This window comes from Pelophylax lessonae (assembly GCF_965119305.1).
Source record: "Pelophylax lessonae genome assembly, chromosome: 12".
Classification (NCBI taxonomy): Eukaryota; Metazoa; Chordata; class Amphibia; order Anura; family Ranidae; genus Pelophylax; species Pelophylax lessonae.
Window position 1 is genome coordinate 530,049 of NC_138779.1, and position 134,237 is coordinate 664,285.

The following is a 134,237-nucleotide window of genomic DNA, read 5'->3' on the forward strand; positions in this document are numbered from 1 at the left end:
TTTGTCAAGAGGAAAGGAGAACTCTGGGTAAGGCCGAGTCCAGAGTCAGGCCTAATAGTCCAGCTTTGTGGAGGGAACCAGAGCAGACTTCTGAAAATTCAGAATCCAGCCAAACTCCCGCAGAGTTCATATGGTGGTTTCCAGGTTTTCCACCAGAGCAGAAGGAGACTCCGCTCGCAGAAGGAGGTCATCCAAGGAGCCCAGTACCGCGACCCCCCATTGGTGTAACAATGCTAGCACCGGGGCTAACACTTTTGTGAAGACCCAAAGAGCAGAGGCAAGACCAAAGGGTAATGCCACAAACTGATAATGCTGCTCTCCCGCGGCAAAGCGGAGGAAGTGCTGGCGACACATATTGGAACCACCCACACAGCCCCAGCATTAATGGAGGGGGGGGGAATTGATGAAGGGGTGGATGCCCGATGGGAAGGAGGGGAACCTGGGGGTCCGACCGTCCCAAGGAGGGGCCCACATCTACCCCAAAACCCTCCAGGGGTTGAGGGGGGACAGCTACTCACCATATCAGGAACCAGGCGGGCACCACTCCAGACAGTACCTGCTTGCTATCAAAATGGGGGGCTGTCGGTCAGTAGGAACGCTGTGACTCGGGCCGAGACCTGGTTGTATGCGACCTTGCGAGGCTTTGCAGCCCAGCCCCTGTCCGGGGGGACTATGTCGCGGCTGACCTAGCGCGGAACTAAGGTCTGCGCACGAGGAGAAAAATTTCCATCTAAAAGGAAAAAATTGCCAGGATCGGAGATCCCAGCAAGGAACTAGGTCCCTACTCCTGACTAGGCAGAATAAAACTGAGCGCCTATAGCAGAGAGAGGGAGTATACCTCCTAGGACCGCCCATAGACGTAGCGAGTTTCTTTTTCTGCCTTGTGTCCTACTCCTGTAGGGGGCACTATAACCCAATGGTTATGAAGATCAGGAGCTGTGTCCCCATCAATGAATGAAAAAACTATTTTGGAATGTTCATGTCAGCTCCTTGCATTGTCTAAGTATCCAGAACTACTAACAAACTGAGTTTGTGCACCACGACTCATTACCCGGGGGAAACCTTCTGTAACGTCTACAAATAGAATGGAAAATCCAGAGGTGTCAAATGAGGGTGTACTGAATTTATTTCACTCTTTTGACTATGACAACTTCAGAATAATACAGAACAAGCAACTCCCTGGACCCCATTGGAATGGGTAAAAAAAAAAAAGCAATAAAGTGTTCTAACACTTTCCATTTTACATATATATATATATATAGGGCGTCATACTATATTAGGAACTCAGTCATAAGAATATACATTATCATCACACCTAAAAATGGGAAACATTAGTGATTTCATGGTATGAATAGTTTAGAAGTGAGATGATAAATTATGTTGTGATACTTACTCTGCTGTCCTTTGAGGGTCAATAAATACCTCAAAGTTTGATATCCTGATATACAGTATCTGACAAAAGTAAGTACACCCCATCACATTCCTGTAAATATTTTATTCTATCTTTTCATGTGACAACACTGAAGAAATGACACTTTGTGGTGCCTGGGTGATATCACCCAGGCACCACACAGGGGCAGGAGGTCATCACCCTCACCCAGGCACCACACAGGGGCAGGAGGTCATCACCCTCACCCAGGCACCACACAGGGGCAGGAGGACATCACCCTCACCCGGGCACCACACAGGGACAGAGGACATCACCCTCACCCAGGCATCACACAGGGGCAGGACATCACCCTCACCAGGGCACCACACAGGGGCAGGAGGACATCACCCTCACCAGGGCACCACACAGGGACAGAGGATATCACCCTCACCCAGGCATCACACAGGGGCAGAAGGACATCCCCCTCACCCGGGCACCACACAGGGGCAGAGGACATCACCCTCACCCAGGCACCACACAGGGGCAGGACATCACCCTCACCAGGGCACCACACAGGGGCAGGAGGACATCACCCTCACCAGGGCACCACACAGGGACAGAGGATATCACCCTCACCCAGGCATCACACAGGGGCAGAAGGACATCCCCCTCACCCGGGCACCACACAGGGGCAGAGGACATCACCCTCACCCAGGCACCAAACAGGGGCAGGAGGACATCCCCCTCACCCGGGCACCACACAGGGGCAGAGGACATCACCCTCACCCAGGCACCACACAGGGGCAGAAGGACATCCCCCTCACCTGGGCACCACACAGGGGAAGAGGACATCACCCTCACCCAGGCACCACACAGGGACAGGAGGACATCACCCTCACCCAGGCACCACACAGGGGAAGAGGACATCACCCTCACCCTGGCACCACACAGGGACAGGAGGACATCACCCTCACCCAGGCACCACACAGGGCCAGAGGACATCACCCTCACCCAGGCGCCACACAGGGGCAGGAGGACATCACACTCACCCAGGCACCACACAGGGCCAGAGGACATCACCCTCACCCAGGCGCCACACAGGGGCAGGAGGACATCACACTCACCCGGGAACCACACAGGGGCAGGAGGACATCACACTCACCCAGGCGCCACACAGGGGCAGGAGGACATCATCCTCACCCGGGCACCACACAGGGGAAGAGGACATCACCCTCACCCAGGCACCACACAGGGCCAGAGGACATCACCCTCACCCAGGCGCCACACAGGGGCAGGAGGACATCACACTCACCCGGGAACCACACAGGGGCAGGAGGACATCACTCTCACCTGGGCACCACACAGGAGCAGAAGGACATCACACTTACTCGGGCAGCACAGAGGCAGAAGGACATCGCCCTCACCTGGGCACCACACAGGGGGCAGAAGGACATCACCCTCACCCGGGAACCACACAGGGGCAGAGGACATCACCCTCACCCGGGCACCACACAGGGGCAGAAGGACATCACCCTCACCCGGGCACCACACAGGGGCAGAGGACATCACCCTCACCCGGGCACCACACAGGGGCAGAAGGTCATCACCCTCACCCAGGCACCACACAGGGGCAGAAGGACATCACCCTCACCCGGGCACCACACATGGGCAGAAGGTCCCGTAATTTTGGAGTTTTAATCAGAGTTTTGGACTGGGGGAGGGGGGGGGGCAATTAAATCTCAGTCATTTTTAGCTGCAAGGTTAATTCTCATTCTGAATCTCATGACATTTGTAATTGTGACGGTACTCACCATCACTGGGAGTGAAAGATAGACACTGTGACAGATACCTTATGGACACAGAGAAAATGGTTTGGATAACTTCAAATGGGAGAGTAATATTTATCAACAATATCGCTGAGGAACTATGAAGATTTGATCCCACTTTACACTGTGAGACCTATAGCCTGTTGCCATGAAGTCTGTGACTCCTAAATAATCATAGCAATGCCTAGATGTGTATTCCATGTACTTCAATGTAGGAGATGGACAGACTTATACTGGGGTCTCTTCCTATTGTCTGTATAATAAGGCGCTTTGTGTTTATACTTATGATAATGTGTATTGTATTGCAGGAGCTCGAGGACAGCCATCTGCTAGATAATTGGCTCAGGTTGATTGAATAACTGTCATCTGTTAGTTGCTGAGTGGAAAGTAGAATACTGTTTGTGTTGGTTGTTCTTTTAGATATGTTAATTCTATTTCAGTATACAATTTCATCTACATAGGATAATGTAATCAGGCAACCCCTGATCTGTGTGTGGTAATCTGATCAGGAGGGGGATGTGCTTATGTGTGTATAAATTGAGTGTGAAACTGTTCAATAAAGGAGAAGGTTCCAGTACAAGCTAAGTTGTCGGCTAGCTTTGTATGAGGGCTGCTGGAAAAATCTGATATCTATGTTCATGACTGGTAGGAAGCCGTATACTGACGGACGTCCACAAGTACAGTGTGGGTTGCGGTTCCGTTAGAGTAATAAACACGCACACACGGTAAATCTGCGTTCTAATCGTACAGAAAGGAAAGTCATACATTGTAAACGTAGGATTTTAAAACTTAGTTTAATAAACTTTTTTTTATTGATTACAAGTATATAAAATGTATCACGATAGCCTCATCTATAAGGTCAAGTGCTTGAAACAGCATAAAAAGTTTTGTTTTTTTAAATTTTCTGATTGTAAAACACATCTGACAATCACAATATTTCATGCCAGAAGAAAAATAGCAGAAAGCAGGTAGAAGCCAAGTAAAATATATCTGTCGGTGCGGTAAGTGACCGTCTGACGGGGACCACAAACCGGTCCTCTTTTAATAAACTATGACCAACTTTGGGGGGGTAAATAAAGCATCAAATTTCTGGAACAATCTCCAAAAAATATCGGCATCACAAAAAAAAAAAAAAAAATCACATATTACAACCGACATGTCATAACAATTTAAATAATTTTAAATATTTTATTTCTTTTTGCCATTTTTTTAACTTAATCTTACTAGAAATGCTTTATACAATAAATGTCCCCTTCAGAGAAATGTAACAAAATGGGAATGATAGTCAAAGGGATAAAGTGGCACAAATTTACCCAACAAGTGCTGAACTACGGCCGACTAAGAGGTAGATTACTTGTTTAACCGATCGCTTCGGGGTGGGGGAGGGGTATCGATAAAAACTATCTGTGCTGAAAAAACAAGGATTACTGCTCCTGGTTCACACATATGTGATGCGGGAATCCTGCAAATCCACTGCGGGTTCTCGCATCGCATTCAACTCGCAGGCAGTCCACCGGGGGTGTCATTAATTTTGTATTGTATACGAAGTTAATGACACCCCCAGATCAGTTCGCATATCACAGTGGGAACTGTCAGTTTGGACAGGAATCGGATCACATAGGTGTGAACACCCATACGATCCGATTCTGGTGCGGGCCTAAAAAAGGGTCCTGTGTGAGCGGTGTCCGAATCCAATGCAAATTCAGCCGTATAATCTGTATGGCTGAATTTGCATCGCACACACATCGCATGTGACTTGCAGAGCAGTGCGCTCCGAATCACATGCGATTTCTGTCATCACATGTGATTTCTGTCATCCCATGTGATTTCTGTCATCCCATGCGATTTCTGTCATCCCATGCGATTTCTGTCATCCCATGCGATTTCTGTCATCACATGTGATTTCTGTCATCCCATGCGATTTCTGTCATCCCATGCGATTTCTGTCATCACATGTGATTTCTGTCATCCCATGCGATTTCTGTCATCACATATATGTGAACCGGGACTTCATTGTAATGAAAGAAAAAAAACAAAGAGGGTCATAAACAACTTTTTTTTCCTTTTTAATTTTTCACAGATCACTTACAGCGAGTGCACAGAACAAATGACGGGTGTGCAATAGAAGGCGCCTCTTCCATACAAGACTTACCGCATTTTTCTAAAGACCAATAAGAGTTTTTTTTTTTTTTTTTGTTTTTTTTTAGAAAAAGGATTTGAGGAAAAAATGCAGCTCTTTGTGAGTATAAAAATGTGACACGGGATTTGATAAAACAACTTATTAATAATAATAATATGACTTAAATAGTATTCTGTCTGCTAGTGCTGGGAATTCTTGGCATTGAAAAGCGGCCGTGACGACATATTTTGGGCGGAGGGAACGCGGCGGAGTTCTTCTGACAGATGCAGCAATATTTGCAAACCCTGAATTGCCAATTTTTTTTCTTTTTTCTTTTATAAAAACTTTGGAGCACAATGCTGAAGATTTGCCCACATTATAAAATATTCACAACTGCTTTGTTCTGAGTCGTCGTTCCGTCACACACAGAACTCCTGAAGACGAGTTTCTACGTTCGATGTGCGCAGTGATATTGGAATGAACGGTTATCGGCAATAAATAATGCGTGTTCTGCGAGGAAGCCGCGCGGCTCGTCCTTTTGTCAGTTTGCAGCCCGAGTTGCATTTTCAGGATTTGGTTGTGTAGTGCGAGATCATGCAACAGATATTCCAACGCGTTCCGTGTCCTGGAGGATGCAGATCTAATACAGACTCCTGCCGAAAGATAAAAGGAAAATCAATCGATATCGTATATAGGAATTATAAATCATATATTTAGTACAGACGATAACACTAAGGGCCCTTTCACACGAGCATTCGGTCCATCACAGATCCAGATTGAAGCCCAATGCACAGCACTGTGCAAAAGTTTTAGGCAGGTGTGAAGAAATGCTGTAAAGTAAGAATGTTTTCAGAAATCTATCATCTGAACAGTTTATTTTTAACAATTTACTAAATGAAAAGTGAGAAAACCGAAGAGAAATCCAAAAAAAAAAAAAAAAATCAATATTTGGTGTGACTTCGCTTTGGCATCGATTCTTACAGTCAGGGATTTTGTAGGATTAGTCATGTGTATGATTAACCAATTATATCAAGCAGGTGCTAATGATCATCAATTTCATATGTAGGTGGAAACACAGTCAGTAACTGAAACAGAACCAGATGTGTAGGAGGCTGAAAGCTGGGTGAAGAACAGCCAAACTCTGCTACTAAGATTGATGTCACCGGTCATACACCACAGCAAGACAGAGCACAGCAACAAGACACAACGGAGGTAATACTGCATCAACAAGGTCTCTCCCAGGCAGAGATCTCACAGCAGACTGGGGGGTCCAAGATGTGCTGTTCAAAGAAGCACAAAGAAAAGAGCAATGTTGAGGAGCATAGTTCAGGTAACATTTAGGAGATGGAATACCCGGGAGATGGAGTACAGGGAGGGGGAGTACCCAGGAGATGGAGTACTGGGGAGATGGAGTACAAAGAGGTGGAGTACCCAGGAGATGGAGTACCCAGGAGATGGAGTACAAGGAGGTGGAGTACCCAGGAGATGGAGTACCCAGGAGATGGAGTACCCAGGAGATGGAGTACAAGGAGGGGGAGTACCCAGGAGATGGAGTACTGGGAAGATGGAGTAAAGGGAGGTGGAGTACCCAGGAGATGGGAGTACAAAGAGGTGGAGTACCCAGGAGGTGGAGTAGCCAGGAGATGTCGAACTGGGGAGATTGAGTACAGGGAGATTGAGTACAGGGACGTGGAGTACCCAGGAGGTGGAGTACCCAAGAGATGGAGTACTGGGGAGATGGAGTACAGGGAGGTGGAGTACCCAGGAGGTGGAGTACCCGAGAGGTGGAGTACCCAGGAGATGGAGTACCCGGGAGATGGAGTACAGGGAGGTGGAGTACCAGGGAGGTGAAGGACCCGAGAGGTGGAGTACCCAGGAGATGGAGTACTGGGGAGGTGGAGTACCCAAGAGGTGGAGTACCCAGGAGGTGGAGTACCTGAGAGGTGGAGTACCCAGGAGGTGGAGTACCTGAGAGGTGGAGTACCCAGGGGACAGAGTACAGGGAGGTGGAGTACCTGTGAGATCAAGTACACAGGAGGTTGAGTACACGGGAGGTGGAATACCCAGGAGGTGACGTTTTCAGGAGATGGAGTACCCGGTAGGGGGAGTACCCAGGAGATGGAGTACCCGGTAGGGTGAGTACCCAGATGATGGAATACAGAAGATGGAGAGATGTCCCACCTGCCCTTATTGTAATATAGGGCTGCTTATAAATGGTATGTGAATGGATATACACTTGTCCCCGATCCAGGGAGATACAGTTATGTCCATATATATTTGGACACAGCACAATTTTAGTTTATTTCAGATATTTACCAAAATATACTACCAGTAATGACACTGACCCCCTCTATAGGGTCCAGGTATGGCCTCATGCTACCAGTAGTGACACTGACCCCCCTCTATAGGGTCCAGGTATGGCCTCATACTACCAGTAGTGACACTGACCCCCTCTATAGGGTCCAGGTATGGCCTCATGCTACCAGTAGTGACACTGACCCCCTCTATAGGGTCCAGGTATGGCGTCATACTACCAGTAGTGACACTGACCCCCCTCTATAGGGTTCAGGTATGGCCTCATGCTACCAATAGTGACACTGACCCCCCTCTATAGGGTCCAGGTATGACCTCATACTACCAGTAGTGACACTGACCCCCCCTCTATAGGGTCCAGGTATGGCCTCATACTACCAGTAGTGACACTGACCCCCCCTCTATAGGGTCCAGGTATGGCCTCATGCTACCAGTAGTGACACTGACCCCCCTCTATAGGGTCCAGGTATGGCCTCATACTACCAGTAGTGACACTGACCCCCTCTATAGGGTCCAGGTATGGCCTCATACTACCAGTAGTGACACTGACCCCCCTCTATAGGGTCCAGGTATGGCCTCCTGCTACCAGCAGTGACACTGACCCCCTCTATAGGGTCCAGGTATGGCCTCATACTACCAGTAGTGACACTGCCCCCCTCTATAGGGTCCAGGTATGGCCTCCTGCTACCAGTAGTGACACTGACCCCCTCTATAGGGTCCAGGTATGGCCTCATACTACCAGTAGTGACACTGACCTCCTCTATAGGGTCCAGGTATGGCCTCATGCTACCAGTAGTGACACTGCCCCCCTCTATAGGGTCCAGGTATGGCCTCCTGCTACCAGCAGTGACACTGACCCCCTCTATAGGGTCCAGGTATGGCCTCATACTACCAGTAGTGACACTGCCCCCCTCTATAGGGTCCGGGTATGGCCTCATACTACCAGTAGTGACACTGACCCCCTCTATAGGGTCCAGGTATGGCCTCATACTACCAGTAGTGTCACTGACCCCTATATAGGGTCCAGGTGTGGCCTCATACTATCAGTAGTGACACTGACCCCCTCTATAGGGTCCAGGTATGGCCTCATACTACCAGTAGTGACACTGACCCCCTCTATAGGGTCCAGGTATGGCCTCATACTACCAGTAGTGACACTGACCCCCTCTATAGGGTCCAGGTATGGTCTCATACTACCAGTAGTGACACTGACCCCCTCTATTGGGTCCAGGTATGGCCTCATACTACCAGCAGTGACACTGACCCCCTCTTTAGGGTCCAGGTATGGCCTCATGCTACCAGTAGTGACACTGACCTCCCTCTATAGGATCCAGGTATCTCCTCATACTACCAGTAGTCACACTGACCCCCTCTATAGGGTCCAGGTATGGCCTCATACTACCAGTAGTGACACTGACCTCCCTCTATAGGGTCCAGGTATGGCCTCATACTACCAGTAGTGACACTGACCCCCTCTATAGGGTCCAGGTATGGCCTCATACTACCAGTAGTGACACTGACCCCCTCTATAGGGTCCAGGTATCTCCTCATATTACCAGTAGTGACACTGACCGCCTCTATAGGGTCCAGGTATCTCCTCATACTACCAGTAGTGACACTGACCTCCCTCTATAGGGTCCAGGTATCTCCTCATACTACCAGTAGTGACACTGACCCCCTCTATAGGGTCCAGGTATGGCCTCATACTACCAGTAGTGACACTGACCCCCTCTATAGGGTCCAGGTATGGCCTCATACTACCAGTAGTGACACTGACCCCCTCTATAGGGTCCAGGTATGGCCTCATGCTACCAGTAGTGACACTGACCCCCCTCTATAGGGTCCAGGTAAGGCCTTATGCTACCAGTAGTGACACTGACCCCCCTCTATAGGGTCCAGGTATGGCCTCATGCTACCAGTAGTGACACTGACCCCCTCTATAGGGTCCAGGTATGGCCTCATACTACCAGTAGTGACACTGACCCCCTCTATAGGGTCCAGGTATCTCCTCATACTACCAGTAGTGACACTGACCCCCTCTATAGGGTCCAGGTATGGCCTCATGCTACCAGTAGTGACACTGACCCCCTCTATAGGGTCCAGGTATGGCCTCATACTACCAGTAGTGACACTGACCCCCTCTATAGGGTCCAGGTATGGCCTCCTACTACCAGTAGTGACACTGACCCCCTCTATAGGGTCCAGGTATGGCCTCATGCTACCAGTAGTGACACTGGCCCCCTCTATAGGGTCCAGGTATGGCCTCATACTACCAGTAGTGACACTGACCCCCTCTATAGGGTCCAGGTATCTCCTCATACTACCTGTATTGACACTGACCCCCTCTATACGGTCCAGGTATGGCCTCATACTACCAGTAGTGACACTGACCCCCTCTATAGGGTCCAGGTATGGCCTCATGCTACCAGTAGTGACACTGACCCCCTCTATAGGGTCCAGGTATGGCCTCATGCTACCAGTAGTGACACTGACCCCCTCTATAGGATCCAGGTATGGCCTCATAGTACCAGTAATGACACTGACCCCTCTATAGGGTCCAGGTATGGCCTCATACTACCAGTAATGACACTGACCCCCCTCTATAGGTTCCAGGTATGGCCTCATACTACCAGTAGTGACACTGACCCCCCTCTATAGGGTCCAGGTATGGCCTCATACTACCAGTAGTGACACTGACCCCCTCTATAGGGTCCAGGTATGGCCTCATACTACCAGTAGTGACACTGACCCCCTCTATAGGGTCCAGGTATGGCCTCCTACTACCAGTAGTGACACTGACCCCCTCTATAGGGTCCAGGTATGGCCTCATACTACCAGTAATGACACTGACCCCCGTCTATAGGGTCCAGGTATGGCCTCATACTACCAGTAGTGACACTGACCCCCCTCTATAGGGTCCAGGTATGGCCTCATACTACCAGTAGTGACACTGACCCCAGCCAAATGCAAAACTAGTGACAAACACTCAGAAAAAGATGAGTAGGGAAAAATGTCAGTGGCCTCCACCTGTAAAACCATTCCTGTTTTGAAAGGTTGTATCATTGTTGCCCATCTAGTGCACCTGTTGGTAATTTTAACACCAAAGCAGCTAAAAACTGATTAACAACCCCCTATGCTACTTACCTGACCAGATCAATATCCCAAGAGTTTGACTTGATGCTACACTATGATTAGAAAGTGTCCCTTTTATTATTTTGCACATGTATAATGGATATGGGCTGAAAGTGAACTCTCTCAGGTTTAATTTGAGGGTTTGTACATTGAAATTGGAGGAAGAGTTTAGGAATTACAGCACTTAGAAAAGCCACCCCCCTGTTTCAAAGGACCAAAAGTAATTGGACAATTGAATGAAAGGTGGTTTCATGGCCAGGTGTGGGCTACTCCTTCATTATTTCTTCATCAATTAAGCAGGAATCTATTGCTGTGAACGTCCATCATGCGTTGAGCCGTCCATGCAAGAGAAACAGGACATTGTAAGGGTTAAAGAATGGTCCATTCTGAGGAAAGAAGAACGCACTGGTGAGCTCAGTAACATAAAAAGGCCTGGACCATCGCAGGATCCTCTCTATGGTAAAGAAAAACCCATTCACAACATCCAGACAAATGAAGGACACTCTCCTGGAGGGGGACGTATCATTGTCACCATTCACACCATCCAGACAAGTGAAGGACACTCTCCTGGAGGGGGACGTATCATTGTCACCATTCACACCATCCAGACAAGTGAAGGACACTCTCCAGGAGGTGGACGTATCATTGTCACCATTCACACCATCCAGACAAGTGAAGGACTCTCTCCAGGAGGTGACGTATCATTGTCAGCATTCACACCATCCAGACAAGTGAAGGACACTCTCCAGGAGGGGGACGTATCATTGTCAGCATTCACACCATCCAGACAAGTGAAGAACACTCTCCAGGAGGGGGACGTATCATTGTCACCATTCACACCATCCAGACAAGTGAAGGACTCTCTCCAGGAGGTGACGTATCATTGTCAGCATTCACACCATCCAGACAAGTGAAGGACACTCTCCAGGAGGGGGACGTATCATTGTCAGCATTCACACCATCCAGACAAGTGAAGAACACTCTCCAGGAGGGGGACGTATCATTGTCACCATTCACACCATCCAGACAAGTGAAGGACACTCTCCAGGAGGGGGACGTATCATTGTCAGCATTCACACCATCCAGACAAGTGAAGGACACTCTCCAGGAGGGGGGACGTATCATTTTCACCATTCACAACATCCAGACAAGTGAAGGACACTCTCCAGGAGGGGGACGTATCATTTTCACCATTCACACCATCCAGACAAGTCAAGGACACTCTCCAGGAGGTGGACGTATCATTGTCACCATTCACACCATCCAGACAAGTGAAGAACACTCTCCAGGAGGTGGGGCGTATCATTGTCACCATTCACACCATCCAGACAAGTGAAAGACACTCTCCAGGAGGGGGGATGTATCATTGTCACCATTCACACCATCCAGACAAGTGAAGGACACTCTCCAGGAGGTGGACGTATCATTGTTACCATTCACAACATCCAGACAAGTGAAGGACACTCTCCAGGAGGGGGACGTATCATTGTCACCATTCACACCATCCAGACAAGTGAAGGACACTCTCCAGGAGGGGGGACGTATCATTTTCACCATTCACACCATCCAGACAAGTCAAGGACACTCTCCAGGAGGTGGGCGTATCATTGTCACCATTCACACCATCCAGACAAGTGAAGGACTCTCTCCAGGAGGGGGACGTATCATTGTCACCATTCACACCATCCAGACAAGTGAAGGACACTCTCCAGGAGGGGGGACGTATCATTTTCACCATTCACACCATCCAGACAAGTCAAGGACACTCTCCAGGAGGTGGACGTATCATTGTCACCATTCACACCATCCAGACAAGTGAAGAACACTCTCCAGGAGGTGGGGCGTATCATTGTCACCATTCACACCATCCAGACAAGTGAAGGACACTCTCCAGGAGGTGGACGTATCATTGTCACCATTCACACCATCCAGACAAGTGAAGAACACTCTCCAGGAGGTGGACGTATCATTGTCACCATTCACACCATCCAGACAAGTGAAGAACACTCTCCAGGAGGTGGGGCGTATCATTGTCACCATTCACACCATCCAGACAAGTGAAGGACTCTCTCCAGGAGGTGGGTGTATCATTGTCACCATTCACACCATCCAGACAAGTGAAGGACACTCTCCAGGAGGGGGACGTATCATTGTCACCATTCACACCATCCAGACAAGTGAAGGACTCTCTCCAGGAGGTGGGTGTATCATTGTCACCATTCACACCATCCAGACAAGTGAAGGACACTCTCCAGGAGGGGGACGTATCATTGTCACCATTCACACCATCCAGACAAGTGAAGGACACTCTCCAGGAGGTGGACGTATCATTGTCACCATTCACACCATCCAGACAAGTGAAGGACACTCTCCAGGAGGGGGACGTATCATTGTCACCATTCACACCATCCAGACAAGTGAAGGACTCTCTCCAGGAGGTGGGGCGTATCATTGTCACCATTCACACCATCCAGACAAGTGAAGGACTCTCTCCAGGAGGTGACGTATCATTGTCACCATTCACACCATCCAGACAAGTGAAGGGCGCTCTCCAGGAGGTGAGCGTATCATTGTCACCATTCATACCATCCAGACAAGTGAAGGACTCTCTCCAGGAGGTGACGTATCATTGTCACCATTCACACCATCCAGACAAGTGAAGGGCGCTCTCCAGGAGGTGAGCGTATCATTGTCACCATTCATACCATCCAGACAAGTGAAGGACACTCTCCAGGAGGGGGACGTATCATTGTCACCATTCACACCATCCAGACAAGTGAAGGGCGCTCTCCAGGAGGTGAGCGTATCATTGTCACCATTCACACCATCCAGACAAGTGAAGGACACTCTCCAGGAGGGGGACGTATCATTGTCACCATTCACACCATCCAGACAAGTGAAGGACACTCTCCAGGAGGTGGACGTATCATTGTCACCATTCACACCATCCAGACAAGTGAAGGACACTCTCCAGGAGGTGACGTATCATTGTTACCATTCACACCATCCAGACAAGTGAAGGACTCTCTCCAGGAGGAGGACGTATCATTGTCACCATTCACACCATCCAGACAAGTGAAGGACACTCTCCAGGAGGTGACGTATCATTGTCACCATTCACACCATCCAGAAAAGTTAAGGACTCTCTCCAGGAGGTGGACGTATCATTGTCACCATTCACACCATCCAGACAAGTGAAGGACACTCTCCAGGAGGTGACGTATCATTGTCACCATTCACACCATCCAGACAAGTGAAGGACTCTCTCCAGGAGGTGGACGTATCATTGTCACCATTCACAACATCCAGACAAGTGAAGGACTCTCTCCAGGAGGAGGATGTATCATTGTCACCATTCACAACATCCAGACAAGTGAAGGACTCTCTCCAGGAGGAGGACGTATCATTGTCACCATTCACACCATCCAGACAAGTGAAGGACGCTCTCCAGGAGGTGGGCGTATCATTGTCACCATTCACACCATCCAGACAAGTGAAGGACTCTCTCCAGGAGGGGGGACGTATCATTGTCACCATTCACACCATCTAGACAAGTGAAGGACGCTCTACAGGAGGGGGGACGTATCATTGTCACCATTCACAACATCCAGAAAAGTTAAGGACTCTCTCCAGGAGGTGGGCGTATCATTGTCACCATTCACACCATCCAGACAAGTGAAGGACTCTCTCCAGGAGGTGGACGTATCATTGTCTCCATTCACACCATCCAGACAAGTGAAGGACTCTCTCCAGGAGGGGGGCGTATCATTGTCAGCATTCACACCATCCAGACAAGTGAAGGACACTCTCCAGGAGGTGACGTATCATTGTCACCATTCACACCATCCAGACAAGTGAAGGACACTCTCCAGGAGGGGGACGTATCATTGTCACCATTCACACCATCCAGACAAGTGTAGGACGCTCTCCAGGAGGTGGACGTATCATTGTCACCATTCACAACATCCAGACAAGTGAAGGACACTCTCCAGGAGGTGACGTATCATTGTCACCATTCACACCATCCAGACAAGTGAAGGACGCTCTCCAGGAGGTGAGCGTATCATTGTCACCATTCACACCATCCAGACAAGTGAAGGACTCTCTCCAGGAGGTGAGCGTATCATTGTCACCATTCACACCATCCAGACAAGTGAAGGACACTCTCCAGGAGGTGAGCGTATCATTGTCACCATTCACAACATCCAGACAAGTGAAGGACACTCTCCAGGAGGTGACGTATCATTGTCACCATTCACACCATCCAGACAAGTGAAGGACACTCTCCAGGAGGTGGACGTATCATTGTCACCATTCACAACATCCAGACAAGTGAAGGACACTCTCCAGGAGGTGACGTATCATTGTCACCATTCACACCATCCAGACAAGTGAAGGACACTCTCCAGGAGGTGGATGTATCATTGTCACCATTCACACCATCCAGACAAGTGAAGGACACTCTCCAGGAGGTGACGTATCATTGTCACCATTCACAACATCCAGACAAGTGAAGGACGCTCTCCAGGAGGTGACGTATCATTGTCACCATTCACAACATCCAGACAAGTGAAGGACGCTCTCCAGGAGGTGACGTATCATTGTCAGCATTCACACCATCCAGACAAGTGAAGGACACTCTCCAGGAGGTGGACGTATCATTGTCACCATTCACACTATCCAGACAAGTGAAGGACGCTCTCCAGGAGGTGGACATATCATTGTCAAAGTCTACAATCAGGAGAAGACTTCAAGAGAGCAAATATTAGAGGGTTCACCACAAGGTGCAAACCATAAGCCTGAAGAATAGAAAAGCCAGATTAGACTTTGCCAAAAAACATCTAAAAAAGCCAGAGCAGATCTGGAAAATCATTCTTTGGATGGATGAAACTAAGATTAATCTGTAGCAGAATGACGAGAGGAAAGGATTTGGAGAAGGCTTGGAAAAGCTCATGATCCAAAGCACACAATGTCATCTGTAACACATGGTGGGGGCAGTGTGATGGCCATGTATGGCTTCCAGTGGCACTGGGTCATTGGTGGGTCATACTGTCAGCCCAGATTCAGACAAATGCAGAAAAGGTGATTGGACGGCGCTTCACAGTACAGATGGACAATGACCCAAAACACACTGCAAAAGCAACCCAGGAGCTTCTGAAGGAAAAGAAGTGGAATATTCTGCAATGGCCGAGTCCATCACCTGATCTCATCCCAACTGAGCATTTCACTTGCTGAAGGTAAAACTAAAACTAAAGGCAGAAAGAGCCACAGACAGAGAACAGCTGAAGACAGCTGCAGGTAGAGCCTGGCAAAGCATCAGAAAGGACCGCTGATCGCTCAGTTCTCCTCCTCTGGGACAGTCAGTCAGCAGCTCTCTGCTCTCCTCTCCACCTGCCGGGTATTCTATCTCCCTCGTAATTCCATCTCCCTGGCACTCCACCTCCCTGGCATCCCTTCTCCCAATTACTCCCATCTCCCTGGTAATCCACCTCCCTGGCACTCCCATCTCCCTAGAACATCATCTCCCTTGTAATTCCACTTCCTGGGTATTCCACCTCCCTGGCATCCCGTCTCCCAATTACTCCCATCTCCCTGGTAAACCATCTCCCTCGTAATTCCATCTCCCTGGCACCCCATCTCACAGGAACATCATCTCCCTTGTAATTCCACTTCCCGGGTACTCCACCTCCCTGGCTCTCCACCTCCCTGGCATCCCGTCTCCCAATTACTGCCATCTCCCTGGAACACCATCCCCCTCGTAATTCCACTTCCCGGGTACTCCACCTCCCTGGCATCCCGTCTCCCAATTACTGCCATCTCCCTGGTAATCCACCTCCCTGGTAAACCACCTCCCTTGTAATTCCACTTCCCGGGTACTCCACCTTCATGGCACCCCGCCTTCCAATTACTCCCATCTCCCTGGTAAACCACCTCCCTGGCACTCCCATCTCCCTGGAACACCATCTCCCTCGTAATTCCATCTCCCTGGCACCCCGTCTCCCAATTACTCCCATCTCCCTGGTAAACCACCTCCCTGGCACTCCCATCTCCCTGGAACACCATCTCCCTCGTAATTCCATCTCCCTGGCACCCCGCCTCCCAATTACTCCCATCTCCCTGGTAAACCACCTCCCTGGCACTCCCATCTACCTGGAACACCATCTCCCTCGTAATTCCATCTCCCTGGCACCCCATCTCCCAATTACTGCCATCTCCCTGGAACATCATCTCCCTCGTAATTCCACTTCCCGGGTACTCCACCTCCCTGGCCCTCCACCTCCCTGGCATCCCGTCTCCCAATTACTGCCATCTCCCTGGAACACCATCCCCCTCATAATTCCACTTCCCAGGTACTCCACATCCCTGGCACTCCACCTCCATTGCACCCTGTCTCCCAATTACTCCCATCCCCTTGGCAAACCACCTTCCTGGCTCTCCCATCTCCCTCGTAATTCCACTTCCCATGTACTCCACCTCCCTGGCACTCCACTTCCATTGCACCCTGTCTCCCAATTACTCCCATCTCCCTTGTAAACAACCTCCCTGGCATCAATTCTCCCAATTACTCCCATCTCCCTGGTAATCCACCTCCCTTGTAATTCCACTTCCTGGGTACTCTACCTTCATGGCACCCCGTCTCCCAATTACTCCCATCTCCCTGGTAAACCACCTCCCTGGCTTTCCCATCCCCCTGGTACACCATCTCCCTTGTAATTCCATCTCCCTGGCAATCCACCTCCCTGGCATCCCGTCTCCCAATTACTGCCAACTCCCTGGAACACCATCCCCCTCGTAATTCCACTTCCTGGGTACTCCACCTCCCTGGCACTCCACTTCCATTGCACCCTGTCTCCCAATTACTCCCATCTCCCTGGTAAACCACCTCCATGGCACTCCGATCTCCCTGGTAAACCATCTCCCTGGCATTCCCATCTCCCTGGTACTCCTCCTCTCTGGCACTCCATATCCCTTGTAATCCCATCTCCCTGGTACTCAATCTTCCTGGCACTCATATCTCCTAATTACCCTGTCTCCCTGGCACTCCACCTCCAAATTACTCCCATCTCCCCAATACTCTCATCTCCCTAGTACTCCCATCTCCCTGGCACTCCACCTCCCGGGTACTCCAATCTCTCTAGGATTCCATCTCCCTGGTACTCCACCTCCTTGGCACTCCCTGGCACTCCATGTCCCAATTACTCCCATCTCCCCGGTACGCCCATCTACCTGGAACGCCCATCCTCCCAGAACTCCCAATTCCCCGTAACTCCCATATACTACCATTTCCCCAGTATTCCCATCTCGCAATTACTCCCACCTCCCAGGTACTTTACCTCCTCAGTAGGGATCGACCGATTATCGGCAAGGCCGATATATATCGAGGGCCGATTTGCACTTTCCCGGACATATCGGAATCGGCCCCGTTAGTTACTGATATTGCCGATATTTTCGTGACGTCATTCTACCTTCTCAGGCCACCTCCCTTGCCTTGGACAGCCTCGTCTGGAGTCGGGACTAGTCTCGCGGGAGTGTATCACAGCCATACACCCACCAACAGCAGCTCGGTGCCAGCCAGCCACCCACATCCACAGGCCCTGTACCAGCCAGCCAACCCACAGGCACTGTACCAGCGAGCCAGCCAGCCACCCATAGGCCCTGTTCCAGCCAGCCAGCAACAGGCACTGTACCAGCCAGCCACCCACAGGCCCTGTACCAGCCAGCCAACCACCCACAGGCCCTGAACCAGCCACAGTCACTGTACCAGCCAGCCACCCACAGGCCCTGTACCAGCCAGCCACAGGCACTGTACCAGCCAACCGCCTACAGGCCCAGTACCAGCCAGTCACCCACAGCCCCTGTGCAAGCCACCAAAGGGTGCCAGCCACCCACCCACCACAGGGTGCCAGCCAGCCCCTCACCCACCACCACAGGGTGCCAGCCAGCCACCCACCACCACAGGGTGCCAGACAGCCAGCCACCCACCCACCAAAGGGTGCCAGACAGCCAGACACCCACCACAGGGTGCCAGCCAGCCATCCACCACAGGGTGCCAGACAGCCACCCACCACAGCATGCCAGACAGCTCCCATCTCCCGATACTCCCATCTCCCTGTACTCCCATCTCCCCTGTACTCCCATCTCCCGGGTACTCCCATCTCCCGGGTACTCCCATGTCCCCGGTGCTCCCATCTCCCCGGTGCTCCCATCTCCCGATACTCCCATCTCCCAGTACTCCCATCTCCCCGTACTCCCATCTCTCGGGTACTCCCTTCTCCCGGGTGCTCCCATCTCCCCGGTGCTCCCATCTCCCAGTACTCCCATCTCCCCGGTACTCCCATCTCCCCGGTACTCCCATCTCCCGGGTACTCCCATCTCCCGGGTACTCCCATCTCCCGGGTACTCCCATCTCCCCGGTACTCCCATCTCCCCGGTACTCCCATCTCCGGGTACTCCCATCTCCCGGGTACTCCCATCTCCCAGGTACTCCCATCTCCGGGTACTCCCCTCTCCCGGGTACTCCCAATTTCCAGGTACTCCCATCTCCCGGGTACTCCCATCTCCCGGATACTCCCATCTCCCAAGTGCTCCCATCTCCCAAGTGCTCCCATCTCCCAAGTGCTCCCATCTCCCGGGTACTCCCATCTCCCAGGTACTCCCATCTCCCAGGTACTCCCATCTCCCAAGTGCTCCCATCTCCCAAGTGCTCCCATCTCCCGGGTACTCCCATCTCCTGGGTAATCCCATCTCCCGGGTACTGGGTCCATGTGGTTTGAGGCATATTTAGCCAAGCGGACATCGCTCACAATTCTAACAAACAGGAGAGTTTGCTGCTCAGACCAAGAATTACACTTCTAGAATGTTCCTTCCATGAAGCAATGGCCTTCTCCAGAAGGAAGGACCGAGTGACATTCAATCAGCACCATGACTTATCAAATAGAATACAGCAGGTAGAAAAGCAATCAATGTACGGTGTCGGGGGTGGGGTATAGTGGGCACATATAAAGCAATCAGTGTATGGTGTTGGGGGAGGGGTATAGTGGGCACATATAAAGCAATCAGTGTATGGTGTTGGGGGAGGGGTATAGTGGGCACATATAAAGCAATCAATGTACGGTGTTGGGGGAGGGGTATAGTGGGCACATATAAAGCAATCAATGTACGGTGTTGGGGGAGGGGTATAGTGGGCACATAGAAAGCAATCAATGTACGGTGTTGGGGGAGGGGTATAGTGGGCACATATAAAGCAATCAATGTACGGTATCGGGGGTGGGGTATAGTAGGCACATATAAAGCAATCAGTGTATGGTGTTGGGGGAGGGGTATAGTGGGCACATATAAAGCAATCAATGTACGGTGTTGGGGGAGGGGTATAGTGGGCACATATAAAGCAATCAATGTACGGTGTTGGGGGAGGGGTATAGTGGGCACATAGAAAGGGTGGCAGGAAGGACCCAGCACTCAATCTGCTGTACAGTTGGGGTTCCTGCCCTTCGTTATATAAAATGACAGATTTGGAGTATCAGAAAGGTTTCCTTGGAATTACCTGGAGTCTTGCTTTCCATCGTCTGTAGAGCTGCGGGTCCGGGGCCCGCCAGTCCTTTCTCTGGATTTCCCGCTGAACTTGTCCATCTTTTTTTTCTTTGCCATTTGCTTGGCCAGCATTTTGTTCTTTTGCATTTTAAGGTGTAACTTTCGTGCCGCTTTGCTGAAGGCCGGTGGAAGGACCTGAAGGGGCGTTTTCTTGGTTTTCTTCCCTTCCTGAGCCGCTTGGCTCTTGGATATTCTGACTGGGCTGGAGTTTCTTACAATGGGAAAGTTCTGCTTCTTGGACTTGGCCTGAGGGGCAGCTTTTATACTTTGCTTAGTCTTTATAGGAATTGTGGGTAACTGGATAGGAGGCGCGGGTGCTACACTCCTCGCTCGAGTTTTTCCCAAATGTGTTTCTGTTGCTTGCATTTGTATCTCGGCGTCGGCTGTGCGTCGTGTAATGCTGGCTTTGTGTTTCTTGGCAGAGGAGGACTTTTTGTGGGGTTTAGGAGATTGTTTTTTGGTAGACGGAGAGGGTGGCTTTTTTGGACAACTGAAGGAGGCGTGTTTATCTAGACTTTTAATGTAGGTGAACTCGCGGTTGCAGTACGGGCAAACATGAGAAGAACCGGACATGCCAAATCGCAGACTTGACTTTTGCTTGGCCTTCTTATTTTTTTGTAATATTGCTTTGTGAATGAGCTGGTTTTTCCTTTTAAGTGCGCCTAGTTTGAGTTTGCCTGAAGACATTTTACTGATTTCCAGAGTAAAATTAAGCTTTTTCGGTTGGCCCATTCTTCGGAACGAACTTTTCTCAGCAGGTTCAAGAACCACAACTCCTACACCATTTTTCGGCATCACAGTCTGTTTGAGGGGGATGGGGTTCTTTTTGGGAGTGTATCTTTTTTTATCGCTTGCTGACGCGCATACTAATATATGTTTGTGTAATTCAGGCAAATTGTCCACGCCCTTCCCACATTTCGTACAACGTATAGCTGTAGAGAAAGTCTGTGGAATATTATGGGTTGTAAAGTTTGTTGCCGTTGTACCGATAGCCAGGGGATTCTTGCTGTGATACTGAAACGGCGGTGGTTTGAAACTGGGGTAGTGCTGATTAAGACCCATCCGTACATCGGGGTCTTTAGACTTTTCCCCTGAAGCCATAACCTTAATTGTTGTGTACAGCTCTTCAGAAGAGTCATTTAATTCGCCATCGTCCTCCGGAGTCATGGGTTCCTCATCTATTCTCTGATTTTGGAGTGAAGTTGCCTTCGTTGGGTCAGTAAAGTTCTGTGGCCTGAGGGACCCGCTTTCCAATTCATGATGACTATACTCTTTATCAGCATGCAAGTCCTGTTGATGTTGTTGCAAATTACAAAGAAAAGCAAACTCCTTTTTGCATAAGGAACAAACAAAAATCTTCCCCACTCCATGAAGAACGGAGCGATGTTCTGTAAGATGGGAAGCATCTCTGAAAAGCTGCACACAAAATTCACATTTGTAGGGCCATTCTTCGGCATGCACCACCAGGTGTTTGGCAAGGTCTTTCATAGACCCAAAGGGGGATTCACAAACATTGCACACAAAAGCCTTATTAAATCCTTCTGAGTCATGCTGACCTGACTGTAAGGAGTCCTTAGAGGCTGCTTCATCCTCAGGTTTTTCTTGTTTAACAAACACCGTTGTTGAGGATTCCGAGTTTAAAGAGGGAGATACAATAGATGAAACCACAGACAGGGGAGGAGGAGATGAACAGGTGGATGAAGAGGAGGACGAGGCAGCACAGGAAGAAGAAGAAGAGGATGAAGAGGATGAGGAGGAGGACAGAGTAGGAGGACCAGGTGAAGCACAACCAGAAGGATCATCGGTGGTTGGGGAAAGAGACTGGGAGGGTGATGCTGTACGGGAAAGAACTGGAAGAGGAGATTGTGTGCTAGCAGATAGAGGGGATGGACAGGATGGGGTGGGTGGAACACTACATGAAGAATCCGGGAGGGAAGGAGCATTCGTAGTAAGAAGAAGAGGCGGTGGATATGTAGTGTCTGTCACAAACTGTGGAGACTGAGAATGTGAAGGTGCTTCTGAAGGAGTCAGGACAGGTGGGGACTGGCAAACTGGGGTACAGGTGCTCTCAGCTGGAGTGAGGGAAGCATCTTCTAGAGAAAGAGCCACATCACCACCTGAGCCAGCAACAAGTTCAGGTAGAAGTGTCCCTCCATCCGTTCTACAGGTAAGCAAATCTGCATCTGGTGGTGAAGCTGCTTCGCCCGGCACCTCTAAATCATCATACTCATTCAATAGAACCTTCTTTAACATGCAAGTGGTAGGCTTCTTCTTTTTGACTCCAATGCACAAGTTGCTCCCTTTGTACTCCTTCCCTTCAGCATCAAAGACCGGCTTCCTACCTATGCTGAGGTCAAGCACAGATTCCCAAGGAACCTGGGAGCGGCCCTTCCCTTCACATTTCTGTTTTACTCCACTGGACAAGTCTAAGGGTTGCTGGTTGCAGACATTACCAAAGGATATATTTGAAGTCCATTCTTTAGTGACCTTTAGATCCTCACAACAAGGACTTAGGCTCTCCCTTTCGTCTTTACCAGACAAACTCCATGCAGGTGAACTGTTGTGACTTTCCAGCTTTGGTAATTTTGGACCTTCACTGAAAGAGGTTTTTCCTTCTTGTTTGACAAATTCCTTTAGAGCTGGGCTGTGCTGTGGGGAGCTTGGAGGGGAAGCTGTACGTCTTTTAAAGCGGTTGGGTCCCGTTGGCATGGTAGATACAGCTGGGCTCAGCTTCGGGATCTCTGATAACAATGATGGACTCACAGGAGATTTGCTGCTTTCCTGCGTCTGCAGCAGCTGCTTAAGTTTTGAAGACAAATAGAAATTTTTTTCTTTTTGGAAGGGCAAATTATCGCCCACAGAAACACTTAATGGGATTGACAAGGAGCAGGAAGGAGTGACGGCTTCGAGGTCGACTTCGGTTTTTATTTTTGACAGTAAAGGAGGGCTGACGGTTCTCCTCTTTTTTGGTTCTAAAATGGCACTGCAGGAAGAGTCACTCGCTGGATTTGGGTTATCGCTTGCAGTCTGGAGCGGTCTTATGTTTTGTGAAACTTCAACCTTGATGGGAGTAAGCAAGCAATTGATTCCTAAGACCTCGGTGGTGCTTGCCTCCACTTCTATGACATCACAACTGGTACCTGTGCTGCTTGATGGGATCTTCCCATCTATGTAATAGGTAAGGTTCTCAGAGATATTATTTGTGATGTCCATGATATAAACGTCATCTGCTTCTCCTTCATCCTCCACTTCCGTACTTACTACATAAATGTTTTCCACTTGTGGAGACTGCTCTGCCTTGAGGAGCGGATCTTCCAGAAGATGACCTTTTCGCCTCACTCCCTTGGGGATAAGATGGCGTTCATGGACTCTGCGCTGGTGTCTCCTTACGTTTGTGTGAGTCCCAAACACTTTCTTACAGTACTTGCATGGATGAAGCTCTCGGCTGGACTCTCCATTCTCCTCAGACAGAACAGAATGGGAGGTCTCTCGGTCAGAATCGGTCATTTTACATTGCAGTCTGGAGCTGCTGTACTCATCACTGGCCTTCAGAGAGTCTATAATATGTTTGTGAGACTGTCCGAGATCTCCGGAAGAGGACACCATTAATGTTTTCCTCTTAGGGCCAGCCTCGTGGCGTCTCTCGTGCCGCCTGCGGTTAATCTGGGTTCCAAACGCCTTTCCGCAGTATCGGCATTTAAAGGCATGGTTGACGGTGGAGATGTGTATGTGCATGTGTCTCTCCAGCCCTTGTTTTGTAGTGAATTTCCTTTCACAATGCTGGCATGGAAACATAAATCCCTCAGACGGCTCCCCATTGACATCTCCTTTGGGTTTAGAGGCTTTAAATGGCTTCTTTTTTGGAGAACCTTCCGGAGTCTCATCAGATGTACTTCGGAGGTCATCCAGCATCTCTGCACTCTCTTCTTCCTGATTAATAGAATCCCGCTCTGATCCATCCCTTTGTAGGTCATCAGCGAGGTCCAAATCAGCCGTGGTGTCTTCCACACCCTGGGTGTCTGGCAATGCCAGGCATTCCAGAGCCGGGATGGAGATCTTCTCTGGAAGGACATTTTGATTCACCATTTCTTGAATCACAGCCGTTTGTTCTAGAGACAGGACTGGGGAAGCCAGAGTCTTGGAATCATCTTCATTGGGAGCTGCAAAGAAAGAAGAAAGATATGAATGGAAATGTGAATCTCGGGAGCAGAGAAGACCAAACACCTCTGAAAAGAGACTTCATTTTATCTCAGCAATGATGTCATCAACATTTACTGGAGACCCCAACTGCTTCGTCCAATATAGGACCATGTCAGTGCTCAGATGCTGGGACCCCGATAGATGACATCACATTAGTCATGACATCATAAGGTTAACCCTTTAAAGCAGCATCAGTGTGCCTAGGTTAGCTGGACAATAACTCTATAATTATATTATCTATATATACACTATATACTGTACACACATTTATAATTCTATGCTAGCAGATGGACGAAAATGTATTTCTCTGTGTACAGTACTGATTACATGATCAGGAACTGCTCTGATTGGTTCCCCATGGTCAGGGATCTGGGCTGTCCGTAACAGGTAAGACAATGTAAGATAACCGTCTCTGTGCCGAGAATACCGCCCTACCTAGAGAGACTGCCGCTCTACCTAGAGAGAATACCGCCCTATCTAGAGAGACTACCGCTCTACCTAGAGAGACTACCGCTCTACTTAGAGAGACTACCGCCCTATCTAGAGAGACTACCGCTCTACCTAGAGAGACTACCGCCCTACCTAGAGAGACTGCCGCCCTATCTAGAGAGACTACCGCTCTACCTAGAGAGACTACCGCTCTACCTAGAGAGACTACCGCCCTACCTAGAGAGACTGCCGCCCTACCTAGAGAGACTACCGCTCTACCTAGAGAGACTACCGCCCTACCTAGAGAGACTACCGCCCTACCTAGAGAGACTGCCGCCCTACCTAGAGAGACTACCGCCCTATCTAGAGAGACTGCCGCTCTACCTAGAGAGACTGCCGCCCTACCTAGAGAGACTGCCGCCCTACCTAGGGAGACTGCCGCCCTACCTAGAGAGACTATCGCCCTACCTAGAGAGAATATCGCCCTACCTAGAGAGAATACCGCCCTACCTAGAGAGACTGCCGCTCTACCTAGAGAGACTACCGCCCTATCTAGAGAGACTGCCGCCCTACCTAGAGAGACTGCCGCCCTACCTAGAGAGACTGCCGCTCTACCTAGAGAGACTGCCGCCCTACCTAGAGAGAATGCCGCCATACCTAGAGAGACTGCCGCCCTACCTAGAGAGAATACCGCCCTACCTAGAGAGAATACTGCCCTATCTAGAGAGAACACCGCTCTACCTAGAGAGAATGCCGCCCTACCTAGAGAGAATGCCGCCCTACCTAGAGAGACTGCCGCCCTACCTAGAGAGAATACCGCCCTACCTAGAGAGAATACCGCCCTACCTAGAGAGAATGCCGCCCTACCTAGAGAGAATACCGCCCTACCTAGAGAGACTGCCGCCCTACCTAGAGAGACTGCCGCCCTACCTAGCGAGAATGCCGCCCTACCTAGAGAGAATACCGCCCTACCTAGAGAGACTGCCGCCCTACCTAGAGAGACTACCGCCCTACCTAGAGAGAATATCGCCCTACCTAGAGAGAATACCGCCCTACCTAGAGAGAATACCGCCCTACCTAGCGAGACTGCCGCCCTACCTAGAGAGACTGCCGCCCTACCTAGAGAGAATGCCGCCCTACCTAGAGAGACTGTCGCCCTACCTAGAGAGACTATCGCCCTACCTAGAGAGTCTACCGCCCTACCTAGAGAGACTGCCGCCCTACCTAGAGAGAATACCGCCCTACCTAGAGAGAATACCGCCCTACCTAGAGAGACTGCCGCCCTACCTAGAGAGACTGCCGCCCTACCTAGAGAGACTGCCGCCCTACCTAGAGAGACTGCCGCCCTACCTAGAGAGAATACCGCCCTACCTAGAGAGAATACCGCCCTACCTAGAGAGAATACCGCCCTACCTAGAGAGACTGCCGCCCTACCTAGCGAGAATACCGCCCTACCTAGAGAGAATACCGCCCTACCTAGAGAGACTACCGCCCTACCTAGAGAGAATGCCGCCCTACCTAGAGAGAATACCGCCCTACCTAGCGAGAATACCGCCCTACCTAGAGAGAATACCGCCCTACCTAGCGAGAATACCGCCCTACCTAGCGAGAATACCGCCCTACCTAGAGAGACTGCCGCCCTACCTAGAGAGACTGCCACCCTACCTAGAGAGACTGCCACCCTACCTAGAGAGACTGCCGCCCTACCTAGAGAGAATACCGCCCTACCTAGAGAGAATACCGCCCTACCTAGAGAGACTGCCGCCTTACCTAGAGAGAATACCGCCCTACCTAGAGAGACTGCCGCTCTACCTAGAGAGACTGTCGCCCTACCTAGAGAGAATACCGCCCTACCTAGAGAGAATACCGCCCTACCTAGAGAGATTACCGCCCTACCTAGAGAGAATATCGCCCTATCTAGAGAGACTGCCGCTCTACGTAGAGAGAATACCGCCCTACCTAAAGAGACTGCCGCTCTACCTAGAGAGAATACCGCCCTATCTAGAGAGACTACCGCCCTACCTAGAGAGACTGCCGCTCTACCTAGAGAGAATACCGCCCTACCTAGAGAGAATACCACCCTACCTAGAGAGAACACCGCTCTACCTAGAGAGACTACCGCCCTACCTAGAGAGAATACCGCCCTACCTAGCGAGAATGCCGCCCTACCTAGAGAGACTGCCGCCCTACCTAGAGAGACTGCCGCCCTACCTAGAGAGAATACCGCCCTACCTAGAGAGAACACCGCCCTACCTAGAGAGAATGCCGCCCTACCTAGTGAGACTGCCGCCCTACCTAGCGAGAATACCGCCCTACCTAGAGAGACTGCCGCCCTACCTAGCGAGAATGCCGCCCTACCTAGAGAGAATACCGCCCTACCTAGAGAGACTACCGCTCTACCTAGAGAGACTACCGCCCTACCTAGAGAGAATATCGCCCTACCTAGAGAGAATACCGCCCTACCTAGAGAGACTGTCGCCCTACCTAGAGAGACTGTCGCCCTACCTAGAGAGAATACCGCCCTACCTAGAGAGACTACCGCCCTACCTAGAGAGAATACCGCCCTACCTAGCGAGAATGCCGCCCTACCTAGAGAGACTGTCGCCCTACCTAGAGAGACTGCCGCCCTACCTAGAGAGAATGCCGCCCTACCTAGAGAGTCTACCGCCCTACCTAGAGAGACTGCCGCCCTACCTAGAGAGACTGCCGCCCTACCTAGAGAGACTGCCGCCCTACCTAGAGAGAATGCCGCCCTACCTAGAGAGACTGCCGCCCTACCTAGAGAGACTGCCGCCCTACCTAGAGAGACTGCCGCCCTACCTAGAGAGACTGCCGCCCTACCTAGAGAGACTGCCGCCCTACCTAGAGAGACTGCCGCCCTACCTAGAGAGACTGCCGCTCTACCTAGAGAGACTGCCGCCCTACCTAGAGAGAATGCCGCCATACCTAGAGAGACTGCCGCCCTACCTAGAGAGAATACCGCCCTACCTAGAGAGAATACTGCCCTATCTAGAGAGAACACCGCTCTACCTAGAGAGAATGCCGCCCTACCTAGAGAGAATGCCGCCCTACCTAGAGAGACTGCCGCCCTACCTAGAGAGAATACCGCCCTACCTAGAGAGAATACCGCCCTACCTAGAGAGAATGCCGCCCTACCTAGAGAGAATACCGCCCTACCTAGAGAGACTGCCGCCCTACCTAGCGAGAATACCGCCCTACCTAGAGAGAATGCCGCCCTACCTAGCGAGAATGCCGCCCTACCTAGAGAGAATACCGCCCTACCTAGAGAGACTGCCGCCCTACCTAGAGAGACTACCGCCCTACCTAGAGAGAATATCGCCCTACCTAGAGAGAATACCGCCCTACCTAGAGAGAATACCGCCCTACCTAGCGAGACTGCCGCCCTACCTAGAGAGACTGCCGCCCTACCTAGAGAGAATGCCGCCCTACCTAGAGAGACTGTCGCCCTACCTAGAGAGACTATCGCCCTACCTAGAGAGTCTACCGCCCTACCTAGAGAGACTGCCGCCCTACCTAGAGAGAATACCGCCCTACCTAGAGAGAATACCGCCCTACCTAGAGAGACTGCCGCCCTACCTAGAGAGACTGCCGCCCTACCTAGAGAGACTGCCGCCCTACCTAGAGAGAATACCGCCCTACCTAGAGAGAATACCGCCCTACCTAGAGAGACTGCCGCCCTACCTAGCGAGAATACCGCCCTACCTAGAGAGAATACCGCCCTACCTAGAGAGACTACCGCCCTACCTAGAGAGAATGCCGCCCTACCTAGAGAGAATACCGCCCTACCTAGCGAGAATACCGCCCTACCTAGCGAGAATACCGCCCTACCTAGAGAGACTGCCGCCCTACCTAGAGAGACTGCCACCCTACCTAGAGAGACTGCCACCCTACCTAGAGAGACTGCCGCCCTACCTAGAGAGAATACCGCCCTACCTAGAGAGAATACCGCCCTATCTACTGAACTCCAGGCAAGCAGCTGAGATAAATAATCCTCAGACATGAAATCTGAACAAAGCCCTTCCCTCTATAGTGTCTACTTCTCCCAGACCAGAGCACTGAGTGTCATTTCTGTCTGCTGCTTCCTTCCTCTGCTATCTGCATGAGTCTCCTCCTCCTCCCCCCTCCTTCCTCTATCTGCATGAGTCTCCTCCTCCTCCCCCCTCCTTCCTCTATCTGCATGAGTCTCCTCCTCCTCCCCCCTCCTTCCTCTATCTGCTAGAGTCTCCTCCTCCTCCCCCCTCCTTCCTCTATCTGCATGAGTCTCCCCCTCCTCCTCCCCCCTCCTTCCTCTGCTATCTGCATGAGTCTCCCCCTCCCCCTCTGCATTAATCTCCTCCCCCTCTGCTATCTGCATGAGCCTCCCCCTCCCCCCTCTGCATGAGTCTCCTCCCCCTCCTCTGCTATCTGCATGAGTCTCCTCCTTCCCCCTCCCCCTCTGCTATCTCAATGAGTCACTTCTGACATCAGACTATCCTGGGAGACGCCCCTCTACCTGACCTGCAGCCATTGCAGTATATGGGATATGTGCCTCCCCCCCCTCCCTGCCCCAAACTTACAGTATATACTATATACCGTACTGTGCAATAGTCTTAGGCAGGTGTAATGCAAAGGAAGAAAGCTTCCGGAAATTGAAGGGTTAACAGTTTCTTTTTATAGAAAGATTTGGTTTATTTCCTTTCTTTATGGAATTTCTTTCGTTTTGTTTCCAATAAACAAATTCAACTTTTCGGAAAGATTCAAATTCAGATTGGTGGAAAATCGATCGACGGATTGGAATTCTGTGTGAAGAAATAGCTGGTTGTTAAGCAGTGGGCCGGGAAGACGGCCGCCTGCGTCCTTAGCAACCACGAGTCCTCATCGGTCACCAGGTGAAAAGAGAGGAATGCCGCCATTGCCCGGCAATAGAGAAATAATAAAAGTAGTGTAGGGTCTGGTATGGAGTTTAAGAGAAACCCCCCCCAAAAAAAAAAAAAAAAAGAGTGTCCCCCCAGTCCATACCAGATCCTTATCTGAGCATGCTGCCCTGCAGGTCAAGAAAAGGGGGGAGGGGGAGACAAGCAAGGGCCCCCCCTCTCCTGAACCATATTAAGCCACTTCCTGACAACCGTGGGCGGTGGTTGTGGGGGTCTGCGGATGAGGGGCTTATCAGAATCTGAAAGCCCCTTTAACAAGGGGGCCCCCAGATCCCGCTCCCCCCCCCCCCATATGAATGGGTATTGGGTACATTGTAGCCCTACCCATTCACCAGAAAATTGTCAAAAAAATAATAAAAACACAGAGACAGCTTTTGACAAATCCTTTACTAAAAAATGAAATCAGTGTCCCCTCCCCCCCCCCCTTCCCATGTAGATCCGTCATCAATCACTCCGCCCACCGCACCCGGAAAAAATAATCGCTTACACCGACAGGGATGCGCCTCTGTATGACCGTTCTTTTATAGGGAAGGGCGGGGCCACCTTTCTACATCACCTGGTGGCACCACCCCTTCTGACATCACAGAACGGTGTATGCCCCGATAAGGGTCTGGTATGGACTGGGGAGGGGGACCCCACGCCGTTTTTTTTTTACATTTCTCCATTGCCGGGCAATGCCGACATTCTTTTCTTTCCATTCATCTGTCGGTGGGGAAGCCCGGTGACAGCTGAGGACTCGTGGTTGCTAAGGACGCAGGCAGGCGGCTTCTCGGCCCGCTGCTTAGCAACCAGCTATTTCTTCACACACAATTCCTTCTTCAACCGATCCGAATTCTAATTCTTCTGAAAAGTTGGAATTCGTTAGAAAACGAATAAATGAAGCGAATTTTAACGCATTTCATAGAAATTCATAAATATTTCATCCAGATCTCCGAATCACCAAAAATTTGTCCTAATTTGTATCTGGACTGATAAACAAATTTCACATTTCTATATTTTTATCAATTAACAAAATAGAAAGTTAGGCCGGCCACACATTATACAATTTCCATTGAGAGAAAAATCCAAATACAATCAATATTTGGGGTGCCCCCCCCATTTGCCTTCTTCTAGGTAGATTTGCACCCAGTGTTTGAAGGATCTCGGCAGGTAGGCGGCTCTATGGCAGGTAGGTGGTTCTATGGCAGGTAGGTGGTTCTATGGCAGGTAGGTGGTTCTATGGCAGGTAGGCGGCTCTATGGCAGGTAGGCGGTTCTATGGCAGGTAGGTGGCTCTATGGCAGGTAGGCGGTTCTATGGCAGGTAGGTGGCTCTATGGCAGGTAGGCGGTTCTATGGCAGGTAGGTGGTTCTATGGCAGGTAGGTGGCTCTATGGCAGGTAGGTGGTTCTATAGCAGGTAGGTGGTTCTATGGCAGGTAGGTGGCTCTATGGCAGGTAGGCGGTTCTATGGCAGGTAGGCGGTTCTATGGCAGGTAGGTGGCTCTATGGCAGGTAGGTGGCTCTATGGCAGGTAGGTGGTTCTATGGCAGGTAGGTGGCTCTATGGCAGGTTGGTGGTTCTATGGCAGGTAGGTGGCTCTATGGCAGGTAGGTGGCTCTATAGCAGGTAGGCGGCTCTATGGCAGGTAGGTGGTTCTATGGCAGGTAGGCGGTTCTATGGCAGGTAGGCGGCTCTATAGCAGGTTGGTGGCTCTATAGCAGGTAGGTGGTTCTATGGCAGGTAGGTGGTTCTATGGCAGGTAGGTGGTTCTATGGCAGGTAGGTGGCTCTATGGCAGGTAGGCGGCTCTATGGCAGGTAGGCGGCTCTATGGCAGGTAGGTGGTACTATGGCAGGTAGGCAGTCTATGGCAGGTAGGCGGTTCTATGGCAGGTAGGTGGTTCTATGGCAGGTAGGTGGTTCTATGGCAGGTAGGTGGTTCTATGGCAGGTAGGTGACTCTATGGCAGGTAGGCAGTCTATGGCAGGTAGGCGGTTCTATGGCAGGTAGGTGGTTCTATGGCAGGTAGGCGGTTCTATGGCAGGTAGGTGGTTCTATGGCAGGTAGGTGACTCTATGGCAGGTAGGCAGTCTATGGCAGGTAGGCGGTTCTATGGCAGGTAGGTGGTTCTATGGCAGGTAGGCGGTTCTATGGCAGGTAGGTGGTTCTATGGCAGGTAGGTGACTCTATGGCAGGTAGGTGGCTCTAGGTATATATGGGAGAACTAAGCACAGATCTTCTGTGGATGTCGGCTGCCTCCAATTCTTCATCCCAGACAGACTCCATGATGGGGAGATCCGGGCTCTGTGGGGGCCAAACCATCACTTCCAGAACTTCTTCTTCTTTGCACTGAACATACACTATATTGTCAAAAGTATTGGGACGCCTTTACACACACATGAACTTTAATGACCCCCCAGTCTTAGGCTGGCCATACACTATACAATTTTCTTGTTCAACTTTCCTTTAGATTTACCAAAACCATGTAATATAGGGTCAAACCCAAACACTTTCAATTTGTATGCAGTCAGGCAGGCCCTTGCACTACATAGATTAAGGTAAATCTAAAGGAAATTGAATAAGAAAATTGTATAATGTATGGCCAGCCTTAGTCTGTTGGGATCAATATTGAGTTGGCTCCGCCCTTTACAGCTATAACAGCTTCAACTCTTCTGGGAAGGCCGTCCACAAGGTTTAGGAGTGTCTATGGGAATGTTTCACCATTCTTCCAGAAGCCCATTTGTGAGGTCAGGCACTGATGTTGGACGAGAAGGCCTGGCTCACAGTCTGCGCTCTAATTCATCCCAAAGGTGTTCTATGGAGTTGAGGTCAGGACTCTGTGCAGGCCAGTCGTGTTCCTCCACCCCAAACTCACTCATCCATGTCTTTATGGACCTTGCTTTGTGCACTGGTCCAATCATTTGGTGGAGGGGTGGTTATGGTGTGGGGGAGGGGGGGATTATGATGTGGAGGAGGGATTATGGTGTGGGGGAGGGGGGATTATGGTGTGGAGGGGGGATTATGGTGTGGGGGAGGGGGGATTATGGTGTGGAGGGGGGGGGGTTATGGTGTGGGGGAGGGGGGATTATAGTGTGGAGGGGGATTATGGTGTGGGGGAGGGGGAATTATAGTGTGGAGGGGGATTATGGTGGGGGGAGAGGATGATGATGTGGGGGAGGGGGGATTATGGTGTGGAGGGGGGGAGGGGGAATTATAGTGTGGAGGGGGATTATGGTGGGGGGAGAGGATGATGATGTGGGGGAGGGGGGATTATGGTGTGGAGGGGGGATTATGGTGTGGAGGGGGGGAGGGGGGATTATGGTGTGGAGGGGGGAGGGGGGATTATGGTGTGGGGGTGTTTTTCAGGGGTTGGGGTTGGCCCCTTAGCTCCAGTGAAGGGAACTCTCATAGAGGATGTAAAGCTTCCTCTGTAACTTGTACCTGTAGGTGATCCTATGATAAGGCGTAGATATAGGTGGTGTATATAGATATAGGTGGTGTATATAGATATAGGTGGTGTATATAGATATAGGTGGGGTGTATAGATATAGGTGGTGTATATATAGATATAGGTGGTGTATATAGATATAGGTGGGGTGTATAGATATAGGTGGTGTATATAGATATAGGTGGTGTATATATAGATATAGGTGGTGTATATAGATATAGGTGGGGTGTATATAGATATAGGTGGTGTATATAGATATAGGTGGTGTATATATATATATATAGGTGGTATATATAGATATAGGTGGTGTATATATATATATATATATATATAGGTGGGGTGTATATAGATATAGGTGGTGTATATATATATATATATAGGTGGTGTATATATATATATAGGTGGTGTATATATAGATATAGGTGGGGTGTATATAGATATAGGTGGTGTATATAGATATAGGTGGTGTATATAGATATAGGTGGTGTATATAGATATATATAGATATAGGTGGGGTGTATATAGATATAGGTGGTGTATATAGATATAGGTGGGGTGTATATAGATATAGGTGGTGTATATAGATATAGGTGGGGTGTATAGATATAGGTGGTGTATATAGATATAGGTGGTGTATATATAGATATAGGTGGTGTATATAGATATAGGTGGTGTATATATAGATATAGGTGGTGTATATAGATATAGGTGGGGTGTATATAGATATAGGTGGTGTATATAGATATAGGTGGTGTATATATAGATATAGGTGGTGTATATATATATATAGGTGGTATATATAGATATAGGTGGTGTATATATATATATATATATAGGTGGGGTGTATATAGATATAGGTGGTGTATATATATATATATATAGGTGGTGTATATATATATATAGGTGGTGTATATATAGATATAGGTGGGGTGTATATAGATATAGGTGGTGTATATAGATATAGGTGGTGTATATAGATATAGGTGGTGTATATAGATATATATAGATATAGGTGGGGTGTATATAGATATAGGTGGTGTATATAGATATAGGTGGGGTGTATATAGATATAGGTGGTGTATATAGATATAGGTGGGGTGTATATAGATATAGGTGGTGTATATAGATATATGTGGTGTATATATATATATAGGTGGTGTATATAGATATAGGTGGGGTGTATATATAGATATAGGTGGTGTATATAGATATAGGTGGGGTGTATATAGATATAGGTGGTGTATATAGATATAGGTGGGGTGTATATAGATATAGGTGGTGTATATAGATATAGGTGGGGTGTATATATAGATATAGGTGGTGTATATAGATATAGGTGGGGTGTATATATAGATATAGGTGGTGTATATAGATATAGGTGGGGTGTATATATAGATATAGGTGGTGTATATAGATATAGGTGGGGTGTATATAGATATAGGTGGTGTATATAGATATAGGTGGGGTGTATATAGATATAGGTGGGGTGTATATAGATACACCAAAATCCATTCACACCTGCCTAAAACTTTTGCACAGTAGCAGAGACCCCAGAGAATACAATGGGGGTGCCGGTGATTTTGGCGTCTCGGTGAAATACTCCGATTCTTTTTTGTGCCCAAGCAACATAATTTTCAATTTTGTAGTGACATAAGAGGGGGGGAGGGGGGGATATCCGTCATGCGGTGACTACAATCCCGGAACCGTCCATACAGGTTGTCGGTTTAGAATGGACCATGATTTGCGGTCTGAGGACAATCGCCATTAATTTACTACACGGGGGGGGGGGTTCCCTTTACAGTGCGGTCAGGAGTCTCTCCATCTAACTGAGCACAGGGTGGGGGTGGGGAAACATATGGCAGTGATTGGGCACATTTCTCAGCCAATCAAAGTTCTGAGAAGATGTAAGCAGAGGCCTGGCTGCTACGGTGCCGGGATTGTGTGCACAGGTCGGAGCGCCCTCTGGTGGGAGCTTTATGTCAGTGAAAGGGTTACCAACCATGAATGGCCGGAATGATGGACAGCGGGTCCCAGAGGTGGGAGGAGCCGCGGCTTCTATTGGAGACGTTGGGGCCCCTCCGTATATATCTGAACCTATGGACTGATAAAGCCAACGTCGGCCATCTTGGTCTGCACTCCTCGGGGGTGGGACAAGTCTACAAGTATAAATCCCGTCAGCAGCTCTCATCACTCGATGTGAAATCTCACCGTCTGAGGAATCCTTCATCTCGGCTGAACCAAATCCAGAGCCGCTCCTCTTCTCTGCTGGACTCAATTTCTTCTTACCATGAAGGGATCTCCTCCTCCCTGCAAGTCAAACAAACAGGAGTGTGAGAACCGCCGACACATCACAGAGCGCCGCCTATTACAGAGCACCGCCCATCACAGAGCGCCGCCCATCACAGAGCACCACCTATCGCAGAGCGCCGCCCATCGCAGAACACCACCCATCACAGAGCGCCGCCTATCACAAAGCGCCGCCCATCACAGAGCGCCGCCTATTACAGAGCACCGCCCATCACAGAGCGCCGCCCATCACAGAGCACCGCCCATCACAGAGCGCCGCCCATCGCAGAGCACCGCCCATCGCAGAGCACCGCCCATCGCAGAGCACCGCCCATCACAGAGCGCCGCCCATCGCAGAACACCACCCATCGCAGAACACCACCCATCACAGAGCGCCGCCCATCACAAAGCACCGCCCATCACAGAGCGCCGCCTATCACAAAGCGCCGCCCATCACAGAGCGCCGCCTATTACAGAGCACCGCCCATCACAGAGCGCCGCCCATCACAGAGCACCACCTATCGCAGAGCGCCGCCCATCGCAGAACACCACCCATCGCAGAGCACCGCCCATCACAGAACACCACCCATCACAGAGCGCCGCCTATCACAAAGCGCCGCCCATCACAGAGCGCCGCCCATCACAGAGCGCCGCCTATCACAAAGCGCCGCCTATCGCAGAGCGCCACACATCGCACATCCATCCATCCATGTCTCCACCCATGCATAGCTCCATCTATCCATGTCTCCATCTATCCATCCATCCATCCATCCAACCACATCTCCATCTATACATCCACGTCTCCATCCACCACCATCCATCCACACATCCACATCTCCCTGCAACCACATCTCCATATATCCACCCACATCTCCATCTACGTCTCCGTCCATCCATGTCTCCATCTATTTAAGTCTCCGTCCATCCATGTCCCCATCCATCCATCCATGTCTCCATCCATCCATCCATGTCCCCATCCATCCATCCATGTCTCCATCCATCCATGTCTCCATCCATCCATGGATCCTTCCACGTCTCCATCTATCAAGCCATCCATCCCTCCCTCCATCCATTCCCCCATGCATCCATCCTTACTTCCATGTCTCCATCTATTAACGCATCAATCCCTCCCTCCCTCCATCCATCCACTCCCCCACCCATTCAAGTCTCCATCCATCCATGTATGCATGCTTTATTTCAAGAAATCACATTGAAAAAAAACCCCAAACACTTCTAGCTGTGGCCATCTTGAGTAAGGGCAAATGATTCATGCAGTATTTACTTCCTGGGGTCCATCTGCCCTTAGCTCAGGCATGCAGGCAGGAGGGTGCGCTTAGCTAAAAAAATGCCAATCCCACCATGAAGAGTCACAACGGAGAGGTTACCGGACTGTCGCCCTTCAGGAGATCCCGGAGAGGTGACTGGACTGTCGCCCTTCAGAAGATCCCGGAGGTGACCGGACCGTCGCCCTTCAGGAGATCCCGGAAGTGACTGGAACGTCGCCCTTCAGGAGATCCCGGAGGTGACCGGACCGTCGCCCTTCAGAAGATCCCGGAGGTGACCGGACCATCGCCCTTCAGGAGATCCCGGAAGTGACCAGACCATCGCCCTTCAGGAGATCCCGGAAGTGACTGGAACATCGCCCTTCAGGAGATCCCGGAGAGGTGACCGGACCGTCGCCCTTCATGAGATCCCGGAGGTGACCGGACCGTCGCCCTTCAGAAGATCCCGGAGGTGACCGGACCATCGCCCTTCAGGAGATCCCGGAGAGGTGACCGGACCGTCGCCCTTCAGAAGATCCCGGAAGTGACCAGACCATCGCCCTTCAGGAGATCCCGGAGAGGTGACCGGACCGTCGCCCTTCAGAAGATCCCGGAGGTGACCGGACCATCGCCCTTCAGGAGATCCCGGAAGTGACCAGACCATCGCCCTTCAGGAGATCCCGGAAGTGACCGGAACGTCGCCCTTCAGGAGATCCCGGAGAGGTGACTGGACTGTCGCCCTTCAGAAGATCCCGGAGGTGACCAGACCGTCGCTCCTTCAGAAGATCCCGGAGGTGACCGGACCGTCGCCCTTCAGAAGATCCCGAAGAGGTGACTGGACTGTCGCCCTTCAGAAGATCCCGGAGGTGACCAGACCGTCGCCCTTCAGAAGATCCCGGAGGTGACCGGACCGTCGCCCTTCAGAAGATCCCGGAGGTGACTGGACCGTCGCCCTTCAGGAGATCCCAGCGGTGACTGGACCATCGCCCTTCATGAGATCCTGGAGGTGACCGGACCGTCGCCCTTCAGGAGATCCCGGAAGTGACCAGACCATCGCCCTTCATGAGATCCCGGAAGTGACCAGACCATCGCCCTTCAGGAGATCCCGGAAGTGACTGGAACGTCGCCCTTCAGGAGATCCCGGAGAGGTGACCGGACCGTCGCCCTTCAGGAGATCCCGGAGAGGTAACTGGACTGTCGCCCTTCAGAAGATCCCGGAGGTGACCGGACCGTCGCCCCTCAGAAGATCCCGGAGGTGACCAGACCATCGCTCTTCAGAAGATCCTGGAAAGGGGACTGGACCATCGCCCATTCAGGAGATCCTGGGAGTGAGTTAACCATCACCCTTCAGAAGATCCCGGAGGTGACCGGACTGTCGCTCTTCAGAAGATCCCGAAATTATCCGGACTGTCGCTCTTCAGGAGATCCCAGAGGTGACCGGACCGTTACCCTTCAGGAGATCCCGGAAGTGACTGGACCGTCGCACTTCATGGGATCCCGGAGGTGACCGGACCGTCGCCCTTCAGGAGATCCAGGAGGTGACCGGAACGTCGCACTACAGGTGATCCCAGTGGTGACTGGACTGTCGCACTACAGGAGATCCCAGAGGTGACCGGACCGTCACCCTTCGGAAGATCCCGGAGGTGACCGGACAATCGCCCTTCAGAAGATCCCGGAGAGGTGACCGGACCATTGCCCATTCAGGAGATCCTGGAGGTCCCATCGGATGGATTATTAATAGTGATGGAGATGGAATAGATCTGTGATCTATGTTCCATGGAAGGAATCAGCCATGTGACCCCCCTCTACCCCTCATCTCTGCTATATGGACTATATCAGAGTTCCCAGGACCGGGGGGGGGGGGTTAAGCACGGACAGTCCTCGGGGACCGGAGTTCATAGGATCCGGGGGAGAGCCTGTCGCTCTTCAGAAGATCCCGGAGGTTAGCAGACTGTCGCCCTTCACGAGATCTGAAGGTGACTGGACCGTCGCCCTTCTGAAGATCGCGGAGGTGACCGGAACGTCGCCCTTCAGGAGATCCTGGAGGTGACCGGAACGTCGCCCTTCAGGAGATCCTGGAGGTGACCGGACCATTGCCCTTCAGGAGATCCCGGAAGTGACTGGAACGTCGCCCTTCAGGAGATCCCGGAGAGGTGACCGGACCGTCGCCCTTCATGAGATCCCGGAGGTGACCGGACCGTCGCCCTTCATGAGATCCCGGAGAGGTGACTGGACCGTCGCCCTTCAGGAGATCCCGGAGAGGTGACTGGACCGTCGCCCTTCAGGAGATCCCGGAGAGGTGACTGGACTGTCGCCCTTCAGAAGATCCCGGAGGTGACCAGACCGTCGCCCTTCAGAAGATCCCGGAGGTGACCGGACCGTCGCCCTTCAGAAGATCCCGAAGAGGTGACTGGACTGTCGCCCTTCAGAAGATCCCGGAGGTGACCAGACCGTCGCCCTTCAGAAGATCCCGGAGGTGACCGGACCGTCGCCCTTCAGAAGATCCCGGAGGTGACTGGACCGTCGCCCTTCAGGAGATCCCGGAAGTGACCAGACCATCGCCCTTCAGAAGATCCCAGAAGTGACTGGAACGTCGCCCTTCAGGAGATCCCGGAAGTGACCGGACCGTCGCCCTTCAGAAGATCCCGGAGGTGACTGGACCGTCGCCCTTCAGGAGATCCCAGCGGTGACCGGACCATCGCCCTTCATGAGATCCTGGAGGTGACCGGACCGTCGCCCTTCAGGAGATCCCGGAAGTGACCAGACCATCGCCCTTCAGGAGATCCCGGAGAGGTGACCGGACCGTCGCCCTTCAGAAGATCCCGGAGGTGACCGGACCATCGCTCTTCAGAAGATCCTGGAAAGGGGACTGGACCATCGCCCATTCAGGAGATCCTGGGAGTGAGTTAACCGTCACCCTTCAGGAGATCCCGGAAGTGACTGGACCGACGCACTTCATGGGATCCCGGAGGTGACCGGACCGTCGCCCTTCAGGAGACCCAGGAGGTGACCGGAACGTCGCACTACAGGTGATCCCAGAGGTGACTGGACTGTCGCACTACAGGAGATCCCAGAGGTGACCGGACCGTCACCCTTCGGAAGATCCCGGAGGTGACCGGACAATCGCCCTTCAGAAGATCCCGGAGAGGTGACCGGACCGTCACCCTTCGGAAGATCCCGGAGAGGTGACCGGACCATTGCCCATTCAGGAGATCCTGGAGGTCCCATCGGATGGATTATTAATAGTGATGGAGATGGAATAGATCTGTGATCTATGTTCCATGGAAGGAATCAGCCATGTGACCCCCCCTCTACCCCTCATCTCTGCTATATGGACTATATCAGAGTTCCCAGGACCAGGGGGGGGGGGGGGGGGGTTCAGCACGGACAGTCCTCGGGGACCGGAGTTCATAGGATCCGGGGGGGGGGGCCTGTCGCTCTTCAGAAGATCCCGGAGGTTAGCAGACTGTCGCCCTTCACGAGATCTGAAGGTGACTGGACCATCGCCCTTCGGGAGATCCCGGAGGTGACCAGACCGTCGCCCTTCTGAAGATCGCGGAGGTGTCCCTTCAGGAGATCCTGGAGGTGACTAACCATCACCCTTCAGGAGATCCAAGAAGTGACCGGACCTTCGCCCTTCAGAAGATCCCGGAAAGGTGACGGAACCGTCGCCCTTCAGAAGATCCTGGAGAGGTGACTGGACCATCGCCTATTCAGGAGATCCTGGGGGTGAGTTAACCGTCACTCTTCAGAAGAACCCGGAGGTAATCTTCTGAAGGGGGCGGGGACTACGTTCCCCTGAGGATAGTAATGGAATTGGGGGCGGGGACTACGTTACCCAGAGGACAGGAATGGTATTGGGGGCGGGGACCCCGAGGATAGTAATGGTATTGGGGGTGGGGACTACGTTACCCAAAAGACAGTAATGGTATTGGGGCAGGGACTGCATTACCCTGAGGACGGTATTGATATCGGGGGCAGGGATTACGTTACCCAGAGGACAGTATTGGTATCAGGGAGGGGGACTGCGTTACCCTGAGGATAGTAATGGTATCGGGGGTGGGGACTAAGTTACCCTAAGGACGGTAATGGTATTGGGGGCGGGGACTAAGTAACCCTGAGGATGGTAATGGTATCGGGGGTGGGGACTACGTTACCCTAAGGACGGTAAGGGTATTGGGGCGGGGACTAAGTTACCTCAAGGACAGTAATGGTATCGGGGGTGGGGACTGCGTTACCCTGAGGATAGTAATGGTATCGGGGGTGGGGACTAAGTTACCCTAAGGACGGTAATGGTATTGGGGGCGGGGACTAAGTAACCCTGAGGATGGTAATGGTATCGGGGGTGGGGACTACGTTACATAGTTACATAGTTACATAGTAGGTGAGGTTGAATAAAGACAATAGTCCATCCAGTTCCCCTGTGTAGGTGTGTGTGGCTGTAATCATCTAACATAGCCCTCAATCTCCTGATCCTTGAGATGTAAGTCTAAGAGTCTTTTGAAAGTCACCATACTACCCGCAGAAACCACCTCTTGTGGTAGAGAATTCCACAATCTTGTTGCCCTAACAGTAAAGAACCCCCCACGTTGCCTGAGGTTAAATCTCTTCTCCTCTAATCGCATTGTATGTCCTCGAGTCCTCATGCAATTCCTTCGAATGAACAGCTTTTCTTCTAAGCTGAGATCCCCATTAAGATATTTATAAATTGCTATCATGTCCCCTCTCAGACGTCTTTTCTCCAGGGAAAATAAATCGAGCGATTGCAGCCGCTCTTCATAGGTAAGGTCCTCCAACCCCCTAATCAGTTTAGTTGCCCTTCTCTGGACTCTCTCCAGCTCCAACACATCCCACCTGAGGACTGGCGACCAGAACTGGACAGAATACTCCAGATGCGGTCGGACCAGAGTTTTATAAAGTGGAAGGATTATAGTCTTATCTCTGGAATACATCCCTTTCTTTATACATGCTAATATTCTGCTGGCTTTGGCAGCTGCCGCTTGACATTGCATGCTGTTGCCTAATCTATCATCAACCAAGACTCCCAGATCCTTCTCCATTTTTGATTCCCCCAAGGGTTCCCCTCCTAACGTGTATTGTGCTTTTATGTTTTTGGTCCCCAAGTGCAAAACCTTACACTTCTCCACATTAAACCTCATTTGCCATGTCGTTGCCCACTCTGTAATTTTGTCCAGGTCATTCTGTAGGATATCTGCTTCATGCTGTGCAGTTATTGCCCTGCCCAATTTTGTGTCATCTGCAAAAACTGATAACGAACTACTGATCCCGTCCTCAATGCTGTTTATGAATAAATTGAACAAGGTTGGTCCCAAGACTGAGCCTTGGGGGACCCCACTTACCACCCCAGACCAGTCTGAGTATGCGGTGTTTATTACCACCCTTTGGACACGCCCTTTTAGCCAATTCCGTATCCAAGAGCAAACCCTGCTGTCGATACCTGCAGACCTTATATTATTACGTTACCCTAAGGACGGTAAGGGTATTGGGGGCGGGGACTAAGTTACCTCAAGGACAGTAATGGTATTGGGACAGTGATGGTATCAGCGCACCAGCCTAGCGCATTATCCTCAGGGGGCTGACATGTGACATGTTCCAGCATATAAATTCCATAGAGCAACGTCCATGTAAAGTCCAATGTCTCGTGAAGACCAAAGGCTGACGAGAACATATTTTATATTTTATATGTGAGATATGGGCGAATCGTCATCAAAGTGGGAGCACAGCACCCATGTATATAGAGAGGTTTAGTTTTGTATGTATATATGTCTATGTTATGGTCTGGTCAATTGGTTGTGTAGCCACACCCATAAGGGTGATATCTCCTCCCCCAATCTTAAAGGTCTCAGTCATGGCCCTTAGGCTCTGAGGAAGAGGCACAGCCTCGAAACGCGTCAGCCTTTGGTCTTCACGAGACATTGGACTTTACATGGACGTTGTTCTATGGAATTAATATGCTGGAACATGTCGCATGTTTGTGAGGAATTTATTTTTAACACTTTTTCAATAAAAGCCCCCTGAGGATAATGCACTCGGCTGGTGCGCCCTTCTCTTTGTTTATATTTGCAGTGTTTTGTCGACCACCCCGGTCGTAGAGGGCAGCAAAGCTCAGCCATAGTGGATGCCAAGTGAGAGTTCCGGGATAGAGGCAGCCTGAGAACCTGGTTCTGAGCGCAGGAACAAGGTGCTCAGCATCGCAATTTTCTTTTTGGAGTGATGGTATCAGGGCTGGGGACTATATTAACCCAAGGACAGTAATGGTATTGGGGCGGGGACCACGTTACCCTGAGGGCAGTAATAGTATTGGGGGCGGGGACTACGTTACCCTGAGGCCGGTAATGGTATTGGAGGCAGGGACAACATTAGCCTGAGGATAGCAATGGTATTGGGGCGGGGACTAAGTTACCCTGGGGACGGTAATGGTATTGAGGGCGGGACTACGTTACCCCAAGGCCGGTAATGGCATTGGGGGCGGGACTAAGTTACCCTGGGGAGGGTAATGGTATTGAGGGCGGTACTATGTTACCCCGAGGCCGGTAATGGCATTGGGGGCGGGACTAAGTTACCCTGGGGACGGTAATGGTATTGAGGGCGGTACTATGTTACCCCGAGGCCGGTAATGGCATTGGGGGCGGGACTAAGTTACCCTGGGGACGGTAATGGTATTGAGGGCGGTACTATGTTACCCCGAGGCCGGTAATGGCATTGGGGGCAGGACTAAGTTACCCCGGGGATGGTAATGGTATTGAGGGCGGTACTACGTTACCCCGAGGCCGGTAATGGCATTGGGGGCAGGACTAAGTTACCCTGGGGACGGTAATGGAATTGAGGGCGGTACTACGTTACCCCGAGGCCGGTAATGGCATTGGGGGCTGGGCTTAGTTATCCTGGGGACGTTAATGATATTGAGGGAGGTACTATGTTACCCCGAGGCCGGTAATGGCATTGGGGGCAGGACTAAGTTACCCCGGGGATGGTAATGGTATTGAGGGCGGTACTACGTTACCCCGAGGCCGGTAATGGCATTGGGGGCGGGACTAAGTTACCCCGGGGATGGTAATGGTATTGAGGGCGGTACTACGTTACCCCGAGGCCAGTAATGGCATTGGGGGCGGGACTAAGTTACCCTGGGGACGGTAATGGTATTGAGGGCGGTACTATGTTACCCCGAGGCCGGTAATGGCATTGGGGGCGGGACTAAGTTACCCTGGGGACGGTAATGGTATTGAGGGCGGTACTATGTTACCCCGAGGCCGGTAATGGCATTGGGGGCGGGACTAAGTTACCCTGGGGACAGTAATGGTATTGAGGGCGGTACTATGTTACCCCGAGGCCGGTAATGGCATTGGGGGCAGGACTAAGTTACCCCGGGGATGGTAATGGTATTGAGGGCGGTACTACGTTACCCCGAGGCCGGTAATGGCATTGGGGGCAGGACTAAGTTACCCCGGGGATGGTAATGGTATTGAGGGCGGTACTACGTTACCCCGAGGCCGGTAATGGCATTGGGGGCAGGACTAAGTTACCCCGGGGATGGTAATGGTATTGAGGGCGGTACTACGTTACCCCGAGGCCGGTAATGGCATTGGGGGCGGGACTAAGTTACCCCGGGGATGGTAATGGTATTGAGGGCGGTACTACGTTACTCTGAGGCCGGTAATGGCATTGGGGGTGGGACTAAGTTACCCCGGGGATGGTAATGGTATTCAGGCGGGTAGGGATCCGCCGACTCGATATTCGGATCGGATATCGGCCCCGATACGGACAAAATAGCTGGATCGGGGATCGGTAAAATGAAGAGATTCACGGGCCGATCCGGTTTTGCGCTTTATATAGCTGTGAGGGAGCAGAGAACAGCTGTCAAAGAAAAAAAAAAAAAGAGCCTCCTGCAAATGCCTTTCAACTCTGCCAGTTAAGTAAACACAATGATTACAATGTATCTTTTCGTTCAGTCTGCCGGAGGAGGGAAGTTTAACCTCTTAAAGACTAAACCCATGACATTTTAGATTTTGAATGCACAATGTTATAAAGTATCTGCCGATACCGATCCGGAAGTATTATTCTGTTATAAGCTCACAAAACAGTACTTCCGGATCGGACTCGGGATCGACGATTTCACAAAGCAAAAGATCGGGATCAGGACCAAAAAAGACGGATCGGTGAATCCCTACAGGCGGGACTATGTTACCCACGAGGCTGGTAATGGTATTGGGGGTGGGACTAAGTTACCCGGGAACGATAATGGTATTGAGGGCGGGACTATGTTACCCTAGGCTGGTAATAGTATTGGGAGCGGGACTAAGTTACCCCAAGGCTGGTAATGGTATTGGGGGCGGGACTAAGTTCCCCCGAGGCCGGTAATGGTATTGGGGCGGGACTTAGCTACCCTGAGGCGGGTAATGGTATTGGGGGCGGGACTAAGATACCCTGGGAACGGTAATGGTATTGAGGGCTGGACTACGTTACCCCGAGGATGGTAATGGTATTGGGGGCGGGACCATGTTAGCTCAAGGACGGTAATGGTATTGGGGGCGGGACCATGTTACTCCGGTGACGGTAGATCATCATTCTGAACCTTCTCTGGACTTGTATTTCATTCATATTCTCAGAGATGAATGTTCGATCATTTGATATAAATAAAGTATTAAATGGACGGAAGGACGGAAGGACAGACGGAGAGACACACAGACAGACCTCAATAGCTGAGCTTCATATTTTACACCGAGCGGACTGAGTTGGAGGAATGCCCCCTCCCCCACTCTGCAGTCTGATAGGAAGGAGGCGGAGCTCTTTTATACTTCTAAGTGGAACCCCGATTCCAGAAAAGTACGGCGCTCCATAAAACAGAACGCAATGATCGGCAAATCGCATATTTTATTCACAGCAGAAAACAAATCGATCGTTCACACATTGTGAGAGAAGAATAAAGTGATGGCAGAGTCTGTGACACCGACAAGGAGGAGCCTGAAGCAAGCAGTACCATGATTGGGTATAGAAGGAGCATCTTAGAGAGTCAGAAGATGAGTTCATCAATCTTCCCTCCTTCCTTACAAGGTGCTGAACACCAAAGATCGAGGAATTTCCTAGGGGAGGTCACATGACAGGGGCGGGGTCAGGACATCACCAATTACAGAAAACTTGGATCCCCTTCAATGTCTTCCCTCCCTACAGACATTTCACTGGTAGTGATCCCTGGTAATCCCGCCATGGAGGTCACTTCCTGTTATCGGGTGACAACGCTCTGCCCCGCCTCCTAATTCTTCTCCTGCGTTGTCATCCCATCATCCGGCTTCCAATGGAGACTACAAGAAACCATTATAACACATGACACAGACGGGGGCCTCTGTCACCACTATCAGTATCAGGGAACAGGGAACCCCCCCCCCCTCAAGGAATGCCAGCAGTGGGGGGTCATAGAGACAGGAAGTAGCTGCAAAGAGGCCGCAGGAGATCTACATCACAGATAGAAGAAAGGATGAAGACAAAGGGAAAAAGGATTTTATTTAGAAAGAATGACAATCATCAAATTCTTCACTGAGCGGCTGGACTGACCTCCGGCTTCGTGTCTCCTTAGAGGGGATTTCCACTTAGAATTCTCTGTGTGGGAGTGGGGAGGAATAACCTGAAGACATCTCAGACATACCCTGACCTCCTCTGAACCCTGACCTCCTCTGAACCCTGACCTCCTCTGAACCCTGACCTCCTCTGAACCCTGACCTCCTCCGAACCCTTCACTGACCTCTGAACCCTGACCTCCTCTGAACCCTGACCTCCTCTGAACCCTGACCTCCTCTGAACCCTTCACTGACCTCCTCTGAACCCTTCACTGACCTCCTCTGAACCCTGACCTCCTCCGAACCCTTCACTGACCTCCTCTGAACCCTGACCTCCTCCGAACCCTTCACTGACCTCTGAACCCTGACCTCCTCTGAACCCTGACCTCCTCCGAACCCTTCACTGACCTCCTCTGAACCCTGACCTCCTCTGAACCCTTCACTGACCTCCTCTGAACCCTGACCTCCTCCGAACCCTTCACTAACCTCCTCTGAACCCTTCACTGACCTCCTCTGAACCCTGACCTCCTCTGAACCCTTCACTGACCTCCTCTGAACCCTGACCTCCTCTGAACCCTGACTTCCTCCGAACCCTTCACTGACCTCCTCCGAACCCTTCACTGACCTCCTCCGAACCCTGACCTCCTCTGAACCCTTCACTGACCTCCTCTGAACCCTGACCTCCTCTGAACCCTGACTTCCTCCGAACCCTTCACTGACCTCCTCCGAACCCTTCACTGACCTCCTCTGAACCCTGACCTCCTCCGAACCCTTCACTGACCTCCTCTGAACCCTGACCTCCTCCGAACCCTTCACTGACCTCCTCTGAACCCTGACCTCCTCTGAACCCTGACCTCCTCCGAACCCTTCACTGACCTCCTCCGAACCCTTCACTGACCTCCTCTGAACCCGGACCTCCTCCGAACCCTTCACTGACCTCCTCCGAACCCTTCACTGACCTCCTCTGAACCCTGACCTCCTCTGAACCCTGACCTCCTCCGAACCCTTCACTGACCTCCTCCGAACCCTTCACTGACCTCCTCTGAACCCTGACCTCCTCTGAACCCTGACCTCCTCCGAACCCTTCACTGACCTCCTCTGAACCCTGACCTCCTCTCAACCCTGACCTCCTCTGAACCCTTCACTGGCCTCCTCCCCTGGCTCTCTATCTGACCTCCTCTGAACCCTGACCTCCTCCGAACCCTTCACTGACCTCCTCTGAACCCTTCACTGACCTCCTCCCCTGGTTCTCTCCCTGACCTCCTCTCAACCCTTCAATGATCTCCTTGGGATCCTCTCCCGTCCTCTTCCTGATCCTTCATTAACCTCCTCCGGGTCACTCCCCTGACCTCCTCCAGAACCCTCTCTAATCCCCTCCGGACCCCCGATCTCCTCCGGATTCCTCTCTAACCTTCTCCAGATCCCCGCAGACCTCCCCCGGACCCTTCACTGACCTCCTCTGGATCCCCGACCTCCTCCAGATTCCTCTCTAACCTTCTCCAGATCCCCGCAGACCTCCTCCGGACCCTTCACTGACCTCCTCTGGATCCCCGACCTCCTCCAGATTCCTCTCTGACCTCCTCTGGACCCCCAATTTTCTCCAGATCCCCGCAGACCTCCCCTGGACCCTTCACTGGCCTCCTCCCCTGGCTCTCTACCTGACCTCCTCTGAACCCTGACCTCCTCCGAACCCTTCACTGACCTCCTCTGAACCCTGACCTCCTCTGAACCCTTCACTGACCTCCTCCCCTGGCTCTCTCCCTGACCTCCTCTCAACCCTTCAATGATCTCCTTGGGATCCTCTCCCGACCTCTTCCTGATCCTTCATTAACCTCCTCTGGGTCACTCCCCTGACCTCCTCCAGAACCCTCTCTAATCCCCTCCGGACCCCCGATCTCCTCCGGATTCCTCTCTAACCTTCTCCAGATCCCCGCAGACCTCCCCCGGACCCTTCACTGGCCTCCTCCCCTGGCTCTCTACCTGACCTACTCTGGATGGTCAAACCCTTCACTGATTTTCTCCAGATCCCCCCCCCCCTTCGACCTCCCCTGGACCCTTCACTGACCTCCCCTGCCCTGGACCCTTCACTGACCTCCCCTGGATCTCCCTCTGACCCTTCACTAACTTCCTCTGGATCCCTCAAACCTCCTCCAGACAGGGCCGGCGCTACCCATAGGCAAGGAAGGCGCAGGCTTAGAGCGCACATCAGTGGGAGGTGGCGCCTGCCTACCCCCCCCCCCCCCAGCATCCATTACTTGTGGAGAAGCAAACCTCAAGCCACAACAGTGAGGGGGGGGAGAGAGAATCAATGACGGAGGTGGGAGGGGGAGAGAAATAATCAATGATAGAGGTAGGGAGGGGGGAGAGAGAATCATTGCAGGAGGTGGGGAGGGGGAAGGCTCACTGACGGAGGTGGGGAGCAGAGACTCACTGACTGAGTAGGGGGGTGGGGAGGCTCATTGATGGGAGGTGGGGAGCAGAGACTCACTGACGGAGGTGGGGAGCAGAGACTCACTGACGGAGGTGGGAAGCAGAGACTCACTGACTGAGTAGGGGGGTGGGGAGGCTCACAGACCGAGTAGGGGGGCGGGGGGCTCATTGACAGAGGGGGGGGGAGGCAAGTCTCTTTGATGAAGGTTGGGAGGGGAATCATTGATGGAGATGGTGGGGGCAGGGGGGTGGCTTATTGAGGGAGGTGGGAAGGAAAGGCTCACTGACGGAGGTGGGGAGGGGAGGCAAGTCTCTTTGATGGAGGTGGGGGGGGGGGAATCCTTGATGGAGGTGGTGGGGGGAGGGGTTGGGGAGGCTCATTGATGGGGAGGATGAAGGCTCACTGACGGAGATGGTGAGGGGGAGGGGGGCATCTCATTGATGGAGGTGGGGGGGGAGGCTCACCGATGGAGGTAGGGGGGGAGGCTCACCGATGGAGGTAGGGGGGGGAGGCTCACCGATGGAGGTAGGGGGGGAGGCTCACCGATGGAGGTAGGGGGGGAGGCTCACCGATGGAGGTAGGGGGGACTCGTTGATGGAGGGGGGGGGGAGGCTGTGTCATGTAGTCTGAACCAACAGAAGAGCTACTGGAGCTCTGATTTGCTGGTGATGTGAATGCTGGTTGTGACAGAAAGGTGTCACTCACAGCTTTGTAGGTGGTTGTGTATGGGGGTGGTGTAGGTGCAGAGCAGTCAGGGTGTCCATGCTGACCCGTGTCCACACCTAAAAGCCCCTACAATGAACAGGTGAGCAGAAGAACCCTAACCACACACACACACCATAGGTTGAACCGGATGGACTGGTGTTTTTTTAGCCTTACCAACTATCTCCCTGGACCACAGAGCAATGGAAGAAGGTGGCCTGGTCTGATGGATTGGTTTTAGGAACACAGCCATGAATTTGAGGTGTTGACTTGGCCTCCAAATTCTCCAGATCTCAATCCAATTAAGTATCTGTGGGATGTGCTGGAAAAAAAAGTCCAATCCATGGAGGCCCCGCCCCCCAACTTTCAGGACTTGCTAGTGATGGCTTGGTGCCCGATACCACAGCGTACCTTCAGAGGTCTCATTGGGTCCATGCCTGAAGAGGTCAGAAAAGGGGAACCTACCGAATATTGTATACAGTTGTGCTGAAATGGTTTGCCTCCTCGGCAGAAATGGTGAAATTTTGGCACCGATAATGAAAATCTGACTGACGCGGCAAAAATCGTATTGTCTTATTTTCGGATAGTGATGATATGAAGCCATTTATTATCAGAGTTGTTTGGCTCCAATCCTAACTATACCGGAAATCCTCCAAATGTCCCTGATGAAGGAGGTGCCCCCCCCCAATGAAGGAGGTGCCCCCCCCCCCCCGGAATGTTTGGCCTTGGTACAGACACACAAGGTGACACACACAGGAGGTCATTTCCCACATCTGTGGTGTCCATGTACAAATAGTCAATGAGATTTTTCGCTCCCACATGGATGCACAGAGCAGGCTGAATACTGAGCCATGGGAAGCAGAAAAGAACTGTCAAAAGACCTGCGTAACATGGTAATAGAACTTTATAAAGATGAAAAAGGATATAAAAAGATATCCAAAAAAAGCCTTGAATATGCCAGTGAGTACTCTGCAATCACTCCAAGTGGAAAATTTGGAGATATCTTGATGCAAAGCCAAGGTCAGGTGGACGAAGAAAGATTGCAGCCACAGCTGCCAGAAGATATGTTTGAGATACAAAGAAAACCCACAGGTGACCAGGAGAAATACTGACCGCTCTGGAAAAAGATGGTGGGGTTGTTTCAAGGAGCACAATACGACAATATTTGAACAAAAATGAGCCGAATGGTGGAGTTGCCAGAAAGAAGCCTTTACTGCGCCACAGCCACAAAAAAAATGCCCGGTTACTACATGGCTGACATCACCTTGACACGCCTCTCAGCTTCTCTGGCACACTGTAATCTGGAGTAACCAGACTAAAATACAGTTTTATGGTCACAACCAGAAAAAGAGCTGGGCCTATAGTGACAAGAACACATCCCTACTGTGAAGCATGGTGGTTGCTCACTGATGTTTTTTTTTTGGGGGGGGGGGGGGTTGAGCTCTAAAGGCACATGGGGGGTAAATCTTGTGAAAATTGATGGAAGATGAATGCTGCAGCAGGTTATCATATAATACTGGCAGACTAGTGCATTCTTCTGCAGGAAAGCTGCCCATGGGACGCTCTTGGACTTTACACCACGACAATGACCCACAGCATAAGGCCAAGCTGACCCTCCAGCACGACAATGACCCACAGCATAAAGCCAAGCTGACCCTCCAGCACGACAATGACCCACAGCATAAAGCCAAGCTGACCCTCCAGCAGGACAATGATCCGAAGCACAAGGCCAAGCTGACCCTCCAGCAGGACAATGATCCGAAGCACAAGGCCAAACTGACCCTCCAGCAGGACAATGATCCGAAGAACAAGGCCAAGCTGACCCTCCAGCAGGACAATGACCCACAGCATAAGGCCAAGCTGACCCTCCAGCAGGACAATGATCCGAAGCACAAGGCCAAGCTGACCCTCCAGCACGACAATGACCCACAGCATAAAGCCAAGCTGACCCTCCAGCAGGACAATGATCCGAAGCACAAGGCCAAGCTGACCCTCCAGCAGGACAATGATCCGAAGCACAAGGCCAAGCTGACCCTCCAGCAGGACAATGATTCGAAGCACAAGGCCAAACTGACCCTCCAGCAGGACAATGACCCACAGCATAAGGCCAAGCTGACCCTCCAGCAGGACAATGATCCGAAGCACAAGGCCAAGCTGACCCTCCAGCACGACAATGACCCACAGCATAAAGCCAAGCTGACCCTCCAGCAGGACAATGATAATGGCAACTCCACCATTCATCTCATTTTTGTCCAACCCTAGCCATAACTCCAACCCAACCCTAACCCAACCCTAGCCACAACCCCAGCCATAACCCCAACCCAACCCTAGCCATAACCCCAACCCAACCCTAGACATAACCCCAACCCAACGCTAGCCATAACCCCAACCCAACCCTAACCCAACCCCAGCCATAACCCCAACCCTAGCCATAACCCCAACCTAACCCTAGCCATAACCCCAACCCCACCCTAACCTAACCCTAGCCATAACCCCAACCCAACCCTAGCCATAACCCCAACCCAACCCAACCCATAACCTCAAATTAACCCTAACCCAACCCTAGCCACAACCCTAACCTAACCCTAACCCAACCCCAGCCATACCCCAACCCAACCCTAGCCATAACACCAACCCAACCCCAGCCATAACCCTAACCCAACCCCAGCCATAACCCTAACCCTAACCCAACCCCAGCCATAACCCTAACCCTAACCCAACCCTCGCCATAACCCTATCCCAACCCTTGCAATAACCCTAACCCATCCCTAACCTAACCCTAGCCAAACCTTAATTCAACCCTAGCCATACCCTTAGCCTAACTCTAACCCTAAGCCAAGCCAAGCCTAACCCTAGCCAAAACCTAACCTAACCCCAAACCTAGTCATAACCAAACCCTACCCAACCCTAGCCAAACCCTAACACTAACTCTAGCTTAAAGTGTTACTAAACCCAGGACCCTGCATTCACTATATCTGGTCTCCCCCTGTACACAGAACATGGAAATGCAATTATTTTAGTCAATTTAAACTGCTAAATACCTTTTCTAATCAGCAGTATATTGCAGTCTTGTGACTTCTATGAGTGTCTGGTTAAAGCTTGTAGGAGTAGTTTTCATTCTCCCACGATTGCCCTATCAGGATGCAGGACCCCTGACCCTCTGTCTGGGCAGCGCTGATTGGCCCTGTGCACACACTCTCCCAAGAAAAAAAAAACTCTAACAATACACAGCAAACTGAGCATGTGCAGTCCCTTGGCTCTGTAAATATCAAGATTTATATTCGGGGTAATGGAAGAATGGGAGGATCAGAGAAGACAGGATCAAACAGCTTTTATACACAATGCAGGGGATTAACCCTTTAGGTTCCCCAGTGAGTATAACAAGCATGCTTTACTGCATATACCGACTGACTTTACTGTTGTGGGCTTAGTAACACTTTAACCCTAGCCCAACCCTAACCCTAGCCCAACCCAATGCCAACCCTAGGCATAACGCTAACCCAAGCCTTACCCTAAGCATAACCCAAACCCTAACTATAACCCTAGCCTAGACATGACCCTAGCTATAACCCTAACCCAACCCTAGACATAACCCTAGCCATACCCCCCTAACCGTAGGTTAACCCTAACCCAACGCTAACCCTAGCCTTAACCTTAGTCCTAGCCATAACCCTAGCCCAACCCTAACCCTAGCCCAACCCAATGCCAACCCTAGATATAACGCTAACCCAAGCCTTACCCTAAGCATAACCCAAACCCTAGCTATAACCCTAGCCTAGACATGACCCTAGCCATAACCCTAACCCAACCCTAGACATAACCCTAACCTTAGCCATATCCCCTAACCATAATCCTAACACTAGCCCAACCCTAACCCAAACTTTACCATAACCCAAACCCTAGCCATAACCCTGGCCATAATCCTAACCCTACCCTAACACCAGCAAAACTCTAACCCAACCCTAGCCATAATCTTAATCCTGGCCTGACCCCAACCCTAGCCATAACCATACCACTAGCCCAACCCTAACACTAGCCCAACCCTATCCATAACCCTAACCCAACCCTAGCCATAACCTTAATCTAAGCCTGACCCCAACCCTAGCCATAACCATACTACTAGCCTAACACTAGCCTAACCCTAAACCAACCCGAGCCATAACCTTAATCCTAGCCTGACCCCAACCCTGGCCATAACCTTAATCCTAGCCTGACCCCAACCCTAGCCATAACCCTAACGCTAGCCTGACTCTAGCCATAACTTTAGCCCAACCCTAGCCATAACCCTAACACTAGCCCAACCCTAGACATAACCTTAACCTTAACCCTAGCCCTAACACAAACCCTAGAAATAACCCTAACCATTCTTCTAACCCTAGCTCAACCCTAACCATTCTTCTAACCCTAGCAATAACCCTAAACCAAAACTCTAACCCTAGCCATAACCTTAACCCAACACTTACCCTAAGCATAACCCAAACCCTAAACATAATCCTAACCCTACCCTAACGCTAGCCCAACCCTAGGCCAATCCTTACCATAACCAAAACCCTAGCCCAATCCTAACCATAACCCTAGCAATAACCCTAATCATAACCCTAACCCTACCCTATCACTAGCCAAAGCCCAACCCTAGCCATAACCTTAATCCTAGCCTGACCCCAACCCTAGACATAATCCTAGCCATAACCTTAACCCTAACCCTAGCCATAACCCTAGACATACCCCCTAACCCTAGCTCAACCCCAACCATACCTCTAACCCTAGCAATAACCCTAACCCAACTCTAACCCTAGTCATAACCTTAGCCATAGCTATAACCCTAACCCAACCCTTACCCTAAGCATAACCCAAACCCTAACCATAATCCTAACCCTACCTGAACACTAGCCATAACCCTAACCCAACCCGTAAGAGCTGTGAAAATGTGGAATAGACTCCCTCCAGAGGTGGTTCTGGTTAGCTCACAAGATTGCTTTAAAAAAGGCCTGGATTCTTTCCTGGGTGTTTATAATATAAATGGGTACTAAAATTTTGATGGGTAAAGTTGATCCAGGGAATATCAGATTGCCTCTCGGGGGATCAGGAAGGAATTTTTTCCCCTGCTGTAGTAAATTGGATCATACTTTGCTGGGGTTTATTTTCGCCTTCCTCTGGATCAACTGCAGGTATAGGATTGTGTATATGGGATTGTATGGTTGGGTTTTCAATACTGGTTTTTTTGGTTGAACCAGATGGACTTGTGTCTTTTTTCAACCTGACTAACTATGTAACCATTACCATAACCCAAACCCTAGCCCAACCCCAACCATAACCCTAGCAATAACCCTAACCCTAGCCATAACCCTAACCATAATCCTAACCCTACCCTACCCTAACCCTAGTCATAACCTTAATCCTAGCCTGACCCCAACCATAGCTCAACCTTAACCCCAACTTTAGCCCAATCCTAGACATACCCCCTAACCCTAGCTCAACCCTAACCATACCTCTAACCCTAGCAATAACCCTAATCCAACACTAACCCTAGCCACAACCATAACCCAACCCCAACCCTAGACATAACCCTAGCCATGACCTTAGCCCTACCCCAAACCCAAACCCTAGCCATAACCCTTAACCCTAACCCTAGCCAAAACCCTAACCCAACCCTAGACATAATCCTAACCCTAGACATAATCCTAACCCTAGACATAACCGTAGCCTAGACATAACCGTAGCCTAGACATAACCGTAGCCTAGCCATAACCCTAACCCAACCCTTACCCCAAGCATAACTCAAACTCTAACCATAATCCTAACCCTGCCCTAACACTAGCCCAACCCTTACCATAACCCAAACCCTAGCCCAACCTTAACCATAATCCTAACCCTACCCCAACAGTAGCCCAATCCTAGCCATAACCCTAATACTAGCCCAATCCTAGCCATAACCCTAACAATAGCCCAAACCTAGCCATAACCCTAACACTAGCCCAACCCTAACCCTAGCCATAACCCTAACCCAACCCTAACCATAACTTTAATTCTAGCCTGACCCCAACCCTAGCCAGAACCCTAACACTAGCCCAACCCTAACTCTATCCCAACCCTAACCCTAGCCCAACCCTAACCATAACTCTAGCCATAACCCTAACCCTAGCACAACCCTAACCCTAGCCTTAACTTAATCACTGCAGCAGGAAAAGGAATTGTGTCACACCATGTATGTTCTCATTGGTCAAAGCCGCATCAAAGCTGCAATGAAAATCGCACAATTTTTAAGTGTGAACAGAGTTTTTCTGAATCAGGCCGGATAGGAAGGAAGAGGACGGCAATGAGTGATAATCCCCCCAGAGCGTAATGACAGTTCCCATGACCCCTTGGATTTGGTCACATGCTGTGGAGTACCGAGACTCCGATATTTGGACAAAGAGCCCCTGCAGGTCACATGACCTAAAATCAGCAGGCGAAGGTCACATGACAACACCAAACCTGCTACATACAACTGATGGAGACCCCCTCATCACCCTCCACACAATGAGCACCTAAACCGGAAGATCTATGGGGTGCCCCCTGCTGACCGCTCTCTGGAAACGCTCATCTTCACTTTCCAAATCACCAACTTCCTGTAGAGGACTCAGCTAAATGTCACCAATTCCTGCTTAACCCGACCAAATTCAAACTGCCGGCCTTCCCATCCACCTCACCAGAGACAACGAAGGAGGAGCCGGAAATATTGTCAGATAAATTACTGCATCCAATCAATGTATCAGCCAATCACAGGCTTTCTGCATTCTGACAGTAATGGAGGAGGGGGGATCTCTGGGTGATGATTGTGATGGGGGTGGACAGATCTCAGGATGACAGTGATTGGGGGGGGCGATCTTGGGGTGACAGATCTCGGAGGGACAGTGGTGGTGGGGGGGTCAGATCTCGGCATGAAGTCAGTGATGGGGGGAGGGCAGATCTCAGGGTGATGATAGTGATGGGGGGTCAGATCTCGGGGTGATGACAGTGATGGGGGGGGGACAGATCTCGGGGTGAGAGTAATGAGGGGGAGGAACAGATCTCAGGGTGACAGATATTGGGGTGATAGTGATAGGGGAACAGATATTGGAGTTACAATGATGGGGGGGGGGCAGATCTCAGGGTGATGACAGTGATGGGGGGGGGACAGATCTCGGGGTGAGAGTAATGAGGGAGAGGGACAGATCTTAGGGCGACAGTGATGGGAGGGCAGATCTCGAGATGATCATGGTGATGGAGGGGGCAGATCTAGGGGGGGGGGATAATGGCAATGGGGGGGCAGATCTCGGGGTGATAATGGCAATGGGGGGGCAGATCTTGTGGGTGATGATGGTGATGAAGGGGGGGCAGATCTCGGGATGATGATGGTGATGGAGGGACAAATCTCGGGGTAACGGTGATGGGGGGCAGATATCGGGGTAACAGTGATGAGTAGCAGATCTTGGGGTGATGATGGTGATGGGGGGGCAGATCTCGGGATGACAGTGATGGGGGGGGGGGGCAGGTCTCGGGTGATAGTGATGGGGGACAGCTCTCGGGGGGACAGGAATGGGGAACGGGAGAGATCCCTGGGTGAGGATAGTGAAGGGGGTGGACAGATCTCAGGTATGACAGTGAAGGGGGGCAAGATCTCTGGGTAATAGTAACGGAGGGGGACAGATCTTGGGGGGATAGGGGGGGAGAGATCCCAGGATGACAGTAATGGGAGGGGAGGACAGATCTAGGGGTGATGATAGTGATGGGGGGGGGGGACAGATCTCAGGGGGGGGGGACAGGAAAGGGGGGAGATCCCTGGGTTAGGATAGTGAAGGGGTGGACAGATCTCAGGTATGACAGTGATGGGGGGCCAGAACTCAGGGTAATAGTAACAGAGGGGGACAGATCTCGGAGTGACAGTGATGGTGAGACAGATCTAGGGGTGATGACAGTGATGGGGGGACAGATCCTGGGATGACACTAATAGGAGGGGGGGGAGATCCCTGGGTTAGGATAGTGAAGGGGGTGGACAGAACTCAGGGTAATAGTAATGGAGGGGGACAGATTTCGGAGTGACAGTGATGGGGGGACAGATCTAGGGGTGATGACAGTGATGAGGGGGGGACAGCTTTCAAGGTGGCAGTGATTGGGGGACATCTCTCGGGGTGACAGATCTCAGGATGATAGTGATGGGGGGGGACAGATCTTGGGGTAATAGTAATGGAGGGGGGGGGACAGATCTCGGAGTGACAGTAATGGCGGGGGTCAGATGTCGGGGCGATAGTGATGGGGGACAGATGTGGGGGTGATAGTGATGGGGGGGCAGATGTCAGGGTGATAGTGATGGGGGGGCAGATGTCAGGGTGATAGTGATGGGGGGCAGATCTCGGGGTGACAGTGATGGGGGGAAGATGTTGGGGTGATAGTGATGGGGGGTAGATGTCAGGGTGACAGTGATGGGGGCAGATGTCAGGGTGATAGTGATGGGGGGCAGATCTCAGGGTGACAGTGATGGGGGGCAGATGTTGGGGTGATAGTGATGGGGGGTAGATGTCAGGGTGACAGTGATGGGGGCAGATGTCGTGATAGTGATGGGGGGGCAGATCTCGGGGTGACAGTGATGGGGGGCAGATCTCGGGGTGACAGTGATGGAGGCAGATCTTGTGATAGTGATAGGGGGCAGATGTCGCGATAGTGATAGGGGGCAGATCTCGGGGTGACAGTGATGGGGGGAAGATGTCGTGGTGACAGTGATGGGGGGGCAGATCTGGGGGTGACAGTGATGTGGGGGCAGATCTGGGGGTGACAGTGATGGGGGGCGGATGACAGTGATGGGGGGGGGGGATGACAGTGATGGGGGGCAGATCTCGGGGGGGGGTGACAGTTAGGGGGGGGGGGGGTGACAGTGATTGGGGGCAGATCTTGGGGTGACAGTGATGGGGGGGTGACAGTGATGGGGGGGGTGACAGTGATGGGGGGGATGGCAGCTGATGGGGGGGGTGACAGTGATGGGGGGGGTGGCAGCTGATGGTCTTCTCTCCTTTTACCAGCCTGGATCTGAAGGTTCCGGATGGAGAAGATTTGCAGCTCCCGGTACGGAGGAATCCCCTGAGATTGGAGGTGACCCCGTGGCCCCCACCTGTCAGCTTAGGGCCCGATCCGGAGATCCCCCCCCTGGCAGGCTGTGTAATCCCTATGTTGATCCCTCCAGTCCCGCCTGAACTGTCATCCTGACACCTGACTGCCAGCTCAGCGCCTGGTGGGGGAGCCGATGCGAGGCGGGGGATTGGTTGTCGGGGGACGTTTTCTGTGCGGCGGGGGATTGGTTGTCGGGGGATGTTTTCTGTGCGGAGGGGCCTCATCCCATGGAGGAAGAACGATCCTACACACACAGCTGAGTCTAGGAAAGGTCACAGCGACATGAAGACAACCCCCCCTTCCCCACAGTGACAGATCCCCCCCCTCCCCTTCCCCCACAGTGACAGATCCCCCTCTCCCCCTCCCCGCAGTGACAGATCCCCCCCTCCCCCTTACCTCTGCGGGATTTGGGGGAGCTCCTCTTGCTGCGTTGGCTGGCAGCCCTCTCTTCCTCCAGGGCAGCCGCTATCTCTGGGTTGTCTTCTCCATTGTACCAGACCAGCAGCTCCTCGCCCGGCTCGATTGGCTGAGGAAGGAGAGAGACACACAGAAGACCAATCAGAGGGCGGCTTGTTAGTGGAGAGTCGCAGGCCGGAGGGTGTGGAGCCTCCAAGCAGCTGCTGCACTCTGCTACATATTTCCCAACCGACTGACTCACCAAACAGGAAGAGCTGAGTGGAGGAGGGGAGGGGGGAGAGCGGAGGAGGGGAGGGGGGGGGGGAGATCAGCCTGCAATCCCTCTGCTGGAAGGAGGACTGCATGATGGCACAACACTCCCCTGTCCTGATTGGCTGCTGCACTCAGCGACTAAATCTGCCCATACACGGATAGGAAAGACATCGATTCTTCGTTCGCAGATTGCGATTCTCTCACATTTTTATGCCTCACGTCGGATTTTTTGCAGCGAAACAAACAATTCTGGAAACATTCGTTGTGGAATCGATGGAAAATCGACAGCGCATGCTAAAGTCTGACCCCGGATCGCATCATCGATCGACGCCAAACCTATTGTTTATGTTATCGATCGATAATTGGGCAACATCTACAGATACAATCATGGCGTTCTCGCACACGCGGTCCACACAGTTTTATTCTGACCATTTTTGTCGAATGATTTTCCACGCGCCGACCGCCATTATTATACGGGATTTATATGGCGCCGACAGTGTGCACAGCGCTGTACAATGCAAGAGGGGGGCCTGATCCCGGGAGCTCACAATAGAATAGGGAGGGGCTGGTGGAAAAAAAGATGTTCGATATACCGGGGGAAGTTCAAATCATCAGTCAGTTTGCTTTTAATGAAATGTTTCTCATCCTTTGTTGCATCGCAGTTCTGCTGATCTCCTGCAGCCTCTTTGCAGCCACTTCCTGTCTCAGTATACAGACTGGGGAAATATCATGTGACAATGCTGGAATGTATCGAGAGGGTGACAACTCTGAAGCAAATCTGGAGACAGGGACAAAGTGTTGTCACCCAATAACAGGAACTGCCTGAACGAGGAGCTCCATGGCGGGATCACCGGGGGGAATTTCAATGAAAAGCGAACGACTTACCAAAAATGTGATATTATGGGATGTCCTTCACACAGCTCAGGAAGGATCAGAAGGATCCCACCAGACGAGGACGTGGGAAGGATCCCGCCAGACGAGGAAAGGATCCCACCAGACGAGGGCGAGGGAAGGATCCCGCCAGACGAGGACGTGGGAAGGATCCCGCCAGACGAGGGCGAGGGAAGGATCCCGCCAGACGAGGACGTGGGAAGGATCCCGCCAGACGAGGACGTGGGAAGGATCCCGCCAGACGAGGGCGAGGGAAGGATCCCGCCAGACGAGGACGTGGGAAGGATCCCGCCAGACGAGGACGTGGAAAGGATCCCGCCAGACGAGGACGTGGGAAGGATCCCGCCAGACGAGGGCGAGGGAAGGATTCCGCCAGACGAGGGCGAGGGAAGGATCCCGCCAGACGAGGGCGAGGGAAGGATCCCGCCAGACGAGGACGTGGAAAGGATCCCGCCAGACGAGGACGTGGGAAGGATCCCGCCAGACGAGGGCGAGGGAAGGATCCCGCCAGACGAGGACGTGGGAAGGATCTCGCCAGACGAGGACGTGGGAAGGATCCCGCCAGACGAGGACGTGGGAAGGATCCCTCCAGACGAGGACGTGGGAAGGATCTCGCCAGACGAGGACGTGGGAAGGATCCCGCCAAGCGAGGACGTGGGAAGGATCTCGCCAGACGAGGACGTGGGAAGGATCTCGCCAGACGAGGACAGGGGAAGGATCTCGCCAGATGAGGACGTGGGAAGTATCCCACCAGACGAGGGCAGGATTCCGCCAGACGAGGGAAGAACCCCAAGAGACGAGGGCAAGGGAAGGATCCCGCCAGACGAGGGAAGGATCCTGCCAGATGAGGGAAAGATCCGACAAGACGAGGACGTGGGAAGGATCCCACCAGACAAGTGAAGGTTCCCGCAAGAAGAGGGGAGGACCCCACCAGAGAAGCGAGGGAAGGACCTCGCCAGACGAGGGCGAGGGAAGGATCCCGCAAGACGAGGGCGAGGGAAGGATCCCGCCAGACGAGGGCGAGGGAAGGATCCCGCCAGACGAGGACGTGGGAAGGATCCCGCCAAGCGAGGACGTGGGAAGGATCCCGCCAGACGAAGACGTGGGAAGGATCCCGCCAGACGAGGACGTGGGAAGGATCCCGCCAGATGAGGACGTGGGAAGGATCCCGCCAGACAAGGACGTGGGAAGGATCCCTCCAGACGAGGACGTGGGAAGGATCCCGCCAGACGAGGACGTGGGAAGGATCCCGCCAAGCGAGGACGTGGGAAGGATCTCGCCAGACGAGGACGTGGGAAGGATCTCGCCAGACGAGGACAGGGGAAGGATCTCGCCAGACGAGGACAGGGGAAGGATATCGCCAGATGAGGACGTGGGAAGTATCCCACCAGACGAGGGCAGGATTCCGCCAGACGAGGACGTGGGAAGTATCCCACCAGACGAGGGCAGGATTCCGCCAGACGAGGGAAGAACCCCAAGAGACGAGGGCAAGGGAAGGATCCCGCCAGACGAGGGAAGGATCCTGCCAGATGAGGGAAAGATCCCACAAGACGAGGACGTGGGAAGGATCCCACCAGACAAGTGAAGGTTCCCGCAAGAAGAGGGGAGGACCCCACCAGAGAAGCGAGGGAAGGACCTCGCCAGACGAAGGAAGAATCCTGCCAGACGTGGGAAGGAACCCACCAGACGAGGAAGGATCCCGCCAGATGAGGACGTGGGAAGGATCCCGCCAGACGAGGACGTGGGAAGGATCCCACCAGACGAGGACGTGGGAAGGATCCCGCCAGACGAGGACGTGGGAAGGAACCCGCCAGACGAGGACGTGGGAAGGAACCCGCCAGACGAGGACGAGGGAAGGAACCCGCCAGACGAGGACGAGGGAAGGAACCCGCCAGACGAGGACGTGGGAAGGAACCCGCCAGACGAGGACGTGGGAAGGAACCCGCCAGACGAGGACGTGGGAAGGAACCCGCCAGACGAGGACGTGGGAAGGAACCCGCCAGACGAGGACGTGGGAAGGAACCCGGCAGACGAGGACGTGGGAAGGAACCCGCCAGACGAGGACGTGGGAAGGAACCCGCCAGACGAGGACGTGGGAAGGAACCCGCCAGACGAGGACGTGGGAAGGAACCCGCCAGACGAGGACGTGGGAAGAATCCTCCCAGACGAGGACGTGGGAAGGATCCCGCCAGACGAGGGAAGAGTCCCGCCAGTTGAGGGAAGGATACCGCAAGACGAGGACATGGGAAGGATCCCGCCAGACGAGGGAAGGATCCTGCCAGACAAGGGAAGGTTCCCGCAGGACGAGGGAAGGACCCCGCCAGACGGGGGAAGGATCCCGCCAGACGAGGGAAGAGTCCCGCCAGACGAGGGAAGGATACCGCAAGACGAGGACATGGGAAGGATCCCGCCAGACGAGGGAAGGATCCTGCCAGACAAGGGAAGGTTCCCGCAGGACGAGGGAAGGACCCCGCCAGACGGAGGAAGGATCCCGCCAGACAAGGTCTAGGAAAGGATCCCGTCAGACGAGGAAAGGATCCCGCAAGACGAGGAAAGGATCCCGCCAGACAAGGGAAGGATCCCGCCAGACAAGGGAAGGATCCTGCCAGAAGAGAGAAGGATTCCGCCAGAAGAGGATGTGGGAAGGATCCGCCAGATGAGGACATGGGAAGGATCCCGCCAGACGAAGGGTAGGATTCCACCAGACGAGGGAAGGACCCCAAGAGACGAGGGCGAGTGAAGGATCCCGCCAGACGAGGGCGAGGGAAGGATTCCGCCAGACGAGGGCGAGGGAAGGATTCCGCCAGACGAGGGCGAGGGTATAAAATGCCACCAGGCGTAGGAAGGACCCCACCGGACGAGGGAAGCATCCTGCCAGACGAGGGAAGGATCCCGCCAGACGATGGAAGGATCCCGCCAGACGGGGGAAAGATCCCGCCAGACGGGGGAAAGATCCCGCCAGACGGGGAAAGGATCAATCCTTGTATAGGTGTGACATCACCACTCTCCACCCCCCAAACCTTGTACAGGTGTGACATCACCAGACACTTGGGATGATTTGACATTCCTGACATTTGTAGTGTATTTATATTGTAGGGTTGGTCTATAGCGGGATGACGTCATATTCACAACTCAAGGGTGACATGACCCGATCCTAGCCACCTTCTAGAGCTGAATGAAATAATGACAGAAGAGGTGACCCGGGATGACCCGTCAGGAGTCACCAGCTGCAGGGTTGTGATTGGCATCCTAAGTACAGATGCTGCAGAGGGAGTAACCCTCCATGTGGAATGGCCAATCGAACCCACCGCACACCCATCCCCCCCTGGCTCAGCTCAGCATCCACTACAAATGTTTTACTACCAGCCGGTTAATTTATAGAATTTGAATGACCAAAACTGAACTTTGACTTCACATGGAGATCCTTAATGTAAAAGATTAACCGACATTTCTTCCTTCCATCAAACAACAGTCAAGGTTCGCAGGAAGTAACGTCACTCTGATACCCATACGGCACCTCATCTCCATGAGGAACCCCAAAATATGGCCATCCCTTCTACACACTATCCCCACCCCCATACTGCACCTCAACGCCATAGGTAACCCAAAATATAAATCTATCAATTCTACACACCATCCCCACCTCCATACTGCACCTCAACTCCATGGGGAACCCTAAAATGTAAGTCCCTCCCTTCTACACACCATCCCCACCTCCATACTGCACCTCAACTCCATGGGGAACCCTAAAATGTAAGTCCCTCCCTTCTATACACCATCCCCACCTCCATACTGCACCTCAACTCCATGGGGAACCCTAAAATGTAAGTCCCTCCCTTCTATACACCATCCCCACCTCCATACTGCACCTCAACTCCATGGAGAACCCTAAAATGTAAGTCCCTCCCTTCTATACACCATCCCCACCTCCATACTGCACCTCAACTCCATGGGGAACCCTAAATATAAGTCCCTCCCTTCTACACACCATCCCCACCTCCATACTGCACCTCAACTCCATGGGGAACCCTAAAATGTAAGTCCCTCCCTTCTATACACCATCCCCACCTCCATACTGCACCTCAACTCCATGGGGAACCCTAAAATGTAAGTCCCTCCCTTCTATACACCATCCCCACCTCCATACTGCACCTCAACTCCATGGGGAACCCTAAATATAAGTCCCTCCCTTCTACACACCATCCCCACCTCCATACTGCACCTCAACTCCATGGGGAACCCTAAAATGTAAGTCCCTCCCTTCTATACACCATCCCCACCTCCATACTGCACCTCAACTCCATGGGGAACCCTAAAATGTAAGTCCCTCCCTTCTACACACCATCCCCACCTCCATACTGCACCTCAACTCCATGGGGAACCCTAAAATGTAAGTCTATCCCTTCTACGTACCATCTTCTAATCCATACTGCATTGGCTGTCCCTCAATTCCATGGGGAACCCCAAAATATACATCTATCCCTTCTGCACACCCCCCCCCCCATACTGCATTGGATGCACCTCAACTCCAGGGGAACCCCATAATACACCATCCACCCCCACCTCCATACTGCACTGTGCAAAAGTCTTAGGCAGGTGTGATTCTGTAAATATAGAATGCTTTCAGAAGTCCAAGAGTTAAAAGTTTTGATGTCTCTTCATTTACTTTTCACTTTCTCCATTGATAAAAATCATCAATATTTGGGGTGCTCCCCACCCCCTTTGCCTTCTTCTAGGTAGATTTGCACCCAGTGTGTGAAATAACTCAGCAGGTAGGTGGTTCTATGGCAGGTAGGTGGCTCTATGGCAGGTAGGTGGCTCTATAGCAGGTAGGCGGTTCTATGGCAGGTAGGTGGTTCTATGGCAGGTAGGTGGCTCTATGGCAGGTAGGTGGCTCTATGGCAGGTAGGTGGTTCTATGGCAGGTAGGTGGTTCTATGGCAGGTAGGTTGTTCTATGGCAGGTAGGTGGTTCTATGGCAGGTAGGTGGTTCTATAGCAGGTAGGTGGTTCTATAGCAGGTAGGTGGTTCTATGGCAGGTAGGTGGCTCTATGGCAGGTAGGTGGTTCTATGGCAGGTAGGTGGCTCTATAGCAGGTAGGTGGTTCTATGGCAGGTAGGTGGTTCTATAGCAGGTAGGTGGTTCTATAGCAGGTAGGTGGTTCTATGGCAGGTAGGTGGTTCTATGGCAGGTAGGTGGCTCTATAGCAGGTAGGTGGTTCTATGGCAGGTAGATGGTTCTATAGCAGGTAGGTGGTTCTATGGCAGGTAGATGGTTCTATAGCAGGTAGGTGGTTCTATAGCAGGTAGGTGGTACTATGGCAGGTAGGTGGTTCTATAGCAGGTAGGTGGTTCTATGGCAGGTAGGTGGTTCTATGGCAGGTAGGTGGCTCTATAGCAGGTAGGTGGCTCTATAGCAGGTAGGTGGTTCTATAGCAGGTAGGTGGCTCTATGGCAGGTAGGTGGCTCTAGGTATATATGGGAGAACTAAGCACAGATCTTCTGTGGATGTCGGCTGCCTCCAATTCTTCATCCCAGACAGACTCCATGATGGTGAGATCAGGACTCTGTGGGGGCCAAACCATCACTTCCAGGACTCCTTCACACTGAAGATAGATCTTAATGACATTAGCTGGATGTTTGGGGTGGTTGTTCTGCTGCAGAATAAATGGGGGGTGGGGGGGGGGCAATCACACACCTCCCTGATGGTATGGCATGATGTAGAAATATCTGCCTGGATTTCTCAGCATTGAGGACACCAATGATCCTGACCAAATCTCCAACTCTTTTGCAGAAATGCAGCCCCAAACTTGCCAGGAACTTCCATCATGCTTCACAGTTGGCTGCAGACACTCATTGTACCGCTCTCCTGCCCTTCCCCCAACAAACTGCGTCCTGCAGATATTTCACATTGTGACTCATCAGTAAAGAGCTCGTGCCGCCATTTTTCTTTGTCTTCAGATCTTTATTTTCAGCACAAACACAATACAAGCTCCAAATTTTGGTCAAATAAAATATTATCGGGTAAATGGACACCAACTATCTCGCGGCTCAGATTGCGTCGCCCAGAAAATCGTGGAAAACGTCAGAACCCAAAACTGTCCATAGAAGAGAAGACTTTACATCGCATTCATTGAGTTACCCCAAATTAAATGATTTATCAATCTAAAAAGTTTTAGAGCCTTAGTGGGCGGGGTCTGAGAACTGAACCCAGAAGTGCTCAGAGCTGAACACTTCCAGGATCACAGGGGTGATCGGTGATTGGATGTTTGCTGATCTCTCTCCACCATGGGGGGTCATGAACCCAGGAGGGGCAGGTGAGCTGGGGGCACATGGAGGGAGGTGGGGGGTTGGGGGGGGTGCGGTGCCTTCCCAGCAGTGAAGAAGTATTCATGGCAGCTCTAAAGTGCGTCATTTTCACAAGATAGCTGGAAGGAAAATTGTATTTCTCCACTGCTACAGCCGCCGGGGGTCCCTTTACATGGCGGCAGTGAAAGGGTTAAAATGGCATTCGACCCAAAAGCAAACTCGGCAATTCCTGGCTGTGACGGCATTCGTTCTCTTTATGTTTTCTTTCTTCTATTTTCACCTGGTGATCCAGCCAGTAAGTCTGTTTTTCAAAAGCTCTCCATTAGAATGCATCAGTTAGAGGCCTGAGACAAACCAATTCCGACTGACCGGAGTGCTTAAAATGATCAGCTTTTTTTTTTTTATTATGGATGTAAAATCTTTATATCAAAAGAAAAAAAAATCTGTTCCTGTAACTGATTAGAATGTGTGAGATGGATTTTGGCTTCAATTTGTTATATCTAAATCTGCTAGTCCGTCTAACGCTCCCCTCCCCCCAGACTGACAATGCTGATGTGCCCCCTGTGCTCCTTCCTCCAGAGTGGGGGGGGAAGTGCTCCAATACGGGGGGTGTTACTGGCCAGATCACCAGGTGAAAACAGAGGGGAAAACTAATGCAGCCGCCACATCAAATGATTGGTGCAAAATATGACATTTCGGGTTTAGGATTTATTATCACTTTGAAGCTCAACTCCGCCCAGAATCCAAATTTCCCGATATGAATGGAGCTGCATTGACTACTTTCCTCCAATGGGACTTCATAGGCAGCGCAGTCAGTATAACGATGGAACAAGTACAAAGTGTGTTCCAGGTCTGAAGAGAAGACCGACTCGTAATGGGGGATTTAGGTGTGCCCAAGAACGATCGATTCCTACAAAAGCTAAAAACTGTCATTTTTTAATTGGTAATACAAGAAAATACACAAAAATGAAGTGCATTAAAGTTCCTGCATTTATACATGTATGAATACAATTCTCATGTAAAGAGGTTGGATGAGCTCTGAAAGAGGTTCGGAGCAACGCGTTTCGCCAACACTACAAGCTTCTTCAGGATCCGACTTCCATTTCATATCAACCTCCACAAGGCATCCACAAACCATACATAAAAAGAACATCCCATCATTATGGATCTTCAGAGGGCAGAGGGACCACGGCTCTAAATTTGAATGTGATGTTGAATCTGGACGTTGAAAATATCAACCCAAACAGATATCCCAAAATAATCCAATCTCCATCAGAGTGAAGACCTCAGCGACAAACACCAAACCAACCCAGTCAGGGTCAGATAGAACGCCATGAAATATCCAAATCCCAGGAGCCACGCCCACACCCAGGAGCCACGCCCACACCCAGGATCTACACCCACACCCAAGAGCCACGCCCACACCCAGTAGTCGTCCCTCACTTCCCCTCCAAGAGAACAAATTCCAACAAAAGCATGTGAAGCGAGGGACTACTCCTGGGGGTGGGCGTGGCTCCTGGGATATTTCATGGCGTTCTATCTGACCCTGATCCATACCGCCCTCACAGCTCACCCAACATCTTCACATGAGGACTGTATTCATACATTTATATATGCAGGAACTTTAATGTACATTTTTCTGTATTTTTTGTATTACCAGTTACAAATTTACTGTTTTTAGCTTTTGTAGGAATCGATCGTTCTTGGGCACACCTAAATCCCCCATTTCCAGTCTTTCTTCTCTTCAGACCTGGAACACACTTTGTACCTTTCACTCTTCTTGGGGACGGTGCCAGGATTTCTATACAGGAATTTCCCTCCAGCCAACATTTCCTTTACAACAATGGAAGAGTTTATAGTAAATGGAGTGTAAAACGTTGTGTGAGAGAATAGCATTGGCGGAAAAAATGTACAAATGTACAAATGTCCGCCCCCAATGTGCCCCCGGACCAGGCTCCAATTATACACTGGACTCTGTCTTATGGCTTCACTGAAGTCCCTTTGGCTGGGTAACCCAACGCGTTTCAAATGCTTTGTTTTTTTCTTCCTCAGGGGAAGGGGCAGGCCTCCAGATCCATTGTACACATCCCACTTCATCTACCATGGGTTAGAAGAACCCAATATCCCAGCTATAGTCTGTCAGGGAGAGGCCGCCGCCTCACATCCTGCTGCCTCACCATCCTGCCGGCTAGAGACCCTACTGCCTCACCATCCCGCTACCTCGAGATCCCACCCCATTACCATCCTGCTGCCTCACATCCCACCACCTTCCCATCCCACAACCTCGAGACTCCCTGCCTCACATCCCACCACCTTGAGATCCCACCGCCTCACTATCCTGTCGCCTCACCATCATACCGCCTCAAGATCACAGCTTCTCACATCCCACCACCTAGAGATCCCGCGATCTCAGCAGCCCACTGCCTCAGGATCAAGTCACCTCACATCCTTCTACCTCACCATCCCGCCGCCTCAAGATCCCACCGCTTCACCATCCCGCCACCTCGAGATCACACTGCCTCACCATCCTGCTGCCTCACATCCCGCCGTTTTGAGATCCCCCCAGCTTGAGATCCCATGGTCTCACCATCCCGCCACTTTGAGATCCCACCATACCCAGTCGCCTCACCATTATGCCGCCTCGAAATCCCGCCGGGTTACATCCCACTGCCTCGGGATCCAGTCACCTCACATCCTGCTGCCTCATCATCCCGCCGCCTCGAGATCTCACTACTTCGAGATCCCACCACCTCACCATCATGCCGCCTCGAGATCCCACCACCTCACTAACCTGCCGCCTCATCATCTCGCTGACTCAAGATCTCACCAGCCTGCCACCTCGAGATCCAGTCACCTCCCATCCCGCCGAACCAACATCCCGCCACCTCGAAACCCCACCGCCCCACATCCCGTAGCCTCACCATCCCGCTGCCTCGAGATCCAGTCACCTCACATCCCGCCGCCTCACCATCTTGCTGCCTTGAGATCCTACTACCTCACCATCCTGCCACCTCGAGATCCCGCCACCTCGAGATCCTACCCTCTCACCATCCCAACGCCTGGAGATCCCACCGCCTCACACTATCCCACTATCCTGCCGCCTCACCATCCCGCTGCCTCGAGTTCCAGTCACCTCACATCCCCCTGCCTCACCAGCCCACCTCCTCGGGATCCCACTGCCTCAGGATCCAGTCATCTCACATCCTGCTGCCTCACCAGCCTATGGACTTAAGATCCAGTCATCTCATATCCCGCCCCCTCGAGATCCCGCCGCTTCACATTCCATCACCTCAAGATCCTACTATAAACAAAGATCACATAGGACAACCATCCACTGACACCAACAATAGGGCACTATTCCTCCCACAGACACCAATGATGGGGCAGAAATCCTTCCACCGACACCAAGGATGGGGCACTATTCCTCCCACTGACACCAATGATGGGGCAGAAATCCTTCAACCGACACCAAGGATGGGACACTATTCCTCCCACTGACACCAATGATGGGGCAGAAATCCTTCCACCGACACCAATGATAGGACACTATTTCTCCCACTGACTCCAATGATGGGGCACTATTCCTCCCATTGGATGCTAGGACATTTTCTACTCCTACTAGCCCTGGTGTGACCCCCTATAGTCTAAATGACAGTGTAATGGCCCTTTGCTTAGAAAGTTTGGAGACCCCTGGTGTAGACCATCGTCTGGTTGGAGGGCCATCGTGCCCCTGTAGGGGGTGGGATGATAGGTTAAAGGCCACTGTGACGGCTTAAAGTATTTGGGATATATTATCTCTGGTTCAGGATTTGGGGAGCTCCAGCTGGACTGGTCAGGTGGCCACCATTTGGACCCCCCAGAAATTCCCCAAAGATCAGAGCGAGGAGAAGTCCCCTGCATTTTGGGGAATGATTTTGGATATCGCTGAGCAAAGTATGGTGGAGCACCAAGAAATATCTGTTCTGCAGAGGTTGGTTGATGTGAAGTTGATGTTCACCCCATACTCTGACCTCATATGCTGACCCTACATATGGACCCCCACATGCCGAGTCTGGATCTGATGCTGGAAACAAAGCAGCGGTCTCCAAACTGCGGCCCGGGGGCCAGATACAGCCCTATGCCTGTCGCCTGGGATGGCATTTTCACAGAAATACTGTTCCAGTCTCTCAATCCAGGAACTCCAGGTTGTCTGTTCTCCATCAAATTCACTTAATGTCCCGATCAATGACATTTTCCTGCTGGGCTCTGTGGGTGTTTGTATCCAGCTGACAATCCAGAGTTTTTTTCTTCTTCTTCTTCTTTTCCTTTCTCACACGGATAGTAACCTTGTAAATCCCACCCTCGTCGCCACTGTTATATTCTCCGTGTTGTGAGAGACACAGGACTCTGGTCTGGAACAACGGATGTTTATTCAGGACTCACTGTACACTACAACATGCATTACAGGACAGCTCTGTATATCAATGCATCCCTTACATGTCTCTAAGATGGCCACTCTGCCCCTTGACCCTTGTCATCACTCCTGGGTGGAGCCAGCCTTAAAGAAACAGTACATGTGAAACCCTTCAGGTATAACAGCTTGCCTTTATCTGGCTCTTGGGGTACTATTTAACCCACAGATATGAAACACTATTCTGCCCAGTGACATCAACAATGGGGCACTATTGCTCCCCCTAATACCAAAGATGGGGGACAGTTTACTCACACTGATACCAACAAAATATTTATATTCCTGCTGGCCACAGTCTGGCCCCCCTAAAGTCTAAAGGTCAGTAAACTGGCCCTTTGTTTAGAAAGCTTAGAGACCCCTGATGTAAAAATGATTATAAAGCTGACCTTCTACGAGAACTTCTCTGCCCTACGTGAGGCCGGCTACCCAAAGAAGCATTAAAAAGCAAGGCTGCCATCCAGGAAAAGGTTTGGGCGGAGTTGGTCTTTAACACAGACATACATAAGCAAGGAACGGGAAATGGTGAATTCTGAAACGTTCAGTAAAAGGAGGTCTCCTACCTTCAAGGTCTTGTAGTAGATGGAGCGATTGATCTCCAGAGGGCAGAGGTTCTGCTCCTTCGCTGAGCGCGCCCAGTTAATGTAGCGCAGCCAGTTTCCTTTGTGGGGGTCGGTGGCATCCACACACATCCAGCCCAGGTTGGGGTAATACACCTAGAAATACAGAAAGGTTCAGCTCTGGCTGGAGCACACACTCCACACACAGCTGGGCTTCAATGGCAGGTAAGGACATTTAGGATGAAACAAGCGCACAGGTGGCGGCGGGTTCAGAGCTGCACAAGCAATCCACAATACTGGACACACACATAAGCAATTTCAAACACTTCCCTCCCGCTTTAGAACAGATTAGGAAGAGCTCCTGAGATCCCAGCCTGGGAAATAGAAATCCATAAAACGGGATTGGCCTTCATCTGACAGTTGGCCATACATGGGGCAATTTTCAGTAGAGCATGGCAGGGGTCACCTCCTGGATGTATAGCATGGCAGGGGGGAGGGAATTTCACGTGTTTTGGCAGGAAGTGTATTGACCCATTTTTGGCTCCATCTGGTTGGCAGAACTCCTAAAGGATGCCACCCACCTGACGATCTCCAGCAGATGAGCATGCTGGGTAAAAAAAAAAAAAAAGGGAAGATCTTCCAATGAATTGACTTTTACCATGAAACAAACACTGGGGGGGAGGGGGTCTTTATAAGAAAATTTGCGCAGCCGCTCATCCAGTGAATCTGCAATTACCATTGGTTACATTTATTTGCCAATTCCCTCTAGCATTCTCTAGAACTATTACATTGTAGGTTACAAATACACACAATACTAAAAGTATTGGGACGCCTCTCTATATACATTATACACCCCCTCCCTATATACACTATATTACCAAAAGTATTGGGACGCCGGCCTTTACACACACATGACCTTTAATGACCCCCAGTCTTAGTCCGTAGGGTTCAATATTGGGTTGGCCCACCCTTTGTAGCTATAACAGCTTCAACTCTTCTGGGAAGGCCGTCCACAAGGTTTAGGAGTGTCTATGGGAATGTTTCACCATTCTTCCAGAAGGACATTTGTGAGGTCAGGCACTGATGTTGGATGAGAAGGCCTGACTCGCAGTCTCTGCTCTAATTCACCCCAAAGGTGTTATCAGGTTGAGGTCAGGACTCTGTGCAGGCCAGTCAAGTTCTTCCACCCCAAACTCACTCATCCATGTCTTTATGGACCTTGCTTTGTGCACTGGTCCAAATCATTTGATGGAGGGGAGATTATGGTGTGGAGGGGGGATTATGGTGTGGGGGAGGGGGGATTATGGTGTGGGGGAGGGGGATTATGGTGTGGGGTTGTTTTTCAGGGGTTGGGCTTGGCCCCTTAGTTCCAGTGAAGGGAACTCTTAAGGCGTCAGCATACCAAGACATTTTGGACAATTTCATGCTCCCAACTTTGAGAGAACAGTTGCCGACGCCTTAAGAGTTCCCTTCACTGGAACTAAGGGGCCAAGCCCAACCCCTGAAAAAACACCCCCACACCATAACCCCCCCCCCCTCCACACCATAATCCTCCCTCCCCCACACCATAATAGCCCCTCCACCAAATGATTTGGACCAGTGTACAAAACAAGGTCCATAAAGACATGGATGAGTGCGTTTGCAGGCCTTCTTGTCCAGCATCATTGCCTGACCTCACAAATGCGCTTCTGGAAGAATGGTGAAACATTCCCATAGACACTCCTAAACCTTGTGGACGGCCTTCCCAGAAGCTGTTATAGCTGCAAAGGGTGAGCCAACCCAATATTGAACCCTACGGACTAAGACTGGGATACCATTAAAGGTCATGTGTGTGTAAAGGCCGGCGTCCCAATACTTATGGTATTATAGGGTATGTGTTACCTATGCACCTCAGCTCCATCTAGTGGCCATAAATAGGAATTTTACCACTGTCCATAAAAGGATATTTGTGAAGATGAGAAAACAACCTAAAGAGGGAAGAGGGAGAAAAGAGGGAAGGAGGGAAGGAAGGAAGGCAGGGAGGAGGTGGAAGAAAGGAAGAGGGAACAAGGGACAGAAGGCAGGGAGGAGGAAGGAAGGAAGGAAGGAAGGAAGGAAGGAAGAAGAAAGGAAGAAAGGAAGAAGAAAGGAAGGAAGGAAGAAAGGAAGGAAAGGAAGGAAGAAGAAAGGAGGAAAGGAAGGAAGAAGAAAGGAGGAAAGGAAGGAAGAAGAAAGGAGGAAAGGAAGGAAGAAGAAAGGAGGAAAGGAAGGAAGGAGAAAGGAGGAAAGGAAGGAAGGAGAAAGGAGGAAAGGAAGGAAGGAGAAAGGAGGAAAGGAGGGAAGGAAGGAGAAAGGAGGGAAGGAGGGAAGGAAGGAGAAAGGAGGGAAGGAGGGAAGGAAGGAGAAAGGAGGGAAGGAGGGAAGGAAGGAGAAAGGAAGGAGGGAAGGAGGGAGAAAGGAAGGAGGGAAGGAGGGAAGGAGGGAAGGAAGGAGAAAGGAAGGAGGGAAGGAGGGAAGGAAGGAGAAAGGAAGGAGGGAAGGAAGGAGAAAGGAAGGAGAAAGGAGGGAAGGAGAAAGGAGGGAGAAAGGAGGGAAGAAGAAAGGAGGGAAGAAGAAAGGAAGGAGGGAAGAAGAAAGGAAGGAGGGAAGAAGAAAGGAAGGAGGGAAGAAGAAAGGAAGGAGGGAAGAAGAAAGGAAGGAAGGAAGGAAGAAGAAAGGAAGGAAGGAAGAAGAAAGGAAGGAAGGAAGAAGAAAGGAAGGAAGGAAGAAGAAAGGAAGGAAGGAAGAAAGGAAGGAAGGAGAAAGGAAGGAAGGAAGAAGAAAGGAGGGAAGGAAGGAAGGAAGAAGAAAGGAAGGAAGGAAGGAAGGAAGGAAGGAAGGAAGGAAGGAAGGAAGGAAGGAAGGAAGGAAGGAAGAAAGGAAGGAGGGAAGAAGAAAGGAAGGAAGGAAGAAAGGAAGGAAGGAAGAAAGGAAGGAAGGAAGGAAGGAGAAAGGAAGGAAGGAAGGAAGGAAGGAAGGAAGGAAGGAAGGAAGGAAGGAAGAAGAAAGGAGGGAAGGAAGGAAGGAAAGAAGGAAGGCAGGAAGGCAGGAAGGAAGGAAGGAAGGAAGGAAGGAAGGAAGGAAGGAAGGAAGGAAGGAAGGAAGGAAGGAAGGAGGGAAGAAAGGCAGGAAGGAAGGAAGGAAGGAAGGAAGGAAGGAAGGAAGGAAGGAGGGAAGAAAGGCAGGAAGGAGGAGGGAAAAAAGAAGGAAAGTTCATGTGTGTGTAAAGGCGGGCGTCCCAATACTTTTGGCATATAGTGTATGTATTACCTATGCATCTCAGCTCCATCTAGTGGCCGTAAGTAGGAATTTTACCACTGTCCATAAAAGGATATTTGTACAGATGAGAAAATAAAGAACATTTGGTTTTTGCCCAAGTTGAGCAGAACGAGTGTACTTGCATATGCTGGGTGAATGGCTTTGCACAATTTTCAATAAATAGTCCCCTAAATGCCTCATATATGTCGGTTCCACACAAAAGATGAAAAGTTTCTGCTCCTCACATTTCCTTCCGTAGCCCATTCCATGCACCACCATGGAAAGGTCCTCCAGAAATCACAAGAATTATCCATTATTTGGACAAATCTAAAGATCACAGGGAGGAGGAACCTTCACATAACCCCGGTATCCTGGACCCCCAATCTTCAGCAATGAAGTCCTGGTTCTGGCCGATCTCCCATGTCCCGGTTTTGGGAGAATTTTACAGATTTTTGGAGTCTAAAGAGTAATTGATATTAAATCTCAGAAAGGGGACTCTGAAGCTGAAGATTCTCTAGCAGCTGAGGATTCACACATCACATCTCCTTCATGATCTGCTGAGCTTTGAGACTGAGCAAGCAATGCAGCCAATGGGTGAAGGCAGCAGGATGGGGGGAGGGGGGGTGGGAGGGACATTACCAACAGAAAGAGAACCTTATAGATCTCCAGTGAGACCACATCTGGAGCTCGGCCAGCAGTTCTGGAGACCTCATCTCCAGAGGAGCTTTAAACTAAAAGAAAAAGAAGAGCAGCTAGACGGGACATACGGCTTTACCAGTCACACTCAGCAGTTGTAGACTCTCCTGGGGGGACAAGAGCTCCTCCACTTCCTGGACCGTGTCCAAAGACACAGGACCTCCACATCCATCCAAAGACACAGGACCTCCACATCCATCCAAAGACACAGGACCTCCACATCCATCCAAAGACACAGGACCTCCACATCCATCCAAAGACACAGGACCTCCACATCCATCCAAAGACACAGGACCTCCACATCTATCCAAAGACACAGGACCTCCACATCTATCCAAAGACACAGGACCTCCACATCCTTCCAAAGACACAGGACCTCCACATCCTTCCAAAGACACAGGACCTCCACATCCTTCCAAAGACACAGGACCTCCACATCCATCCAAAGACACAGGACCTCCGCATTCATCCAAAGACACAGGACCTCCGCATCCATCCAAAGACACAGGACCTCCACATCCATCCAAAGACACAGGACCTCCACATCCATCCAAAGACACAGGACCTCCACATCCATCCAAAGACACAGGACCTCCACATCCATCTAAAGACACAGGACCTCCACATCCCACCAATGCTCCAATGTGCCGCCTTCTTTGCACAACCTTCTTCTAGAAACCTTTTAACCATTGCAAATGATCAGTCTTACGGACCCTGTCTAGAAGGAAGGAAGGAAGAAAGGAAGGAAGGAAGGAAGGAAGGAAGGAAGGAAGGAAGGAAGGAAGGAAGGAAGGAAGGAAGGAAGGAAGGAAGGAAGGAAGGAAGGAAGGAAGGAAGGACGGACGGACGGACGAGGGAAGGAGGGAGAGAAAAGCAAGGGAAGGAGGAGGAAGGGAAGAAGAGATTACACTTACCTTTTCAGCTCTGGCTCTCCGTTGCAACTCAACAAAGTTCCCATCACAATCTCCTCTCCTCCCAAGTTCCAAAATTGGGGGCCAAGCTTACCAATTTTAGACAGGAATCCATCACCCAGGAAAGTGGGATCAGAAGGGGAAGTGATTATTTTAATAGGACGTGTGTTGTGGTACTGTAGGCCTGCAATTTTATACTTCCAATGGTTGCCTTAACATCGTCCACAGGGGCCAATCAGGTGCAGACAAGGACTAGTTAATTTCCTGTTCTATACAGTGCAGTTCTTTACAGAGAACATACGACTCTTCACCAGCTACCAATCTAACCTCCTTATGGTGCTTACACATATGGAGATCAGTTTGGGTGGGAGAAAGCCAACCTCAAGGTAAATATGAGTATGAGTATGGAAGAGAAAGGGACACAAAGTCTCGGGAGAAAGGGAAACCCGGTCTCGGGAGAAAGGGGCACCCGGTCTCGGGAGAAAGGGGCACCCACGAGACTCACATCACCACCCGAATCATAGCATACCACGAGACTCACATCCCCGCCACATCCACACACCACCCGAATCATAGAACACCATGGGACTCCCATCCCCAGTCACACCCCACCTGAATCAGATAGAACAAATAGAACTGACTAATGAGCGGAGAGAACGGGGAGAACACTTCCAAAAATATCAAAACTAAATGTTTTCCACCTACAGCAAAGAGGACCCCCCCCCCCCCCCCATGCTCACTGCCTGCTTAGCCTCAGACCTGGACGAATCATGTCACATGGAAGATCAGAACTTCGGGACATTCCGGTCACCTTCTTCCAGGTGGAGGAATTTAGAGTCAGCAAAAAAAATCAGGATGACGGTACAGGAACTCAGAGCTGTGACAACTACAACTCCCCTCATCCACTACAAGCTGAAGGGAGCAACGCATTTATAGCCTACATCCAGACCCTCTGGAGGGATCGAGGGCGTCCTCCAGTGGTCAGAAATGGCACATTCATTGTAGATCTCAGTCACATGGAGAGAGCGGATCAGTCTGTTATGGACAACAACGTGAGGAAAGATGAGAGAGAGGCTTGGATTCATTTTCTGAATAAGGACAATAAAGCTTCCCTCCTGGAGTGGATGGAAAGGTGTAATAATATTCCTGTACAGGGTAATGGTCAGAGGAAATATGGTGACCCTCCTGCAGACTGGGCTGGAGAGGGGATATGGTGGCCCTCCTGCAGACTGGGTTGAAGAGGGAATATGGTGGCCCTCCTGTAGACTGGGTTGGAGAGGGAATATGGTGGCCCTCCTGCAGACTGGGTGGGAGAGGGAATATGGTGGCCCTCCTGCAGACTGGGTGGGAGAGGGAATATGGTGGCCCTCCTGCAGACTGGGTGGGAGAGGGAATATGGTGGCCCTCCTGAAGACTGGGTTGGAGAGGGAATATGGTGGCCCTCCTGTAGATTGGATTGGAGAGGGAATATGGTGGCCCTCCTGCAGACTGGGTTGGAGAGGGAGTATGGTGGCCCTCTTGCAGACTGGGTTGGAGAGGGAGTATGGCGGCCCTCCTGCAGACTGGGTTGGAGAGGGAGTATGTCGGCCCTCCTGCAGACTGGGTTGGAGAGGGAGTATGTCGGCCCTCCTGCAGACTGGGTTGGAGAGGGAGTATGGCGGCCCTCCTGCAGACTGGGTTGGAGAGGGAGTATGGCGGCCCTCCTGCAGACTGGGTTGGAGAGGGAGTATGGCGGCCCTCCTGCAGACTGGGTTGGAGAGGGAATATGGCGGCCCTCCTGAAGACTGGGTTGGAGAGGGGATATGGTGGCCCTCCTGCAGACTGGGTTGGAGAGGGGATATGGCGGCCCTCCTGCAGACTGGGTTGGAGAGGGAATATGGTGGCCCTCCTGCAGACTGGGTTGGAGAGGCTCCTTCACTTGGGACAGAAATATTTCATCAACAATATCCCTCAAAAAATCTATAAAGATAAAGATTTCCACCTTTTCAGACTGCTGGAACATTGTATGAATTTCATCTTAAGATGACTTTTAGTGGACTTATCGAGGGTGAGCTAGCGGTCTCCATGTTTCATGGATATGAGATTCTACCTAGCTGCAAGACTGGAGTCTGCAAAAGCATTTAAAACTGTCATCTGGAGCTGGGTGGCCTGCCCTGTGTCCTGGACAAAAAAGTCTTCCTTACCAGTGTCTGAATGAAATGACTGGACCTGGAGAACGTCTCTTCACTGGCCCTAACATGGAGAAGAAAAAATCTTGCATTTCCCACCGAGCGGCCACCCCGGCAAAGAGTCCGGTGTGAAGGTTCCCTTTTACTCTGGTTGCTGTATCCAGGTAAACTGGATGAAGAACTCAATAATGAAAAAAATATTTCAAGATCCTTTTAAAGCCTCATTCTAGTGTTCCTCAAATGAGCATAAAGTGGATGTAAACCCCCCATTTATGACATTTGGCCTGGGCACTTATCTGTAGTGTTTACTTATCTCTCTCCAAAGCCCTAAGTCCCATCTCCTTCTGCTGCTCCATTCCTCTGTTATCAGCATGATACTTTCTGAGTTCTCCCACACAGGAGATAAAAGCAGCTGGAGATTTCTGTTGGAGTGGGTGCATAAAGATAGATTAGCAGAGAGCTGGTCTATTTACAGAGTGGGTAGATAGGTGGGTGGGTGGTTAGGTAGGTGGGTGGTTACATAGGTGGGTGGGTCGGTAGGTAGGTGGGTAGATTTGTAGGAGGTGCTAGTAGTCGCAGAGAATACTTTTTGAAAGCCTTTTTTTTGTCCATTGCACTTATCACTTTTGTTACCACAATGTTTTTATATCACTTTTCTTTTTTTTTGCCCCGGACGCGTTTTATTTTTCAGCTTAAAGTTTATCAGTTTGTTTTTATTTTCACTTTTTTGCATCTTAATGATTGGAGACATTTGCGATTTACATTTTAGGAAATCTGTAATACGAGCTAAAACATGGAAAAGAAGAAGAACTTTACATTACACTCCCCCCCCCCCCCACCAAAGTCAGGGGACCCATCCCCCTCCCAATATCTGGGGGGCCCATCCTCCTCCACCCACCAATCTCAGGGGGGCCATCCCCCTCCCCCCACCAATCTCAGGGGGCCCATTCCCCTCCCCATCACCAATGTCAGGTATGTAAACAGGGTGGGGGATGTTAGGACTTGCCATGGGGGCGGTTCTCTATTTCCTGTGGGGCCTGTGATTGGAGGAACACTTACCTCCCACATGTACACATTGTTCTTCACCTGGGACCTCTTCTTCTTCTCCCCAACAAAAGGTCCAAATTTCTTCCCTCGGGGGAGGGGCTTCCTGGCCCAGATACCTGGAAGAAGAATTCGGGAGTCACGTTATTCATGGTGGAGACACTCAGGGGGTGACCGCTATAGTGGGGGAGGGGCAGGGTTGCTCTGACTACCGTCTCTGGAGTCATGTGACCACCCACCTCCTGTTGGGAGGGAAATCTCCCCAAATAATTTTTTAGCAATGGAAGCCAGCGGGGGGAGATCACTGCTCTTCACAGAGGAGGCGGGGCTTTGTGGTCACATTACATTGTTATGGTTATGAATTGTATGCAAAACCACGGGGGCAAAAAAAAAGGGGCAAGAACAATTTTGGGTGTGTTATTCAATAGGAATGGGAGTGACTTCACCCGGGTTCATTCCTTTGCCCATTGGCTGCGCTAAGTACCAATCAGAAGGAATGAAGTCACACCGGGGAGAGCTCAGTCCACCAATCACCATCGGAGGAGGTGCGTTTTGGGGGTGAGTGAGGGGAGGGAGGGGGGAGGGACTCTTATGAGCCAATAGTCATAGCTAAGTGTCCTGGATTTGCCAGGACATTCTAATATTTTGGCCCCCTTTCCTGCCAATGCGGTGTCGGGAGGGGCCCTCCTATTCCTGCCTTCTAGGAATACTGATCTTCCCGTACACACAGCTGCCCTGGGGGGGGGGGGGTGGAATACTGATCTTCCCGTACACACAGCTGCCCTGGGGGGGGGGGGTGGAATACTGACCTTCCCGTACACACAGCTGCCCTGGGGGGGGGTGTAATGCTGATCCTCCCGTACACAAAGCTGCGCGGGGGGGGTGGAATACTGATCTTCCTATACACACAGCTGCCCGGGGGGGGGGGGGGTGGAATACTGATCTTCCTATACACACAGCTGCCCGGGGGGGGGGGGGTGGAATACTGATCTTCCCGTACACACAGCTGCCGGGGGGGGGGGGGGGGGGGGTCGCCTGGTCACGAGGGGTTAATGACTTAAACTGATGTTGGCCGACTCACCCAATCTCAGCTCATTCACTGCGGACGCACCCAGCGCCACTTCCTCAGGAAGCCCCCTCAGCACATGTTCCGGCACGTCAGCCAATGACTCGGCTGCTTCTTGGGACCTAATTGCATCCTACGAGCCAAAAATACCAACAGATAAATTAGAGAAACCCTTTTCTATCTTCCAATTCCAATCCATTATTATTATAGATTTCAGAACGATCAATCAGAATAGTCATTGGATCAGGAAGGAGAATCAGAACACGAATTCGGGAGGATTGTCTCTTCACCCAAATATTTCTAGGCTGATCCGTGGAGGACGTAGGGATCAGCAAATGGGGGGGTTGGAATTTGGTTGCACTACTTTGGTCTGACTTTCCGGCAACTTGAGAACCATAGGGGTTGGGGTTAGGTTAGGGTTAGGTTGGGGTTAGATTGGGGATAGGTTGGGGTTAGTGTTAGGTTGGGGATAGGTTGGGGTTAGTGTTAGGGTTAATGTTAGGCTAGTGCTAAGGTTAGGGTAAAGTAAGGGTTAGGTTGGGGTTAGGATTAGGTTGGAGTTGGGTTGGGGTTAGGTTGGGGATAGGTTAGGGTTAGGTTGGGGTTATGTTGAGGTTGGGTTGGTGTTAGGTTTAGAGTTAGGTTGGGGTTGTGGTTGGTGTTAGGCTGGGGTTAGGTAGGGGTCGGGGTTAGGTAGGGGTTAAGGTTAGGCTGAGGTTGGGGTTAGGTAGGGGGGGGGTCGGGGTTAGGTAGGGGTTAGGTTGGTGTTAGGGTTAGGTTGAGGTTAGGGTTTGGGGTAAGAGTTAGGTTGGGGTTAGGGTTAAGGTTAGGTTGGTGTTAGGGTTGGGATTAGGTAGGGGTTGGGGTTAGGGTTAATTTGGGGTTAGGGTTAGCTTGGAATTGGGGTAAGGGATAGGTTGGGGTTAGGGTTAGGTTGGGGTAAGGTTTATGTTGGGGATAGGGTTAAGGTTTGAGTTAGGTTGAGGTTAGGTTGGGGTTAGGGTTTGAGTTAGGTTAGGGTTAGGTTGGGGTTTGGGTAAAATTAGGGTTAGGTTGGGGTTAGCCAACTTTACCCTAGCCCTAGCCTAACCCCAACCTAACTCTAACCCAAACCCCAACCTAACCCTAATGCCAACCTAAGCCTAACACCAACCCCAACCTAACCCCCAACCTAATCCTAACACCAACTCCAACCTAACACCAACCTAACCCTAACCCCAACACCAAACTTAACCCCAACCTAACCCTAACAGCAACCAAACCCTTACCCCAACCTATCCTTAACCCCAACCTAACCCTAACTTTACCCTAATCCTAGAACTAGCCTAACCCGAACATAACCCTAACCCCAACATAAACCTTACCCCAACCTAACCCTTACCCCAACCTAACACCAACCTAACCCTTACACCAACCTAACCCTAACCTTAACCCTAACCCCAAACTAACTCCAAGCTCAACCCAACTCCAATACAACTTTAACCCAACCTAATTCTAACCTAACCTTAACCCCAACCTTACATAAATTTCTTTACTGAAATTTTGATACAATCAACACAACACTAACTTACAAAGTTCACATAAAAAAAAGAAGAAAAAAAATGCATTTAACCCAGAAATACTTTTGGTGTAGTCTACACATGGGACTTTCTTTGCCCCTACTCGATTCCAACCTAATTCCAAGGATATAGCATATGTGTCCATAAACCTATGAGGCCGTGACCGGATCTGCCAACCACCCAGACCATATCCGATCATATTTTTTCAGGCAACCCCTGTGTGCATACGTTTCTTAGTACATTGGTAGGTTACTAATTGACAAGGCCCTTCCAAAAGAAGACAGTGGGGGGAGCCATTTTATTCCAGTGTAGAGTAATAGCCTACCGAGCAAAAAACAAGAGGAGACTAACTAATATTTTTTCAGCCCTTGTGTGTAACAAAGTGCTCACCAGACCCAATAAGCAAATTTCAATACCCTTGGAATCTGTACTGTTGTGTAGACATTGAATGACTTCTTCCCAGTAACGAATTATCCGGGGACATGATCAAAAGATATGTATGAAATTCTTCTCAAGATCCCCACATCTCCAACACTCCGAAGAGTGTGATGGATACATCAGATGTAGTCTGGCAGAGTAAAATAAGCCCTATGCACTATTTTATACTGAATTTGTCAGTACCGAAGAGAAACTAGGCAGTTAAATGGAAGATCCCAAATTTCATCCCAAACCTCCAAGTCCAAACCTGGCACATCCCTCAACTACTTGGCCCACAGTTTGTCCAACGGAGGCAATGCATCTGTCCCCAGATAAAAATAAATCTGTGACATAAGCTTCATACTACAGTCCGAGCGGAGCAAGTGTTCCAGCCTAGACTCCACCAACTGCAAAAACGCATTCGGAAATTGACTCAGGAGAACATGGGAAGGTTGCCTATAATAAAGATGGTAAGAGGACATTAAACTCCTCAGAGAGATGAACCAAGGGCTTCAGCAGACCACCCTCCAAGAGATTTCATCTTATATTTGGTCCAGACAATGGGGTCCGGTAACATGAAAAAAAAATGGGATAGAGTGGGATTTTTCCAGATTGGCGTATTGGGAGAAACCACCGGAGACGGACCACACTCCCTAAATAACCCAGACCGCCATGCCCAAACCGTGGTGGACATAGATGGTGTTAAAGGGTAAGGGGCCCCCAATCCCCAAAACACCAGAACTGGCAGAGCCTCCAGTGATCCAACAATGGCTGCCTCAAGCATCGTAGACAAATTAGCATGATCTGGGGAAACCCATCGTGATCAACTAACTGGGAGGCCTCATAAGCATATATAACCGGTATCTCGGGGGATTGGAGGACCAAAGAAAAGAAGAAAAAACCCTATTTAAATTAACAAAAAAAAAAAAAAAACTTTGGGATCCAGGACAGAGACTGACGAAAAAGATAAACGAGCTTGGGCATTATTTTCATTTCAATTAAATTCACTCGACCGAATACCGAAAGTGGCAAATGTTCCAGAACTTCTGTTGACGTTTAATATCTTGTACCACTGGGTTCAGATTCAGAGGGACATACTCCGAGGACTGTCTAGAAAAAAAAATTCCCAAATATTTAAATTTGTCCACCCATTGAACTGGAAAATACAGGAAAGCAGATGCCCCAGCCTCCGGATCAACAGGGAATAGTAGGGATTTGGACCAATTAACCTGAAGACCAGTAAATGAAGAGTAGGGGTTAAGAATCTGCAATGCTCCCTGCAATGAGGGCCCCGCATCACTCAAAAACAACATGTCATCAGCATACAATGCCACGCTCTCCTCCAACCAACCCACCTAGGCCTCGATTATAAGGACACATGCGGAGCGCCTCCCCCAACGGCTCAATCGCTAATGCAAAGAGAGTTGGGGAAGAGGACACCCCTGACGCGTACCCCAGTACAAGAAAAAGAGGAAGGAAAGGCCGCCACTCAAGCTGATGGAAGCAGTCGGATTCCTATACAATAATGTCAACCATTCAATAAACCGTAGAGGGAACCCCATCATCCTAATCGTCTCCCAGAGAAAGGGCCACTCCACCATATCAAAGGCCTTCTCTATATCTAGCGAGGCCACCACCCTGGATTCTTGATTGGAATGAGGAGCATGCAGGTTCGTAAACAGCCTACGGAGATTTATATCTGTGGACTTGTTCAGCATAAAACCCCAACCTAACCTTAACCCCAACCTAACCCAACCCAACTCCAACCTAACCCTAAACCCAACCTAACCAAAACCCTAACTCCAACCTAACCCTAGCACTAGCCTAACCATAAAATAACCCTAACCCAAACCCAACCTAACCCCAACCTAACCCTAACGCGACCCCAACATAACGTCAACCCAACCCTAACCCCAACCTAAGCTGAACCTTAAACCTAACCCCAAACCCAAACTAACCCCAAACTAACCCTTACCCTAAACTAACCCCAACCTAACCCTAACCCCAACCCTAACCCCAGTATAACCCAAACCAAACATTAACCCCAACACCAACCTAACCCTTACCTCAACCTAACCCTTACCCCAAACCCAGCCTAACCCTTAACCTTAACTATAACCCCATCTTAAACCTAATTCCAACCTTACCCTAACCTAACCCTAAGCCCAACGTACCCCTAACTCTAACCCTAACGCAAACCGAACCCCAACCTAACCCTTACCCCAACCTAACCCCTAACCTCAACCTAATTCAAACCTAACCTTACTCTAACACTAGCCTAACCCTAACATAACCCTAACCTTAGCCTAACTCTGACATAAACCTAACCCCAACCCAACCCTTACCCAAACCCCAACCTAACCCTTATTCCACCCTAACCCCAACCTAACCCTAACCTCAACCTAACCCTACCCCAACCTAACCCTAATCAAAATCTATCCCTAACCCCAACCTAACCCTAACCTTAGCACTAGACTAACCCTAACATAACCCTAACCTAATCCTTACCCAAACCTAACCCCAACTGAACCCTAACCCCAACCCTAACCTTAACCCCAACCTAACCCTAAATTAGCCCTTACCCCAACCTAACCCCTAACCCAAACCCCAACCTAACCTTAACCCTAACCCCAACCTAACCTTAACCCTAACCCTAGCACTAGCCTAACTCTCACATAACCCTTACCCAAACCCCAACCTAACCCTAATCTCACCCTAACCCCAACCAAACCCTAACCCCAACCCCATCGTAACCTAGCCCTAACCTAACCCTAAGCTCAACCTAACCCTAACCCCAATCCCATTTTAACCTTGACCCTAATCCCAACCTAACCCTAATCAAAATCTATCCCTAACCCCAACCTAACCCTAATTAATATCTATCCCTAACCCCAACCTAACCCTAACTCTAACCCTAACCCAACCCTAAATTTAAGCACTAGACTAATCCTATAATAACCCTATCCCTAACCTAACCCTAACCCCAACCTTAACCCAAATCCCAACCTAACCCTTATCCCAACCTAACTTTTCCCCCAACCCCAACCCTAGCACTAGCCTAACCCTGACATACCCCTAACCCCAACACCAACCTAACTTCAACCCCAACCTAACCCCACCTCTAACCTTAACTCCAACCTAACCCTAGCACTAGCCTAACCCTAACCTTAGGGTTATTTAAGGGTTAGGCTAGTGCTAAGGTTAGGGTTATGGTTAAGGTTAGGGTTAGGTTGGGGTTAAGGTTAGTTTGGGGATTAGGGTTAGGGTTACAGTTAGGGTTAGGCTAGTGCTAAGGTTAGGGTTATGGTTAGGGTTAGGTTGGGGTTAAGGTTAGTTTGGGGTTAGGGTTAGGTTAGGGTTAGAGTTAGAGGGAGGTTGGGGTTAGGTTGGGGATTAGTGTTAGAGTTACAGTTAGGGTTAGGCTATTTTACAAATAGTGGCCCAGAAGCTCAGACGGGGTCTCCAACTGTTCTGGTTCATCCCCTCAGTAAGCTGTGAAAATGCTCTCAGCCGTACTCACACTGCGACATATAGCCCCTCCCCCTCGCGTATCAACGCAGGGCTCTTGCATGTACTCATCAGGGGGAAACCCCATTATAGTGCGGTGTGCTGCAAGCACCAATTAAATATAAGTGCAATACGTTTATTTTTAATAAAGTCAGTTTATAAAAGTCGTTACTTGCACCATGAATATCTTTCTTCCTATCCATGTGAGCCATCCGTGAGGGATAGGAGCACCCCGACCGCATTTAAGAAAAAGCAACCCCGCATCCATATCTATTGGACTGAGCACAAGGCCATTACTGACCAAGCTTAAGTGTGAGGTCACAGCCATGAAGGTGACGCTCCCACCTGAGGGGGGAGGGGGAGCACAGAGATTGGAGGTGAAATCAAGTTTGCTCAGGACCATATTTGAGCACTGGTGATTGGGATTGAATCTCCATACAGAGGGGCGTACTTTGTTTGGACAATTATAATTTGGATACCCGGCATAGGAATTGGACATAGACACAATTCACAATTCACAATTTACACAGTGATATACATTTTTTACTACAAATTCATTATTTGTTTAAATTAATTTATTATTAATAGAAGCTACACAGCTTCTCTCAGCACAAATTTCTATTATTTCATTCACAACCAGGGAGTGATCAGTGCCAGCGACATCCAAAAATTTACACCACCAGAGATCGCTCACAGTCCCATTTACATTTAAACCCCAACCCTAACCCAACCTAACCCCTTACCCTAACCTAGCCCCAACCCCAACCTAACCATAATCCCAGCCTAACCCTAATCTTAACCCTAACCCCAACATAACCCTAACCCCAACCTAACCCAACCCTAACACCAACCTAACCCTAACCTTAACCCTAATCCCAACCTAAACCTAACCACAACCTAACCCAACCCTAACACCAACCTAACCCTAACCTTAACACTAATCCCAACCTAACCCTAATCCCAACCTAACCCAACCCTAACCCTAACCCCAACCTAAACCTAACCCTAACCCAAACCTTACCCTAACCTAGCCCCAACCCCAACCTAACCATAATCCCAGCCTAACCCTAATCTTAACCCTAACCCCAACATAACCCTAAACCCAACCTAAACCTAACCCCAACCTAACCCAACCCTAACACCAACCTAACCCTAACCTTAACCCTAATCCCAACCTAACCCTAATCCCAACCTAACCCAACCCTAACCCTAACCTAAACCTAACCCCAACCTAAACCCTTACCCTAAGCCCAACCTAATTCTAACCCCAACCTAACCTTAGCCCTAACCCCAACCTAACCCTTACCCCAACCGAATCATAACACCAACCTAACCTTAACCCCAACCGAAACCTAACCCATAACACCAACCCAACCCTAACCTAACCCTAGCCCCACCCCAATCTAACCCCACCCCCAACCTAACCCTAACCCCACCCCCAACCTAACCCTAACCCCACCCCCAACCTAACCCTAACACCAACCCAACCCTAGCCCTAACCCTAACCCCACCCTAACCCTAACACCAACCTAACAACAACCTAACCCAAACCTAGCCCTAACCCCAACTTAACCCAAATCTAACCGTAACCTCAACCACAACCCAACGCAAACCTTAACCCTAACCCAAAAATAACCCTAACACTAACCTAACCCTGACCTTAAAGAGGTTGTAAACCCCAAAAAATTGTTTTTTTTCTTTTTGCAACCTGAAAGAGAAACACATAATGAGCTAGTATGCACTGCATACTAGCTCATTATGAAATACTTACCTTAGAACGAGCCCCTGCCGTGCCGCCCGCTTACCTGTATGACGGGCGACATGTCTTCCGGGATCGCGGCATCCGGCCATCTGATTGGCCGGAGCCACGGTGACGTCACTCCCGCGCACACGCGTGGAAGCCGACAGTCACGGCAGTGACGTCACTGCCTGCATGTAAGGTAAATATCTCCTAAACGGTGCATGTTTAGGAGATATTTACAGTACCTATAGGGGAGTCTTATCATAGGATCACCTATAGGTAAGCCTTATCATAGGATCATCTATAGGTAAGTCTTATCATAGGATCATCTATAGGTAAGTCTTATCATAGGATCATCTATAGGGGGGAGTCTTATCATAGGATCACCTATAGGTACAACTTGCAGAGGAGGGTTTACTTCCTCTTTAACCCGTACCTAACCCTAACGAGACCCCGGACCCAAAATAACCCTAATTCCTACCATAATCTAATCCTTACCCCAAAGCTAACCTCAACCTAACCATAACCCTAACCCAACCCCAACCTAAACCTAACCCCAACCTAACCTTAACCTTAACCCCAACCAAAACCTAACCTTAACCCCAACCTTAACCCCAACCAAAACCTAACCATAACCCTAACCCTAAGCCCAACCTAAACCTAACCCCATCCTAACCCTAACCTAACCCCAACCAAAACCTAAGGCTAACCTTAACCACGACCTAACCTTAACCCTAACCCCATCCCCAAACAAACCCTAACAACAACCTAACCCAAACCTAGCCCTAACCCCTACCCTAACCCCAACCTAACCTTAACCCCAAACAAAACCTAAGGCTAACCTTAACCACGACCTAACCTTAACCCTAACCCCATCCCCAACCTAACCCCAACACCAACCTAACCCAAACCCCAAACAAACCCTAACAACAACCTAACCCAAACCTAGCCCTAACCCCTACCCTAACCCCAACCTAACCGTAACCCCAACCATAACCCAATGCTAACCTTAACCCTAACCCAAAAATAACCCTAACACTAACCTAACCCTGACCTTAACCCCAACCTAACACTCACCCAAACAAAACCCTGGACCCAAACTAACCCAAATTCCTACCCTAACCTAATCCTTACTCCAAACTAACCCTTACCCCAACGCTAACCTCAACCTAACCCTAACCCCAACCTAACCCTAACTTTACCTTACCCCTAACACCAGCCTAACCCTGACAAACCCCTAACCCAAACCCCAACCTAACACTAACCACAACCTAAGCCTAATTTAACCTTAATCTAACCCCAGCCTACCCCTTACCCCAACATAACCCTAACCTTAACCTAACCCTCACACCAACCTAACCCTAACCTAAACCCAACCTAACCCTAAAACCAACCTAACACTAACCCCAACCCTAACCACAACCTAAACCTAACCCTTACCCCAACCCAACCACCAACTTAACCCTTACCCCAACCTAACATTAACCATAACACCAACCTAACCCTTACACTCAACCTAACCCCAACCTAACCCCTAAACCGTATCAACTTAACCCGTACCCCAACCCTAATCCCAACCTAACACTAACCTAACACTAACCTAACCCTAAAACCAACCTAGCCCCAATCCCAACCTTAACCCTAACATCAATCTTACCTAAAACCCCAACCTTAACCCTAACCTCAATCGCAACCTAACTCAACCCTTACCTTTCCCTAACCACAACCTAAACCTAACCCCAACACCAACCTAACCCCAACGCCAACCTAAACCTAATCCCAACCTAACCCTTACCTTCAACCTAACCCTTAGCCTCAACCTAACCCCTAAACCGTACCCAAACTTAGCCCGTACCCCAACCCCAACACCAACCTATCCCCTAACCCCAACCTAACACTAACCCCAACCTAACCCTTACCCTCAACCTAACCCCTAACCCAACTTAACACTAACCTAACCCTAAAACCAACCTAAACCCAACCGCAACCTAACCCTAACATCAAACTTACCCCAAACCCCAACCTTAACCCTAACCTCAATCGCAACCTAACCCTAACCTAGCTCCAACCCCAATCGAACCCCTACACCAATCCCAGCCTAACCCTAACCCTTTCCCCAACCTAACCCTAACCCCAACCTAACCCTTACCCCCAACCAAACCCTAACCCCAACATAACCCCCAATCTAACACCAACCTAACCCTAACCCCAACTTAACCAATAACCTACACCTTACCTCATCCTAACCCCAACCCAAATTAACGCTAACCCCAACCTAACCCTAGCCCCAACCCTAACCCCAACCTGAACCCTAACCTTAGCACTAGCCTAACCCTAAAATAATCCAAACCCTAAACCTAACCCCAACTGAACCATAACCTTAACCCCAACCTAATCCTTACCCCAACAGAACCCCAACCTAAAGCTTACCCCAACCTAACCCTAACCTAACACGAACCCCAACCTAACCCCTAACCGTAACCCCAACCTAGCCCCTAACCGTAACCCAACCTAACTTTAACCTTATCCCTAAGCCCAACCCAACCCTTACTCCAATCTAACCCCTAACTCCAACCTAACCCCAACCCAAACTTTAACCCTAACCCCAACCTAACCTAATCCTTACCCCAACCTTACCCCAACCTAACCCCAACCCAACCCTTCCCCAACCTTAACCTAACCTTAACCCGAACCCCAACCTAACCCTAAACTAACCCTAACCTCAGCACTAGCCTAAACCTAACATAACCCAAACTCAAACCTAACCCTAACCCCAACCTAACCCTTGCCCCAACAGAACCCCAAGCTACAGCTTACCCAACCTAACCCTAACCTAACACGAACCCCAAGCTAACTCTAACCTTGACCCTAAACCCAACCCCAACCTAACCCTTACCCCAACCCAACCAAAACCCCAGTCTAAACCTAACCCCAACCTAATCCCTAACATAAAAAAAACCTTAACCCCAACCCAACCACAATCTAACCCTACCTAACCCTAACCCCAACCTAACGTTAACCCAAACCCAACCCTTACCCCAACCTAACCTTTACCCCAACCTAACCCTAACCCAACCCCAACCTAAAGCTTACTCCAACCTAACCCTAATCTAACTAACCTTAACCCTAACCCCTAAACCTAACCTAACCGCAACATAAACCTAACCCCAAACTAACCTAACCCTTACCCAACCAACACAACCTAACCCCAACCCTAACCTAACGTTAACCCCAACCTAACCCCAACCTAACCCAAACCTAACCCTTTCCCCAACATTAACCCCAACCTAACCTTAACCCTAACCCCAACCTAACCATAACCCTAATATAAACCTACCCCTGACCCCAAACTAACCCTAACCCCTACCCTAACCCCAACTTAACCCCAATCTAATCCTACACCAACCTAACCCTGACCTTAAACCTAACCTAACAACAATCTAACCCTAACCTAACCCAAACCTAACCCCTGATCCCAAACTCAACCTAGCCCTAACCTAATCCTTACCCCAACCTAACCCTTACCCCAATGTTAACCTCAACCCAACCCTAACCCCAACCCCAACCTAACATCAGCCCAACCTAACCCAAACCTAAACTTAACCCTAACTCCAACCTAACCCTAACCCTATCCCTAACACTAGCCTACCCTTGACATAACCCTAACCCCAACTTAATCATAACCCCAGCCTAACCCTTACCAAAACCCCAACCTAACTAACCACAACCTAACCCTTACCGGAACCTATCCACTAACCCTAACTAACCCCAACCCCAACTTAACCTAACCCCAACCCAACCTAACGCTTTTGCCAACCTATCCCTAACCTAACCCTTACCCCAACCCCAACCAAATTCCAACCCCAACTCTAACCCCAACCTAACCACTAACCTTAACCCTAAACCCAACCCCAACTAAACCACTAACCCTAACTCAAACCCCAACCTAAACCTAACCTACACCTTACCCCATCCTAACCCAAACCTGACCCCGAATTAACGCTAGCCCCAACCTAACCGTAACCTTAACCCTAACCCCAACCTACACTTTACCCCAACTTAACCCAGAACTCTAACCCCAACCTAACCCTTACTCCAGCCTTGACCCAAACCCCAACCTAACCTAACCGTTACCCCAACCTAACCCTAACCCAACCCAACCTCAAACCCCTAACTCAAAACCCAACCTAACACCAACTTAACCCTAACTTACCCCTAACCCCAACAATAACCCCAACCTAACCTTAACCCGAAACCCCAACCTAACCCGAACCTTCGCACTAGCCTATCCCTAACATAACCCTAGCCACAAAAGAACCCAAACCGTAACCCTTACCTAATCCTTACCCCAACAGAACCCCAACCTAACCCTAACCACAATCCCAATCTAACCCCAAACCAAACCTAACCTTAACCCTATTCCAAACTTAACCCTAACCCCAAATTAAACCTAACTCCAACTTAAACCTAACCCCAACCTAACCTAACCCTGACCCCAACCTAACCCTAACCTAACCCCAATCTAACCCCTAACCGTAACACCAACCCCATCTAACCCTTACCCCCTACCTAACCCGTAACACCAACCTAATCTTAACCCAAACCTAACCCCAACCTAACCCTAAACCAACCCTAACCTTAACCCCAAATCCATCCCTTTCCCCAACCTAACCCCAACCCTAACGTTAGCACTAGCGTTACCCTAACATAACCAAAACCCCAACCTAACCCTTACCCTAACCTTAACCCAAACCCCAACTGAACCCTAACCCCAACAGAACCCCAACCTAACCCAAACACCAACCATACCCCTAACACCAACCTAACCCTAACCTAAATCGAGCCTCAACCCTAACCCCAACCTAGACCTAACCCCAACATCAACTTAACTCTAACCCCAAAACTAATCTAACCCTTACCCCACCAAAACCAACCCTAACTTAACGTTAACCTCAACCTTACCCTAACCTAACTACCCTAAACTAACCCCAACCTAACCCAAACACCAACCTAATCCTAACCCCAATCTAACCCTAACCTAACCTCAACCTAAACCAAACCCCAACCTAACCCTAACACCAACCAAACTCTAACCCTAATCCCAACCTAACTTAAGCACTAACCTAACCCCAACATAGCCCTAACCACAACCTAACCCAAACCTAACCCCAACCTAACCCTAACCAAACCCTTACCTCAACCCTAACCCCAACATAACCCTAACACCAATCTCACCCTAACCCCAACCTAATCCTAACCCCAATCACAACCTAACCCTAACCTTAACCCCAATCTAATCCTATCCCAAACCTAACCCCAACCTAACCTGTAGCCCAACCTAACACTAACCCAACCCAATCGCCAACCTAACCCCAACCTAACACTAACCTAACCCCAACCTAACCCGTACCTGAACCCAACCAAATCCTAACCCCAACCGAACCCTAACTCAGCCCCAACCTAACCCTAACCCCAACCTAACCCTAACCGAACCCAAAGCTAACCCTAACCTCAACCTAACTGTAAACCCAATCTAACCCTTACCCCAAACTAACTCCAGTCTAACCCTAACTCCAACCCCTAACCCAAACCAAAACCTAAGCCCAACTCCAACCTAACCCTAACCCCAAACTCACCCTAACCTAACCCTAACTCTAACACTAATCCTAACCTAACTTTACCATAACCTAAGCACTAGCCTAGCCCTAACATAACCCTAACTCAAACCTAACCCAAACCTCAATCTAACCCTAACAACCACCTAACCCAACCCTTACCCCAACCTAACCCTAACACCAACCTCACCCTAACTCCAATCACAACCTAACCCCAAACTAAACCAAACCCAACACAAACCCCAACCTAACCTTAATTCTAACCCAGTGATGGCGAACCTATGGCACGCGTGCCACAGCTGGCACGCAGAGCCCTGTCTGGGCATGCGAGAGCTGCCGCCACTGCCCGCACTGTGACAAGGGGAGTGAGCGCGGGCTGTCAGTTTATTTCCCCTGCTCGCCCCCTTTCCTCTGTCAACAAGCACGGAACAGGGACAGAGCGGCGCTTGCAGGGATCGCCGCCCACTCTGATTCCTCCTGCCTCCCCATTGGCTGAAGCCAAGGACCAATAACATGCCAGCACAAGAGTACCATGGGACATGGAGTCCTGGAAGACTATGGCTCCATTTTAATCAATTAAAGAAAAACTACAGCCCCAGCATGCCCTGAGAAAATAAGAGGAAGGACAGCCTGGAGCCTTGGAAAAAAAAAAGGGCTTATAGAGAAGGGAGAGCAGGGTGAGAGGAGTGTGGAGACAAGAGTGAGAGGAGGCTGAGGTGGTTCAGGAGGGAGAGAGAGCCCAAGCCACAACAGCCCCTGGAGTTGAATCAACCAGAGAGGAGCAAGAGGACAGTGATGAAAGGACATCATCAAGAGTGAGAAGGGTGATCAAAGGCCCCAACAAAAGGAGAAGCTGCTGCCATGCACACAGATACTGGACCCCGGAGCCGGGTGAGTGCCGACTTGACTACAATCTCTTGGAGTGTGCAATCTGGTGGCTGGGTGTGTGCAGTTTAATTGCAGTGTTGGCACTTATAAGTTGGTTTTTTGATAGCGTTTTGGTACTCGGGCTCAAAAAGGTTTGCCATCACTGTTCTAACCCTAACCCCAACCTAACCCTATCACCAACCTAACCCTACCCCAACCTAACCCTTACCCCAACTTAACCACTAAATCCCAATCGAAGCCCAATTTAACCTTAACCCCAACCTTAACCCTAACCCCAAACTAATGTTAACCCCAACCTAACCCCTAATCCCAACCTAACCTTAACCCCAGCATTAACCCTAACCTAACCCTTACCTCAACCTAACCCAAACCTTTACCTCAGCCCTTACAACAAACTAACCTTAACTCTAACATAACCCTAAACTTAGCACTAGTCTAACCCTGACATAACCCTAACCTTAACCTAACCCTTACCCCAAACTAACCCTTATCCAAACCCCAACCTAACCCTAACACCAACCCCAACCTAAGCCTAACCCCAGCATAACTAACCCCAACCCTAACCCAACCCCAACCCTAACCCAAACCTTAGCCTAACCCCAACCCTAACCCCAATCCCAACCTAAGCCTAATCCCACCCCTAACACCAGCCTAAGCCCAACCAAACCCCAACCTAACCCTAACTCCAACCTAACTCTAACCTAGTCCTAACCCCAACTCAACTCCAACTTAACCCTAACACCAACCTAACCCCAACTTCAACCTAACCCTAACTTTACCCTAACGCTAGGACTAGACTAACCCTAACATAACCCTAACCTTAGCACAAGCCTATCCCTAACATAACCCTAACCCCAACCTAACCCTAACCTTAACCCTAACCCCATCCCCAACCTAGCCTTAACCCTAACCTAACCCTAACACCAACCTAACCCCAATCTAGCCCTAACCCAAACCACAACCCAACGCTAACCTTAACCCTAACCCCAACCTAACCCTAACAACAACCCCAACCTAAAACTAAACCCAAATCCAAACCCCTGACCCTATCCCCAGCCTAATCCCTACCCGAACCCCAACCTAACCCTTACCTAATCCTTACACCCAACCTAACCTTTACCGCAACCTAACCCTAACCCACACCCCAACCTTAACCCTAACCCAACAGTAACCCAACTTCAACTTTACCCTAACCCTAGCACTAACCCCGACATAACCCTAACCCCAACCTAACCCTAACTCCAGCCTAACCCTTACCCAAACCAAAACCTAACACTAACCAAACCCTAACCCCAAACCCAATTTTACCTTAGCCCCAACCACGATCCAAACCTAACCGCAACACTAACCCCAAAATAACCCTAACCCCAAACTAACCCTAACCTAACCATGACCGTAACCAAAGCCTAACCCTTACCCCAACCTAACGCTTACCCCAAACTAACCCTTACCCCAACCACAATCCAACCCTAACCCCAACCTAACCCTTACCCCAATCACAATTCAAACCTAACCCCAACCTAACCCTAACCCCAAACTAACACCAATGTAACCCTAACCTAACCAACCTTAACCCCAACATAACCCAAACCTAACCTTAACCCCAACATAACCCCAAGCTAACCCTAACATTACTCTAACCCTAGCACTAGCCTAATCCTAACCTTAACACTAGCCTAACCCTGACTTAACCCTAACCAGGGCTGTGGAGTCAGAGTCGGAGTCGAGGAGTCGGAGGAAATTTTGGGTACCTGGAGTCGGAGTCGGTGCATTGTTTGCCGACAGCCCTACTAAATTTAGACTGGAATTTAAAAAAAAGCAAGTTTAAATGTCCCAATTCACAAAAAGTTATAATTAATGACTTAGTATAAGGAAACTTATAATTGAGGAGGCCAAATGTAAAAAGGAAGAACTACAGAAAGTTCTGAAAGGACGTTTTGTCTTCCTTAAAATGGATGCATGCACACGTCACAGAGTCAATTATTTTGCTATTAATGTTAGATTTGTGGATGAAAATAACAAAACAATAACACGGACCCTCGGATTAAAGGACACTCAGGCACATCACACCAGTGATTACCTTCAGAAGTTAGTGGAGGGGGTTCTAAAAGATTTTGAAATGACAAAGGAACAGATTTTATGTGCTGTGACAGATAACGCTTCTAACATGTTGAGCACAATTGAGAAGATGAACGCAGATGAAGAAGGTAACCAACAGATATTAGAGTTAGAGGAAGACGGCTCTGCAAGTATTGGAGAAAGTTTAGAAACTGAAGAGAATGCTGACATTTTTTTTAGACAACTTTGTTGAAGAAGCATTGAAGCTTGCTACTATTCATCATATGCAATGTGCTGTTCATACACTGCAACTTGCCAAAAGAAATAGATTAAAAGATCGCCGAAAACAGATGCAATTTTGAAAAGACGTGCAGGAAAAGGAGCCATTTTGGATCAAACAACTCTCTGGGGAAGCACTTATTTAATGGTGAAGCGTTTGCTTGAACTTAAAGACTTCATAGAAGAAATAAACAATGAAAATCTTGCATTAACTGAAAGCCAGTGGACACAAACAAGAGCTGGAGAACCTTCTTTCTCACCCCTTCACTGTCACCAAGAGGTTGCAATGTGACGATCGAACCCCGGGTAAATTGGAATGGAAGAGTCTGTTATATTGCCTGAACAAAAATGGAGGGTTAATAGCTGAGGACATTGCATCTTCAATGATGAAAAGAGAGTCTTTTGCTGGAAAATGAAATTTTGTTAGCGGCTATTTATGTTGAACCAATGAGCCGACTTTTGTTGAACAGTGAACAGACTGCTACTGGGAAAAAGGCCCTCTATGATGTAGCAGTTCGCATGAAGGGATTACCACCTGAAATACCTCCACAGGATGAAGTTCTTTTATACAATAGTGGCAACTCCGGATCATCTTCTTCAAACCAAGAATTAGACTTTGATTCCTTCTTAGACAAAATGGAAGTTGCTAAAGGAAAGCGACGTCACATAAGCGTTACAGAACCAGTAAATGTCCAAATAAAAAAATTCCAACAGGAGATTTATAAAGCACTAAAAGAAGTTGAAAAGTACGATCGCTCATCAAAACTTACTGTTGAAGAAGCCATCCTTGCTTATCCAGAGATGGTTAGTGATGTGGCCAGAATAGTTACTGCACCCACCCAAGTCAGTGTCGAAAGATTATTTTCAGCCCTAAAAATAATAAAGTCTGACTTAAGAGCCTCTATGAAAGGATCTGGCCGAGGCAATTCTCTTCCTTAGAACTCTACATTGAATTGATTTGCATTCGCTAAGCCTAGAACTACATTTCAAGATTAATATAAACCATTTCTAGGTTTTACAGATTTTGTTTTTTGGTTCATATAGATAAGCTTTGTTTTTGTTCTAAAACAACCAAATAATGTGGTTTGTATTTTTGAACTGGTAAAGTTCCTGATGATTATGCCTGCTGCTACTATCCAGCCACTTGATTAATTAATAAAAAAATTAATAAAACTTTGTTGTTTTCATTGTGTTTGTCTTTTGCTTAAACTGTTCAATACAGTAGACTGTTGGCTTCCCAGCCAGTAGTCCTGTGGTAATGACATGTATGTTGCCTTTCTTTCCTTCAAGGAATGTTTAAAATACATTCGCATATTAATACAGAGGAGTCGAAGTCGGGGAGTCGGAAGTACAAAAAAATGAGTCGGAGTATTTATCTACCGACTCCACAGCCCTGACCCCAATCTAACCCTTATCCAAACCTCAATCTAACCCTAATCCCAACTTAACCTAAACGTAACACCAACCCCAACCTAACCCTAATCCCAACCCTAAACCCAACCCAACACTAACACCAACCCCAACCTAGCCCCAACCCCAACCAAACTCCAACCTGACACTAACCTAACCCCAACTACAACCTAACCCCAACCCGAATTTTAACCCTATCCCCGAACCTAACGTAGCCCTAACCCCAACCTAACCCTAACCCCAACCTAAACCTTAACCCCAACCCCAATCTAACCAAACCTAACCCTTAACCCCCCAACCTAACCATAACTTTAACCTAACCCCAATGCCAACCTAACCCTTACCCAACCTTTACCCCAACCTAGCCCCAACCTAACCCTAACCTACACCTTACCGCAGCCAAACCCCAACCCTAACTGCAATCTAACCCCAGCCTAACCCTTACCCCAACCTAACCCCTAACCCTAACCTAACCACTAACCTTAACCCCAACCTAACCACTAACCCTTACCCCAACCTAAACCTAACCACAACCCAAACCCAACCGAAAGCTTACCTCAACCTAACCAAAACACCAACCTAACCCTAATCCCAATCTAACCCTTACCCAAACCCTAACCCCAAGCTAACCACAATATAACCCTAACCCCAACCCAAACTTTACCCTAACCCTAGCACTAGCCGAACTCTAACATAACCCAAACCCTAACCCCAACTTAACCCTAACCCCCAACCTAACCCTAGTCCCAACCTAACCACCTAACTTTTACCCCAACCTAGCCCTAACCCAAACCTAACCCTAACCTCAAGCCAACAACAACCTAACTCTTACCCCAACCTAACAATAACCCCAATCTAACTCTAACCTAACCCCTAATCCCAACCCTAACTTCACCTTAACCATAGCACTAGCCGAAACCTAACCTTAGCACTAGCCTAACCCTAACCCCCAACCCTAACCACAACCTAACCCTAACAGTAACCCCAAAATAACCCTAACCACAACCCCAACTTAACCCTAACCCCAACCTAACCCCCCAAAAAAAACCAACCTAACCCTAATCCCAACCTAACCCCAACGTAACCCTAACTTTACCCCAACCCTAGCACTATCCTAAACCCACCATAACCCTAACCTTTACCCTAAAACCTACCTAACCCTATCCGCAACCTAACACTAACAACAACAACACCAACCTAACCCTAACCCCAACCCCAACCTAACCCAAACCTAACCCTTACCCCAACCCTTACCCCAACCATAGACCAACCCCAACCCCAAAATAACCTAACCCTAACCCCAATCCCAACCTAAGACAAACCCAACCCTAGCCCCAACCTTACCCTAACCCCAACCTAACATAACCCTAACCTTAGCACTAGCCTAACCCTAACCTAACACTAACCCCAACCTAACCCTAACCCCAACACCAACCTACCCCTTACCCAAACCTAACCCCAGCCTAACCCTAATCCCAGCCTAACCCCAACCCTAGCCTAACCCTTACCCCAACCTAACCCCAACCTTTATCCCACCCTAACCCTTAACCCCAACTTAACCCAAACCCCAACCCAACCACTATCCTAACCCTAACCTTAGCACTAACCTAACCCAATACTAACCCCAACCTAACACTAACCCAAACCATACCTAGCCTTAACCCAACACCAACCTAACCCTTACCCCAACTTAACCTCAACCCAACCCTAACCCCAACTTAACCCCTAACCCCAACCCCAACTAAACCCATAACCACAACCCGAATCCCAACCAAACCCTAACCCCAACCTAACCCTAACCTAACCTAACACCTAACCCCAACCCAACCTTTACCCCAACCCAACCCTAACCTTAGCACTAACCTAACCCTTGCCCAACACTAACTCCAACCATACCTAGCCCAAACCCAACACCAATCTAACCCTTACACCAACCTAACCCAACCCTAACCCCAACCTAGCCACTAACCTTAACCCCAACCTTAATCCTAACAAAAAGCTTAATCCAACCTAGCCCTAACCTAACCCAAATACCAACCTAACCCCAAACCTAACCCCAACCTACCCCTAACCCAAATACCAACCCTAACCACAACCCCAAACTAACCCTAACCTTAACCCCAACTTAACCCAAATACCAACCTAACCCCTAACCTAACCACAACCCCAAACTAACCCCTAACCCCAACCTAAACCCTAACCCCAACCTAACCCTTAACCCCAGCCTAACCTTAGCACTAACCTAACCCTAACCCAACACTAACCCCAACCATACCTAGCCCTAACCCTTACCCCAACACCAACCTAACCCAACCCTAACCCCAACCTTAACCCTAAACCCAACTTTAACCCAAACCCCAACTTAACTCTTAGCCCTAACCCCAACCTAACCCTTACCCCAACCTATCACTAACCTTAACCCCAATCTAACCCTAACCACAACCTAACCCTAACCTTAACACTGACCCCAACCCCAACCTAATCCTAACCACAACCCAACCTAACCCTAAGCTAAAGCTTAATCCAACCTAACCCTAACCTAACCCAAATACTAACCTAGCCCTAACCCCAACCTAACCCTAACCCTTACCCCAACCTAAACACAACTCAACCCCAACCTAACCCTTACACTAACCTAGCCCAAATACCAACCTAACCCACAACCTAACCCTTACCCCAACCTTAGCACTATCCTATCCCTAACAGAACGCTAACCCCAACCTCAACATAACCCAAACCCCAACCTAACCCTAATCCCAACCTAACCCTTAGACCAACCTTTCCCCTAACCCCAACCTAACCCAACCCTAGTCCCAACCTAACCCCAATCTTACCCTAACCCCAATATCAACCCTTACCCCAACCCTAACTCCAACCTAACCCTAACTTACCCCTAACTCCCACGAAAACCCCAACCTAACCCTAACTTAAACCCTAACCCTATCCTAACCCTATACTTAGCACTAGCCTAACCCTAACCCCAATCCCAACCTAACACCAACCCCAATCTAAACCTAACCGCAACCCAACCCCAACCTAACCCTAGCCCCAAACTAACCCCAACATCACCCTAACCTAACCCTTATTCCAAGCAAACCCATAACCACAACCCGAATCCCAACCAAACCCTAACCCAAATCCAACAATAACCCCGACCTAACCCTAGCTCCAACCCTAACCCCACCTTTACCCCAACCTAACCCCAACCAAACCATAACCCCAACCTAACCGCTAACCCAACCCTAACCCCAATACCAAATCTGACCCTAACCCCAAACCTAAAATAACCCTAACCTTAGCACTAGCCTAACCCTAACATAACCCTAACCCCAGCCTCACCCCAACATAACCCTTACCCCCCAACCTAACCCCAATCTAACTCTAATTTACACCTAACCCCAACCTTAACCTTAACTCAAACCCTTACCCCAACCTAACCCCTATCCCCAACGGAACCATAACCTAACACTAACTCCATCCCCAACCTAACGCTAACCCCACCATAACTTCAACCCCAACCTATCCTTAACCCCAACCTAACCCTAGCCCCAACCTAACCCTAACCCCAACCTAACCCTAACCCCAACCTAACCCTAGCCCCAATCCCAACCTAACCCTAGCCTAAACCTAACCTAAAACTAACCTTGGCACTAGCCTAACCCTAACATAACCCTAACCCTTACCCCAACCTAACCCCTAACTCCAATCTACCTCTAACTTACACCTAATCCCAACAATAACCCCAACCTAACCCTAATCCAACCCTAACTCTAACATAACCCTTACCCAAACCTTTACCATTACAGCAACCTAACCCTAACCCCAATCTTATCTTTACAAAAAACGTAACCCCAACTTAACCCTAACCCCAACCCAACCCTAAACAAACCCTTACTCCAACCTAACCTGTAAACCCAACCAAACATTAACCTAACACTAACCACATCCCCAACCTAACCCCAACATAACACTAACACCAACCTACCTCCAACCTAACCCTAACTCAAACCTAACCCCAACATAACCCTATCCCTAACCCCAATCTAACCCACCCCCAACCGAACCCTAACACCAACCTAACCCCCTTAACCCCTATCCGAACCTACCCCCAACCTAACCCTAACACCAACTTAACCCTTACCAAAACCTAACCGCTAACCCTAATTTATACCCCAACCTAACCCTTACCCCAACCCAACCCTAACCTTAACCCCAACCCAACCCTAATCCCAACCCATCAGTAACCTAACCCCAACCTAACCCCTAACCCAACCCTAACCTTAACCCCAACCCAACCCTAATCCCAACCCATCACCAACCTAACCCCAACCCCAATCCTAACCTAACCCTTACTCTAACCAAACTCATAACCACACCCTTAATCCCAACCTAACAGAAAACTAACCCTAGCTTACCCCTAACCCCAACAATAACCCCAACCCAACCTTTACCCCAACCTAACCCTTAACCCCAACCTAACCCAACACTAACCCCAACCATACCTAGCCCAAACCCAACACCAATCTAACCCTTACCCCAGCACCAAACTAACCCTAACCCCACCCAAACCCTAACCCCAACTTAACCAATACCCCAACCTAACCCCTGACCTTAACCCCAACCTAACCACGAACCAAAAGCTTAATCCAACCTAACCCAAATACCAACCTGACCCAAAACCTAACCCCAACCTACCCCTAACCCCAACCTAACCCAAATACCAACCTAACCCAAATACCAACCTAACCCCAACCACAACCCCAAACTTAACCCTAACCTAACCCAAATACCAACCTAACCCCAACCTAACCCTAATCCCAACCCATCACCAACCTAACCCTAATTCCAACCTAACCCTAACCTTAGCCCTAGCCTAACCCTAACAAAACCCTAACCTCCAACCTAAAGCTTACCCTAACCTAACACAAACACCAACTTAACCCCAACCTAACCCTAACTTTACCCTAGCCCTAACCTTAGCACTAGCCTAACCCCAACCTAACCCTAACCCCACAACCTATCCCAAACCCATCACCAACCTAACCCTTTCCCCAACCTAACCCTTAACCGTAACCCCAACCTAACCCAAACCCATCACCAACCTAACCCCAACATAATCCTAAGTCTAACCCCAAGCTAACCCTAACACCAACCTAACCCCAAACCCAACCCAACCTTAACCCCAACACCAACCTAACCCTAACCCCACCTAACCCTACCCCAACCTAACCCTAACCTTAGCACTAGCCTAACCCCAACCCCAACCTAACACTAACTCCAACCACAAACCAACCCTAATCCCAACCTAACTTTAACCCCAACCTATCCCCAATGTCAACCTAACCCTTACCCCAACCTAACCCTACTTTAACGGACGCTAACCAGGAAGTCCCCCGCACCATAATGAGCACAGACTGACACCGGCGGCCCGCGAGACAGCAGCGCACTGTCTCTACATGGGTCACATCCCTACCTAAAAAGCACTCCTTTCCAGGATCCATAGGATATCCCCTCTACTGTCTGCATGGGAACCGGCCACAGAAAAGAACACTGGAAGATAAAGCAGTGGTGATCCATCCCATCTACTTATACTTTCTGCATGACAGCTTGGACAGCACGGTCATTAAGAGACGAAGCAAAGACTCCGCTACACACTACCCTAACTGTGAAAAGAACTTTATATATGTCTGCACTTCCAACCGCTCTCAGCATTTGGATCTCCTTTTCTTTGCTTTCTCAATAGACTTCCATAAAGAGATTCCCTGGATATTCACTATCCATCACCAAGGGGTTACTTGTATACATCGCAGCGGAATCAGATTATTCTATGCTGTAGAATTCAATTTGCTCACTTTTTTAGGGGTCAGGCACTCTCATTCATTCCCCTGAAGGACTCTCATTCATTCCCCTGGAGGACTCTCATTCATTCCCCTGGAGGACTCTCATTCATTCCCCTGGAGGACTCTCATTCATTCCCCTGGAGGACTCTCATTCATTCCCCTGGAGGACTCTCATTCATTCCCCTGGAGGACTCTCATTCATTCCCCTGGAGGACTCTCATTCATTCCCCTGGAGGACTCTCATTCATTCCCCTGGAGGACTATGCACCAATATCTATGGTGGGCTATTACGGCAATATGCCATATGGAATTACTGACAAACTTCCTGATGTCCCGATGATTAAACCCATCCACAATCTAGAATTGGATGTTTATCACTACATTGTTATCCCCAATTTGTTGGTGGTCGGCACTTCCACTTCCACACTGAAATTATCCACTGAACGCCATCCAATAACGGTGTTCTGTCATACACTTTCTACATAATAAACACAACTTTGGTACGGTATCTTTCTGTATCTTCATTAGATCACCCCAAAAGGCTTTCTTTTTCTGCTGGGCTCTACTGGGTACGGCATTACCATGTACGGTCAGAGACGGCATTACCATGTATGGTCAGAGACGGCATTACCATGTACGGTCAGCGACGGCACTACCATGTACGGTCAGAGACGGCATTACCATGTACGGTCAGAGACGGCATTACCATGTACGGTCAGAGACGGCATTGCCATGTACGGTCAGCGACGGCATTACCATGTACGGTCAGCGACGGCATTACCATGTACGGTCAATATACACCATCCTACCCTCTCCAAATACACTCCCCCCCCCCCCCAACATTTACATCCCTCCCCTCCATGAAGAGTTCAGCCTTCTCCTTATGATGGTGTTGGAGGTCACATGGTATACGAGGATTAGAATATCGTCCTCTGATTGGACCTCCAGTGTTATCTGTCATCAGAGTTCCCCTTTACACTCACCTGACTCATTGTGATTGGTGGGTGGGACGGTGGGCGGGGTGTATGGAGACGCACATCACATGGTCTGCGCACATCTGTCCTGCAAGACAAAGATGAAATATTTCTGTAATGGAAGACGTCATTTTATGTGTTCAGCGCAGTGCGGCTGTACTGCAAACACCAAACCCATCTCCTCTAATGTGACACTGTGAGTGGGGGAGGGTTAGATTCTCAGAGGAGGGGGAGGGTCCTCAATCTTATGGCAGCCCACAGCCTGTGATTGGACAGTGAAAGGAGAAGCAGCACAGTGATGAGCTCCTCTCTCTGCTCTCTCCTCCTATCAGCATGATTCTTCTCAACACAAACTGATTGTCTCCTTGTGCTGCTTCTCCCTCTCCCAGTCTGAGCTCTGCTGTACAGGGACTACAGAAGGCCGATATCTGGTCATACTCAGGGACACGGCTCCAGTGCGGGTCCCAGCAAGGGTCCGGTGCGGGGCCCAGTCACCGATTCAGGTATGAATCCGCCGGTAACCCTGCCTAAAGGACCACCTGCCCCTCTGCCTGTACCCTGCCCAGAGACTCTTGTACCCCCACCTAAAGGGCCACCTGTACTCTGCCCAGAGACTCTTGTACCCCCACCTAAAGGGCCACCTGTACTCTGCCCAGAGACTCTTGTACCCCCACCTAAAGGGCCACCTGTACTCTGCCCAGAAACCATCTAAAAGACCACCTGGACCCTGCCGCTCTACTATCAGTGACAACAAAGGCAACACTTTTCACATCAATTTGTTACATGTTGGACTGAATGTGTCATTTATGTTCTCAAGTGTCCGTGTGACTCTATGTAGGACGCACAACATGTACTATGCGCAAACTAGGCGAACATCAAAAGACTTCGCCAAAAAAAGGCAATGATAAACTCCGTGTTCCTCGCCACTTCCTATAGGCACACAAGGAGGACATGGCAATGGAGGCCATTCCTGGAGGCACCCACCTGACCGCAAAAGATTCTCCCTCCTGTGTAAGAGGGAGACTTTCTGGATCTTAAAATTTGATTCTTTGTCCCCTTGTGGCCTCAATGAGGACCTTGAAGTGTAGACCATCATGTAAACCAAGCCTACCCCTACGCATGCTGTGTCCTAATTGGTGTTGGCTTACTAGCATGAGAGCGTCATACTATAGTTCCCACTGTACGAGTCGGCACGTTTCAGCACTGGATAGGCTCTACTCGGGTCGGTTTGCTTTTCCACTAAAGTAGTAAGTGGGTGGGATTACAACAATTCTCTGACCAATCAGTGGCTAGTATGCAAACAATCAATGCTGCATGCAAAGGATTGTGGGATATGGTATCGGTACGGAACGCTTGGAACCCCAACCGAGGTGGTACTGTTTAAGCGAGCCGTACCATGTAGTGGAAAAGCGCCATTATATATATATATATCTCACTGGTCACTGGAAGTTCAACATGGCACCTCATGGCAAAGAACTCTCTGAGGATCTGAAAAAAAGAATTGTTGTTCTACATAAAGATGGCCTAGGCTATAAGAAGATTGCCAGGACCCTGAAACTGAGCTGCAGCACGGTGGCCAAGACCATACAGCGGTGTAACAGGACAGGTTCCACTCAGAACAGGCCTCGCCATGGTCCACCAAAGAAGTTGAGTGCCGTGCTCAGCGTCATATCCAGAGGTTGTCTTTGGGAAATAGACGTATGAGTGCTGCCAGCATTGCTGCAGAGGTTGAAGGGGTGGGGGAGGGGTCAGCCTGTCAGTGCTCAGACCATACGCCGCACACTGCATCAAATTGGTCTCCATGGCTGTCATCCCAGAAGGAAGCCTCTTCTAAAGATGATGGACAAGAAAGCCCGCAATCAGTTTGCTGAAGACAAGCAGACTAAGGACATGGATTACTGGAACCATCTCCTGTGCTCTGATGAGACCAAGATAAACTTATTTGGTGTCAGATGGTGTCAGGCGTGTGTGGGGGTAACCAGGTAAGGAGTACAAAGACAAGTGTGCCTTGCCTACTGTCAAGCATGGTGGTGGGAGTGTCATGGTCTGGGGCTGCATGAGTGCTTCCGGCACTGGGGAGCTACAGATCATTGAGGGAGCCATGAATGCCAACATGTACTGTGACATACTGAAGCAGAGCATGACCCCCTCCCTTCAGAGACTGGGGGGCAGGGCAGTATTCCAACATAACGACCCCAAACACCTCCAAGATGACCACTGCCTTGCTAAAGAAGCTGAGGGTAAAGGTGATGGACTGGCCAAGCGTCTCCAGACCTAAACCCTATTGAGCATCTGTGGGGATCCTCAAACAGAAGGTGGAGGAGCGCAAGGTCTCTAACATCCACCAGCTCTGTGATGTCATCATGGAGGAGGGGAAGAGGACTCCAGTGACAACCTGTGAAGCTCTGGTGAACTCCATGCCCAAGAGGGTTAAGGCAGTGCTGGAAAATAATGGCGGCCACACAAAATATTCACACTTTGGTCCCAATTTGGAGATTGTCACTTAGGGGTGTACTGACTTTTGTTGCCAGTGGTTTAGACATTAATGGCTGTGTGTTGAGTTATTTTGAGGGGACAGTAAATTTACACTGTTATACAGCCAATAGCCCTGAGCAGATGGTGATTGGTTATTACTAGGGATGCACCGAAATGAAAATTCTGGGCCGAAACCGAAAATGCAGGATGCCCTTGGCCGAAAACCGAAACCGAAAATGACTTTTTTCCCCCAAATAATTTTAAAATAGATAGAAGAGGGGCATATGCCAAAAACAGGCAGGGACGTACCCCTGTCACTGCCACCTTGTCACAGTCTATGTACTGTGATGGGTTGGCAAGAGGTTAATTTAATTACCAATGGTATTTGTATTATGCAGCATGAGGGGTTAATGTATTGCCACTTCTGGTCACTGATGCATTAGTGACTGACCAGTGGCAGTTAATTAACACTGGTTGCACTAATGCAGCACAAAGGGGTTAATTAACTGCCACTGGTCGGTCACAAATGCATCAGTGACCAGAAGTGGCAATACATTAACCCCTCATGCTGCATAATACAAATACCATTGGTAAGCTCGCCTCAGCGCCCCCTCCCCCCCGCCTCTGCGTCCCCCTCGGCAGTACAGTGTCCCTCCCCATCCAAGGATGCAATCTCCTTACTCTGCTCCTCCGGTGTCCTTCCTTTCAAAAGACCCGCCTCTGGCCGGCCGGCCGCCTCCCAGTGATGTCACTACTACTATGATCTGTGCATGAATGAACGAAGACACCGGGGGGGAGGGCGGGCGAGCGGCCGCTAATAGCTATAACTACCGTATGTGAGCCTTCACTTCCCTATCAGAGGAGATACCCGCGTGACAGGGAAGTGAAGGCTGGCATAGTTACAATTATTAGCGGCCGCTCCCCCGCCCTCCCGCCCGGTGTGTCAGTTAATTCATGCACAGATTGTAGTAGTAGTGACATCACCGGGAGGCGGGCCGCCAGCCAGAGGCGGGTCTTTTGAAACCTGCGCTGCGCCCGCCGCGGCCATCTTTAATATTGGCATCTTTAACCCATTTTCAGCTGAAAATTTTGGTTGCCAAAATTTCGGTGCATCCCTAGTTATTACCAGTCTGGGATGTAAATTGGCTCTGCCCACTACCAGCCCTCATCCATGGCCTTTAAATATCATTGTTGCCGTCAAATCTGTGACCTGAGAAAGTCCATGCACGCGAAACGCGTCACGGCAACGCTCCTCCTTGTGTTCCAGGCTGGTTGGATAAGCTCCGGTTTTGGCACTTCTGTTCCTGAGTCACAGGGACGTCACATGGGAGCACCGGCGGGTTCCGGCTCGGCTCCCAAACGCCCATGGCCCGGTACAGCGGCTGGTTACCACACTCCAGTGGCCCTTTCCACCCCATCCACTGGACACAGCAGACATTGGCCCAGCTCCATCTGTCCATGCCAACTTGGTATCGTTATTTTAAACTTTTTACATCAATGACTCCTTGTTTAATAAAACACAGACCCATCACTGGCTTCCTACATCTGTGGAGGTTTTTATGGTACCACCTATATCCGGATAACGCAGTTTACATTGGGCGGGCAACCAGAGGACCACCTGTATTTCTGCCTGGAGACCACCTGTATCCCCACCTAAAAGACCACCTGTAGTCCAGCCCAGAGCTTACCTGTGCCCCCACCTAAAGGACCACCTGTATCTCCACCTTAAAAAACGACCTGTATTCCCACCTGAAGACCGCCTGTACCCCCCGCCTGGAGACCACCTGGAGCCTCCATGTATCCCCACTTAGAGCGCACCTCTATTCCTGCCTGTATCCCGACCCAGAGACTCCCTGTATGGCCGCCTGTATCGTTGGAGTCCCCCCGTAACACTGTCTGTAGCAAGTCCACTGCCACCCCTTGAGCCAGGGAGAGGAACAATCTGTGGGGGGGGGGGCACCTGCGTGCAGCATCCTGTACAAAGGCCTTGGCTAAGGAGTAAGAGGCCGAGGATCTCTCAGGGCTGAGATTGGCCTTTGATGGCGCTCAGAGCCGGACACTGATACAGACCAGAGTGGAGGAGGGACTGGATGTCTGGTGGAAGATTTCCTCTGATGGAAGGTCTATGGATCGCTCCGAGCAGAATAAAGTCCTCCAGGCTCCACAATAGACCTTACAAGAAGCTGATGTCTGAGCCTTCAGGAGGTGCCCCCCCCCCCCCAGGAAGTGCCCCCCCCCCCCCCCAAGGGAGGGCTCAGGGAGACTCTGCCTATGTACAAGCACTACATCCAATACTCTACAATTCAGTGCAATAGGATCCGCTGGATCACCCTCCATCCTGACCCTCCGGAACAGACGAGGGAATATCTGGGGGGGCAGAAAGTCAGAGATCAGGCTGAACTGATCTTACAGCGTCACCATAGCATCCAATCAGAAAACCAAACAGCCCCCACACCTGGCGACCAACCTCTCCGACTCATTGGTAAATCTGCATGCCAGAAGAGAGACATCTGGTGCCTCCCCCCTGCAGCAAAGGCCCATTGCCCTGGGTCCAGATCCAGTCAGATGGCCAAAATTCCATGCCAGGGATGTGGATGGTGGATGTGGTCGCAGTTCTGCCCAAGAGAAGATGAAGTCTCCTTCCTATTCTGGCGCCTCCTTGATGGCCGACGTAGGCAGCATTGTCTGACTGGATTGCCATTGGGTTCCCTTCCAATTGAGGAGTTCATTGTTTAAAAAAAAAAATAAATAAAAAATAAAAAATTTGCTCCCATCTAGAATGTGGAAAGGAAGACCGGCTTCCTCCAGTGACCAATCCCCTTCACCCAATGAGCATTCAGGACTGCACCCTGCCCAACAAACCGCCATCCATTGTGGAAACCTTCCGTGTCTTTTATGGAAAGACTCCAGCAATTGGTTTGGAGATCCACCATGGAGTCAGACCTTGGGGTTTGGGGTTTGGGGTTTGGAGGGGGGGGGGGGGTTCGGACACATGAGGCAATCCAAGGACAGAGTCTGTTTATCCCACTCAGTCAGAATGTTGGGTTGTAAAGGTGTTGAGTGAAACTGGGTGTATGGAAGAGCCTGGAAGGAGGCAACCAGTAGGCCCCAGACCCCCCCAACAGGCAAAAAGCAAGGTTTTCCCGAAACCGGGAGGTCCAAGCATGGGAGCCGAGAGACAGAAGGCCAGAAGATGCTGGACAGAACCACTTCCAGGGTGAAGTGCCCGGACCAGACACTTGGAGGTGGGTCAAGCCATGACTTCCTCAGATTAAGAATCCAAAAGCAGCTCAGATCCCCCCCAGATACAGATTACCCCGGGATAAAGATCACCCCGGAGTGCCTACCGGCCTGGGAAACAGATCACCCTGGAGCAGGGCCGGACTGACCATTGGGCAGAGCGGGCATATGCCCGGTGGGCCGACCTCTGGGCGCATGTTATTTTATGTGTCCCAGACAGTGTCCCTCCCTCAGAGTCCCGTCCCGAGCTGGCCGGCCGGCCGCATTACCGCATATTCTTCTGGCCAGCCGGCCGGGTATATCACTGCACTGTCCCCACTCCTAGTCCTAGGCACTAGTGGCAGGCTGGCAGCCGCCGGGCTGCTCTCACTGCGGCCGGCTCCACAGGCGCAGCCATCAAGCGTAGCTCAGCTCAGGACTGGAGGGGGGGAGGACTGGCTGTGAAGGGGGTGGAGCCAGAGGCGACCCCTTCTGCTTGATTCAGGAAGCGGGAACAGTGTGCAGCCGCACCGAAGACACCGGCACCCAAGGCCTGCAACTGCAAGGTAAGGAAGAAATGGTACTTCACAAGACACTCTGCTCTGCTCCATCCCATCCCTCCCACCGCCATCCCTCTGCTCTGCTCCATCCCTCCCACTGCCATCCCTCTGCTCCATCCCATCCCTCCCACCGCCATCTCTCTGCTCTGCTCCATCCCTCCCACCGCCATCCCTCTGCTCCATCCCATCCCTCCCACCGCCATCCCTCTGCTCTGCTCCATCCCATCCCTCCCACCATCCCTCTGCTCCATCCCATCCCTCCCACCGCCATCCCTCTGCTCTGCTCCATCCCATCCCTCCCACCGCCATCCCTCTGCTCCATCCCATCCCTCCCACCGCCATCCCTCTGCTCCCTCCCATCCCTCCCACCGCCACCCCTTTGCTCTGCTCTGCTCCATCCCTCCCACCGCCATCCCTCTGCTCTGCCCCATCCTATCCCTCCCACCGCCATCCCTCTGCTCTGCCCCATCCCATTCCTCCCCTCCCACCACCATCCCTCTACTCTGCCCAATCCCATCCCTCCCACCGCCATCCCTCTGCTCCATCCCATCCCTCCCACCGCCATCCCTCTGCTCCATCCCATCCCTCCCACCGCCATCCCTCTGCTCTGCTCCATCCCATCCCTCCCACCGCCATCCCTCTGCTCTGCCTCATCCCATCTCTCCCACCGCCATCCCTCTACTCTGCCTCATCCCATCTCTCCCACCGCCATCCCTCTGCTCTGCCTCATCCCATCTCTCCCACCGCCATCCCTCTGCTCTGCCTCATCCCATCTCTCCCACCGCCATCCCTCTGCTCTGCCTCATCCCATCTCTCCCACCGCCATCCCTCTGCTCTGCCTCATCCCATCTCTCCCACCGCCATCCCTCTACTCTGCCTCATCCCATCTCTCCCACCGCCATCCCTCTGCTCTGCCTCATCCCATCTCTCCCACCGCCATCCCTCTGCTCTGCCTCATCCCATCCCTCCCACCGCCTTCCCTCTGCCTCATCCCATCTCTCCCACTGCCATCCCTCTGCTCTGCCTCATCCCATCCCTCCCACTGGCATCCCTCTGCTCCATTCTATCCCTCCCACCGCCATCCCTCTGCTCTGCTCTATCCCATCCCTCCCACCATCCCTCTGCTCTCCTCAATCCCATCCCTCCCACCGCCATCCCTCTGCTCTGCCCCATCCCATCTCTCCCACCGCCATCCCTCTGCTCTGCCTCATCCCATCCCTCCCCCCGCCATCCCTCTGCTCTGCCTCATCCCATCTCTCCCACCGCCATCCCTCTGCTCTGCCTCATCCCATCTCTCCCACCGCCATCCCTCTGCCTGATCCCATCCCTCCCACCGCCATCCCTCTGCCTGATCCCATCCCTCCCACCGCCATCCCTCTGCCTGATCCCATCCCTCCCACCGCCATCCCTCTGCCTCATCCCATTTCTCCCACCGCCATCCCTCTGCCTGATCCCATCCCACTGCCTGATCCCATCCATGCCACCGCCATCCCTCTGCCTGATCCCATCCATCCCACCGCCATCCCTCTGCCTGATCCTATCTCTCCCACGCCATCCTTCTGCCTGATCCCATCCCTCCCACTGCCATCTTTCTCCCTGATCCCATCCCTCCCACTGCCATCCTTCTGCCTGATCTCATCCCTCCCACGGCCATCCCTCTGTCTGATCTCTACCCCTCCCATGAGGCAGTGGTGATGGGGGGGGGATAGGGATAACATCAGTAGCGATGGTGGTGGGGAGGTGGGGATAGGGATGACATCAGTGGCAATGGTGGTGAAGATAAGGATGACATCAGTGGCAGTGGACATTGTCATTCCTATCCCCACCACCACTGAAGTCATCCTTATCCCCACCACCACTACTGATGTTATTCCTATCCTTACCACCACTGCCACTGATGTTATCCCTATCCTCTTCATTTTCACTGATGTCATCCCTATCCTCAACACCGCCACTGATGTCATCCCTATCCTCAACACCGCCACTGATGTCATCCCTATCCTTACCACTACTCCCACTGATGTCATCCCTATCCTCATTACCACTGATGTCATCCCTATCCTCAACACTGCCACTGATGTTATCTCTATCCCAGCCACCACTGATGTCAACGCTATCCCCACCACCACCGCCATTGATGTCATCCCAATCCCCACCACCGCCATTGATGTCATCCCAATCCCACCACTGCCACTGATGTCACCCCTATCCCCACCACCACTGCCACTGATGTCATCCCTATCCCACCACCACTACTACGGATGTCATCCCTATCCCACCACCACCATACGAAACTACATACACATTTTGGGGGCGCCTGTGAACAAAAACCTTGATTTCACTACAGGTGTAATATATGACCCTGCACACTGGAATGAGAGCAATAATTATAGGATCATTATTCATGGTTAATGCTGAACTGATGACCTCTATGATCTTTAATAGCTTTGCCTATGGAAAATATAGGGTACTGAAAGGTGTTGCTATTTTCGGGCATGCATAGTCTTAAGGTTTGACATGTTGGGTATTTATTTACTTTACACAAACTCATCTTTTATATTTTACCCAAAGATTGGGTAATATATTATTAATGTACCCTAAAATGACCTGTTATCTCTTAGCCTGGGTTCACACTAAATGTGGACTTCATCTAAATAGCAACCCGTCCATGCAAACAGATTGCGCAGTGTATGTTAGGTTAACGACACCCCGCAATCGGTTTCCAAAACGCAGCGCGATTTGCAGAATCGGATCGCATGGGTGTGCAGGCTAAATATAACTAAAAAACATAGAGAAACCGGTAGTTGTTCATCATTGGTCATTTTGTTAAAAAAAAAAAAATGGGCTGCTCAGCCTAAAATGCCCGGGCCTATTTTTTGTCCCAGTCCGGGCCTGCCCTGGAGTGCCTATCCCCCCCCCCCCCCCCAGATACAGATTACCCTGGGAAAAAAAGATCACCCCGGAGCGCCTACCGCCCTGGGATACAGATCACCCCCCGGAGCGCCTATCCCCCCCCAGATACAGATCACCCCGGAGCGCCTATCCCCCCCCCCCCAGATACCGATCACCCTGGGAAAAAAAGATCACCCCGGAGCGCCTACCGCCCTGGGATACAGATCACCCCGGAGCGCCTATCCCCCCCCCCAGATACAGATCACCCCGGAGCGCCTATCCCCCCCCAGATACAGATCACCCCCGGAGCGCCTATCCCCCCCCCAGATACAGATCACCCCCGGAGCGCCTATCCCCCCCCAGATACAGATCACCCCCGGAGCGCCTATCCCCCCCAGATACAGATCATCCCGGAGCGCCTATCCCCCCCCAGATACAGATCACCCCCGGAGCGCCTATCCCCCCCCCCCCAGATACAGATCACCCCGGAGTGCCTATCCCCCCCCCCAGATACAGATCATCCCGGAGCGCCTATCCCCCCCAGATACAGATCACCCCGGAGTGCCTATCCCCCCCAGATACAGATCACCCCGGAGTGCCTATCCCCCCCAGATACAGATCATCCCGGAGCGCCTATCCCCCCCAGATACAGATCACCCCCGGAGCGCCTATCCCCCCCCAGATACAGATCACCCCGGAGTGCCTATCCCCCCCCAGATACAGATCATCCTGGAGCGCCTATCCCCCCCCAGATACAGATTACCCCAGGACAAAGATCACCCCCCAAGTGCCGATTTAGACCGGCCATTCTTGTGGTTTTGCTTATCTCACAACTTCATACAGAGATCAGCAAAAGGTCCACTTACCTGCCGGAATAAAACCCAACAATCCTCTCTTCCAACTAACTGTTTAAACCTGAATATCACTCAGACCGAGCCCAACCCCCCCTCCCCCAAATGACAGAAAACCGCCTCTCACTGTCTGCGCAGATGGCGAAGGTTAAATGTCACTTACCACAAAATACGTCTTCCTTCCTCTCCGACACACACAGAGCAACATCTGTGACACCGAGACCCAACCCCCAACCCCCCCTGTCACCTCCACACCGAGACCCAACTACCCCCCCCCCCACCTCCACACCGAGACCCAACTACCCACCCCCACCTCCACACCGAGACCCAACTACCCCCCCCACCTCCACACCGAGACCCAACCCCCAACCCCCCCTGTCACCTCCACACCGAGACCCAACTACCCCCCCCCCCACCTCCACACCGAGACCCAACTACCCACCCCCCCCACCTCCACACCGAGACCCAACTACCCCCCCCACCTCCACACCGAGACCCAACTACCCCCCCCACCTCCACACCGAGACCCAACTACCCCCCCCACCTCCACACCGAGACCCAACCCCCAACCCCCCCTGTCACCTCCACACCGAGACCCAACTACCCCCCCCCCCCCACCTCCACACCGAGACCCAACTACCCACCCCCCCCACCTCCACACCGAGACCCAACTACCCCCCCCACCTCCACACCGAGACCCAACTACCCCCCCCACCTCCACACCGAGACCCAACCCCCCCCTCCCCCTGTCACCTCCACACCGAGACCCAACTACCCCCCCCACCTCCACACCGAGACCCAACTACCCCCCCCCCCACCTCCACACCGAGACCCAACCCCCCCCCTCCCCCTGTCACCTCCACACCGAGACCCAACTACCCCCCCCACCTCCACACCGAGACCCAACTACCCCCCCCCACCTTCACACCGAGACCCAACTACCCCCCCCCCCACCTCCACACCGAGACCCAACTACCCCCCCCCACCTCCACTCCGAGACCCAACTACCCCCCCCCACCTCCACACCGAGACCCAACTACCCACCCCCCCCACCTCCACACCGAGACCCAACTACCCCCCCCACCTCCACACCGAGACCCAACCCCCAACCCCCCCTGTCACCTCCACACCGAGACCCAACTACCCCCCCCCCCACCTCCACACCGAGACCCAACTACCCACCCCCCCCACCTCCACACCGAGACCCAACTACCCCCCCCACCTCCACACCGAGACCCAACTACCCCCCCCACCTCCACACCGAGACCCAACTACCCCCCCCACCTCCACACCGAGACCCAACTACCCCCCCCCACCTCCACACCGAGACCCAATCCCCCCCCCCACCTCCACAGCAAGACCCAACGACCCCCCCCCTCCACACCGAGACCCAACGACCCCCCCCCACCTCCACACCGAGACCCAACTACCCCCCCTAACCCCCCCACCGAGACCCAACTACCCCCCCACCTCCACACCGAGACCCAATCCCCCCCCACCTCCACACCGAGACCCAACGACCCCCCCCCCACCTCCACACCGAGACCCAACGACCCCCCCCCACCTCCACACCGAGACCCAACTACCCCCCCCAACCCCCCCACCGAGACCCAATCCCCCCCCCCACCTCCACAACGAGACCCAACTCCCCCCCCCCCCCCCACCGTCACCTACACACCGAGACCTCACACCCCCAACCTCACCTACACCCGGCAAGGTCTGTGGCTCCTGTGAGATCCAATCCACCCCATCCCAACGTCACCTCCACACTAAGACCCAACGACCCCCCCCCCTCACCTACACACCAAAACCCAACCCCCTGTCACCTACACCCAACCCCCACCCCAACGTCACCTCCACACCGAGACTCAACCCCCTGCGTCACCTACACACCGAAACCCAACCCTCCCCTCACGTCACCTCCACACCGAGATCCAACCCAAGACCCAACAGCCCCCCCCCCCCAAACATCCCCTACACCCGAGACCCAACCCCTCCCCCCCCCTCACAACATCACCTCCACACCAAGACCCAAATCACCCTCCATCACCTCCACAGAGAGAGAGTCAACCCGGTAACCTCCACACTGAGACCAAACCCCCCCACATCGTCAGCTTCACACCAAGACCCACTGCCACCCAACGCTCCACACCGAGACCAAACTCCCCCATCACCCCCACAAAAAGTCCACTTCCCCTCCCCTCCACACCCTGAGACCCCAACACCACTTCCACACCGGGATCGAATTCCCCCATCACCCCCCCCCCCACACACACACAGACCCCAGCATCACCTACACACCAAGACCCAACCCCATCCCCCCAGTCACCTCCACACCCAGCAATGTCTGTGACCACCAAGACACAACCCACTCAATGTCACACTGAGACTCAACCAGAGCCAATAGATCAATGCTGGGCCACCATCAGAGCCAATAGATCAATGCTGGGCCACCATCAGAGCCAATAGATCAATGCTGGGCCACCATCAGAGCCAATAGATCAATGCTGGGCCACCATCAGAGCCAATAGATCAATGCTGGGCCACCATCAGAGCCAATAGATCAATGCTGGGCCACCATCAGAGCCAATAGATCAATGCTGGGCCACCATCAGAGCCAATAGATCAATGCTGGGCCATCATCAGAGCCAATAGATCAATGCTGGGCCACCATCAGAGCCAATAGATCAATGCTGGGCCATCATCAGAGCCAATAGATCAATGCTGGGCCACCATCAGAGCCAATAGATCAATGCTGGGCCACCATCAGAGCCAATAGATCAATGCGTAGAACAGACACAGGTGCTATGTGAGAAGTTCTGCAGAAATGGATGATGATGAAGGCGGCAGTGAGGAGGAGGATGGAGGAGGAGGAGGAGGAGGATGATGGAGGAGGAGGATGATGGAGGAGGAGGATGATGGCGCACAGGAGGTCTCATGGAGAGGTTGTAGGTCTTCTGGAAAACTCCTCAGCCATACTTTTTGGTCGCCTCCCAACCAATGATGGCGCAGAGGACTCAGCGGTAAAATTCCACCACCGTCCTGGGGCTCCTCTGTACCGTCCTGGGGACCCTCTGTAACATCCTGGGGCTCCTCTGTAACATCCTGGGGCTCCTCGGGTTGGAGATGCTCCTCATGTGTTGAAATCTTTGGGAGGATTTCCCTGAATTCTGGGATTCTCCAACAAAGTTAATTTTGATGTCAGATTTGGATTTCGTTTTGGTGAATGAAATGATCACTGATCTCAGTCTCATTCTCATTCTCAGTCTCAGACTCAGTGCCAGTCTGATGTGGGTGGCGCCTCTCCAGACGTCACATTTCCAAGATGCACAGACAGGGGGGCGTGTCTTACCCCAGGAGACGCACAGACAGGGGGCGTGTCTTACCCCAGGAGACGCACAGACAGGGGGCGTGTCTTACCCCAGGAGACGCACAGACAGGGGGGTGTGTCTTACCCCAGGAGACGCACAGACAGGGGGCGTGTCTTAACCCAGCAGACACACAGACAGGGGGCGTGTCTTACCCCAGGAGATGCACAGACAGGGGGTGTGTCTTACCCCAGGAGACGCACAGACAGGGGGGGTGTGTCTTACCCCAGGAGACGCACAGACAGGGGGGGTGTGTCTTACCCCAGGAGACGCACAGACAGGGGGGGTGTGTCTTACCCCAGGAGACGCACAGACAGGGGGGGTGTGTCTTACCCCAGGAAACGCACAGACAGGGGGCGCGTCTTATCCAAGCAGACGCACAGACAGGGGGGCGTGTCTTATCCCAGCAGACGCACAGACAGGGGGGCGTGTCTTATCCCAGCAGACGCACAGACAGGGGGGCGTGTCTTACCCCAGGAGATGCACAGACAGGGGGTGCGTCTTAGCCCCAGGAGACTGTAATACCTGTAGGGTTTCACATGTACTGTTACTTTAAGGCTGGCTCCACCCAGGAGTGATGACAAGGGTCAAGGGGCAGAGTGGCCATCTTAGAGACATGTAAGGGATGCATTGATATACAGAGCTGTCCTGTAATGCATGTTGGAGTACAGTGAGTCCTGAATAAACATCCGTTGTTCCAGATCATCGTCCTGTGTCTCTCACAACACGGAGAATATAACCGTGGTGACGAGGATGGGATTTACAAGGTTACTATCCATGTGAGAAAGGAAGAGAAAAAAAAAAAAACTCTGGATTGTCACCTGGATACAAACACCCACAGAGCCCAGCAGGAAAATGTCATTGATCGGGACATTAAGTGAATTTGATGGAGAACAGACAACCTGGAGTTCCTGGATTGAGAGACTGGAACAGTATTTCTGTGCAAATGCCATCCCAGGCGACAGGCAAGTAGCAGTATTTCTGACAGTGGTTGGTGCTAGGACATATGACACTCTTAGGCTACATTCACACCTGAGCGTAGCGTTTTCGCACGTTTTTTACCGCGATTTTTGTGCAGGCGTTTTTTGAATGAATAGAGACCAATGGAAAACGCCTGTAATCTGCCCAAAAAGAAGCTCATGTACTTTTTTGAGCGTTGGGCGTTTTGCTAACAGCGACAAAACGCTCAGATGTGAACAGGGGCCATTGAAATGAATAGGATTTGTCTTGTTGGGCGTTTTGAGAGCTGATCCTAGAGCAGAAAAACGCCCCAAAACGCCGACATGTGAACGGAGCCTTAGGGATCTCCTTTTCCCTGAAAAACCAGCAACTAAGACTTTGGCAGAGCTCCTGACAACAGACAGGGGGCGTGTCTTACCCCAGGAGACGCACAGACAGGGGGCGTGTCTTACCCCAGGAGACGCACAGACAGGGGGCGAGTCTTACCCCAGGAGACGCACAGACAGGGGGGCGTGTCTTACCCCAGGAGACGCACAGACAGGGGGGCGTGTCTTATCCCAGGAGACGCACAGACGGGGGCGTGTCTTATCCCAGGAGACGCACAGACAGGGGGGCGTGTCTTACCCCAGGAGACGCACAGACAGGGGGGCGTGTCTTACCCCAGGAGACGCACAGACAGGGGGCGTGTCTTACCCCAGGAGACGCACAGACAGGGGGCGTGTCTTACCCCAGGAGACGCACAGACGGGGGGCGTGTCTTACCCCAGGAGACGCACAGACGGGGGGGCGTGTCTTACACAAGGAGACGCACAGACAGGGGGCGTGTCTTACACAAGGAGACGCACAGACAGGGGGCGTGTCTTATCCCAGGAGACGCACAGACAGGGGGCGTGTCTTACCCCAGGAGACGCACAGACGGGGGGCGTGTCTTACACAAGGAGACGCACAGACAGGGGGGCGTGTCTTACCTCCAGGAGACGCACAGACAGGGGGCGTGTCTTACCTCCAGGAGACGCACAGACAGGGGGCGGGTCTTACCCCAGGAGACGCACAGACAGGGGGCGTGTCTTACCCCAGGAGACGCACAGACGGGGGGCGTGTCTTACCTCCAGGAGACGCACAGACAGGGGGCGTGTCTTACCTCCAGGAGACGCACAGACAGGGGGCGTGTCTTGCGCTATCCCTAACAAAAGTCATGACTTTTCTGCTTTAATGTCATTCCTAGGAGATGGGAGGGGGCGGGGCCAACCTGGATCCGTCCAATCATCATGAGATCTCCCCCCTCCCCCCCACACATCGCATCGTTCATCTCCTCCGATCTCCCGGTGTGTTCAGCTTTAAGATGATTGGAGGAGAGCCCCTCCCCCCCCAGTCCCCGATCCATCGGCCGGTATGTGACCCCCCCTCCCCTCCCCCCATCCGACCCTCCGAGAACTTCCTGGAGGATCTCCACCGAACAATGCCGCCCCTCCCCCTCCACCGAGGATTCCCCTCCCCCAACCGGTCCGTCCACCTCCCTTCCCCCCACCAGTCCCGGTACTTACCGCTCTCCCCTCCCCCGCTCTCCTCTCCGCTCCGCCCTCCGATCTCCTCCCAGAATCCTCAGCTTCAGCACCGGCTGCTCCTCTTAAAGGGACCCCGACCCCAATTCTATTAAAGGGGAAACCTCACCGACAGAGAGAGGGGGAGGGGAGGAGACTTTATATTCATATTTTATATTTCATTCAACAAAAGGAAAAATTCTACAGAGGGGGAGGGGCTTCATGAATGGTGTCCCCACCCCACAACATCACCCCCTCCCCCCATCATCATCACCCCTCCCCCCCATGACCCCCCCATCATCCTCATCACCCCCCCCATCATCATCACCCCTCCCCCCCCATGACCCCCCCATCATCATCATCACCCCCCCCCATCATCATCACCCCCCCATCATCATCATCACCCCCCCATCATCATCACCCCCCCATCATCATCATCACCCCCCCATCATCATCATCACCCCCCCCCCATCATCATCACCCCCCCCCCCCCATCATCATCATCACCCCCCCCCCATCATCATCATCACCCCCCCCATCATCATCATCACCCCCCCCCATCATCATCATCACCCCCCCATCATCATCACCCCTCCCCCCCATGACCCCCCCATCATCATCATCACCCCCCCCCATCATCATCATCACCCCCCCATCATCATCATCACCCCCCCCCATCATCATCATCACCCCCCCATCATCATCATCACCCCCCCCCCATCATCATCATCCCCCCTACCATCATCCTCATCACCCCCCCCCCATCATCATCACCCCTCCCCCCCATCACCCCCCCCCATCATCCTCATCACCCCCCCCCCATCATCATCACCCCTCCCCCCCATCACCCCCCCCATCATCCTCATCACCCCCCCCCCATCATCATTACCCCTCCCCCCCATCACCCCCCCCCATCATCCTCATCACCCCCCCCCCCACCATCATCATCACCCCCTCCCCCCCATCACCCCCCCCCCCATCATCATCATCATCACCCCCCCCCATCATCATCATCACCCCCCATCATCATCACCCCCCCATCATCATCACCCCCCCATCATCATCACCCCCCCCCATCATCATCATCACCCCCCCATCACCCCCCCATCATCATCACCCCCCCCATCATCATCATCATCACCCCCCCCCATCATCATCATCACCCCCCATCATCATCACCCCCCCATCATCATCACCCCCTCCATCATCATCACCCCCCCCCATCATCATCATCACCCCCCATCACCCCCCCCATCATCCTCATCACCCCCCCCCATCATCATCACCCCTCCCCCCCATCACCCCCCCCCCCCCATCATCATCATCATCACCCCCCCCCCCATCATCATCATCACCCCCCATCATCATCACCCCCCCCATCATCATCACCCCCCCCCCATCATCATCATCACCCCCCCATCATCATCACCCCCCCATCATCATCATCACGCCCCCCATCATCATCATCACCCCCCCCATCATCATCATCTCCCCTCCCCCCATCACCCCCCCCCCATCATCATCATCACCCCCCCATCATCATCATCACCCCCCCATCATCCTCATCACCCCCCCATCATCATCATCACCCCCCATCATCATCATCACCCCCCCATCATCATCATCACCCCCCCATCATCATCATCACCCCTCCCCCCCATGACCCCCCCATCATCATCACCCCCCCCCATCATCCTCATCACCCCCCCCCATCATCATCACCCCCCCCATCATCATCACCCCTCCCCCCCATCACCCCCCCCCATCATCCTCATCACCCCCCCCCCCCATCATCATCACCCCTCCCCCCCATCACCCCCCCCATCATCCTCATCACCCCCCCCCCCATCATCATCACCCCCCCCCCATCATCATCATCACCCCCCCCATCATCATCATCACCCCTCCCCCCCCATGACCCCCCCATCATCATCACCCCCCCCATCATCATCATCACCCCCCCCATCATCCTCATCACCCCCCCCCCATCATCATCACCCCCCCCCCATCATCATCATCACCCCCCCCATCATCATCATCACCCCCCCATCATCATCATCACCCCTCCCCCCCATGACCCCCCCATCATCATCACCCCCCCCCATCATCATCATCACCCCCCCATCATCCTCATCACCCCCCCATCATCATCACCCCTCCCCCCCATCACCCCCCCATCATCCTCATCACCCCCCCCCATCATCATCACCCCTCCCCCCCATCACCCCCCCCATCATCCTCATCACCCCCCCCATCATCATCACCCCTCCCCCCCATCACCCCCCCCAATCATCATCATCATCACCCCCCCCCATCATCATCATCACCCCCCATCATCATCACCCCCCCATCATCATCACCCCCCCCCATCATCATCACCCCCCCATCATCATCATCACCCCCCCATCACCCCCCCATCATCCTCATCACCCCTCCCCCCATCACCCCCCCCATCATCATCATCATCACCCCCCCCCATCATCATCATCACCCCCCATCATCATCACCCCCCCCATCATCATCACCCCCCCCATCATCATCACCCCCCCATCATCACCCCCCCCATCATCCTCATCACCCCCCCCCATCATCATTACCCCCCCCATCATCATCATCACCCCCCCATCACCCCCCCATCATCCTCATCACCCCCCCCCCATCATCATCACCCCTCCCCCCCATCACCCCCCCCCCATCATCATCATCATCACCCCCCCCATCATCATCATCACCCCCATCATCATCACCCCCCCCCCATCATCATCACCCCCCCCCATCATCATCATCACCCCCCCATCATCATCACCCCCCCCATCATCATCATCACCCCCCCATCATCATCATCACCCCCCCCCCATCATCATCATCACCCCTCCCCCCCATCACCCCCCCCCATCATCATCATCACCCCCCCATCATCATCATCACCCCTCCCCCTATCACCCCCCCATCATCATCATCACCCCCCATCATCCTCATCACCCCCCCATCATCATCATCACCCCCCCATCATCATCATCACCCCCCCATCATCCTCGTCACCCCCATCATCATCATCATCACCCCCCCCATCATCATCACCCCCCCATCATCATCATCACCCCCCCATCATCATCATCACCCCTCCCCCCCATCACCCCCCCATCATCATCATCACCCCCCCTTCATCCTCATCACCCCCCCCATCATCATCATCACCCCCTCCCATCATCCTCATCACCCCCCCCCATCATCATCATCACCCCCCCATCATCATCATCACCCCCCCATCATCCTCATCACCCCCCCATCATCATCATCACCCCATCTCTCATCACCCCCCCATCATCATCATCACCCCCCCCCATCATCATCATCACCCCCCCATCATCCTCATCGTCCCCCCCATCATCATCATCACCCCTCCCCCCATCACCCCCCCATCATCATCATCACCCCCCATCATCCTCATCACCCCCCCCTTCATCATCATCACCCCCCCATCACCCCCCCATCATCCTCGTCACCCCCATCATCATCATCATCACCCCCCATCATCATCACCCCCCCCCATCATCATCACCACCCCCCCCATCATCATCATCACCCCTCCCCCCCATCACCCCCCCATCATCATCATCACCCCCTCATCACCCCCCCATCATCCTCATCACCCCCCCCCCATCATCATCATCACCCCCCCATCATCCTCATCACCCCCCCATCATCATCATACCCCCCCCCCCATCATCATCATCACCCCCCCCCATCACCCCCATCATCATCACCCCCCATCATCATCATCACCCCCCCATCATCATCATCACCCCTCCCCCCCATCACCCCCCCCCATCATCATCATCACCCCCCCATCATCATCATCACCCCTCCCCCTATCACCCCCCCATCATCATCATCACCCCCATCATCCTCATCACCCCCCCCATCATCATCATCACCCCCCCATCATCATCATCACCCCCCCATCATCCTCGTCACCCCCATCATCATCACCCCCCCCCATCATCATCACCCCCCCATCATCATCATCACCCCCCCCATCATCATCATCACCCCTCCCCCCCATCACCCCCCCATCATCATCATCACCCCCCCTTCATCCTCATCACCCCCCCCCCATCATCATCATCACCCCCTCCCATCATCCTCATCACCCCCCCCCCATCATCATCATCACCCCCCCCATCATCATCATCACCCCCCCATCATCCTCATCACCCCCCCATCATCATCATCACCCCCCCCATCATCATCATCACCCCCCCCATCATCATCATCACCCCCCCCATCATCATCACCCCCCCATCATCCTCATCGTCCCCCCCCATCATCATCATCACCCCTCCCCCCATCACCCCCCCATCATCATCATCACCCCCCATCATCCTCATCACCCCCCCCCTTCATCATCATCACCCCCCCATCACCCCCCATCATCCTCGTCACCCCCATCATCATCATCATCACCCCCATCATCATCACCCCCCCCCATCATCATCACCACCCCCCCATCATCATCATCACCCCTCCCCCCCATCACCCCCCATCATCATCATCACCCCCCTCATCACCCCCCCCATCATCCTCATCACCCCCCCCCCATCATCATCATCACCCCCCCATCATCCTCATCACCCCCCCATCATCATCATACCCCCCCCCCCATCATCATCATCACCCCCCCCATCACCCCCATCATCATCACCCCCCCCATCATCATCATCACCCCCCATCATCATCATAACCCCCCCCATCATCATCATCACCCCCCCCATCATCATCATCACCCCCCCATCATCCTCATCACCCCCCCATCATCATCACCCCTCCCCCCCATCACCCCCCCCCATCATCCTCATCACCCACCCCCCATCATCATCATCACCCCCATCATCATCGCCCCCCCCCATCATCATCACCCCCCATCATCATCACCCCCCCCATCATCATCATCACCCCCCCCCCAATCATCCTCATCACCCCCCCCCATCATCATCACCCCCCCCATCATCATCACCCCCCCCCCATCATCATCATCACCCCCCCCATCACCCCCCCATCATCCTCATCACCCCCCCATCATCATCACCCCTCCCCCCCATCACCCCCCCCCATCATCATCATCATCACCCCCCCCAATCATCATCATCACCCCCCATCATCATCACCCCCCCCCATCATCATCACCCCCCCCCATCATCATCATCACCCCCCCCATCATCATCACCCCCCCCCCATCATCATCATCACCCCCTCCCCCCATTCACCCCCCATCATCATCATCACCCCCCCCATTATCATCATCACCCCTCCCCCATCACCCCCCCATCATCATCATCACCCCCCCCATCATCCTCATCACCCCCCCATCATCATCATCACCCCCCCCCCATCATCATCATCACCCCCCCATCAACCCCCCATCATCCTCGTCACCCCCATCATCACCCCCCATCATCATCACCCCCCCCATCATCATCACCCCCCCATCATCATCATCACCCCCCCCCCCCCATCATCATCATCACCCCTCCCCCCCATCACCCCCCCCATCATCATCATCACCCCCCCCATCACCCCCCCATCATCCTCATCACCCCCCCATCATCATCATCACCCCCCCATCATCCTCATCACCCCCCCCCATCATCATCATCACCCCCCCCATCATCATCATCACCCCCCCCCCCATCATCATCATCACCCCCCCATCATCATCATCACCCCCCCCATCATCATCATCACCCCCCCATCATCCTCATCACCCCCCCATCATCATCATCACCCCTCCCCCCCATCACCCCCCCCCATCATCATCATCACCCCCCCATCATCATCATCACCCCTCCCCCCCATCACCCACCCCCATCATCATCATCACCCCCCCATCATCCTCATCACCCCCCATCATCATCATCACCCCCCCCCCATCATCATCATCACCCCCCCCCCATCATCCTCCTCACCCCCATCATCATCATCATCATCACCCCCCATCATCATCACCCCCCCCATCATCATCACCCCCCCATCATCATCATCACCCCCCCCATCACCCCCATCATCATCACCCCCCCATCATCATCATCATCATAACCCCCCCCATCATCATCATCACCCCCCCCATCATCATCACCCCTCCCCCCCCATCACCCCCCCATCATCCTCATCACCCACCCCCCATCATCATCATCACCCCCCCATCATCATCACCCCCCCCATCATCATCACCCCCCCATCATCATCACCCCCCCATCATCATCATCACCCCCCCATCACCCCCCCATCATCCTCATCATCCCCCCCCCATCATCATCACCCCCCCATCATCATCACCCCCCCATCATCATCATCACCCCCCCCCCATCACCCCCCCATCATCCTCATCACCCCCCCCATCATCATCACCCCTCCCCCCCATCACCCCCCCCATCATCATCATCATCACCCCCCCCCCATCATCATCATCACCCCCCATCATCATCACCCCCCCCCATCATCATCACCCCCCCCCCATCATCATCATCACCCCCCCATCATCATCACCCCCCCCCATCATCATCATCACCCCCCCCCATCATCATCATCACCCCCTCCCCCCCATCACCCCCCCATCATCATCATCACCCCCCCCATCATCATCATCACCCCTCCCCCCATCACCCCCCCATCATCATCATCACCCCCCCCCCATCATCCTCATCACCCACCCCCCATCATCATCATCACCCCCCATCATCATCATCACCCCCCCATCATCATCACCCCCCCCATCATCATCACCCCCCCATCATCATCATCACCCCCCCATCACCCCCCCATCATCCTCATCACCCCCCCCCCCATCATCATCACCCCCCCCCATCATCATCACCCCCCATCATCATCATCACCCCCCCCCATCACCCCCCCATCATCCTCATCACCCCCCCCATCATCATCACCCCTCCCCCCCATCACCCCCCCCATCATCATCATCATCACCCCCCCCCATCATCATCATCACCCCCCATCATCATCACCCCCCCCCCATCATCATCACCCCCCCCATCATCATCATCACCCCCCCCATCATCATCACCACCCCCCCATCATCATCATCACCCCCCCCCCATCATCATCATCACCCCTCCCCCCCTTCAACCCCCATCATCATCATCACCCCCCCCATCATCATCATCACCCCCCCATCAACCCCCCATCATCCTCGTCACCCCCATCATCATCATCATCACCCCCCATCATCATCACCCCCCCATCATCATCACCCCCCCATCATCATCATCACCCCCCCCCATCATCCTCATCACCCCTCCCCCCATCACCCCCCCATCATCATCATCACCCCCATCACCCCCCCATCATCCTCATCACCCCCCCCATCATCATCATCACCCCCCATCATCCTCATCACCCCCCCATCATCATCATCACCCCCCCCATCATCATCATCACCCCCCCCATCATCATCATCACCCCCCCCATCATCATCATCACCCCCCCCATCATCATCATCACCCCCCCCATCATCCTCATCACCCCCCCCCCATCATCATCATCACCCCTCCCCCCCCATCACCCCCCCCATCATCATCATCACCCCCCATCATCATCATCCCCCTCCCCCCCATCACCCACCCCCATCATCATCATCACCCCCCCCCATCATCCTCATCACCCCCCCATCATCATCTCATCACCCCCCCCCATCATCATCATCACCCCCCCATCACCCCCCCATCATCCTCGTCACCCCCATCATCATCATCATCATCACCCCCCATCATCATCACCCCCCCATCATCATCACCCCCCCATCATCATCACCACCCCCCCCCATCATCATCATCACCCCTCCCCCCCATCACCCCCCCATCATCATCATCACCCCCCCCCCATCATCATCATCACCCCCCCCATCATCCTCATCACCCCCCCATCATCATCATCACCCCCCCATCATCATCATCACCCCCCCCATCACCCCCATCATCATCACCCCCCTCCCATCATCATCATCACCCCCCCATCATCATCATCACCCCCCCCCCATCATCCTCATCACCCCCCCCCCATCATCATCATCACCCCCCCATCATCATCATCATCATCACCCCCATCATCACCATCATCATCATCATCATCACCCCATCATCATCATCACCCCCATCACCATCACCCCCCATCATCATCATCATCATCATCACCCCCATCATCATCACCCCCATCATCATCACCTCCCATCATCACCCCCCCCCCCATCATCATCATCACCCCCCATCATCATCATCATCACCATCATCATCATCACCCCCCCCATCATCATCCTCACCCCCATCATCATCACCCCCCCCCATCATCATCGCCTCCCATCATTATCATCCTCATCATCATCATCACCCCCCCCATTATCATCACCCCCCCATCATCACCCCATCATCATCATCATCATCACCCCCTATCATCATCCATCATCATCATCACCCCCCCCCCCCATCATCATCACCTCCCATCATTATCATCACCCCCCCATCATCACCCCATCATCATCATCACCCCCTATCATCATCCATCATCATCACCCCCATCACCATCACCCCCCATCATCACCCCCATCATCATCACCCCCATCATCATCACCCCCATCATCATCACCTCCCATCATCACCCCCCCATCATCATCATCCCCATCATCATCATCACCCCCCCCCCCCATCATCATCATCCCCATCATCATCACCCCCCCCATCATCATCATCATCATCATCATCATCACCCCACATCATCATCCTCACCCCATCATCATCACCACCCCCCCCCATCATCATCACCCCCCCCCCCCCATCATCATCACCCCCCCCATCATCATCATCATCATCACCCCCATCATCATCACCCCATCATCATCACCCCATCATCATCACCCCCATCATCATCACCATCATCATCATCACCCCCCCCATCATCATCCTCACCCCCATCATCATCACCACCCCCCCATCATCATCACCCCCATCATCACCCCCCCCCCCATCATCATCCCCATCATCATCATCTCCCCCATCATCATCACCTCCCATCATTATCATCACCTCCCCCCATCATCATCCATCATCATCATCATCACCCCATCATCATCACCCCATCATCATCATCCCCATCATCATCACACCCCATCATCATCATCACCCCCATCATCATCATCATCATCACCCCCATCATCATCATCACCCCCATCATCATCACCCCCATCATCATCACCCCCCCCCCATCATCACCCCCCCCCCCATCATCATCATCATCACCCCCATAATCATCATCCATCATCATCCTCACCCCCATCATCATCACCACCCCCCCCCCATCATCATCATCATCACCCCCATCATCATCACCTCCCATCATCACCCCCCCCCCATCATTATCATCACCTCCCCCCATCATCATCCATCATCATCATCATCACGCCCATCATCATCACCCCATCATCATCATCACCCCCATCATCATCACCCCATCATCATCACCCCCATCATCATCACCTCCCATCATCATCATCACCCCATCATCATCACCTCCCATCATCATCATCCATCATCATCCTCACCCCCATCATCATCACCACCCCCCCCCCATCATCATCATCATCATCACCCCCCCATCATCATCATCATCACCCCCATCATCATCACCTCCCATCATCACCCCCCCCCCCCCCATCATCATCCATCATCATCACCCCCATCATCATCACCCCATCATCATCATCACCCCCATCATCATCACCCCATCATCATCACCCCATCATCATCACCCCCATCATCATCACCTCCCATCATCATCATCACCCCATCATCATCACCTCCCATCATCATCATCACCTCCCATCATCACCCCCTCCCCATCATCATCACCACCCCCCCATCATCATCATCACCCCCCCCCATCATCATCACCCCCATCATCATCATCACCCCCCCCCATCATCATCACCACCCATCATCATCATCACCCCCATCATCATCATCACCCCCATCATCATCACCCCCCCCATCATCACCCCCATCATCATCACCCCCATCATCATCATCACCCCCATCATCATCATCACCCCATCATCATCACCCCCATCATCATCATCACCCCATCATCATCACCCCCATCATCATCATCACCCCATCATCATCACCCCCATCATCATCACCCCCCCCCATCATCACCCCCATCATCATCACCACCATCATCATCATCCCCCCATCATCACCCCCCCCCCCCCATCATCATCCCCATCATCATCATCATCTCCCCCATGATCATCATCACCTCCATAATCATCATCATCCCCCCATCATCATCACCTCCCATCATTATCATCACCCCATCATCATCACCCCCATCATCATCACCCCCATCATCATCACCCCATCATCATCACCCCATCATCATCACCTCCCATCATCATCACCCCCATCATCATCACCCCCATCATCATCATCATCATCACCACCCCCCATCATCATCACTCCCATCATCATCACCTCCCATCATCATCACCCCCCATCATCATCACCCCCATCATCATCACCCCCCATCATCATCACCCCCATCATCATCATCATCACCCCCCATCATCATCACTCCCATCATCATTACCCCATCATCATCACCCCCATCATCATCAACACCCCCATCATCATCCCCTCCATCATCATCATCATCATCACCACCCCCCATCATCATCACTCCCATCATCATCACCCCCATCATCATCACCCCCATCATCATCACCTCCCATCATCATCACCCCCATCATCACCCCCATCATCATCACCCCATCATCATCATCACCCCATAATCATCATCATCACCACCCCATCATCATCATCATCACCCCCATCATCATCACCTCCCATCATCATCATCACCCCCATCATCATCATCACCACCCCCCATCATCATCACCCCCATCATCATCATCATCATCATCACCACCCCCCATCATCATCACTCCCATCATCATCACCCCCATCATCATCACCCCCATCATCATCACCTCCCATCATCATCACCCCCATCATCACCCCCATCATCATCATCATCATCACCCCCATCATCATCACCCCATCATCATCATCACCCCATAATCATCATCATCACCACCCCATCATCATCATCACCCCCATCATCATCACCTCCCATCATCATCATCACCCCCATCATCATCATCACCCCATCATCATCACCCCCATCATCATCACCCCCCCCATCATCATCACCATCATCATCACCCCCATCATCATCACCCACCCATCATCATCATCACCCCATCATCATCATCACCCCCATCATCATCACCCCCCATCATCATCATCACCCCCATCATCATCACCTCCCATCATCATCACCCCCATCATCATCACCCCCATCATCATCACCCTCCATCATCATCACCCCATCATCAGCCCCCACATTATCATCATCATCACCCCCATCATCTCACCCCTCATTATTATCACCATCACCCCCATCATTCCCCCTCATCATCACCCCCCCCATTATCATCACCCCCCCCCATCATCATCAGCATCACCCCCATCATCTTGCCCCCTTTATCACCCCCCCCCCATCTTCATCATTCCCCCTCCCCATCATCACCTCATTATCACCCCCTATCATGAGACCCCCCTCATTCCCCCTCATAACCCCCCATCATTCCCCCCACCATCATCACCCCTCACTCCCATCATCATCATCCCACCATTCATCACCCCCCCCCTTATCATCATCACCCCCATCATCTCCCCCCTCATCATCATCATCATCATCCCACCCATCATCACCCCCCTCCCCTTATCATCATCACCCCCATCATCTCCCCCCTCATCATTATCATCATCACCCCCATCATACCCCCTCATCATCATCATCATCACCCACCCATCATTCCCCCCATCATCATCACCCCTCACCCCCATCATCACCCCCGATCATCATCATTCCCCCGTCATCATCCCCCCATCATCATCACCCCTCATAATCCCCCCATCAAGATAACCCCCCCTATCATCACCCTCCCATCATCCTCACCCCCCCCCCCCCCCAAATGAGCGGATTTGATGTTGATGGGTGGGGTAGATAGAGATCGTGGAGTGGATACATATGGGTGGAGTAGATATAGGTGGGCAGTGTGACGGGAGTCACTTTGGTTGGGGGGTCCGTGGAACCCAACTTACCTTTGAGAGGTTGGGAAATCCCTTTCTCATCTCCCCAGACCCCTCTTATGTGTAAGTCCCCTGTGTATATTAGGGGCACTAGGTGGCCAAGAAAATGATGGACTTCATGGACACTGAGAATATGGATTGGATTACTTCAAATAGGAGAGTAATATTTATCAACAATATCTCAGGAAATCTATGATACAATAATTGCACTGTATCAGAATGATGGAACATTGGATGAGCTTTGCCTCATAGACTATTGTAGGTCGGAGCCTCATAGACTATTGTAGATCGGAGCCTCATAGACTATTGTAGATCGGAGCCTCATAGACTATTGTAGGTCGGAGCCTCATAGACTATTGTAGGTCGGAGCCTCATAGACTATTGTAGGTCGGAGCCTCATAGACTATTGTAAATCGGAGCCTCATAGACTATTGTAGGTCGGAGCCTCATAGACTATTGTAGGTCGGAGCCTCATAGACTATTGTAGGTCGGAGCCTCATAGACTATTGTAAATCGGAGCCTCATAGACTATTGTAGGTCGGAGCCTCATAGACTATTGTAGGTCGGAGCCTCATAGACTATTGTAGGTCGGAGCCTCATAGACTATTGTAGGTCGGAGCCTCATAGACTATTGTAGGTCGGAGCCTCATAGACTATTGTAGGTCGGAGCCTCATAGACTATTGTAGGTCGGAGCCTCATAGACTATTGTAGGTCGGAGCCTCATAGACTATTGTAGGTCGGAGCCTCATAGACTATTGTAGGTCGGAGCCTCATAGACTATTGTAAATCAGAGCCTCATAGACTATTGTAGGTCGGAGCCTCATAGACTATTGTAGGTCGGAGCCTCATAGACTATTGTAGGTCGGAGCCTCATAGACTATTGTAAATCGGAGCCTCATAGACTATTGTAGGTCGGAGCCTCATAGACTATTGTAGGTCGGAGCCTCATAGACTATTGTAGGTCGGAGCCTCATAGACTATTGTAGGTCGGAGCCTCATAGACTATTGTAGGTCGGAGCCTCATAGACTATTGTAAATCGGAGCCTCATAGACTATTGTAGGTCGGAGCCTCATAGACTATTGTAGGTCGGAGCCTCATAGACTATTGTAGGT

General features: G+C 51.6%; 1 protein-coding gene across 3 annotated transcripts; it reads right to left on the reverse strand.

Annotated features, from left to right (window-relative positions):
- Positions 1-20,299: 20,299 nt before the first annotated feature.
- PRDM2 (PR/SET domain 2) lies at positions 20,300-120,771 on the reverse strand (the record flags this gene model as incomplete). Of its 3 annotated transcripts, XM_082274482.1 has the most annotated exons (8): positions 120,761-120,771; positions 105,047-105,125; positions 80,765-80,882; positions 79,699-79,802; positions 71,592-71,744; positions 59,111-59,240; positions 35,547-35,645; positions 20,300-24,510 (listed from the first exon to the last, which is right to left on the reverse strand). In XM_082274482.1, the coding sequence occupies exons 2-8, from the start codon at positions 105,053-105,055 to the stop codon at positions 20,300-20,302; spliced, it is 4,824 nt and encodes a 1,607-aa protein (XP_082130608.1). In that variant the 5' UTR covers positions 105,056-105,125; positions 120,761-120,771. The 3 variants fall into 3 exon arrangements, with proteins under 3 accessions (XP_082130608.1, XP_082130607.1, XP_082130609.1); XM_082274481.1 differs by lacking the exon at positions 120,761-120,771 and having other exon boundaries at positions 105,047-105,237; XM_082274483.1 differs by lacking the exons at positions 80,765-80,882; positions 105,047-105,125; positions 120,761-120,771 and adding an exon at positions 75,504-75,595.
- Positions 120,772-134,237: the final 13,466 nt, after the last annotated feature.